The following is a 121,021-nucleotide window of genomic DNA, read 5'->3' as shown; positions in this document are numbered from 1 at the left end:
TCAGCTTGTTACCCTGCTAGTAGCAAAATAATCAAATGTAGCAGGCTGCGACTTTAGCTCACTTTGATGTAGCCAGGAGACATCATTCAAATATATATATATATTTTTTTTTTTAGGTGCTAGATTACATGCTAGATTGCAAGCAAATCTGCAGTTTCTTTTTTGGGGTAAGTTATACACATCATTGCACTCTGTTGTTGTTCATTATCTTACTTGTCTGTACGTAGCCAGTAGACGACATGGAAATACAGCAGTTTCTGGTTCCAAACCACCTATATGAGTACTGTATATGCGTGAATTTCAGCATTGTGTTCACTCTGGTGACATCCCCTTGGTGAATAAATGTTCACGACATCCATGGATCATCTCTCCTTGGAATTAATGCCAGTTTAATTTTTTGCCCCCGAAGACAGAAGCCAGATGTTAGTGGGCCACGTTTTATTCTTTTATTTTTTTGTATGTCCGATTTGGAGCACAGACCTCATGAAAATCCCCCTGACTCCTGAGGGCTTGGTTTCTGGCAAGCTGTCTGGTTGGGCTCATCAGGGAGTTCCTCCAAACCTCATTGTTACATTTCCTTATCACGCCAGATGACACCTTGTTGATTCTCTCCCTACATTATTCTCTCAGAGAACTGATTGTTTCTCGCTTCCTGCATGATGGCTTGTCCAAACAGTGAAGGTCCGGCCAGGGAAGGTCTGCATGAAACGTCGGTGGCGCAACGGCGCTATCTGTATAGCAGGTTTATTTTCTCACCCTCGTGCTTTGGGTGGTTCACGATTGTATGTTTGGTTTACTTCCAGATGGTGTTCTTTGGACGAAGGCGGCAACTGGTCGGTCAGTGGAAAGGGCAGTGAAGTACATACTTTAATACTGTGTATAGAAGAGATGGAGTGGTACACAAAAAAATTTGGTTTGGTACTTACCTTGGTTTTAAAGGTTGGTTTTAAATCACATCCACGAACTGTAGTTTTCATAGCAGTCGGTTCAATTCAGTGTACAATTTTTCACCATTTCAATCCTAAAGCCTCCAACAATATCCAAACCATACTGTATATTGTGCTTTTGCAGTATGGTACTTAATATACTTTACACAAGACTGACCTAGAATTACTGAATCATCCGAATTGCGCCTGTGGCGACGCAAACTGAAGCAGGCCTACGCGACTTCATTATTATGGTGGGCATCATCATAGTCATGGTTGCCCTCAGAGGACCGATTATAGTCATTTTCTTTTACCAAACACATTGTTGGATGTCTAGTTTTCATATCAGAAGTCAAAGAAAACTACTGGGTGACATTATTTCCAGGACACGTTAAACATAACGAGTTGGACAACTGTGCTTTAGCTGATGTCCCACATTTTATTTCAAACAAAACTTTTACTTTAAGCTGATGATCCAACCTTCCTTGACCTTTTCTCGCCAATCCCCCTTCTGTCTTGCCACCCTTTTTTTGCACCTCCCCCTAATTACAACCTACCATTCAAACGAACCAGCTCAGGTTCACTCCCTGTTGTGCTCTTCATCTAAGCATCTTAGAACCTACAGAAGGACTTTTCCAGTCGGTCGTTATTTTGAATGACATTCTCTTGCATTCGCTGCGCTGATGGCGGTCTTTGCAGATGTGCTGCGGTCTTCCTTTGCTGCGGACATCTGAATCATGTTATTTCCACTCCAAGCAATGTATGGAATAAGGCTTAACATTACTAAGGCACTTACACATTTTCAGATACTATAATCGGAGAAGCTTAACCACAATTGGAGATTTTTAACACAGCAAGCCTTGGATGGTATTTTGAAAAACAAGCATACTTATTGCTAATTCCATGACCCTTATTATTACTACGTGGGTAAAGCACTTTGAGATGCATGTTCGCATTAGCTTCAGCTTTATGTTTGCTGTGTTAGCAGTACTTGAACCGTGTTTGTTATTTGTTGTTGCATGACGCTTTGGGGCTATTTATGGTTATGCAAAGGTCTTACACCACCAATTAGATTATAGTATTGCTATAGTGACCATATATAACTAATGACCTCAGTAAGCAAAGACCTCTGCCAAGGCCAAACTGTTAGTTAGTTAGTTAGTTAGTTTGATAGTTATTTACGTAGTTAGTTATCAGGCTCAAGGAAGCTGGTACTGTTATCATTCTGTGAGTTTGGACCTTTAAATTGACGTCATAGTGATGCAAATGGTAAAATTAAATTCCCGTATTCACACTTTTATCCCAATGCTTATCTTCAACTACTGAGAAGAACTTCAATTGCCTTTAACTGAATTTTTGTAGATTACTGTGACCAAGATCTGACCTGATGTTCACAGATTCTCAAAGAAGCCTATGATTGGCTCGGCAGACAAGTTAGGTCAAGAGTTCAAAGCTGCACTATACATATTTAAAAGTCTAGGAATACACCGCTTAGTCAAGAATCTAATCAATCAGGTGTTGGGCAAGGCCCCTTCGTTCACTATCAATCTTAATCCTTCATTTATTCAAGGCATTTTGGACAATTGTCTGCCTCCAATATGGTGGGATCATGGTTGGGAAAATGCAAACCTGACCTTGTCTCAGTGACCTTAAAAATATTCTGGATGTAAAATCCCACAGACACTTCCAAAATATTCTTCTCTTTGCAAGTAAGAAAAATACTTGCGCGTGTGGGTCAATAAGGTAAAAGGCAAAAGGTTGTGACTCTAGCTTGGTGCTCCAGCGGTTCATGGTGGGACTACTGAGAGGCTACGTCTTGTTTCATTACTCTCTCATCTTGAAGGTCAACAACCAGAGCAACTAAACCTTAAGAACGGGACAGAGAGGAGAGTGCGATCAAGGTAAAGGAATGATGAAATTAACGTGATTTTTTTTAAGGAGCAACGTTACAACTGCAAAGGTTAGGGTTCAGTCTGCGCAGTGTGCACCTGCGCTAGTCTTGTATCTGGTTGCTGATAATATACCAAACATACAGAAGTCCTTCAGAAAAACAACAACAACAGTAATATAATCTTTTCTTGTTACCTGTTCCCTTCACTGCAGTTAATCAATCTCCACACAACACAACAACCGAGCCTATTAGGCTTTTATAAAACAAACCCTTGAAGAGCAAAGAGGACAGTCATTGACTTTAATAGGATGAACTGATCAACCATATCTAATAGAAATCATTCCCCCTGGCAAAAGCTGATGTGCAATTGAATTACGTGTGGAACACAATGCTTTTACTGCTTCTTAGAAAAACCCTAATTTGATCACTTTAGTGCAGAGAAGAAACAGATTGTCTGTAATGTAAACATTATTTTTGCAAGTTTAGTGGCATGCAAAATTCTAGTGTTTTTTGTATAATGCTAAATGAATATTCAAAAGTCTATTGCGAAGGCTGTATATTTGTGTTTTTATCCCGAAGTATTTTACATAATGTACTTTAGGCGTTGGGTAACCAAACTGCGGGTCAGGACTCAGGTCAATTTTTATTGGGTTACCAGTTTCTAGAGTAGACTGCTAGAATAATGTATTTTATTGAAGGCAGACAACTTAATGTCAATGTTTGTTCTGATAAATTCATATCTGTGGAAATTGTACTTCTTCACGAGTAAACTCATCCAGAAGTGGTATCGACTGTTGAAGGGGGTGCGTGACATAAAAAGTTTTGGAAAGACTGCAGGTTAGATAAGCATTTAGGTCTTTAGAAACAAAACTTTCTTACTTACTGACAAGTAAACATGTCCATGAGGTCAAAGATCAGGGATTCCCAAACAGTGGAACACACAACCCATCCATCCATTTTCTGAGCCGCTTCTCCTCACTAGGGTCGCGGGCGTGCTGGAGCCTATCCCAGCTGTCATCGGGCAGGAGGCGGGGTACACCCTGAACTGGTTGGCAGCCAATCGCAGGGCACATACAAACAAACAACCATTCGCACTCACATTCACACCTACGGGCAATTTAGAGTCTCCAATTAATGCATGTTTTTGGGATGTGGGAGGAAACCGGAGTCTCCGGAGAAAACCCACACAGGCACGGGGAGAACATGCAAACTCCACACAGGCGGGACCGGGGATTGAACCCGGGTCCTCAGAACTGTGAGGCTGACGCTCTAACCAGTCGTCCACCGTGCCGCTGGAACGCACAACCTACCCTCCAAAACAGAAAATAAAATGGTTAAATATACAAGTAAATATTTATCTATAAAATGTATTTAACTCCACTTCAAAATACGCTTCCTTGGCTGTAAACTTTGTTTTGACTCCTTTGAACGTGTGTGCGAGGGAAAGGGGGTGCGCCAATATGTTAAAGGGAATGCGGGACTTGAAAAGTTTCGAAAAGACGGGATGAGAATTTAGCAAAAATTTGATTTTTACTAAGATTAGTTAGATCAGTGATTCACAAACAGTGGTTTGTGCACCGCACTCGCCAAAATACTAAATATGAATATTCCTTCAATACAATGTATCCTTAACTTTATTAAGTTTGCATGATTAAACTGAATGGCCTATAAACAGACTTTGTTTGGACTTCTATTAAGTGGTTTGCAGGGCTCGGGGTGGGAGGGTGGGCGGCTGGCTTGAAAAGTTAGTTGTCAGATGTCATAAGAGAGATTTCCAAACAGTTGGCGTGTGCACCTCTGGGAGTGCTTGAGTTTAAAAAAGTAATTGTCGTCTTCAATAATAAAAACACTGTCTGAATATTTGAAATATAAATAATGTTTACATGATTTCAATTTGTTTTATGAGCTTTGTTTTGACTTTTTTCCAGGTTTTATGCCGGTGACGGAGGTGCACCAACTGTGTGATGCTGAAGGGGGTGCGTGACTTTGCGTTTGGGAAAGACTGAGTTAGCCTTTTGTTTTCCTGAATAAATGCAGACAGTTGACATAACGTACATCATTTATAAGAACCTGAGCTCCTCATGCACAACAACGAAATAAATAAACACAAGCAAAACACATCTAGTTGAAAGTGGAGACAAAGTGGCCAATTACGGTACATCACGTGGATGGGAAACCCGGTTAAAAAAAACAAAAACTTTTTTTTTTTTTTTTTGGGGGGGGGTGGGTTATTAGCGTCTCTGGTTGGATGGAGGCGAGTCTTAAAAGTTTCTTCAGGATGGGCCAGCTCCCTTCAGACGCATCTGGAGCAGAGTGGCACCGGGTCACGGAGACGTGTACTTGAACGTCACCAGGTACGTTGTTTTCCGCCAACCTTAACTTTTAATTAGTTTACCAACAAAGCTGTAAAGTTCTTTTAATAGCTTTACGAGACATTTTCTGGATGATTATCTGAATTGAATAGCTTGTTTGGTGCGCTTGTGGACTTCTTTCTGGAGTATTGGTTCGTTTGTGTGTTGTAAAACTATCCATTTATTAGTAGGACATGCAAAAAAAATAAAAATAATATTTCTTCTCTCAAAGGGTATTTCTCGTCGTGCGTAATGGCGCAACTTTTACGCACGGCCACCTTACCCTCTCTCCACATCCTTTCCCCTCCTCAGCCCATGTAGGCGAAGGTGTCACCGGCTCTTTTTCTGGTGGAGAGCACCCGCCCGCTCGCGTGGACCGTGAGAGCGCACCCCTCCAAAAATGAACATCCAAGTCGTGCCCGAGCACAAGCTCTCGTCGGTTGCCCCGCTCAAACAATGCAACGTGGAGAAAAAGGAGGTCGAGCTCTTGTTGGTTAAGGACCAGAACGGGGTGCAGTACACCAGCTCGTCCATCGCCCCCACGCCCAGCCGATACGCGGGGCCGCACGGGTCCAACTCCGAGGAGGAGCGGGAGTTGTGGGGCAAGAAAATTGACTTTCTGCTCTCGGTCATCGGCTTCGCGGTTGACTTAGCCAATGTTTGGAGATTCCCTTACCTGTGCTACAAAAATGGAGGGGGTGAGTATAAAACACACACTCGTGCAATTTACAAACATACCGTGATGATGGTGTGGAGTGTAGAAATTCATCTCAGAATGATGAGTTCGCAGTCACAGTGTATTTAAAAAAATGATTATAAACCACCCGTCATAGATTAGACCATCCGTCTTTAATGCGCCCTCTTTCAATTTCACTGAGCTAAAACTAATGTTTCTGTTCAGGAATGAAAGTCAAAGCCCATAATCTGACATTTTAATTAAGAAGTAATAATGTGCTTATGCCAGATGTACTTTAATCTTTAAATTTCAACGAGCTAAAACTAATGTTTTTATTCCAGGATGTATGTGCATAAATATATTTTGGCGTCTCAATCAATACACAATAATGCACAAGACAAAAATTATTTTAGCATTAAAAATAGAAATAAAGAACGTACTACATACAGGTGTATTGATCATTACAACATAAATGATGACGTTGGCAATCACCAATGCTGTTCGTTTAAGGGCAACTGTGGCATAAACGCAACCCGTGCTTATACAGTGTCTCGCAACCTTTATTGAGCCAAGGCACCATTTTACATTAGAAAACTGTCACGCCACACCAACAACAAAAATGGCTCAAAAAGTATGAATATTGAAATAATGATTATCCCGTCTCAGCTTAACCACAAATTCACAAAAGTGCGAAATCTGGACCTGTTTAACTGAAGGCAAAGCTGATATACTCACAGGAAGCCATAACTTTTTCTCTTGTATGAATGGCAACAGGTGGATGTTCTGCCATCTAACGGAAGAGCTTTGTTGTTCTGCCTGTCCCTGTGCGTCACTGGCATAGATCGATGAATGAAGATATATTAATAATTAATAATGAATAGTTTTCGAAAAAGAATTACATGAAATTGGATCGTTTCCTGCAGTGCAGCTGATGATCTCCGGGGGCACAATAGGATGCCACTGCACCCTGATTGGGAATCACTGGTCAAATAAACTTTACTGTCCCTGTGGGGCAGTTGGGTTTGCGGTACAATTATAAGGCATTTCATGACCTGACAGACATAAGGAACAGTCCATACATCAGACATTGACAGACAACACGGAGAACATACCTCACACAATTACTGCAAATACACTATGGACCCTTGGGAATGACTAAATCAGCTGGACATCTAGTTTATTTCAACAGATTTAATGTTTTTATGGCTTGTGGTAGAAGAGAATTTGGATCTCTTCTTGGTCAGAGGGTGGGCAGGAGCAACGCCGAGATGGCAGTATTTTAAAATAAGATTCCAGAGGGTATATATAAACACATACAATGCTATTTGCCTTTCTCCTCTGTCTGTTTTTGTAAAAGGCTATCATGCTTAATAGTCTTATTCCAAGTAACTTGCTGGCAGTTGTAACTCTTTTTCGGATTGTCTTTTTCTAAGACTGTATGACATTTCCAAACCAGCGGCTAGTACAGTAAGTACAATAAAAAATAAAATTGATTTTTTTTTATTGACATTTAAAACTAAACTAGCAGTTTGTTTAAAAAGTACATTCTTGCTTGTGTCTTTGTGTCCAAAAGATCAGCCCATGAGTCGCATTTAAGCTTGTTGTTTAGTGCAATGCCAAGGTGTTCGTACTTTGTAACAACCTGAATAGTCTCCCCATTGATAACAGTGTCATTGGATTGTTGTGACTTTCTTAAATCTATGAACATTTCTTTGGTCTTATTGGTATTTGATAGTGTGACATATTGCACCATTTTAAAGAGAAATCTAAAACTGGCCCGTGATCTACCTCCCCATCCTATAGCAGGCTCATTAGAGCTCTGTAATCTGCATATTTAATAACACACCTGTTTTGTGAAGTGCAAGTGTGTGAATTTGTGTATAAAATAAATCTCTGTGGAGAGCCTGTGAATGTTGTCGTCATATCAGACAGAGATGAGACCACTCTGACCCATGTGCCCATCCAATAAATAATACCTGTCTCTTTAAGTGGTAATACTGGAATACATTGTAAATCTTTACCAGATGCTCCAGGCACTACATGACCAGTGATGTCACCGCTATTGGTCGGAAGTCATTGGACTCGGTGGTTCTTGGCAGTCTTGGAAATGGTACAATTGTGGATGATTTACACAGGATATGGACTTTCCAGAGGTTTTAAGGTAGGAACTTAAAATGTCAGTGAACACAGTGGCTTACTGTTCGACACAGTGCTTAAGTTTCTTACCACATACATTTTGCCAGGGACAGGGCTTTTCCGTGGATTACAGCAATTAAAAAGGTTAAAAGACTCCGTTTGTCTGATGTTTAGGACAGATGCAGGAGACGGAAGGGGCAGAACGATGCCTGCTCCAATAGCACTGCTGCTCTCAAAGCAACAAAAGAAAAAAATGTTGTTGGAAATCCAGACCTCTCACATGGAAATAATGGTGCTTTCTATGGGTATGACGTTTACGTTCAAGTTTTGTGCAATTAAAACAACACTGCAGGGCTATAGTGCTGTCATTATTCCATGCTTTAACTGAGCATTCTTGGGGATTTTCCTTTTGCAAGAGCCTCTGATATGTAGGCTGGAGGTAAACCACATTGTGGTCAGATGGCCCTAGTGGTGGGAGATCATGACTAAGAGAAGGCGTCTGACAGTTCCGTAGCAGAGGTCGAAAAATTTATTATTCCTGTAAGGGATAAGTATGTCGGCTGCTTATATGTGAAAAATAACTTTTCCACAGGACAGTTATTAAAGCCTCCTAAAATAAATGTGAGGGCATCAGGATACATTGAATTGAGCTTGTGGGAAGATATTAAAAATAATATTCAGACAGTGCCCTGTCAAAATTTGCCTTTGGCTGTATGCATATGAAAGATATCAGAGCCAACTCTCTGGGCAGATACCGTAGAAAGGCAGAAGGGAGATGAGCGCCATTTCACTGTCAGGGGTAAAAAAACTCTCTCCGCTCCTGTCCGACACCACTTGTCACAGATGATCAGACAGACCACAGAGAAATTGAGGGGTCCCAGCTCACTGGACATGATGCTGTTGTCCAACCATGTCTTTGTGATAGCCACTAGACAGGTGCTTAGGTATTCATGCACGTGGCAGATATTCACACTCAGTTCATCCGTTTTCGCTTTTAGAGACAGGGTGTTGATGAGTAGTGTGACGGGCAGAGGAAGTTTGCTTTTCAGTCTCCTTAGTCTTCCCCGAATACCCTGTTTAGATCCTCGTTTGCACTATGTCTGGGTAGTCCCATTCTTTGGGTTGGTCCTTAGATGGTTCGGAACAGAGCTTACTATAGCTGCATGATCAGCAGACGAACGTCTCACGTGTTAGTAGGAGGAATTATCAATTGGATTTCACCCACCATGCCAGTGACATGGTCATGGTTGTTTCCATGGTCGAGACATGTTTAAAATCGGCATAAGCAGTCTGATCATACACCAATAAGACAAGCCCATGGTTGCCTTTAGTGCAGTGTGGGATTAGACACATCCACACAAACAATATAATCGTCAAAATGCATCCAAATAAAGAAACAAGTACTAGATGCGAGAAGCATACAGACAGGTTTATGCTTGCCTTGCAAGTCTATGTCTAGTAGTTTTCTACAGCAGTGTCATTTGAATAGGATTATACCTCATATGATAAAAAATAAATAAACATTTCATAAACAACCTCATTGTTTATTAACCGAGAAGTCCTGAAAGCATCTTTCCAAGCACATGGAAAATAAAGGATGAGACGTAAAACATTAACATTAACAGGACAGTCTGGTGGTTCATGGAAATTTTGGGATTGATTTTATGGGTTTGTATGTTTTGAATGTCCCATAAAGCTGGCGGTTCACTCAGCAGGTTATAGCTCCCAAACGGTGGAAGGAGACAACCACATGAAGGTCTGACCAGCTGCTTTTATTCAGGCCCTAATGTCTTAAAACTTACGTAAGCAGTGACATGTGCCCCCTGTTAAACACCAGGCTTTGTTTTTGTTGGCTTCAAATGCTAAGGAGGATTTGTTACTCCCTCCTCCATTAGAGAGTGATGTCTTTACAGCTTGGCTGTTTTCTTATAAGAACATCCCCCTCTAGTAAAAGCAAAAACTTTCTCTATAAAATTTAAGTTGAAATGGATGTTCCATACATGGTGGTTTGAGAGACATAGATGGTGGGTTTTTATTTTCTGGCAGAGACGAAGAAAAGCAACTTAGCCGATTTGTTTTACTTTTGATTCTTTTAAAACTATTCGGATGGATGGATGGACAAATAGACATATACATAGATGGATGGATACACAGAAATAGATGGACAGACAGACAAGGACTGATAGGAAAACAGGAAGACACAAATTGATGGATGCACAAATGTCCAATTTGACGGACCGATGTACGGACGGACAGACAGATCGATAGGACGGATGTATGGACCGATCAAACTAGATGGATAAATTGACGTTGATTAGGCACCCCAGGACCACATGAGTTGGTTGATCATTGTAAAATGTAAGCACTTTCAGAGATCTTTAGAAATTCTTTGAAGTATTGCCTATTGATATTTGTTACCTACCTTGTTAACTTATTGTGGATCATAATTAAGAAATCATTAACACGAACAGTCTCTTTACAGAGATAAATATAATTATTTAATAACATACATTTTAAGGCAAAATGAGCAAATATATTATTTCAGAAGAATGGGTCAAAGTGGTGGGCAATTGCAATAATCAGTAACGAAGCAGTAGCTCTCATGTTTAAAAAAAAAGTTGATCACTGTTGAAATACATAGGTAGATGCATGATACACTCAATGGACAGACAGACAGACAGATGGATGGTTGGACAGACAGATTGATGGATGTCTCAATAGTTAGATGGACATCGGGAGAGACATAGATGGATGATTGGACGACTGACAGATAGAGAGACAGAATACAGACAGATGGACAGTTAGAGAGAAATATTGTTCAAAGACTGCAGGAGAAAGATCACGAGAAGAATGTAGAGATAGACAGATGGATGGACGTTAGGAGTTAAATGGCTTCAGAGGAACCAGACAAGGATGTCCGCTCTCACCAATGATATTTGCAATATTCATCGAACCTCTTGCTGCCGCTATACATCAGAATGCTAATATTAAAGGTATCTGCTCACTAGTGACAGAACACAAAATCAATCTGTATGCTGATGATATTCTTCTTTATTTACTGGAACCCAAGTATTCTCTTCAGGCAGTCTTCAATCTCATTAAAACATTTTCAGAAATATCAGATTACTCTATCAACTGGACAAAATCAACAATACTCCCAATAACAGCAAACTCATGGTCTCCTGCAGATCAAATCCCAGATTACCCTATTCCTATAGGAAACATTAAGTATTTAGGTATTAATATTTCACCAAAACTCACACAGCTAACCAATCTAAATTACACACCACTTCTGGAAAAAATCTCATGTGATTTAAGACGCTGGAATAACTTCCCTATATCACTACTGGGAAGAATAGCCACAATAAAAATTAAAACCTTACCTCAAATAAATTATTTATTTTCAATGATTCAATTTAAGACAACATTTAAATGGTTTCAAACCTTAGATTCTGCTGTAATACATTTTTATAAAAAAAATAAGAAAAATAGAATCAGTCTATCCACTCTTCAGAAAAGTAAACAGGAGGGAGGCCAAAATGCTCACAACTTTAAACACTATTATTTAGCTAACAATTACAATTACAATACCTCATCAAAAGGTTGCACCACAATGAGGAATGTGATTCTTGGCGAGAATTGGAACAACTAGATTGCAACCACATCAAACCAAAACTCCAATTTATTTCTAAAAGTCTTAAACACCATAAATGCTTCAAGAACCCAATAATCGCATCCACCTTAACGGTTTGGTGACAAAGTTTAGAATCTACAGGATCATCAATTAGTTGTATGAGTGAGTTGGGCGGGTCCCAGTGAACGGAGGAAGCACGGCGGCGAAGTTTGACGTGTGAGAGAAACATTACGCTTTTCGTATGTTTTCTTTGGAAAGATGAATTGTTCATTTTTAAAATAAAGAGGTTGTGAATTGACCTTTGCTCATCCTCTTTTCATCATTTAGGCAGACACCACAAATATTGTCTGTCTTTTCACTGTTGCAGGAGGAGGTTTGATGAATTTGCTGATGTGAGGATTTAAGCCGCTCGTCAGTTAGATTTAGAGGGTACATTTTCAGAAGGGTGTACATAGCACTTGTGCGTTTGTTATATTTGTGGATAGACTTGCAAGTGCTATCGGTATAATTTTCAGTAAAATACCACCACAACCCTTGAGGCACCGCTGGTTGTTTGCTGCATGAACCCACCGCCTGTTGATTTCAGCAAGAGGTCCGTGTTGTTCTCAAAACATGTAATTGACTATTAATCGACGACAAGCTATTACCATTATTGCAGAGTGGTAAAGCCGACACGTCGACTAGTCAGATAGATGGACAGACTGCAGTATATAGACAATTGGAAATGTGGACGTAGAAAGCAGAATGGATGAACAGACATGAACGGACAGACAGAGAAAGATGGATTGAAATTTGGACAAACAGCTGGACGTAAATACATGGATAGATGAATGGACATACAGTAGCTAGGTAGATGGCTGGACGGACAGACAGCTCGGCCTGTCGCGATAATTCCTACAGTATGTCAACTTAGCGTTCGATAAGTAAAATGGATACGATAGTTTTTCTGGACTTGATAAATTATCATTGTTGTGGTGACCTGGCGCACGGCTCAAGCTGTAAGCCGACAACAAATTGGACGGCTCCACTGTGAAATTGCCTGCTACTAGCGGGTGGGCTAGTATGTATTAGCCGCTAGTGGGCTCATGGACTTGCGGCGGCCCAGCGTTGGCTCCGTCCAATACTCCACAGCCTTGCTCCATGCGCCGTGCGTAGATCCACACAACAGAGACACTTAAGGGTAAGTTAACTGTTTATTACCTTCACTAGTCCGTCAGCTAACGAGCTAGCAAGCTAAGGAGCTAAACAGTTTGTTTGATCACGGCAACGTCACTTAAAACGTCAGCGCCTCACTCAGAGTTGTGTGAGTTGTGAGGTGAAGGGCTCATCTCCAGTGCCTTTAGGTGACATGCCTATACAATCCTGCAGCTCGAGGGCGGGCCTTATTTTTCAATGATTTAAGAGCCTTATTTTAGATACATGATGTTTTTTTTCTTTTAATTAATTGAAATTTGGCAGGCTTTTTAAAAACACTCTTCTCTGCGGTGTGTCAAATTTACAAGACGTTTTATGGCCTCTTTAGTGGGTTAATGACTCTCTACCTCTGTGCCAAATGTTTCATGTTTGTTTAAGTGCAATTTTTGTGAACAGAACCTGAGTCGGTTTTATTTAAATTTCATAATTTTTATTTTTGTATTTACTGTTGTTTATCGTGATAGTTTTGGGGAAAACATTTGCGATCATGACAGGCCTACAGACAGCTAGTGATTTAATTACAGGTTGTCAGTGCGGTGTTATATAGTGACCCATAAAGCTGTCGGTTGAGCCATTAAAAGTTCATCATTGTTACTGTATGTCCTGTTGTGATTCTGTTTTCACCATGACTCAATACTGATTGCTTTGAATTGAGGGTGGCATTGACACGGTGTGTGTGTGTTTGTGTGTGTGTGCGAGTGTATGTGCGTGCATGCATGCGTGTGTGCTCATGTGCCTGTGTGTGGCCTTCCAAGACGTCTTAGCTCCGCCACCGGTCTCTCAATCATATTAGCCCAGGGCAAAAAGCTATTTATTACTGTACATAATGTGTCGTTTGCAACATGAGGGAAAATCCAATTACTTGAGATAATTTCCTTGTTGTGCCGCGTGAACATACCTGCTAGCCTTCCCTGCCTGCACACGTGCACGTGTTGGTGTTCTTAGAATCTCAAGATGGCCACCTCGTCAACATACAAGCCCTGAGCCTAATTCTATCATCAACCTGTCACCTCTAATTATCATGAATGGTCTTGTTCCGTTAGTTCTTTAATTCTATTGTGCACTGAATCAATGTGACATTTCCGCATGGTTATGTCACACATCCACACCACAGGGTGCTATGCTCACTTGATTGTCTTTTTTCCCCCAAACGCAATTATTTCTGTTTTTTTTCCAGGAGCCTTTTTGATTCCCTACATTCTTTTCTTGGTCATCGCGGGGATGCCATTGTTCTACATGGAACTGGCCCTGGGCCAGTACACCAGGGAGGGGGCAGCCACTGTGTGGAAGATCTGCCCCATCTTTAAAGGTGAACTTGAATTTGCACCACACATTTTGTACACAAGATAATTCTCATCATCATGCTTTCCTTTGACTTCTGCACTCAATAGCGATACAATACAAAATTCTGCCTTCACAAAGAAAATTAGGGTAAACTAAATTTTCACTCACTAGAACAAGGATCTTCACCAAGGTGGAACCGTGATGATCACTGGACTCTGCCATTTTTTTCACTTTGAGAAGGGCAAAGTTCCATCATGACGCAAAAGCCCAAAAGTGAACAATTAACTAAAGTGACACATTTGCAGAGCACCTTATTCGTTTTCTCAACCATCAGGTTACTTCCTGGTTCATGGAGGATGACGATTTATAGGATACTATTTTTGATTCTCAGGAAGATTAAAATGTTCTATCGTGCCTCAGATGGTAAAAAGAAGATGCATGTCTTTACACTGTAATCTGTGTTTGTCTGTCAGTTTGTTAGTTAGTAGGTTACTTCCTTGATGACTGAGATTGACCTAATAGTGCTTTGCCAGTCTCAGAAAAGGTGAGCTATTTGAATCAGAATCAGAATCATCTTTATTTGTCAAGTATGTCCAAAAAACACACAAGGAATTTGTCTCCCGTAATTGGAGCCGCCCTAGTACGACAACAGGCAGTCAATTGACAGAGAACACTTTTGGGACATAAAGACATAAAGACTGATTGTGACTCAGATGTCAAAAAGTAAATGCATTTCACCAACTAGGTTGAAATGAAATAATAATAATAATAAGACCATACCATTTTTATTTTGAGACTTGGTTAAGCGGCACGGTGGGCGACTGGTTAGCACATCAGCTTCACAGTTCACAGAGGACTTGGGTTCAAATCCCGGCCTCGCCTGTGTGGAGTTTGCATGTTCTCCCCGTGCCTTCGTGGGTTTTCTCCGGGCACTCCGGTTTCCTCCCACATCGCAAAAACATGCATGGTAGGTTAATCGAAGACTCTAAATTGCCCATAAGTGTGAATGTGAGTGCGAATGATTGTTTGTTTATATGTGCCCTGGGATTGGCTTGCGACTAGTTCAGGGCGTACCCTGCCTCCCGCTTGAAGATAGCTGGGATAGGCTCCAGCACGCCCGCGACCCTTCTGAGGATAAGCGGTACAGAAAATGGATGGATGGATGGACTTGGTTAAGAGGTCATAGTGACTCAAACAACTACTATCTACCGTGGCGATGTCGTTGAAAAAGTCAGCGCTTCACTCCGAGTTGTTTTGTGTGTTAGTCCCCAATTAACACACACGCACGGGAAAGTTAACTCTTTATTATGTTCGCTAGCCCACAAGCTAATGAGGTAGCGAGCTAAGGAGTTAAACAGCTCGCTCCACTGCGACAAAGTTGCTTTAAACGTCAGCGCCTTTCTCCGAGTTGTTGTGTGTGTTAGTCCCAGAGGTGGGTAGTAACGCGCTACATTTACTCCGTTACATTTACTCAAGTAACATTTTCGATAAACTGTACTTTTAAAGTACTTTCATAGTACTTTAAATGGACTGTACTTTTTACTTTTACTTGAGTTTTTATGTGAAAAAGGATCGATACTTTTACTCCGTTACAATGATCGACATGCCATCCATTCATGCTTATGCGCGGCAATTTTTAGACTCCATCTTCGACTTCCGCATAGGGCGGCCCTTGCGTCAATCAAACGGGGTCACTAGTGTCATTTGACTCCAATTCACCAATCAGACGATACAAGGCAGTCGCATGACCGCACACGTAGCCTTCGCGACCCAATCAAAATGACTCATTTTGGGGGGTAAAACCATCCCCATGAGTGTGTTTACAGACCAAAAAACATCAGCTTTGTCATGCAGTTCTTCAATTGTGACTGCCCAAACTTGGATATTTCAGCCCACTTCTAACTTGAGAAAACACATTGCAGTAAATTGCAGATGTCTCTACTGCTGTTTTGGCAGTGGATATGGGAAAATTAGTACTATCCCTATGGTGTCGCACACACAATCACGAAGTTTAGTCAGCAAACAGCTTCTTCATGAAGTCATTTAAGTGAATAAAGCAATTGATGTTTCTGTAGGGCCCAATCCATGTGTTGTTGTTTTTTGGCCACTTAAAATGTAAAATGGTGGCAGGTGTGTGTGTGTGTCGACTCCCATATATTATTATTTTTATTTGATGTTTATGCTCTGATTTAAATTTATTTTTTTTAAATCAGAAGTTACTCACAAATTACTCTTTACTTGAGTAGTTTTTTCATTTAGTACTTTCTTATTCTTACTCAAGTAAATATTTGGATGACTACTTTTTATTTTTACTTGAGTCATATTGTTCTAAAGTAACAGTACTTTTACTTGAGTACAATATTTGGCTACTCTAGCCACCTCTGGTTAGTTCCCAATTAACACAAACACAGGAAAGTTAACTGTTTTTATTTATTATTATTATTTTTTTTTTTTTAAGGATAACCTCAGTGGCACACATTATTCAGCTAGTAGTTGACTACAGCGAACGTCAACATATATTTGACTGACAAGTGAAGGGTTCATCTTCAGCGGACCAACCACACAGTCTTGCAGGTCTTTATTATTTCAGACCAATCCATATCAAAGTGTAAAGAAAAACAATTTAATTGAAAACCAAGAAAGGACATTCATAGATCATTTTACACTGGAGACTATGTGAGTCCCAGCATTCACATGACTGGAAACAAGAAAGGACATTCATACATAATTTTACACTTGAGACTATGTGAGTCCCAGGATTCACATGACAGGAAACCCTGAGTCCCAGCCCTGGAACAATGACAGAACTTATCATCACACAATAAAGATATATTAACCCTTCTCTATTTGAAAGTTATTGCTTTGCGGTCCCGCTATATTGCAGATTTTTATTAGTAAAATTTGTACAGTATTTTTGTGTTATCCATTGCTCTTGCTCAATATATTACGTTTCAGCCTGACATGATAGCAAATCTTTTAGGACTATATATTTGTTTTATTCCACTGATATAATGATATAGAGCATAATAATTCAAGTACATAATTTTTAAGAACAGTTACCTTTCAATTATAAAGAACAATGAACATTGGCATTGTAAAGTAGAACAATAAATAAAATATCTTAGATAATTAAAAAATATAATAAAATCCCAGAAATATTAAACATTTGGCACATTGTTATGGAGTCATTTATCCAACGAAAGAGGCTCAAAAGATCTCTTCAAGGCTGCCAGATTTGAATGAAAAAAACAACATGTACTCTAAAGCATCTTGGCTTTGTCACTGTTTTTAAATCAGATGCCATAAATTTTAATATCACTGTTATTTTTGTTATTCTTTATTTTTATTTGTTTGAATGTTGTCACGTTATGTAGTGTATAATTTCTGCTGCCTCTTGGCTTTTGAAAAAAAGTTTTTTTCTCAATAACCTTTTACCTGGTTAAATAAAGGATAAATAAAATGTAGAATAAGGCCCGCCGTTGAGCTGCTGGACTGTGACGTGAGACCTTTACCTTTCAATCAAATGACAAATGAGTTCGCTGAAGTCATCTACTGCCTGAATATTGATAACGTGTGCCGCTGTGGTTAAGGTTTATAAACAGTTAACTTACATGAATGTGTGTGTGTGTGTGTGTTATGTGGCGAACACACACAACTCAAGAGTGCTGACGTTTTAACGATGTCACCGTGGTCCATTGAGCTTTTTAACTCTAGCCCTTAGCTCGCTAGCTTGTTAGCTCGCAGGCTAGCGAATGTAATAAACAGTTAACGTTCACTTAAGTGTCTCAGTTGTGCATCTACGGAAAAAACGCCGTTCTGCCAGCGGCTTGCTGCATCGTAAGCGAGTGTTACCACAACAATGAAAATTCATCGAGTCCAAAAAAACCTCCCGTTTCCATTGTATGGAATGATAACCTGCCTTCCTCTGCCTCTGATTGTCTTGCACCAAGACAGGATTCATACTTTTGATTAACTTTATTTATTACTTTATTTTGACTACTTTATTCTTATTAAATTATTCGATGTTATTCAAGTACTATTTTGTTTTCTTTTCAATGTGACCCTCACACTGTACTCTGTAGTATCAAAACTAGGCAACTAATATTTTGGTTTTTAGCTAAGAACATGTGAGGGGAAAAATATTAAAAAACACTCTTAACCACTTAAAAAACAAATGAATGCTGAGAGTCAGTTGAGAAGTACTCTGTAACACTAATATTATATCACATCAGAGCAATTTGACTGGAATAAGTGAGGTACGATCGGGTCATGACAAGGAATAATTTTTGCGTCATTACATTTCTTGGTAGAAAAATTAATAGCTCAGCTGGGTTGATTCTGTGGGTTTGCAACATATACAACCCTTTGGATAAGTTATTGCAAATGCTGACACAGCCTTGCTCCACAGGCGTGGGCTACACAGTGATCGTCATCGCCCTTTACGTGGGATTCTACTACAACGTCATCATTGCTTGGTCACTCTACTACCTGTTCTCCTCAATGACCCGCAAGCTGCCATGGCTCGAATGTGACAACCCCTGGAACAGCCCCAACTGCACTGACCCCAAGGCAATCAATGGCTCCGTCCTGGGAAATGGTACCTCTTACGCCAAGTACAAGATCACCCCAGCGGCAGAGTACTACGAGTAAGTGACTTTTTAATTTTGTAACATTATTCACATTATTCACTCTTTGGAACGTCCTCGTTCCTCGACCAGTGTTTGCCGTAATTCAATGTCCTTACATTGATGTTACCATTTCATGGCGATGTCAGTTAAATATGTATCGTCTCTGCAGTTGTTTTTGCAAATGCTTATGAAACTTAAAATCTGACTTATAAAACACCTTTACTCTACATCACTATGTAAGCTACTAGATAGAGCAGAGCATAAAATATACTCAAACAGAACTGATATCTTGATGTACGGTACGCGATGGTGAACAATATTTTTATTACAACTAACTAACTTTCTCTTTAGATAGGGTATTTTTATAAGAGGGTAACCAAAATGTTATGTAATTACACAGTGTTTTGAAGAACAAATTCTGGGAGAAATGTTGTTATGTAACAACAATGAAGTAGTAATGTAAGGAGAACAACATTGCAATGTCTGAGACAAAAGTCTTAATATAACACAGTATTAACTGAATGAGAATGAAGCCATAATGTAACAAAGTCATAATGTAACAAGAATAAAGCTAAAGTGTAACATTAACAATGTTCGAATGTAACGATAATAAGGTCGGAATTTAACAAAGTTGTAATCAATGTACAGTTGCAGGAGCAAGTATGTAAACCCTTTGGATTTACCTTGATCTCTGCATAAATTGGTATTAAAATGTGATTGATCTTCAGCTAAGTCACAACAATAGACAAACAGTTTGCTTAAACTACACAGAAACAGTTATGTTTTCATGTTTTTGTTGTATATACCATGTAAACAGAAATTACAAAGTATATGCCCTAGGGATTTACATACTTAAGTTTTACCTTAAGGACTTCTCCGAGAGCTAATCAGAGTCAGGAGTCAGCCAACATTCCAATCCATGTGAGGAGATGTTGTGTTGGTTAAAGCTGCCCTGAGCTTGAGTTTCTACTCGCAAAAAACATTGCCCGATGTGAGCCATGCCTTGCACAAAAGAGCTCTCAGAATACATAAAATTAAGAATTGCAAACTTGCATGTAGGTGGAAAGGATCACAAAGCTATTGCTTAAAGGCTTGATGGTCATCACTCCACGGTAAAACGGCGTAAGGTTCTGCACTGTTGTTACTCGGCCTATGAATGGCCGTCCTGTAAAGAGTACAAGAGCACAGTGCAGATTGCTCAATGAGGTGAAGACCTACAGTGTCGGCTAAAGACTTAGATAAATCTCTGTCATAACCTAATATCTCTGTTGACAAATCTACAATAACATTAAAAAAGAATGGATGTCATTAGAGGACGCCACGGAGGAAGCCACTGCTGTTTGAAGTTTGCAAAAGTGCCAGGGTGTTCCACATTACGACTGAGAAACCATTCTGTGGACGGATGAAACCAAAGATATGTTGTTTGGAAGAAACACCCAAAGCATTGTGTGGGGGAAAAAAAGCAACAGTTCTGATAATTTTGTGAACCGGCGTACCCCCAGCACATTTAAAAGTGGGACAGCTAGGCTGGTGTGGGCGTCGTCAGAGCCGATTTCTTCCTGTCCAATCGAAGCCATCTTTTTCATTTCCTTTAAAAGCGGCACACTAGTTTCGCATGGAGACGTCTCAATATACGGAAGAGGACGCAGCAATCTGTGCGTGACTGGAGCATTGAACGTTAGCTGGTGAGATGGTGAAAACCGATGACGACTTAAATATGTCCGCAGACCTTACCTACAAGCGTCCACTCCAACGATCGTTCGTTCCCATCCCCTGCCCTCCACTACCCCATAGCTGCGCACTGGCCAGTACGTATAATAATAATAACAATGTGTTGAATTATTTACTTTATTCAATGATTCAGAGGGTTCGATATAATGAAATACGTCTGATCAACCACTCATGTCCATGGAGCATCCGTATCAGTCTACCTGCACCTCAATCAAATTCACCAAAATCAGGTTAGACTAGCTGCACCAAAAGTTAGAATGAATCCAGCCATGTATGAATACATAAAAGTTCATGTAATCTTTGAAGTGTACTAAAAAGTTCCATATTTTTGGACTGTACTTCAACGTGTGCTGGTCTTGTGCTGAAGGGAGCTCAGGGGAACTTCAACTGCTTATACAATACAGTCCATGGCGTTCACTGCTGACTCTCCAAGCCAATAGTTATATTAGCTCTAACCCTCCATTAAGTCCTCCTAGGGTCATACTAAATTTATGACAAAATACGATTGAAAGAGCGATCATATGTTTATTATTATTTAATTAGCATTTCTGGGTTGCATGTTTTTGTGGGTTTTCTATCAAAGTTCTTCTGGGGTTTCATTATGTCTATTCATCATGACAATGTTCATTTTTGTGGTTGTCGTTAGCAGTGGCATATAACTTCCCGGTATCATACTGAGAGCTGTTTGTAATACTGTGAACTGTGTCTCTGTGAAAAATTCCAAGTGAAAGACGAGAATCTGATACTCAAATGAAAATGTGTTCAATCACATATTCTCTTTCATTTACTGCTCGCTCAGCTGAAATAAGTATTTAACATGTCACCATTTTTCTCACTAAATATACTGTACTTCCAAAGGTGCAATTGACCTGAAGATTTCACCAGATGTTGGGAACAACCCAAGTAATCCATACACACAAAGAAAGTCGAACAAATAAGATCAGAAATTAAGTTGTGTAAAAATGTGAAATGACACAGGGAAAAAGTATTGAACACATAAAGGGAGATGCAAAAAGGCATGGAAAGTTAAGACAACACCTAAAATCTATCAATAATCAAATAGCAATCCAGCCCCTTGTCAGTGCAAATGAAAATCACCTGGTTCAGTCCTAATTGATGGCCACTAAAAAGGTCTCATTGCCAAGGTGTGAGTCAAGACACATCTCATGATGGGTAAGAGCTGTGCACTGTCTCAAGACCATCGCAAACTAATTGTTCCAAAACATAAAGATGGCATTGGTTACAGGCGCATATCTAAGCTTCTGAACGGTCCAGTGAGCACGGTTGGGGCCATAATACGTAAGTGGAAAGCCAATCATACCACCATAAATTTGCTTCGATCAGGTGGTCCTCGCAAGAATTCTGACAGAGGAGTGCAAAGAATAATCAGAAGAGTTGTCCAAGAGCCAAGGACCACATGTGGAGAGCTTCAAAAAGACCTGGAATTAGCAGGTACTGTTGTCACAAGGAAAACAGTGAGTAATGTAGTCCACCGCCATGGCCTGTATGCACGCTCACCACAGAAGACGCCATTGCTTGAAAAAAAAGTATGTCAAAGCTCATTTAAAGTTTGCTGAACAACATTTAGACAAGCCAGTTAAATACAGGGATAATATAGTATGGTCGGATGAGAGCAAAATTGAACTGTTTGGATGCCATAATGCACACCACGCTTGGAGGAGAAATGGCATTGCACATCACCCTAAAAACACCATACCAACGGTGAAGTTTAGAGGTGGGAACATGATGGTGTGGGGCTGCTTTTCATTAAATGGTACAGATAAACTTCACATTATTGAAGGAAGGATGAATGGGCAAATGCACCGAGACATTCTTGACAAAATCTGTTGCCATCTACGAGGATGATGAAAATGAAACGAGGGTAGACATTTCAGCAGGATAATGATCCAAAACATACTGCCAAGGAAACTCTCAATTGGTTTCAAAGAAAGAAAACAAAGCTGCTCGAATTGCCCAGCCAATCACCTGACTTGAATCCAATCAAAAATATATGGAAAGAACTGAAACTCAAGGAAGCCCACGGAACCTTGAAGATTTCAAGACTGCTCGTGTGGAGGAATGGGCCAAAATCACACCAGAGCAATGCATGCGACTAGTTTCTCCATACAGAAGGCGTCTTGAAGCTTTCATTGCAAACAAAAGCTGTTGTTTGTTCTACTTTATTTCTATGTATGGATTACTTGGGTTGTTCCCAACATCTGGTGAAATTTTCATGTCAATAACACCTTTGTAAATATATTTAATGAGCTAGATGGTGATGTGTTAAATACTTATTTCAGCCGCTGTATCTTTGGGCAAGAGGTGGGATACACCCTGAACTGGTCGCCAGCCAATCGCAGGGCACATATAAACAAACAACCATTCACACTCATATTCACACCTGCGGGCAATTTAGAATCTTCAATTAACCTAGCATGCATATTTTTGGGATGTGGGAGGAAATCAGCGTACCCAGAGAAAACCAACGCAGGCAAGTGGAGAACATGCAAACTCCACACAGCCGAAGCCGGATTTTAATCCGGGTCCCCAGAACTGTGAAGCAGAAGTGCTAACCAGTCAACCACCATGCCACCAAATAGGCCGATTCAACAAAATTCCAATTGACTGTTAGTGAGTGTAAAGTGGATAAGGTAGATGTTGGTGCAGTGAAACAAAGGCTCAAATTACTCCAAAACCTTTTTGACAAGCAAGCCATAAATGAAAGAGAAAATGTGATTGTTCATCTGCACAAACTCCACTTCTTGCTCCTTTTTGACATTTTCACTCATTCCCCTTTCATAAGCAAACAAAAGGGAACTTTATGAGAAACAGAGACAAACGGACTTTGTGTTAGCGCTATTTTAACTTTGGGACCCAGTTGTTGACCACCAACTGACCAATCTTCAAAACTGTTGCAAATGGTAAAACATTAGCAAACCCATTAGCGTCCTTTAGGGGAATTCATGCATCGGTTAAGGATGTGATATCTAATAAACAATGGCTGGCTTCCAAACATATAAGCGTGAATGTTATCATGGCAACAGTTTTCATCAGAACAACTGGTCCCTGCTTTTTCCAAACAGTCAGCTCTTTTAGAACTATATTTTGAGTGGACCACAGCATTGTTTGAGGAAGCACCTCAAGGTGTGAGCGCTTTAAATAATAGCAGTACCAAACATTTCATGGAAGTCAAGGGGGTATTCCTGCAGCAAGTATTGAGGGAAACTTGGAGGAAGTTCCCCCTGAGGTGAGGTGAGGGAAAGTCTAGTCTACTTACCCATTGAAGAGAGCCGGTACAAGAAATTCAGAATCAGTCACTACTGTACTAGACTCTGTGAACCTAACCTGCTTGCTATCAACTTTTCTATGCTCAACTCTGACTTTCTACCAGTCTCATCTCATCTGAAGCGACATGGCTTGTCCTTTTCGCCATGGTCCCATCCATATTGAGGCCCAACCAAATTTAAAATGATATCAGAATCAGAATCATCTTTATTTGCCAAGTATGTCCAAAAAACACACAGGGAATTTGTCTCTGGTAGTTGGAGCCGCTCGAGTACGACAACAGAAAGTCAATTGACAGAGAATACTTTTGAGACATAAAGACATTGACAAAAAACAGTCACTGAGCAATAAAGGGTTGCTAGTTATCTGGTAATGCCGGTACATTTATTATTATTTTTTTGACAATTGTGCAAAAAGATGCAGAGTCCTCTAACACTTAGAGCAGTTCGAAAGACTAATATTGCAATAGTCCGATGCAATGACCATTGTGCAAAGGGCGCCGAGACTTCAAGAAGTGTATGCTTGTGTATTTAAAGTGTGTTTAGTGTATTTAAGTGTATTTAAAGTGACGAGTGGTACAAATAATCTGGGACAATGTTGATTGTGCAAATGTTGCAGATACTCCTCAGTCAGTGTGCAAATGGATCAGATGGAGCAGATGCTACTCTGGCATGAGTGGCCAGAATTGGTCAACAACAGATATGCAAATAGTGCAGCGTGGCGAGAGTACTACAGTGAGTGCACGAGTAATATATAATTGGCCCCACAGAAATGTGACAACAAACTCAAGACAAAAAATTGCAAGCATGTTGTAATGGAATTGTAGGTTAGGTGTTTAAGAAGTTGATTGCAAAAGGGAAGAAGCTGATGGAATGTCTGCTAGTTCTAGTTTGCATTGATCGGTACCTGAGGGATGGAGCTGGAAGAGCCGGTGACCGGGATGTGGAGGGTCCGAGAGGATTTTGCACGCTCTTGTCTTAGTTCTGGCAGCGTGCAAGTCCTCAAGGGTGGGTAGGGGGGTACCGACAATCCTTTCAGCAGTTTTGATTGTCCGTTGCAGTCAGAGTTCGTCCTTTTTGTAGCAGCACCAAACCAGACTGTAATGGAAGAACACAGGACTGATTCGATGACCGCCGTGTAGCATTGCCTCAGCAGCTCCTGCGGCAGGCCGTGTTTTCTCAGAAGCCGCAGGAAGTACATCCTCTGCTGGGCCTTTTTGAGGACGGAGTTGATGATGGTCGCCCACTTCAGGTCCTTAGAGACTGTAATTGCCAGGAACTTGAAGGTCTCGACAGTTGACACAAGGCAGCTGGACAGTGTGAGGGGCAGCTGTGGCGAAGGATGCCTCCTAAAGTCCACGATCATCTCTACAGTCTTGAGCGTGTTCAGCTCCAGGTTGTGTCGGCCGCACCACAGCTCCAGCCGCTCCACTTCCTGTCGATATGCAGACTCGTCACCGTCCTCGATGAGGCCGATGACAGTGGTGTCATCTGCAAACTTCAGGAGTTTGACAGCCAGGCGCGCTGAGGTGCAGTCGTTCGTGTAGAGAGAGAAGAGCAGCGGAGCGGTCACAACCTTGGGGTGCCCCAGTGCTGATGCTGGGTGTGGATGAGGTGGCCTCCCCCAGCCTCACCTGCTGGGTCCTGTCCGTCAGGAAGCTGTAAATCCACTGGCAGATGGAAGGTGAGACGCTGAGCTGGAGAAGCTTGGAGGAAAGGAGTTCAGGGATGATGGTGTTGAATGCTGAGCTGAAGTCCACGAACAGGATCCTCGCGTAGCTCCCTGCACTGTCGAGGTGTTCTAGGATGAAGTGCAGTCCAAAGTTGACTGCATCATCCGCAGACCTGTTCGCTCGGTAGGCAAACTGCAGGGAGTCCAGCAGGGGACCTCTGACGCTCTTGAGGTAGTCCAGCATGAGACGTTCAAAGGACTTCATAACCACAGATGTCAAGGCGACAGGCCTATAATCATTTAGACCCGAGATTGTAAGTTTCTTGGGGACTGGAATGATGGTGGAGCGTTTGAAACAGGATGGTACTTCGCACAGTTCCAGAGATCTATTGAAAATCTGTATGAAGACTGGAGCGACTTTGACGCAGGATGGGGGCACATGGTCTGGGGCTGCCGCTTTGTTAATCTTTTGTTGTTTGAAGATCCGTCTCACATCCTGTTCGCGGATGGTTAACGCAGAAGTCGGTGGAGTGATAGTGGTCGGTGGTGCGGCTGGGTGGGTGTGGGGTGTGAAAGTGTCCTTTTCAAATCTGCAGTAGAAGGTATTCAAGTCGTTGGCTAGTTTGCTATTGTTCTCAGCTTGGGGGGGATCGTCGCTTGTAATTTGTCAGCGATTGGAATGCATGCCAGACTGATTTAGAGTCGTTAGAGCTAAACTGTTTTTCCAACTTTGCTGCATAGTTCTTCTTTGCAATGTTAATTTCTTTAGTCAGCTGGTTTCTAGCTCGATTATACAGGACCCTGTCCCCGCTTTGATATGCGTCCTCCTTGGCTTGGCGAAGCTGCTTAAGTTTGGCAGTGAATCAAGGCTTGTTGTTATTGAATGTGCGAAATGACTTTGTTGCCGGCATTCCCAGATTAATTTCTGATTGAACGGTATCACTTTTCATCAGACTCAGTCATGTACCGTAATAATTCTATCTGGCCATTTTCCGACGATTTTCAAAAATGGACAACGATCTTTATAGATGCACCATTGCAGCAGGCAACCAGTGCCTGCTTTTTTTCCAAACTGTTGCTGTTTGCTCGTTTTCAACTTCCTTGTGAGTCAACCAATTTGCATTCTTTAAAGGTAATAGCAGCAGAAACTCAAAGGGCTCTATTTTCCTGACAAACGCAAATCTGTTGTATTTTTGCAGACGCGCCCAGCGGTGTATTTAACCAAAGGGGCTGTCTGCGCCAGTGAGCGTGCTTTGTAATATTCATGGATTTAAAGTATTTGAGCGTTTCAGTGTAAATAACAAGACACGTGTAGATATAAAAAAAAAAAGGCAAGAAAATATGATTATTCAAGAAAGAGAATGATCATAAGAATCTATTATGTAGAAATACTGAACACTAACAATGCGGCATCGTTGAAGAAAAGCATTGTTGTATATGCTTCTATTATATAAACGTAGTGAGGTAGTTACAGTATGTTTCCATAGGATGAAGCTCATTGTTGAGGTCAAGAAACAGGAGCCAATTGGTGCTATGCAGAGTGTCAACAGATTCAAGTAAGCTAATCGCCAGTAAATACTGCTCTGGTGGATGAGTACAATGTATGAACTGGTGAATGACTCCAGAATCCAATTCAGACTACTCTCCTCCCACTTTTTATTTTATTTTTTTTTGCCAGTAAGTTACTCTAAACTGGAATTACATTCACTTATTGGCAACATTGCTGCCAGTAAGTTACTGTAAAAACTTTATGATTATCGCACTACTCATCACTTTAAACCGCATACGCTCCTTGAAGTCTCGGCGCCCTTTGCACAATGGTCATTGCACCGGACTATTGCAATATTAGTCATTCGAACTGCTCTAAGTGCTTGAGGACTGCATCTTTTTGCACAATTGTCAAAAAATAAAAATAAAAAATGTACCGGCTTTACCAAAGAACTAGCAACCCTTTACTGCTCAGTGACTGTTTTTTTTTTTTGTCAGTGTCTTTATGTCTCCAAAGTGTTCTCTGCCAATTGACTGTCTGTTGTCGTACTAGAGCGGCACCAACTACCGGAGACAAATTCCTTGTGTGTTTTTTGGACATACTTGGCAAATAAAGATGATTCTGATTCTGAAATGTCAAATTGTGTGTTATGCTTTGTTTACTTCCACCATCACTTCGACTTACAGTTGTAGCCAGAGTTGTACCCAATCACATGGATCATGGAGCCGTGGTCTCCACCGAGACGATCATCTCCTCGGAAAAAGGCATCTGGTCTAATGGCCATGAGGAGCTGCATGGATGTTTATGGTAGATTGCGAGGGCGGCAGATGAATTGGATAAGTTATGCAAGATTCATTCAACACATCGTGGCAGATGATTGACAACCGCTAGCCAGCTACCGCTATCTAGTAGCTAAGCTAACTAGGTGGGTTAGCAGAAGCAGATGTTGCCAGCCAGCGTGGATTTACGCATTTTACGGCACTGAGACCGGCATATAACAGACCACGGCCACAATGCGGCGAGGGATCCTGGTTAAAGTAAGACATTTTAAACAAAAAATAAGCGTTTTTGCTACCACTTTTTTCTGGAGGGAAAAGCGGTTGCTGAAACGCGCCAGCCAAAATGCATCAGCTGTCTTCTCTGGTGTTGTGACAAAATCTGCTCCCAGAAGAGACCCCGAAAAAACCTTTGAATGTATTATCAGCTCAGATAAGGCCACATCAAAGTGGACTTTCACAGATCCCTTTGGCTTGTCCGCCTGGATGTCGTTCTGCTTTGCGTGTCTTGTTTGTGCTTGGATGTTGTGTTTCGTCGTTTATCAGCACTGCATCACATGCCGACTCAATTAAATCTAGACAACAGTAAATGAACATAAGTAGTGTATTGAAGTCAAACAGTCAGTCCTTGGTGCTTTACTTCAATGGGCCACAGTAAAGTATGTTTGTTGCAGAGCTACTGTTATCAGTAGTGCGTACAAATACTTCCTTAGTGTGCTTAAGTCCATTTGTCAGGTATCTGTACTTTTCTTGAGTATGTATTCTTCAGACGACTTTTTAACTTTCTACTCACTGCTTTGTGAAAATAGGCACATTACATAACCGCTACAGACGACATTACATAAAGAAGACGTAACTAGAGAGAGGTAACATCAACACCGGTTTAAAGTCTTGATTAATCGATTGAATGATTATTAGGGATTTAGAAGGGACAGCAGCATCACGTAAGAACATGAACCAGGAAGCATTAGAGACCCTGTGAAGTAGTGATGGACCAAAATTCCGGCCCCCGAAATGTTTCCGCCGATTGTAGCCTAAAAGTAGTGATGTTAAGAGATGTGGAGAGTAATGCAGGGGACGTTTCCGCAAAGCACGTATCGAGGCTTGCTTCATTTAGGGGCGGACCCGGAAGTGATGACGTCAGAAGCCTCCCTGCCCGGCTGTACCACGTGACCAATTCGGGAAGCGTTTCAGGGTTTGCCGCGAAGTTTGACAACAATCTAAACCCCTCATGCAGTGTGTGTGTGCGTTTTTTTTTTTTATGTAGAGTTGTGGTCAGTGCCCGATGATAGCTGGGATAGGCTCCAGCACTCCTGCGACACTTGTGAGGATAAGCGGCTCAGAAAATGGAGTTGCGGTCAGCTCAGTTTGGATAGAGACTGTGTAGTTTGTATAGGCTAAGAGTTTGGAGAGTGTTGACAGCTGTTTGAACAGCTTGGACAGTAGATAGCGATTTTACGTCACTCCTCGGAATCCTTCGAAAGAGGCTGCTGCCCGCTAACCCCGCACCCTGGTCTAATAGCCCACCAGTTGGTGGACTCGACTCTCAACCTGTGGTACGGTGGTCCCTTGAGTTTGAACCCCAAGCAAGACCCCACCACATAAGGAAATATCATTGAGGCTTATCAATTACCTTTGTTTATCAAAAACTGCATTTTCCACCATTTCTTATTTTATTCATGGGGAAAGTATTTATTGTGTTCACAGAAAGCAAGGAAAAATAAAACCTCACTGGGAGAGGAGAAATTACTGTACCCCATTTAAAAACATTGCTCTTGAATGAATCACTTAAAACAAAAATAATGATAAACTGTTATTTCTAAATAAACACTTTCAAAATCCTCTGCCCTCTTAAGCCCATGCCATTTTCAGTGACAGAAAAACATTATACAACCTGCCATACCAGTGATGATGAACATTTTAAGCACACAGAATATGTTAAAAAATAATATATTTTACACTTTATGTTGGGAAATTACTTGGTCAAACATTGTTTTGTAATACATAGTGATTCACAAGACCCAAAAAGACGCAAAAATGCAACGCAGCACATACTGTATGTGGTAAAGATACAGCTGCCTGCGATTATGCACATGGCCAGCAGGTTGTTTCGTGTGCAATGAAGCGTCAAGAAATGAACCATGACTAGAACGAATGGCTGAAGTGTTACGATGCTTCATGAAGCTTCACCTCGCCATCACTACCTAAAAGAACATTTTCAGTTTCGGACTGAAAGACATCACCGAAATAAAACTACCGAACTAACATGTCACATGTTGAACGTCGACGGGCGTCGCTCGTGAGTGTGTATACCTCAGAGTAAAGAATCATTTTCTAACAAGCAGTGCCCTATAGAGCTTTGCTAAATATCCAGTTGAAATGACTGGGAGGTCGCGATATTATACACAATCTACAGCCATGGTTTAATAATGACAGTGCCATAAATCAACCATAAATGTGAAATAAGTATAGCTGTTAAATAACACATACATTTACCAAACTACTGGTATTATAAACACACATTAATAACAAATATGAACATCTTTTTTACTGTAATAATTCAAATGTGCATGTCGCAATGAATTATGGGAACCACGTGGCTTTTCCATCATCTTTCTAGCAGCCCAAACTGGAGCGTCCCTATTGTCGCCCAACCTCGCTGTTTTCCGCTGCTATTTTGCGCTGGCCCAGCTACCTATGAGGCTACAGCTAACAGCTGCTAATAAGATGTCGAGTCGCGGAGGCGAATGTGCGCCTCGTGTCCGTTGTCAGCACTGCATATGTCACGAATCATCGCCTCCATGACAGCGAATAGGCTACACTTTTAGACAAGTTTTGTTATCATGAAGGGCGGGCGGAGGATAAGACGGGGACAAACGGGGATGAGAGTATTTCCTAGGCTATCACATGAAGTCACAAAATACCAAAATAAGTGATTGGGTGGTAATCCATGTTATAGCAGAGATAAGACAACTTTGAAGAGCAAAATAGCAGGCAAAGTAATATGTTTCTATCAAGGAAAATACTGAAATACACTACAATAGACAGCCACACAGGGACCGGAACCCGGAAATTAATTAGTACGTTACCGCTGCTATGTCACTTGAGAAAATGAACCAATAATTTAAAAGTACATTAATATAATAAATCTTTACAGTGTAAGATAACCTTTATTAGTCCCACAATGGGGAAATTTACATTATTTCAGCAACAATACCTAAAAGATACCATTGAATACGGAAAATACAAAAATAGCATGCAAGAGAAAACATTTGACTGCAAATGCTTCCGCCATTAGAAGGATGATGCCATAAATACAATGAAAATAACAAATATTGAAGCCATGATTTATTAACCAGTACAGAGTAATGATTATGTTGTGAAATTGAACAATACGCAGAATTTATTTTGAATCCTATTACATAATATACTGCTATAACTGTCCTGCTGTAATATTTTTACATAATTTTAAACATGGAAATTCAGACAAATTGTTCTGGGAGTGAATTTCTATCGGTTACCAGCTCTGCAGTCATAGCCATAATGGCAATTTTACTAATAATTGGCATAGTTTTCGAATTAATAATTGGCGGATTTGATTATTTTTATATTTTAAATAATGTGAAAAGCTTTGTGTTGCTTCCTTTTGTATGAAAAGCGCTTAGAAATAAAGTTTGATTGATTGATACAGTAATTAGCAGCCTGATGAATAGAGCGTCAGCCTCACAGTTCTAAGGACCCGGGTTCAATCCCCTGTGTGGAGTTTGCATGTTCTCCCCGTGCCTGCATGGGTTTTCTCTGGGCTCTCCGCCTCCCACATCCCAAAAACATGCATTAATTGGGGACTCTAAATTGCCTGTAGGTGTGAATGTGAGTGCAAATGGTTGTTTGGTTGTATGTGCCCTGCGATTGGCTGGCAACCAGTTCAGGGTGTACCCTGCCTCCTGCCCGATGATAGCAGGGATAGGCTCCAGCACGCCCGCGACCCTAGTGAGGAGAAGCGGCTCAGAAAATGGATGGATGAATAAAACTGTCTTTGAGTCAGCTAGTCCTGGCCCGCAGACTCCGCAGTCTCCTCCCTGATGGCACCAGACTGAAGAGGCTGTGTGATGGATGGGTGGCATCCCCCGCTCTGCGGAGGGCTTTGCGGGTGAGGCAGGGGCTGTAAATGTCCTGCAGGGAGGGAAGAGAGGTTCTAATGATCTTCTCAGCTGCCCCCACTATGCGGTGGAGAGTCTTGCGGCAGGATGCGGTGCAGGCTCCGTACCACACAGTGATGCAGTTGGTCAGGATGCTCTCTATGGTCCCTCTGTAGAACGAGCACATGATGGGGGTCGGGGCTCAGGCTCTTCTCAGCTTGCGCAGGAAGTAGAGACACTGGATGCCTCCCCACTCAGCGCTGCGTGGCTTGGGCTATCCAATCTAGTGCCACCTGCTGCCGTCACGAAACCCCGGTCACTCACAGGGGACCGAGAAACAATCGAACCGTGAGAACATTGATCTTGAAAGTACTATATGCTTGTTGTTATTATTTTGTTACGGTATTGGTTGTGTTTTAAGTTTTCATCACCACTATTTCGTTGTATCTGCACATAAAATGAAAATAAAGGCTTTCTATTCTATTTATGTTCAATTTTTATGTACAACACTTTGTTTTTCCAAGTGGTCTATAAACAAAATTGAATGAGTGTCTTAAAGCTGTGCAAGTCTTAATTACACACACGTACGTATGTATGTTGCTTGGAAATACTGTGATACTGCGAATGCCTCATGAAATCAGATAAGGACCCTTTGATTACTTTAATGATACTTGGATAACTAGCAATTATAATGGTATTATACGGTATAATGGCATTCATGTTAACTTTACGTAATTCCATTAGCCAACGACTCTACTTTGAAGAGTTTCATGCTGTCATTGCTATCGCTATGCATTTGCCAGGCAACCGGAGGTTAATGTGCTACCTCCACCCAAACGTGGAAGTGGTGCGTGCATAGGTTCTGTTGCTGAAAACGTGCAAAGACTGAGAACAATATAGTAGCTACTGAATCGTTGAGAAAAAGCATTAAACTCTTTTTCACTCTTTCAGTTGTCCAGATTTTTGGGGCATGGCTAAAACAAAGCGCAGGTACGCACTTGGACTTTATGACATGAGTCAGCCCACCCCCACTATATACTGTATACTATGGACCTTCATTCTATCCGTGGCTATCTCAGAATCAGAATCAGAATCATCTTTATTTGCCAAGTATGTCCAAAAAACACACAAGGAATTTGTCTCCGGTAATTGGAGCCGCTCTGGTACGACAACAGACAGTCAATTAACAGAGAACACTTTTGAGACATAAAGACATTGAGAAAAACAATCACTGAGCAATAAAGGGTTGCTAGTTATCTGGTAATGCCGGTACATTTTTTTTTTTTTTTTTTTTGGGACAATTGTGCAAAAAGATGCAGAGTCATCTAGCACTCAGAGCAGTTCGAATGACTAATATTGCAATAGTCCGGTGCAATGACCATTGTGTAAAGGGCTCCGAGACTTCAAGCGAGTAGTACGATAATCTGGGACAATGTTGATTGTGCAAATGTTGCAGATACTCCTCAGTCAGTGTGCAAATGGAGCAGATGCTGCTCTGGCATGAGTGGCCAGTATTGGTCAACAACAGATGTGCAAATAGTGCAGCGTGGTGACACTGGCACAACTAGGAGTTACTTAGTTTTTATTAGCCCTTTGATTGGCTGGCAACCGGTTCAGGGTGTACGCCGCCTCCCGCCCGAAGATAGCTGGGATAGGCTCCAGCAGCCCGCGACCCTGGTGAGGATAAGCGGTAAAGAAAATCGATGGATGGATGGATGGATGGATAGTTTTTATTACAAGCCCTATTTGTACCACTACAGCGTGCAGTTACCAACCAATCTTTGCCTACATAACTTTAAAAATGCATCCTCCCTGGATGGCACAATTTACAGAACAGCTCGATGTTGTGTTTTAAATTCCCAAGTGTTGAATGTTTTGCGTTATTCCAGCCACCGTAATCGAAACATTTAGCATTGTGGGTTTATAACTAGCAGGATGTATGTGCTCAAATATCTGTCAGTGTGTGCCACTGGCTGAAGAACGTGTTGCTGTAAGTGAGGCGGTGACGGCAGGACGGCACAGTCGCTGGTCTGGAAGCCTGTTCGCCCGCGAGTTATAGCGGCTCGCACTGAGACGTAGCGGCCTGTAAAAGTCCCATGACGACTCGGTGGGATACATTCCAGGCACTGGAGGCTTGAAGCAAATATAATGTATTTTCAGGCCTCAAACATGTAAGGATGTGTAGACATATACTAAACCTTTTTAAACATATTTGAGTGACTGGTGAGAGTCGAGCGGGGTGTGTTATATACACTAGTTGCCTTTCAGCTGGAGAGATTGTGACTTGAGTGAACGGACTGGTCCGCACTCAATTGTAGGAAGATTGTGAATAGGGGGAATGGACTAGTTTACAATCAGTTTTAGAGAGGTTGTGAATAGCGCAAAATTGACCAGTTGCTTGTCAGCTATGCATTCATTTCCAGTATCGCAACACCACGTTGAGTATCTAAAGAAGTCATGTAGACAGGATGCTTATGCTGTATTTAGTATATTGGTTACAGCAGACACTCCACTACAAAACGGAATGAGGTCAAAGCAATTTAGCCTGTTTGTATATATAATACATTTGATAAAGGCTTCTTGTCAGTGCTACAATGCTAGTAGTCTTTTTCAGATTGTTTATTTTGAATAAGATCAGACAAGACGTCTAAGTTGATAGACATCAAAGGTGGACTTGGTCCATGCTCCTGATGACCGTTTGCTGCCTCAGCCAATCTTCTCAAACTTTTTTTAGATTAGATTTTTTTGTCCATTTCAGTAAAACCCAACCCAATAATCCTATTGAGTTTTTCCTATTGATTCCAATTATTTTTTAAATATCTGACAAAAGACAACTGAGGTGGCTCCGATTTAAGATAATAACTTTCTTTATCATCTTTTGCTGATCGTCAGAGAACTTTCATTAATTGTTTGTATGTTATTGGAAGAAAATTCTGCCACTTGGCCCAGCTCTCTGGTGGGTAAGTAAAGATCCTGAGGCTTTCCAGGTCAGCTTGGAGACATAGTCTCTCCAGCGTGTCCGGGGTCCTCCCCTGGGCTTCCACCTGGTAGGACGTACCCAGAACACCTCACCAGGGAGGCATCCAGGAGGCATCCTAATCAGATGCTTGAGCCACCTCATCCTCTTGGATGACTGTGCTTCTCACCCTATCTCTAAGGGAGATCCCAGACACCTTCCAGAGGAAACTAATTTCGGCCGCTTGTATCCACGATCTTGTTCTTTCGATCAAGACCCATAGATGAGGGTAGGAACTTGGATTGACTGAGAGAGCTTCGCCTTATGGCACAGATCCTGACAGACAGACACAGAGTCCGCATTACTGCAGATGCTGCCTCACTCGTGAACAAGGGTGGGTACTCTGAGCTGCTGTTTGGTGCATAGGCAAAAACAATAGTCAGGACCTGTTCCCTCACTAAAGGCCCACCCCAACATACAGGCACTGAGCCGGGGCAATTAGTACCTACTCGGTGCCTCTCAACTCCAGAGTGGAAGCGAGTCCAACCCCTCTCAGGAGGACTGGTACCAGAGTCCTCGCTGTGTGTAAAGGTGAGCCCGACGATATCCAGTTGGAATTTCTCAACCTCACACACCAGCTCAGGCTCCTTCCCTGCCAGAGCGGTGGCATTCCACATTCCAAGAGCCAGCTATTGTAGCCGGGGATAGGACCGCCAAGGCCTTTGGCCACCACCCAGCTCTCTGCGCACCCGACCCCCTTGGCCCCTCCCACAGGTGATGAGCCCATGGGAAGGGTGACCCACGTTGCCTCTTCGGGCTGTGCCCGGCTGGGCCCCATGACATGGGTGCAGGCCCGGTCACCAGGCGCTCGCCATCGAGCCCCACCTCTGGGCCTGGCTCCAGAGGGGAGCTGTGGTGGCCTGCGTCCGGGCAAATGAAGACATCGTCCATATTTGTTTGCCGTCAGAAGGGGTCTTTGAGCTGTGCTTTGTCTGGTCCCTCAACTAGGACGTGTTTGGCATTGGTGACCCTACCAGGTGCATGACGCCCCAGACAACTTAGTTCCTAGGGTCATTGGGACACACAAACCCCTCCAACACAATGACAGCCCAAGCAGGGGTGCAGTCAAGCCAATCTTTTCAAAATAATCCAAATATTTTTTTCCCTGAGACAATGCCACTTTTTAATTTTTTTGTTATATTCCAAAGCAAGAACCATATTGATTTTGATTGACTGATCTTGTGTCTTTGTATTGATTTTGCTCGATGGTCTGAATTGATGTTTACACCTTCAGGGACTTTATTTTTCTGTCAGACTACGAACAATATTTGTTTTAAAGGCTTATCAGTCCAAAATGGATGACTTTGCAAAGATCATTTTCTCAACGTATCTTTGAAATTTCCAGTAGTACAAGAAAACTATTGATTTTTTGCCAACTAATGGTCCTCAAGTTAAGTGGGATTAACAGTCACAGTGGCGTTATTCGGAATCCAATGCGTGTTCCTGACAAGACTGTCATATAATATATATATATATATATATATATATATATTTTTTTTTTTTTTTTTTTTCAGATCAGCTGAGGATAGCAAAGGTGACAAGAATCTACTAACTTTGTATTTGACATCAGCCACCTTAGTCGGCTTGTACCAGATCTCAGTCAAAATCAATAGGATTCTTGCTTTGACATGGCCAAATTACCACTGAAAGTTTGAAAATCATCAGTTAAAATTTGGAAATGGTGACGAGGAACATGCACTGATTTGGTATTTAGCCTCAGCCATCTTAGTCATCTTGTGCCAGATCTCATTCAAAATCAATAGAATTCCTGCTCTGATGCCGAAATAGTGCTCACAAGTTTGAAGATCAGCATAAATTTGCAAAGCGGACAAGGAAAATGTAACTATTATGAATTTGAAGTCAGCAACCTCGGACGTAGAGCGACATATCATTCAAAAGCAATAGGATTCTTGCACCTATGTGGCCAAATAATGTCTGAAAATGTAATTAGCGGATGCAAATTACAACAAAAAGTGACAAGCAATACTGATTTTATAGCTTTCATCAGCCACCTTAGTCATTTTGTGCCAGATGATGTTCAAAATCAACAGGATTCTTGCTTTTCCATGGCCCAATAATCCGGAGATGTTTAAAAAAAGATTGTCAGGAAATTGAGAACAGTGACGAGGAATATGCACTGATTTGATATTTGATGTCAGTCATTCTGTGCCAGGACTCATTCAAAATCAATAGGATTCGTGCTTTGACAAAAGTTCAAACAGGATTGTAAATGGTGAAGAGTAAGTGTACTGATTGGCCCACTGACATCAGACACCTTTGTCATCTTGTTCTGGATCACATTCTAAATCAATAGGATTCTTGCTTTAACATGGCCAAATAATCCCTGGACGTTTAAAGATGAGTGTCAGAAAATTGCAGAAAGTAACTCGGAACGTACACTGGTTGGACTTCTGACAACAGTAATTTTGTGCTATATTTTATTCAAAATCATTAAGATTCTTGCTTTCACATAGAAAATATTCCTCCAGGATTGGAGGCCATGGTCTACTGCTTCATCACTGTTATTTCATGTGTGTATGTGTTTCTGTGCAGACGCGGTGTGCTCCACCTCCACAAGAGCAGAGGCATTGAGGACCTGGGCCTCCCCCGCTGGGAGCTGTCATTGTGCCTTGTTGTGGTGGTCTTCATCCTCTACTTCAGCCTGTGGAAGGGTGTCAAATCCTCAGGGAAGGTACGAGCCCACCACACCTTAGTCTCCCAGTACTATACGCCGGTTCCATTTAATATCTGTTTGTTTTCCGCTTAGGTGGTGTACATCACAGCCACCATGCCCTACGTGGTCCTGTTTGTGCTGCTCATTCGAGGAATCACCCTGCCAGGGTCCATGGATGGCATCCGGGCCTACCTGCACATCGACTTTAAGAGGCTCAACAATCTGGAGGTCAGCAAAAAGGCATACCATCTAAATGCAGCTATTGAATTATAATATCTTTTCCGACTGAGATCAGTTATATTTGGAATACAACAGTCATTGTTGCGAATTGAGGCTTGTCCCATCGTGGGTTGCCACAGGAAGTCACTCACATGATTTGTTTGGCACAGTTTTTACACTTCCTGATGCAACCCTCCCATTTTTTATGCGGGCTTGGCACTGGTAGTGGTTGGGTATTTGGGCATTGGTCGTTTGTCATCGTCATAAACCCTTTTATTTGTTGTAGGGGCAAACATTTGCTTAAAAGTCGTACAAGTATAAGCACAAGTTAAGAATTGTACTATTGTATATTAAAAAACAACATTTTAAACCAGGGGTAGACAAACTAGTGCTCAAGGGGCACATTTGATTTTTTGTGGATAGATGGGCCAGGATCTGATTTCAATTTAAAAATACTTTTTGATGATTAATACAATTATAATTAATTAAACTATTATTTAAAAAATACATATATTTTTGATGTGCAGTATGTTACAAAATCATTATGTTATTTCGAATAAATCAATTAAACAATTATTCAATTGAATAAATAAAAAAATAATGGAAAATGTAAAAAATAAATGTTATTTAACAAAATTTCAGGAAAAAAAACACCTAAATTCATTCAATAAATATGACAGCACTATTGAAAATGTAAATGCTTGGTGGGCTGTATTAAATAACAGAGGCGGGCCATACTTAGCTTAACCCTGATTTGCACATGATCAAAAGTGAGAAGCGTATGGCATCTAGCGAGCCGGTGGCTTGGGTGTGAAGCTAACATAGCAGTCTACATCTTTATTATATATCTTTTTAAAGAACATGGTTGGACTCAAATGCACCACAGAAACTGAAAATCAAAGTGGGAATGAAAAGAAGAAGTAGAAATCCATCAAAAGAACCCCTGCAACAGAATAAAATTTTAAAAGACACACAGGAGAAGAATTTCATCACACTTAATATCCACTAAGTTGGCTCAAACATGCCCTTTTGCGGTGCGGTCATGCAAATGCCGAGCATATTACCACGATGACCGAGGCACAGCTAGGACCCGCAACAAAATGAGACACAGTACACAGTGTTGCCAAGTTCGCAACTTTGTGGCTATATTTAGTGGCTTTGCCAAACAAAGTAATGAGCAACAAATCTAGCAACATTTTGGGGCATTATTAGTGTTACAAAGGAGTGGAAAATTTCAGGTAAGTCTCCAGAATGTTTCTGGTAAATTTCCATATGAAGATAAAATAGGGGATTTTGGAAATATTCCACATTTTTAACATTTTATCGGAATTTAGGGAATTTATGGAGATTAACTGGAAATTTGTATGGTAATTTAATGGGAAAGTATCATATTCAAGGATAAATACAAACAGACATAATTCCCATGGAACATTTCCAACTTTGAAAATTCCTAGAATTTTTCAACCCTAGGAGAACCCTTGAGAGAATTCTGAAGACTCTGAGACTCTTTCCAGAGCAGGATATTTTATATTTTTATATTTTTTTTTTCTGATGGATATTTATTGAGAATAACAGTCGTTCAGTCGAACAGAGCAAAGTTTTTAAAGGGGAGTGACAAACAACAAAAAGGAGAGAGAGTGAAAAGGTAACAAAATAATATAGAAGTAGAAGACAACAAAAGACAAGAAACTAGCTGTAAACAAAATGAGGAAAATAAATCATTATATGCCTAGTACAATGACACATTTGAATCGAGTGTTGTACTGTATGGGCAGTCGTGCTAAACCCTGTGAGGGAAGGACAAGACAAGATAGTACAGGACTGGACACGACAAGGAAATTCGCATAGTTATAAATTATTTGTTGCAATAAGTGAGTGGCCCCACACCCAGCGAATAAGTCCCAGGGGTGAGTGTCTGCGGACACATGCAAGTGAATTGACACCGTTTCGCATGCACAATAACCGTCAGAAGTGTCCTGTAATTGCTGTGCCTGCACCGACCCCGGGAATCCCCCCCCATTCCAGCCAGGACCCACTACCCGCCGTCAAGTTTGGGAGGTGGACCCACCCCCAGAACAGGCAGGGACAAAACCCCGCAGCAGGCCCCACAGTCCGCAGGGGACCCCTGCAAGAAGAGGAGGAGGCGACCGCAGCCGGACGCAAGGATCGGAAAGAAGAGGAGGAAGGAGGCCCGAGGAGCGATAGGGAGGCCCCACCGCCCCCACCAGCAGCCGGAACATGGGTGAATCCACCACCTGTGCAACATGGCTGAATTCGCTACTAATGCACGCCGGGAGGCCCGCCCGGTAATCCGCCCCCCCCCCCCAAAAGGTCGGGAAGGAGTGAAGAAAGTCCCGCCCTCAGAGACGCTGGTACCGCAAGCACAGGGTCAAGAAGAGAAGTTCCCCACTCCATGCATGTGTCCTTGCATCGTGCAAATCAGTCTAAAGTGTGAGAAAGAGAAAAAGTAAATAACAAAACAACGACAACAACCTCAACAACAAAGCCTATAGAAGGCAAAATTTTACTTTTAAATTTACTATATAGTACTGTTATTGTCAGATGGCACTCTTAACAGGCAGACGAATCAAAGATCTAGATTCAGCATGTTGAAGAAGGTTGACCAGCTATCTGTGCATCTATGTAATTTATTTTTGTGTTCCGCAGATATTTTTCTAATGCAATATACTCTATGATGAGATTTAACCAGTGATTAATAGTGATACTGTAGATAGTTTATTTTTCCAGTTTAATAAAATGATTTTCTTAGTGGTAGCTAACACAATTTATTTGGGTCGATTAAGTCACCAAGTATGCACAATCTTGGGGAAGGTGGAATCCTTCAGTTCAAAATATTCAACAGTTTCTGCGTAACTGAAGTCCAAAAGCATTGAATTGTTGTGCATTCCTTTATAGCATGAAAATAGGTGTCTGGGGTATTTTAGTGCATTGCGCCCAAATATTAGATGAGGAGAAACCATCAACCACCACCAATTTTATGCATAGTGTATTGAGTGAAGTGTGTTCAATGCAGCACTTTATATTGTATAAGATACATTTAAGATATATAAGCGTATAAACTACAACTGAATTGTGCCAGATTGGGGAGAGCACACTGGGAGCGAGATCCTGTAGCTTCTAGACTTTTCCACCGAGCTGTTAAGGTGGATGCAATTATTACGTTGTTGAAAAAGTTATGGCGTTTAAGAGTTGTAGAAATAAATGGGAGTTTTGAGAGTTTGATGTTGTTGCAGTCTATCTGTTCCAATTCTAGCCAAAAATGATGCTCCACATTGTGGTGCATCCATTTGAGGAGGTATTGTAATTGGTTAGCTAAATGAAGTCTTGAAAGTTGGGACCATTTAGCCCTCCCTCCTGTTTACTTCTCTGAAGAGTGGATAAACTAATTATATTTTTCTTATTCTTTCAATTAAAAATTATTATGGCAGAATCTAACGTTTGGAACCATTTTAATGTGGTCTTAAATGGAATAATTGAGAATAAATAATTTATTTGAGGTAAGGTCTTCATTTTTATTGTGGCCATTCTTCGCAGTAGTGTAGGCAAGTTATTCCAGCGTATTAAATCATCTGAAATTTTTTCCAGAAGTGGTGTGTAATTTATATTGGTTAGCTCTGTGAGTTTTGGCAAAATATTAATACCTAAATACTTAATATTTCCTAAAGGAATAGGGTAATCTGGGATTTGATATACATGATTCCACGAGTTTGCTGTTATTGGAAGTGTTGTTGATTTTGTCTAGTTGATAGAGTAATCTGATAATTGTGAAAATGTTTTAATGAGATTGAAGATTGCTTGAAGAGATGAATTGTGTTTATGTAAATAAAGAAGAATATCATCCGCAGACAAATTGATTTTGTGTTCTGTCACTGGCGAGCAGATACCTTTAACACTAGCACTCTGATGTATAGCGGAAGCATGTGGTTAGATGAATATTACAAATAGCATTAGTGAAAGTGGACACCCTTGTCTGGTTCCGCTTTGTAGAGTCAACCTTTGTGATTCGATTCCATTCATGGTGACTGTCGCTTTTGGTGAGTTGTACAATTATGCTGTCCTTGGTGTACTGATAGATGCCGACCTGACTTGCAACAGTCATATCAAATCAGTTACTAATACTGCCTTCTACCATCTGAAGAACATACACAGAGTGAAGGCTTGCATGTGCCAAGCAGACCAGGAGAAGCTTGTCCATGCTTTTATCTCAATTAGACTTAACTATTGTAATGTTCTTCTGACTGGACTCCCCAGAAAGAGTATTAAACAGCTGCAGCTCATTCAAAATGCTGCAGCTCGGGTTCTGACCAGAACAAAGAGGTCAGAGCATATTACTCCAATTCTAAAGTCTTTACACTGGCTTCCAGTCATGTTTAGAATAGACCTTAAAGTTATGCTACTGGTCTATAAATCACTAAATGGTTTAGGTCCTGCGGCACGGTGGCCGAATGGTTAGCGCGTCAGCCTCACAGTTCTGAGGACCCGGGTTCAATCCCCGGCCCCGCCTGTGTGGAGTTTGCATGTTCTCCCCGTGCCTGCGTGGGTTTTCTCCGGGCACTCCGGTTTCCTCCCACATCCCAAAAACATGCATTCATTGGAGACTCTAAATTCCCCGTAGGCATGACTGTGAGTGCGAATGGTTGTTTGCTTGTATGTGCCCTGCGATTGGCTGGCAACCAGTTCAGGGTGTACCCCGCCTCCTGCCCGATGACAGCTGGGATAGGCTCCAGCACACCCGCAACCCTATTGAGGAAAAGCGGCTCAGAAAATGGATGGATTGGTTGGATGGGTTTAGGTCCTGAATAAATGAAAGAAATGCAAATGGAATATAAACCCAGTAGGGCTCTGAGATCTACAGACTCAGTTAAAATAGTGGAGCACAGAGTCCAAAGCAAACATGGTGAAACAGCATTAGCTATTATGATGCACACAAATGGAATAAGTTGCCAAAAGAAGTGACGTTAGCACCAACTGTGAATGTTTTTAAGTCCAGATTAAAAACTCTTCTCATGCTTTTTAGGGCATTTCCACTTTTAAATGATATTTCTTACACTGTATGCAGTTTTAATTGTACTTTTTTCCCTCTTTGTTTTAAATGTTTATCAAATGTTTTTTTTCTTTAGTTTTAAATGTGTTTAATCATGTAAAGCACATTGAGTTACCTTGTGTATGAAATGCGCTGTATAAATAAAATTTGCTATCCAATGTATAAATGAGTCTCCAAAGCCAAATTTTTGATGTACTGCAAATAGGAAGGACAGTTAACTTTATCGAAAGCTTTCTCTGCGTCAAGTGACATGATGATTGCTTTTAGGTTTTTACGCTGTCACATCCATCCATCCATTTTCTTTACCGCTTATCCTCACTAGGGTTGCATGCTTATTAAATTTAATCGACGTCTGACATTATTTGTGGAATTTCTACCTTTAACAAAAACTGTCTGGTCATAGTGGATTATCGACGGGAGTAACTTTTCAAGTTTCACTGCAAGGTCTTTCAAGATAATCTTCATATCGCCATTAATCAGTGATAAGGGCCAATAATTCGGCGGGAGAGTGGGGTCTGCCTGATTTTGGTAGTAATTTGATTGCAGCTGTGTTCACATGACTACTAATTTGACCTTTATCTTTTATCTCCTTGACTCTTCTGAAAAATAGAGGCACTCGTATTGACCAGAAGTGTTGAATGAATTTGACCGAAATTCCGTCCGGGCCAGGCGCTGTTCCTGATTGCATATTTTTTAATGCATTATGTAATTGTTTGATGTTAAAAGAGGTCAGGACATTCTCTAGTTTCTGTGTTTAATGGAGGAATGCTTAGATCATTAATTAAAAAAAAGTTATTTATTTTTGGTCTGGGTTACTCGAAGATGCATAACACCGGCATAAATATTTAATTTATTTCTAGCAGTGACTGTGTACAGCTGCCGTTTGAATCTTGAATGGCTGTAATTAATGATTTTTCTTTTTTGCATTGAAGTTGGTTTGCGATAAATTTGCCTGATTAATTATCGTACGGCGGCACGGTGGCCGACTGGTTAGAGCGTCATCCTCACAGTTCTGTGGACCCGGGTTCAATCCCCGGCCCCAACTGTGTGGAGTTTGCATGTTCTCCCCGTGCCTGCGTGGGTTTTCTCCGGGCACTCCGGTTTCCTCCCACATCCCAAAAAAACATGCATTAATTGGAGACTCTAAATTGCCCGTAGGCATGACTGTGAGTGCGAATGGTTGTTTGTTTCTATGTGCCCTGCGATTGGCTGGCAACCAGTTCAGGGTGTACCCCGCCTCCTGCCCGATGACAGCTGGGATAGGCTCCAGCACGCCCGCGACCCTAGTGAGGAGAAGCGGCTCAGAAAATAGATGGATGGATGGATAATTATCGTACTGAAAGTTGGTGTATCTTAACTGTTGTAGAAATTCAGTTGTTTTTGATATGATGATGTCTAATTGATGTTGTCCTTTTTGAAGTTGGTTTCTAAGCGTATATGTCGGGTTAATTGCCTATTCTTTTGTGAGATGTTTAATTTTTTCCTCAATTTCGTTTTCTAATTTTAGTTCTTGTTTTTTCTTCTACGAAGAATATGATATGATTCAACCTCTCATTACAGATTTAACTTAGCCATATCGTATTAAGCAGCCAGCATATAGACGGCGGAAGCACTTCCGTTGCTACGTTACTGCTATGTTCGCAATAAGTTCCATTTTCAGTTCTTAAGTTGCCTTTGGGCCGGCACAGTGGCCCTGCCTGGGTGGGTTTTCTCCGAGCACTCCGGTTTCCTCCCACATCCCTAAAACATGTATGGTAGGTTGATTGAAGACTCTAAATTGCCCATAGGTGTGAATGTGAGTGCGACTGGTTGTTTGTTTCTATGTGCCCTGCGAATGGCTGGCGACCTGTTCAGGGTGTACCCCGCCTCCCGCCCGAATATAGCTGGGATAGGCTCCAGCAGCCCGCGAACCAAGTGAGGATAAGCGGTGAAAAACATGGATGGATGGATGGAAGATGCCTTTGTCTTTTGCCTTCACTTTGGTCATATTGTACTGAGCAACCATGATCGAGTTGCCTCTCACGTTTTCGTCCCTGCACTCGTGCTACAATGTAATAAGTTTACTTCTGGTTTCATAGTTGTAATTTTTCCTCTTTTCCATCACTGGTACCGCTTTGTGGGAAATCACCAAAGAAAAGAAGAACCAAAGGTTAAGGTGAAACAGACTTGTGGAGTTCATCCTAGGTTAGAAGATCACTAAGATGAACTCTCTGAAATGTACTTTTGGGTGACCTTTTTGGGGCGGATGTTTCTTTGTTGGTTTGTTTTTTGTAGAATGTACATTATTTACTTTAGTGGGCTAGCCATTTAAAGCTGTCCCATCTCGTTTTTACCAATAGGTGTGGATCGATGCAGCCACCCAGATATTTTACTCCCTTGGAGCAGGATTTGGGGTGCTCATTGCCTTTGCTAGCTATAACAAATTTGACAACAACTGCTACAGGTAAGCGCCTTGCACAGGAACACACTTCTAAAAGGTCTGTCATAAATTTACAAATATGAACGCAAAAGGGTGTGCACAGTAGATTAATGGCTACTTCACATTCGGAGGTTCGAAATTTGAATCTGGGCTCAGGTCGTCCCTTGTGGATTTTGTATGCTCTCCCTGTGTTTGCGTGAGTTTTCGGCAGGTACTCTGGCTTCCTCCCACATGCCAAAAACAACATCTGAAGACACGAAATTGCCCAAAGGTGTGAATATGAGTGGGAATAGTTGTTTGCAAATGTGTGCCCTGCGACTAACTGGTGACTGGTCTCTCACTCTCCATCAGCTGGGATAGTCTCAACAATGACGGTAGCCGAACAATTAAGAACACCTCCACTTCTGCTCCCTTTGCTGCTGAAGATATATCTCAAACGGCTTTCGTTATCGTAACAACTAGGATAAGCTAGAGGGTGGCTACTTGTTGAGCACCAATTGTAAAAACGTATATGCAAACTGCACCAAGCCACCGAATTGAACTTGTCATTTAGTATAAGAGATCCACACATGTGGCGCATGCAGCAGGCACACTGCCAAAACCAAATTCTCCCCATGTTGATAACTTTGGCAAACATTTGAGTTATGCCAACATTGATAACACAGTTAACAAATGCTAATCTGTGCATCCAGCAAACTCAATGCAGCTCTTCTTAACCTTTGGCTTTGACATTGTGTTGGAGACACAATGGCTGGGTGCACTTTTTGTGGGGTTGCTATAGTTGTTGTTGGTATTATATACAATGCCGTGAAAAAAGTATTTGCCCCCTTCTAAAATTCTTTTTTTTTTTTTTACAGTGTCCCTACTTTGTTTAAGATCAAATATAAATATCAGACAAAGATAACCCAAATAAACATAAAATGTATTTTTTAAATGGGGATTTTATTTATTAAATAAAGAAAAACTATTCAGAGGTACCTGGCCCTGTGTGAAAAAGTAATTGCCCCCTAAACCTAATAACTGGTGTGGCTACCCTCTGCAGCAACAACTGAAATCAAGCGTTTTCTTGCAATGAGTCTTTCACATCGCTGTGGAGATATGTTGACCCACTCTTCCTTGCAAAAAATTTTCATTTCGCAACAGTGGAGGGTTTTCGAGCATGAACAGCCTTTTTAAGGTCATTCCACAGCATTTCAATTGGATTCAAGTTCTGACTTTGAGTAGGCCACTCCAGAACCATTTTTTCTTAAGTCATTCAGAATCGGACTTTTGGATCATTATCCTGCTGCAGGACCCAAGCGCGCTTCAGCTTGATGTCACAAACTGATGGCTGAATATTCTCCTTCAGGATTTTCTGTTAAAGAGCAGAATTCATGGTTCCATCAATCACAACAAGTTGTCCAGGTCTTAAAGGCGAGAAGAGGCCCCAGACCATCACACTACCACCACCATGTTTGGCTGTTGGTATGATTTATTTTCTGAAATGCCGTGTTTCATTTACGCCACATGTAACAAGACACACACCTTCCTAAATGTTCAGCTTTCGTCTCGTCATCATAGGTGGGAAGTTACTGTATCTGTAAGTTTCTGTACTTGAGTATTTATTTATTTTTCTGGCAACTTTATACTTTTACTCTTTACTTTTTAAACACGTATCTGTATTTTGCTTGTTACTTTGAAAACCTAAAGTCAGCAACAACATGACATAAAAACCAGAACGCTGAAAAAGCGAAGTAAGCTAGTCAAGCGTCTTGATCATAGACACTCCCCTTTGAGCCGCATATCTACGGCGACGCTAAGCTAGTGGGGCACATTCCATGTACCTAAACTAGTGTGGGCAAAGTGTCAGTGCATTCCGGGTTTGTGGATGGCACGGTCCAAACCAAAACAACGACGCCTGCACAATGTGCTCTGTGCGGTTGCACACCCGTTGTACAATTACAACAAGGAAACTACGAACTGATCACAACCTTTCATAGGTAACAATTAGGGCTGCACGATTATGGCCAAAATAATAATTGCAATTATTTTGATCAATGCGGCAAGGTGGTCGACTGGTTAGAGCGTCTGCCCCACAGTTCTGAGGACCGGGGTTCAATCCCCGGCCCCTGCCTGTGTGGAGTTTGCATGTTCTCCCCGTGCCTGCGTGGGTTTTCTCCGGGCACTCCGGTTTCCTCCGACAAAAACATGCATGGAAGGTTAATTCACGACTCTAAATTGCCCCGTAGGTGTGAATGTGAGTGCGAATGGTTGTTTGTTTGTATGTGCCCTGCGATTGGCTGGCAACCAGTTCAGGGTGTACCCCACCTGCCTGATAATAGCTGGGATAGGCTCCAGCACTCCCGCAACCCTTGTGGGGATAAGCGGCTCAGAAAATGGATGGATGGATGGATTTTTATGAATATCGGAATCACGATTACTATTCACAATTATTTTTCATGCTGTAGAAAAGAAAAGAAAAACTACTTTTCAACAAACAATATGTAACAGTTTTCAGTGCAAAATGAATCTTTCAATAAGAATAAATGGTAGATAATAATAAAAAAATAAATGTACTCCCAAAAATTCTACTTTACAAAGGGCTGAATAAATATGCTATTACAAAGTGCAATCACAAATTGCAACTTAATGTAAGCAAATACAGTTAATGCATAAAACGCAGTAAGAGTAGGCTGTAAGCACCGACTTTTCATTTGAAAATCCCCGTCAATATAGTGAATTGTCAAGGAAGGTAACATTTCTGTTGTTCTGCTTGATTGGACAGTCGTGCACGGTCACAAACTGCAAAGAACTCGACAGTTATGATTTCCCTGTCTATTTACTTATGCCGTTTTTTACTGTGGTCAGGCCACCCGGAATAGTCATATGCAGCAGTGCCCACATTTTAAATGTAAAAAATCGCCAATGATCAAGCTCATTTAACCGTGGCAGCCAAAATCGCGATCACGATTAAAATTCGAATAATTGTGCAGCCCTAGTAAGACTATTTTTTTCGCTCTTTTTTCAAAAGTGCCAGCAATGAATGAACCATGTTAGTTTTTAGAACGCTAGGTTGTTGAAGTCTTCCTCACTGGCAGGAAATTATGTCACGTTTGAGCATTATTATTTGCCCACTGCCAAAACAAAATCGTAAAAAAAACAAAAACTGAGAATTGCCATAATTTGCTAATTTTTGATTAGTTTCAGTCGGACCATTTTGCCCAGTCTCTTACTTATTGTTGCTTCATGAACACTGACCTTAACTGAGGCAAGGGAGGCCTGCAGTTCTTCAAATATTGTCCTGGGTTCCTTTGTGATCTCCTGGATGAGTTGTCACTGTGGTCCGGGGTCATTTCTGTCGGCCGGCCACTCCTGGGAAGGTTCACCACTGTTACATGTTTTTTCCATTTGTGGATAATGGCTCTCACCGTGGTTCTCTGGAGTCCTAAAGCTTTAGAAATGGCTGTTCAACCCTTTCCAGTCAATTTCTTTATTTCTCACCTGCATGGATTTCTTTGCATGGTGGCATTTTGTTGCATCTTTTTAAAATCTTTTGGCCGACTTCTTTTTGTCAGACAGATTCTATTGAAGTGATTTCTTCATTGAACAGGTATGGAGGTTGTCAAGCTTGGGTGTGGTCAGTGAAAATGAACTCACCTTCATCAAAATGTGATTAGCCAGACTTAATTAATGATTTAACAAAAGGGACAATTACCAGTACTTTTTCACATATGGCCATTTTCACAACACTGTCAATTACTGTATTATGATGATGATCCATCCATCCATCCATTTTCTGAGCTGCTTCTCCTCAGTAGGGTCGCGGGCGTGCTGGAGCCTATCCCAGCTGTCATCGGGCAGGAGGCGGGGTACACCCTGAACTGGTTGCCAGCCAATCGCAGTGATGATTATTATTATTATATACTATGTCTCCTTAAAACCATCAACAAATCTCAAACTAAATGTATCACTTATGAAGCCCATGCCTGGTTGAAGGCATTGTAACCTATTTTCTTTCATGTCCCATTTTGAGACTTGCACATGGTGTACAGTAGAATTTCATTCTTGAGTGACCTATTTTGGATGAAGTGGGATCGACATTCTTTAAATTTTTAGACTGTGTCTGATGGGTGTGTAAGAAAATTTCAGCCAACTTTGTTACTGGACCCCCAATCTCTGCTCATGGCTGGGGGTCAAAACTGTTTATGAAGATAGACAAATTCATATGACACTGCACAAATTGAATGAGAGCCAATACAAGAGAATACATTGACATTATGTGTAAGGATACGGAGGCTCTCTGGCCAAATTTCAAGGGTTGTTATGAAATAAGCAACCACTAGTCACACCAATATATGCAACAGATGTGAGGTGATGTCAGGTGAACAGGACTGTACCAATTTGGCATCAGAGGTGACTAACTAACTAACTAACTGACTAACTCACTGACTGACTGATTGTCTAACTAACTAACTCAGTGTTTCCAAACCCTTTTTGAGCCAAATTTGAAAAATCTGATGACACACCTCTAAACAAAACTGTCACAAAAAGCATATACAGGAAGTCCTCGATTTACGAACGAGTTTAGTTCCTACGCTGGCGACGTAAGACGAATTTCCGCGTAGGTAGGATTTCACCGTTAAAGTCGAAATTTACGGCGAAATACTTCTGTTACGGGTATTGACCCATGTGATTGCGACAGCAAGCTCAGTGTGTGTGGGCGTGTGCGTCGATGTGTGAGTGAGACGGGACTGCGCAGACGTCGTCCGGCGGGACTGTGAAGGATGAAGGAGTGCGCGCCAGTGCGAGTGTTTACAGTAGCAAGTGTAGTGACGGCGACCGGGGAAGAGTAGCGATTAGCGGAGGACCCGTTGACGTTGAATGTGCAGAGGAGTTAATAAAGCTATTAAAGCAGCAAATCGGTGCTTCGTGCCTTTATTGTTGCCGCCACCCAGCTCAGCTGTGCAACGAGAGAAGGAAGTTAACCCCTGTGTCTCCCGACCACAGTCAGGTGATCGTAGAAGGAAAGGTTAACACTTCGTATAAAGAAACTAAAATACATTAAAATAAAAAAATAAGATGCTGTACTTACCATTACAGCTGAGAGTGTGAAAAAAGGAGGGCGAAAAAGGCAAAGATACTCCCGGCGCACAAACACAGACAAGCACTATGCACTAGCTAAGCAAAAACACTATGATGCTGGGGACAAAATGGCGGACGAGGCACAGGCGTCGTAAAGTCGAAACGTTGTAGGTCGAGTGCGTCGTAACTCGAGGACTTCCTGTAGAATGACGATACACCGTAATGATGATCTTATTTCAGTTCATTGTCAAATTTGCTTCGTGTGAAATCTGGGCCTCTTAAGTTGTCTGTTTTATGAATGGCATGAATAATGGCAGGTGGATACACAAATTAATTGTACATTCTGCGATCGTGTGGAAGAGCATTTCATTATTTTGTCTGTCACTATATGTCACTGGCATACTGTAAATAGCTGAACAAAGACATTATTTGTAGTAAATCATGAACTAACTACTTACTATAAGTTATATTTTTATCTCTCCAGGGATGCTCTGTTGACCAGCACTGTGAACTGCGTCACTAGTTTCTTCTCAGGGTTTGCCATCTTCTCTGTGCTGGGCTACATGGCGTACAAACATGGGGTGAAAATCGAAGACGTCGCGACGGAGGGTGAGTCAATGCATCATTTCCTCACAATTGCATTTTTCACCAAACTGCAACATCAGAGGGTCACTCATTAGTTTGTGTATTAACTATGAACTTCTTGGAGCAGAAATTGTCTAAACGTTGATTGTTGGTCATAGAATTTTCCATCCATCCATCCATTTTCTACCGCTTATCCGAGGGCAGTAGCTTTAGCAGGGACGCCCAGACTTCCCGCTCCCTAGCCACTTCATCCAGCTCTTCCAGTGGGGATCCCGAGGCGTTCCCAGGCCAGCCGAAGGACGTAGTCTCTCCAGCGTGTCCTGGGTCGTCCCTGGGGTCTGCTCCCGGTGGGACGTGCCCGGAACACCTCACCAGGGAGGCGTCCGGGAGGCATCCGAATCAGATGCCACAGCCACCTCATCTGGCTCCTCACGATATGGAGGAGCAGCGGCTCTACTCTGAGATCTTCCTGGATGACCGAGCTTCTCACCCTATCTCTAAGGGAGAGCCCGGACACCCTGCGGAGGAAACTCATTTTGGGCGCTTGTATCCGGGATCTTGTTCTTTCTGTCACGACCCACAGCTTGTGTCCATAGGTGAGGGTAGGAACGTAGATCGATCGGTAAATCGAGAGCTTCGCCTTTCAGCTTAGCTCCTTCTTTACCATAACGGAGCGATAAAAAATCTGCATCACTGCAGACGCTGCACCGATCTGCCTGTTGATCTCCCGTTCCATTCTTCCCTCACTCGTCAACAAGACCCCATGATACTTAAACTCCTCCACTTGGGGCAGGATCTCTTCCCCGACCTGGAGAGGTCACGCCACCCTTTTCCGACTGAGGACCATGGTTTCAGATTTGGAGGTGCTGATTCTCATCCCAGCCGCTTCACACTCGGCTGCGAACTGCTTCAGTGAGAGTTGGGGATCACGGCTTGATGAAGCCAATAGAACCACATCATCTGCAAAAAGCAGAGATGCAATACTGAGGCCACCAAACCGGACCCCCTCTACGCCTCGGCTGCGCCTTGAAATTCTTTCCATAAAAGTTATGAACAGAATCGGTGACAAAGGGAAGCACATGGACTGAACAGCCCGTATCAGGGGTTTCGGTACCCCATGCTCCCGAAGCACCCCCCACAGGACCCCCCGAGGGACACTGTCAAACGCCTTCTCCAAGTCCACAAAACACATGTAGACTGGTTGGGCGAACTCCCATGCACCCTCGAGGACCCTGCCGAGGTTGAAGAGCTGGTCCACTGTTCCACGACCAGGATGAAAACCACACTGCTTCTCCTGAATCTGAAATTCAACTTCCCGACGGACCCTCCTCTCCACCACCCCTGAATAGACCTTACCAGGGAGGCTGAGGAGTGTGATCCCCCCGTAGTTGGAACACACCCTCCGGTCCCCCTTCTTACAAAGGGGGACCACCACCCCAGTCTGCCAATCTATTGGCACTGTCCCCGATGTCCATGCGATGTTGCAGAGGCGTGTCAACCCGGACAGCCCCACAACATCCAGAGCCTTTAGGAACTCTGGGCGAATCTCATCCACCCCCGGGGCCTTGCCACCAAGGAGCTTTTTAACCACTTCGGTGTCCTCAACCCTAGAGATTGGAGAGCCCGCCTCAGAGAACCCAGACTATACTTCCTCATGGGAAGGCGTCTCCGTGGAATTGAGGAGGTCTTCGAAGTATTCTCCCCACCGGCTCACAACGTCCCGAGTCGAGTTCAGCAGCCCCCCTTCCCCACTATACACAGTGTTGATGGTGCACTGCTTCCCCCTCCTGAGACGCCGGATGGTGGACCAGAATTTCCTCAAAGCCATCCGTAAGTCTTTCTCCATGGCCTCACCGAACTCCTCCCATACCCGTGTTTTTGCTTCAGCGACCACCAAAGCTGCATTCCGCTTGGCCAGCCGGTACCCATCAGCTGCCTCAGGAGTCCCACATGCCAAAAAGGCCAGATAGGACTCCTTCTTCAGCTTGACGGCATCCCTCACCTTTGGTGTCCACCAACGGGTTCGGGGATTGCCGCCACGACAGGCACCGACCACCTTACGGCCACAGCTCCGGTCGGCCGCCTCAGCAATGGAGGCGCAGAACATGGTCCACTCGGACTGTCACCCCCCTTCTCTGCCCTGCCGGTCCTCCAGTTTTTAAATGCATCATACACCCGACAGTGAGGGGAGGGCAATGTCGAGCTGGGGAGGGCACTCGGCTAGGTGTTCCGGCCCCCCAGCCCGCTCTCTAGCCCACCTAAAATACACGCTTCCTAGCCTAAAACATTAAAACTGCAACAACAAGAAAAAATCAGTCTAACGTGTTCCATAATTTCTCGTACATGTGCATTTCCACCCCACCCCCCCCAAAAATAGTCAAATACCCTCGCGGGGCCATATTGATATAAAATCCAAAATATTGGGGATTTTGTTCTTATATTTTCAGATGGGGAAGGAAGCATAATTAAATATGTCCATATAAATTTTGGTGATGATTGGTGGCAGTTTTGTATCATTAAGCGACATCAAGCTTTTTCTGTATCGTGAGTGGCCTATGGGGAGGAAATGCTTGATGTCCATAAAATCAAAAAATATTAGGGACTGGATTCTGATATATTCAGAGGTTGAAGTGGGCATAGGTATAGATGTCCACATAAATTTTGGTGACAATTTGTCGCAGTTTTAAACGTGACATTAAGCGACGTTAAGCTTTATCTGTATGGTGAGTGCATATGGAGAGGAAAACGTTTCACGTCATTAGAATCCAAAATATTAGGGATTTCTTTCTGATATTTTCAGATGGGGAAGAGGACATAATAAGAGCTCTCCATATAGATTTTGGTGACGATTGGTCGCAGTTTTTTGACATTAAGCAACGTTAAGATTTTTTAAGCATGGACTGTCTCAACACGAGATTTAAAAAAATAAAAAACAGCATTACATCAGCGCATGCATGCTACTTGGTGGAGTTGACCTATTGCGGGGGTGGTCTGGAACCTAACCTCCGCAAAAAATGAGGCATTACTGTATATGTCGTCAAATGATGCACGCTTGCAGGGATATCATAAATATGTGACACCTTACAATCCTTTCAAAGTTTTTAAATCGCCCAAAGTTAAAGTAGGGAGGAGTAATTGTTTTCATATGTTAGTTTTATTGGCGTGCCAGGCCCCATATATAGGTCAATTATTTTTAAAGATTATACGACAAACTGTGCGGCACGGTGAACGACTGGTTAGAGCGTCTGCCTCACAGTTCTGAGGACCGGGGTTCAATCAATCAATCCCCGTCTGTGTGGAGTTTGCATGTTCTCTGCGTGGGTTTTCTCCGGGCACTCTGGTTTCCTCCCACGTCCCAAAAACATGCGTGGTAGGTTGATTGTAGACTCTAAATTGCCTGTAGGTGTGAATGTGAGTGTGAATGGTTGTTTGTGTATGTGTGCCCTGCGATTGGCTGGCAACCAGTTCAGGGTGTACCCCGCCTCCTGCCCGAAGATAGCTGGGATAGGCTCCAGCACTCCCGCGACCCTAGTGAGGATAAGCGGCTCAGAAAATGGATGGATGGATGGACGACAAGTTTAAGTTATGATTTGCAGACCTCAAACCTCAGTTTGAGAAAGAAAATAGGCGTATTTTGACGAATGATTGGGGTTGGAGTCAGTCTCCATGTGCCCAATTCACGGCGCAGATCTGTGATCTCCTCCTAAGCCGACTTCACAGCATCCGCCCGTGGCGGTTTGCTTGCAGTTCCGGGTGAACGAACTGTACTTTACGCGCTTCGACCTCCCGGACTCGAGCAAATCAGTTTCTTCTTCTGCCATGTCAAAGTCTGTCAGTGTGCTCATCGTGCGCCACATTTAAAGGCAATGAGAAGAGCAGCTTTGATTGGACAGGTTTGAAGTCAGCTGTGATTACGCCGAAAGCAGCGCAGATGTCCCTCTTTTAAATATGGCGGGGGTGCACTGGTCCACGAAACCAAACAACACCGGGTCTAACCCGCCTCCGCACAGAGTTATGCCATGCGCCATGCCGGATTCACGCCAGTCATGAAAATAGAGTCCCATGTCTTGACATGTTTGTTTTTGGACACACAGGGGCAGGATTGGTGTTCATCATCTACCCAGAGGCCATTTCTACCCTTCCGGGCTCAACGTTTTGGGCTATTGTGTTCTTCATCATGCTGCTGACTCTCGGCATCGACAGTTCGGTCAGTCTAAACTGATTACTCAAACATCAAGGATTCAGAAGTAAACTATGGATGCAAATGTGAACGGGTGTCCTCAGTTTACGACAGAGTTCCGTTCCTATGGCAGCAATGTACTGCAAATTTGTGTGCAAATCACTGCAGTCCAATCACCAACCTATGCGAACAAAGTTACTCATAATTACATTTAATATTTGTTTTAAACGCCAGCACGGTGGGCGACTGGTTAGCACATCTACGTCACAGTTCTGGGGACCTGGGTCCAAATCCCTGCCCCGCCTGTGTGGAGTTTGCATGTTCTACCCATGCCTGGGTGAGTTTTCTCCGGCCACTCCGGTTTCCTCCCACATCCCAAAAACATGCGTGGTAGGTTGACTGAAGACTCTAAATTGCCCGTAGGAGTGTATGTGAGAAGGAATGGTTGTTTGTTTCTATGTGCCCTGCGATTGGCTGGCGACCGGTTCAGGGTGTACCCCGCCCGAAGATAGCTCCAGCAGCCCGCGACCCTAGTGAGGATAAGTGGTAAAGAAAATGGACGGATGGATGGATTTGTTTTAAACACTATTCTAGGCCAACAATCAAATGAAAAACAGTATGTTTGTTGATAACTGAGCATGGACTAACAATTGGGATGGGCATAACAATTGATTAGTTGAGTAAATGATCTTTAATACGTTAAACAGTTGTGTGGAATTGGTTGTCAATGTCTGGACCCACCCATCCATCCATTTCCGTACCGCTTTAGCCTCACAAGGGTTGTGGGCGTGCTGGAGCCTATCCCAGCTAATCAAGAAAAACACATTAGTACACTCTTGATATCTGTTGATACACTGTTGATCGTGTCATGATCACTTGCCTTAATGACATTCAGCAAATCTCCATTTGTTACAATTAAAAAAAAGAATACCCCCCACTCCCCAAAAAACAAGAACATGCGTGTTTGCTAGATCATTAGTAAAATAGCTTCCAGCATTTAAAAAACAAACAAACAAACTGTTATTAAAAAAAGAAAACTAGCCGGCTGAAATGAAAATAAAAAAAACCTTAAATAAGACGGCACGGTGGACGACTGGTTAGAGCGTCAGCCTCACAGTTCTGAGGAACCGGGTTCAATCCCCAGCCCCGCCTGTGTGGAGTTTGCATGTTCTCCCCGTGCCTGCGTGGGTTTTCTCCGGGCACTCCGGTTTCCTCCCACATCCCAAAAACATGCATTGATTGGAGACTCTAAATTGCCGGTAGGCATGACTGTGAGTGCGAATGGTTGTTAGTTTTTTTTTTTTTTTTTTTTAGCCCTGCGATTGGCTGGCAACCAGTTCAGGGTGTACCCGCCTCCTGCCCGATGATAGCTGGGATAGGCTCCAGCACGCCCGCGACCCTAGTGTGGAGAAGTGGCTCAGAAAATGGATGGATGGAAAACCTTAAATATTTTTATATACTGTATTTAAAAAAGAATTAAGAAATAACTTTTATTTGTATTTATTAGTTTTACGAGAAAAAAATAGCACTTTATCCATTAGTTTTATTTCAAGTTCAAAAAACACCTTACATCATTCCATACATTATTTGTATTTAAATATTTATGTCATTATTTTAAAAAATAATGAACGAAAAATAATGTATACAATACTATATGGTATTTTTTATCTTTTTAAAACTAAAACAATTAAAAAATACAAATGCTCTTAGCTATTGCTTTAAGATTTTTTTATATAAAAACAAACAAATAAAAATAAACGGTATCACTTTTTAAATAAAATTGCTTATAGCATTTTCTTTTCTATTTTTACCCAATAAAAACTGACCCAGGATCTGTTTTGTGTCACTACCTTTAGCCTGGGAAAACCACAATAAGTGGATTATGTTTGTGTAAAAGCAGTGAAGCAATAAATCTCTTGTCTGTTTTGTCCGTCAGATGGGCGGCATGGAGGCTGTCCTCACAGGCCTGACGGATGACTTCAAGATCCTCAAGAGAAACAGGAAGCTGTTCACCTTCGCCACAGCCTTTGGCACCTTCCTGTTTGCACTGCTCTGTGTTACTAATGTGAGTATCACAATGTTCACCCATTCTCTGCCCTTCAATACCTAAATGAACAAGTGCTTGTCCTGCTTTTATAACAAGCTTTATCCTTGCTGTTATGTCACCTTACAGTGGAACCTCAAGTCAAACTCTCCTGAGGTTTCAATTCAGAATCCTAATTTGAAACCTTGACCCTGTCTTGACAACCTGATTAAAATTCCCTGACCAGAAACCCTAATCCCATCTAGAAACCCTTATTTGACATCCTCACCTTGGCTTTAATTGTAATTTGAAACACTCACAATGACTTCAAACCCCAAATGAGGTTTAAAATCCTAACCGAGGCCTAACCTGAAACTCTAACCCTGTCTTGTAACCCTAGTTTGAAACCCTAACCCTGTCTTGAAACCCTAATATGCAACCCTAATCCTGTTTTGAAACCCTACTTCAAAACCATAATGGTGTGTTGAAACCTTGGAAATCCTAATCCTGGTTTAAAATTCTAAGTGTCGAAACCGTACCTTGAAATTCTAACCCTGGCTTGAAACCCAAACACAGGTTGGAAAGCCAAATATGAAACCTTATACCTGGCTTGAAACCCTAACCGAGTTTGAAACCCTAATTTGAAACCCGAACTGTAGTTTGAAACCTCAAGCCTGTCTTCAAACACTAAATTGTAACACCCTGTCTTGAAACATGAGCGCAAGCTGGATATCCTAAATTGAAACCCTACTTTAAAACCCTAACCTTGACTTTAAACCCCCATATTTTACCCCTATTTGGATATCCAGTAATGATGCCTGTTTGTATTGTGCAAGCGGGCGAAATGAAATTATAATTTTTTTTGGGTCATCAGACCCTTAAATTAAGAATATCAACATTCACCCATCTGTCATCAATTAACCCATGTAGGTCTGCTGACATCATACACTTATCATTGTTAGAATACAAACAAACAGCGTGTCGTCGCTGCCTCAAAGGAACTAGTCATATCTCATGATGCCTTTAAACGTCAAAGGCGCTCGGAGCAATCAAAGGAGAACTCCGGTTAACCGATTAGAATTTAATGAAAAAGGCATCAGGACACAAGATCTATTTTTCCCCCACTTTTTCAAGCTTCCCAATTGTAGCAAAATTAATTGTTTGGACTCTGTTAAATAAATCAGTCTAATGATTAGAAAAGTGAACTAATGTCCTCCGCCTGCCTCTTCCGTCACATGAGGTTTGGAATCCAAGATATGAGTCAAAGAGCCCACTCACAAAAATGACCGCTGACATGCACCACTGAGGACTTGCGTTTCCACTGGTGAATAATTAGATCTTTAAAGGGAGAAAATTGAATGCACCATTTTTTTTTTATTTATCTGCCAAAAAAAACCCAAAACACAAGAAATTCCCTTGCCTCTTTAGGGCGGAATCTACGTGCTGACTCTGTTGGACAAGTACGCTGCCGGGACATCCATTCTCTTTGCAGTGCTGATCGAGGCCATCGGCGTGTCGTGGTTTTACGGTATGGAATTCTATTATGCCATGTCTCTGCCTATAGGAACAACCTCACTGCGTCATCCGTCTTGTTAATTGAAACGGAACGACGGAAAACTCAACCGCCAGTGTCTGTGGAAACAACAAGCATTTTGTGCTTTTCAATCAATCAATCAGACTGTATTTCGAAAACACTTTACTTACATTAAAATGCAGCACAAAATACTTTACCCAATAAAAGCAAGGAAAGTAAGCAAACGCAATGCCACCGACACACAAAAACAGATGCACACAAAGACACAGAAATTCCCCTCACCCCCTCACCTTCTTTCACACATAGCACAGTATGTAAGAGCACTAAAAGAAGGCAACTGAAGCTATCTTGCTGTTAGCAATTTGCTTTGACGAAAAACTAGAGGTCAGATTAAATAAATAAATAATAATATAAAAATTAATTCATTCATCTTCCGTTCCACTTATCCTCGCAAAGGTCGCGGGCGTGCTGGAGCCTATCCCAGCTATCATCGGGCAGGAGGCGGGGTACACCCTGAACTGGTCGCCAGCCAATCGCAGGGCACATACAAACAAACAACCATTCGCACTCACATTCACACCTACGGGCAATTTAGAGTGTTCAATTAATGCATGTTTTTGGGATGTGGGAGGAAACCGGAATTCCCGGAGAAAACCCCCGCAGGCACGGGGAGAACATGCAAACTCCACACAGGTGGGGCCGGGGATTGAACCCCGGTCCTAAGAACTGTGAGGCGGACGTGTTAACTAGTCGTCCACTGTGCCGCCTAATATAAAAATTATACAATTTAAAATAATAATAGGCGGCACGGTGGCCGACTGGTTAGAGCGTCAGCCTCACAGTTCTGAGGACCTGGGTTCAATCCCCGGCCCCGCCTGTGTGGAGTTTGCATGTTCTCCCCATGCCTGCGTTGGTTTTCTCCGGGCACTCTGGTTTCCTCTCACATCCCAAAAACATGCATTGATTGGAGACTCTAAATTGCCTGTAGGCATGACTGTGAGTGCGAATGGTTGTTAGTTTCTATGTGCCCTGCGATTGGCTGGCAACCAGTTCAGGGTGTACCCCGCCTCCTGCCCGATGATAGCTGGGATAGGCTCCAGCACGCCCGCGACCCTAGTGAGGAGAAGCGGCTCAGAAAATGCACACAGTTGGAACCCGGGAATGCACACAGTTGGAACCCGGGTCCTCAGAACTGTGAGGCTGACGCTCTAACCAGTCGGCCACTGTGTCGCATATATATATATATATATTTTTATTTTTTATTTTTTTAATGGATGGATGAATGGATGAATGGATGAATATGATATAAATATTCAAACACGAATGAAGCCTATCCATCCAAATATCAAATATTTTAATTTTGGTTGCTCTGTGCTGACATCTTCTGGTGGAAGCCATTGTAATTTGTTATTAATCAAATATTTTGCAGGTAAAGTCCACAAGCTCGAGACGACAGCGATACTTGCCATCGCGTGATGACATCACTTAGGAAAAGTGGAGTCGAATTAGATAGATAGATAGATAGATAGATAGATAGATAGATAGATAGATAGATAGATAGAGAGAGATGGATGGATGGATGGATGGATGGATGGATGGATAGATAGATAGATAGATAGATAGATAGATAGATAGATAGATAGATAGATAGATAGATAGATAGATAGATAGATAGATAGATAGATAGATAGATAGATAGATAGATAGATAGATAGATAGATAGATAGATAGATAGATAGATAGATAGATAGATAGATAGATAGATAGATAGATAGATAGATAGATAGATAGATAGATAGATAGATAGATAGATAGATAGATAGATAGATAGATAGATAGATCGATCGATCGATAGATAGAGCTGTACAGTCCTTTCCTGTGTTCGAAAGGAAGCACCTTTATATGTCTCCTTGACCCCATGACGTATTCCAACGAAGGTTAAGGAAAGGTGGCATAAAGAATAGGAGATTGGACTTTCCAAAGAGGGCTATGGTATAAATGCCTGTTTGTATTGTCTTTAACACCAATTATTTTCAATGTGTCTTTATGATACAAAGCTATGAGGATTTATGAATAGAAAAGCATGCACGTCTCAATGCTATATGAGTTGTTGTTGTTGTTTTTTAAATCAGAAATGCTAAGAAAAATTATAGCGCTTGTTTTTTCGAGGAAACCTCACTAAGCTTGGAGCTGCTTGCTATTTGGTCGTCTTCAATTATATCTTGAATTTATTGGCAGGCAAGCCAAGTAAAATTAAAACAACATTTTTTCAGGACATGATAATTAGAAATTATGTGCAAAGCCATCACATCAGCTCATATCACATCATGGGGCTTTGAGGGTTGTCTTTTGGGAGCATATAGTTGGCTTTATAGTTGGCTCGCTCTTAGTAGAGCAGCTCCAACTACCGGAGACAAATATGTTTTTTGGACATACTTGGCAAAATAAAGATGATTCTGATTCTGATTCTGATGAACTTATCATCTTCTTTTAGGCGTGGATCGCTTCAGCGAAGATATTGAGCGGATGATGGGCTTCAAGCCAGGACTTTACTGGAGGCTGTGCTGGAAATTTGTCAGCCCTGCTTTTCTTTTGGTGAGGAAAATATATACACAGTATTCACACACACACACATACTGTACAGTATGTAGTGTACATGTAGATATACATTGTATATACAGTACTTTGCAAATTAATTTGACCACCACCCCCCATTAGTTTCAGAGACTATCCAGCATCATGAAGTGCTTTGATACCGACTCTTTCGGTTTCAGTGAGATCTTCTCGTTTTACCATTTTGAACAGGAATGACAAATTTCGAATTGGATTAACTATTGTATACCCAGATTTGAGCTTGGCTCACTGGGATTCTCTGTCAAAAATTTTGCTTTAAACCTTATTATTGTCGACTCAGCCATATGGTACTGAGCAGCCAGTACAGTAACCTGTGTACTGCTTTCCTGTATTGGTTGTTCTCACATTTTTCCAATTAATGGTGGCACCACAGCAAAAACAAATACACACATACACACACACACACACACACAAAAGCAAAACATACTCTTGAGGTTAATACTTTTCAGATGCTCAGAATCCAAAGAACTGTGCTTCTTGACTGGGATAGGCTTGTACAAAACCCTGACCCTGCTGAGGAAAAGTCCTGTAGAAAATGGATGGATGGAAAAATTCAAAAAACTATTAACCACCATTTCATTTGTTAGTGCTCGTTCCAGTCACTTGACTCATAGGAAGGCACTGTGTAAATATCACTAACGAGTTCACTTGTGGTCAAATAAAAAAGTTTGTGAAAGATAATGAAAGCACTGTAGCATATGTTAAAAGATCTCTAGCACATCCATCATCACGTTGCCTCTTTCAGTCAAACAACTCGTCCAGATATTAACGGTATGACAACTTGGCTTTAATGTTTGTTTTTTAAGTACCACCCATGATTTTTATATTTCTCAGAACTCTTAGGGCCTATTCCTGGAACCGAGTGGCCTCCAAAAGTCAGACCCCAAAACCCAAAAAATCTGGTGTTGAGTTTTTCCCTTTGTTGTTCATTTTATCGTTATTATGTTGGATGATATCTCCTCCATGTATTTCTTTCCACAGGGAAAGTTTTAGAAGAATCTCTTTTCTCTTTGCACAGGAGAAAGGTCCCTTAAGGCCAGCGATGAGCAAGTTACGTCCAAAATAGATAAGATATATTAAGAGCTATTAAGCGACCAGTAATTAAAAATATTTCCACACCGACATATACAAAGAAACCAAAATAGTCGATATAAAGAGGTATTTTCCAAAATGCTATAACTCCGTTTGGATTTTATTCTGAGAAAAATGACATGAATTTACCAAGGTTTTGGGCAAGGTCATCCGGGACCCTAAAATGCATATATTTTTGGCAAGATTCATGGGTTTGCAAAGCATCACGTTTTTGTACACACATTGAGTGACGGTACTAGTGACTGGATGTACCGTTAATGACATCCCTCTCTTCCACTGGCGAGTCACCCGTCACAGAAGTTCCATACATTACAGGTCAGACAGCAAGAAGGTGGGACTTAAAAACATGTTACTGAGATTGTAACAGGTAAACTGTTATCGTAATTAAAGAGTGTTGAATGGTGTTTGGTGTGGAATAACTTCACTGGCCAAGCACTTTTAGAATTGGCTTATAATGCAGATCACAAGCAAGGCCCTCTGATGCAAGTGTGATTTTTTTTTTACTGGGAAAACCAGAAAAAAAACGTATTCAGCATAGGAAAAAATCTATAACCACCACCTTAAGGGCCGCCACACAAGGTGCGACATGGACTAAACCGACTGAACTGTTAGACAGTGTGGAGGGTTCAGCAACTAGTTTTCATGAGTGGCTGACAATTGACCACTGGTTTTGCTGTGATTCAAAATTTGAATTGCAGGTGAATGGTGTCACAATGTCACCAATCAAAAATAAACATGAGCTTTCACAAAACAAAACAACAGTTTCCGTATGCATAAGCCAGACACAGCCGGCCAGTGGGCACAGTGGCGCCACCAGGCTGTACCAATACAGTATACACAGTATTTATGGATTGTGTTTAACACTAATACAATATTTATCCTTTTATATGTACCTATGGCTAGAAGGAAAAGTGCAGGGAGTCTGTTGCTGAAATGCATGTGTAGTCATTGAACGTGGCAATCAATCAATACCAGCAGCCTCTCAAAATATCCGGATTCCCTCCTGTATTATCACCAATTTCCCTTCTTTGTGGCAATCCGCTTCTTTTTTTGGCAATTGCACCATGTTTTTATGGTTCAATAAAATAATACAGTACATCCATCCATCCATTTTCTGTACCACTTATCGCGGGCGTGCTGAAGCCTATTCAAGCTATCTTCGGGCGTGAGGCGGGGTACACCCTGAACTGGTCGCCAGCCAATCACAGCTAATACAGTACAGTATATTGTATATATTATGTGGAGTGTCAAAACCCAATACAGGTTGTGGCGAAGAGTTGCCAACTTTAATTTCTTTTCGTAATGGGTCACTTCACTAAGTGTTGCTTTCTTGCATTCCTTCCCAGGAGTGACCAACCATTTCGGTTTCTAATGTATTGTCATTTAAAATTGGCTTTACCCACCACATCTGCTAAGGGGTAGGGAGGATATTTAAGAAACACAAAAGGTGGCATTAATAATATTGACAGGGACTCCCCTCGGGTAGTCTTGAATCAAAAGGGGTCCAGGGTGAGAAGTTGAAGCGTTTACAGGACCTTCAATTGCAACATGACTGAAAATCTCAGCAAACACCCCATATCCAAGCCTGTCTGCACCGCTCCAGGAAAACCTTTAAACCAGGGGTGTCAAACTCATTTTAGTTCTTGGGCCTCATCCAACCCAATTTGATCTCAAGTAGGCCGGACCAGTATATCCGTGGCCTGCGCCAGTGTGTTCCACTAACATGTGTATGTGTTCACTGTGATGGGTTAAATGCAGAGAACAAATTTCGTGTGCATGCATGCATGTTCATGACAATAAAAGATGATTCTTCTTCTTCTTATAAACTATTAGTAACGACAATTTCACTTTTTTTTTACCATCTTTTTGGGTGCACATAATTACAACTACATTTGGAAAAATATTCACATTTATTGATTATTATCTTGTTGCCAATCTTGTTTCAAATCATATGAACAATCTCGAATCTCATAACAAAAATAGTGCAATTTCAACAATATTATGAATATTATGTGTTTTCATCTACAGTTGCAACAAAGAAATCACAGTAGATCTACAAACTGCATGTACCTTTTATAAAACAACCTATTTAGAAATCTTTTTAAATTTACATAAATTTTCACAAATGAAACAATTTTCTATTTTGCTTGTCCTCATTGGGGTTACTGAGGCCTATCCCAGCTGACTTTGGGCGAGGCGCAGGATAAATCCTGGACTGGTCACCAGCCAATCTGGAAAAACAACAACAAAAAAAGTTTAAAAAGTTTAAATACTTGCTTTTCATACGACAGTGACTATTCTCTTTGTTTGTGAACAGATGCTCTGGTCGGTCTGTCAGTAGGTAGTTTGTGAGTTTGTTTGGTAGGCAGCTAGGTAGGTAGGTAGGTAGTTTCGTAGTAAGGATTATGCAAAAACTCTATAAATTAGTTTGATATGTTTGTAGGTAGGTAGTTTGTTGGATTATGCAAAAAAAAAAAAAATCTATATTATTTTGGTGTGTATTTCGGTAGTTTGTTAGCTAGATGGATGATGCACAGAATCAGAACTATTTTGCTGTGTAGGTAGGTAATTAGTTTACTTGTCAGATTATACCAAAAATCTATAGATAAGTGAGTTTGGTATGTCGGTCGGTAGTTTATTTGTTAGCTCGCTGTATTACGCAAATAATCTATACATCTGATGTCCATGAAGCTTGGTTGTGGAAGAGAAACAGCACAATTCACCAAAACGTTAGGGAAAAGCAATATTAAAAATGTGGGATAGTTATTTTCTTATTTGGCCATTGGAATTAAAGTAGAGTTGTGGTGAATGCTTCTTCTTCATGGGCAACATGGCCTGGGTTTAAATCATGCCCAAGGCTGTCCAGTGTGACTATTCCAAATGTTTTCTGCCAAGAGGTAACCTGCTAACATACAGACTGACAAACAAGCACTTATATAGTAGTATAAAAAAAAATTCTCTCGTTTTGCTTTTTGAGTAACAAGTGACCCCTTCTCCCAGTCTTGCTGGTCAGTTGGGCTAGTTCTACAGCACACCCATGACCCTTCTGAGGATAAGTGGTATAGAACAGATAGAAAAGAACTGCGCTTTACTGAGAAAAGCTATCCCTTTGAAGAAGTTGGAGCGATGATTTGGTCCATTCTCCAGTGGTTCATTGCTGCTCACACTAAACAGATATATTCCATGTGAGATTCACGCTCCTGTTGTATATGGAGCATGTCATCGGGACCAAACCATAGCAGACACTAATGTACACACCAGGAAGGCTCTAGCCAGGCATCTGTTTAATGCACTGAACACCTTGACAATGCCCAGGTCAACACACAACATTACAGCCCCTGTCACAAGGCCAGCTTGCCTCAGGCAGACACAGTTCAGCTCCAGTGCTTTCATAACTCATTTAGCCTCCTCGTCCTTCAAATGCTAAAACTACTGGGAAACAGTGGCAGAAGACAGAAACACTTAGCAGCAAGTGAATACAAGAACTGAGAAAAAGGATAACATTAACTTGATACCTGAAACATCTAAAGGCTTGAGCGATGCGGCTGATCACAACTTGCACAGTGTGCTGGGTTTGGCAATTATTTTCATGAGTAAGTGATCAGTTGGCCACTGGTTTTGAAAAATGTTATTTGCCAGTGCACAACGTCACAATATTGCAGATTACTGCCAATCAAAATGCATATAAGCTTTCACTCACACTAAAAATACATTTCTGTGTTTTAAGACCACGAGACACAGGACGTCCGTTGTGCCGCGTATTCATAATCTGTAATGCTCATGGGGATGAAATAGACAAGTTTGTGGCCAAAATGTGCGCGAGCCGTACGTAATGCACTCGGTACATTGAAGCGAATGCGAGCGAGCCTCTTTTAAAATATCCACAGTCTCGCTTATTCTCGCAAACATCCTCTCTCCTTAGCAGCCCGCGTCTTCCTTAACTATGCATCTATATTTTTATGATTTGATAAATGTGATTAATTACAAGCTCGCTGTACAGGGTGTCCGTATAGCCAGTCCCTTCGTGTGCGGGGGGGTGTAAGTCACCAACTGTCATTTTTTTGCGATGGTCCGGTCCAGTCGGGTTTGACTGCATTGTGCAGTGTGCAGCAGGCCATAGAGTGAATAGAATTCAAATGCATGTTGAAGTTTATGGTTAATAAACCGTTAACCTTCCCATGTGTGTGTGTGTTATGTGGGGACCCAGACACAACAACTCAAAGCAAGGTTCTGACGTTTTAAATGACATTGCCGCAGTTGAGCTAGCTCATTAGTTCGCGGGCTAGCAGCTAACAGTTAACTTTCCCATAAGTGTCTCTGTTATGCGGATCTACGTGTGACGTATGGAGCAAGGCTGTGGAGTATTGGAAGGAGCCAACGCCGGTCCGCCGGTCCTCGAGCTCACTAGCAGCTAATGCATACTAGCCTAGCCGCTCGTAGAGGGCCACTTCGCAGTGGAGCCGTCCAACTCACCATCGGCTCGCTACGGGAGCAAACACGCATGTATGGTGCAGTTGAGTAAGTTTTTAGCCAGGACTGTGTAGTCTATATTATACAGTATATATATATATATATATATATATATATATATACACATACTTGTTTTTATCCTTTCATTATTCTGGCGTTGAGCAAATAGAAAACATTTTTGTAGTCCTAACTGACCTAAAAACAGGTTGTTGGAAGGTGAACCTTTGGCCCAGTCTGAGGTCCTGAGCACTCTGGAGAAGGTTTGCGTCCAGGATATCCCTGTACTTGGCCGCATTTATCTTTCCTTCGATTGCAACCAGTCGTCCTGTCCCTGCAGCTGAAAAACACCCCCACAGCATGATGCTGCCACCACCATACTTCATTGTTGGGACTGTATTTGACAGGTGATGAGCAGTGCCTGGTTTTCTCCACACATACCGCTTAGAATTAAGCCCAAAAAGTTCTATCCTGGTCTCATCAGACCAGAGAATCTTATTTCTCACGATCTTCAGGTGTTTAGTTTTTTTTGAAAACTCCATGCAGGCTTTCATGTATCTTGCACTGAGGAGAGGCTTCCGTTGGGCCGCTCTGCCATAAAGCCCCGACTGGTGGAGTGCTGCAGTGATGGTTGACTTTCTAGAACTTTCACCCATCTCCCGACTGCATCTCTGGAGCTCACCCGCAGTGATCTTTGAGTTCTTCTTTACCTCTCTTACCAAGGCTCTTCTCTCCCGATTGCTCAGTTTGGCCGGACGGCCAGCTCTTGGAAGGATTGTGGTCGTCCCAAATGCGCTCCATTTCAGGATTATGGAGGCCACTGTGCTCTTAGGAACCTTAAGTGCAGCAGAATTTTTTTTGTAACCTTGGCCAGATCTTTGCCTTGCCACATTTCTGTCTCTGAGCTCTTCAGGCAGTTCCTTTGACCTCATGAGTCTCATTTGCTCTGACATGCACTGTGAGCTGTAAGGTCTTATATAGACAGGTATGTGGCTTTTCTAATCAAGTCCAAGGCGTATAATCAAACACAGCTGGACTCCAAGGAAGGTGTAGAACTGTCATGAACGGAACAGAGGATAGGACCCAAAAATGCACGACTCCAAAACAAAGGGACAGTTTCCAAAAAGAGAGGTTTAATAGACGGGCATAGGTCGGTACACACGCAGGCAATAGTATCCAAGAACATGAGGCAAAGAGGCAAGGTTGATAATCGGAACAGGGTCAAAGTCTTACTGTGAGTCTGTGACAAGGAATGCTGGAACGTGACGACAACGTACAACGAACTGGCAACGAGAGGGAATGAGACACGAGGTTAAATACAATAGGTAATAAGGGTGAACGAGGCACAGGTGGTGAAGATGCTCACAGGAGCAGGTGTGTGTGAAACAGGGAGCGGGGGGGGAGACAAAACCTGGAACACACACACACACACGACAGTATCCCCCCCCCCCTTAACGGCCGGCGCCAGACGGCCCTGGGGCCCCTGGATGCGCAACGTGGAAGTCCCGAATGAGCAAATCATCCATGATAAACGCAGACGGTACCCATGAACGTTCCTCAGACCCATAGCCCTCCCAGTCCACCAGATATTGAAACCCCCTCCCCCTCCGACGAGACGACAACAGCCGCTTCACAGCGAAGACAGGGCCCCCAGCCACAAACCGGGGGGGAGGAGGGGGCCTGGAAGGCGGGACCAGAGGGGACTCCCGGGCTGGTTTGAGTAGGCTGACATGAAAAGCAGGGTGGACCCGCATCGACTTTGGGAGCCTCAGCTTCACGGTGACAGGGTTGATGATCTTTGTGATGGGGAAGGGCCCAACTAACCTGGGAGCGAGCTTCTTGGACTCCACCCGGAGTGGAATATGTTTGGTCGAGAGCCAAACTCGCTGACCCACTTTGTAGTTCGGGGCCGGTGTCCTCCGACGGTCAGCAGCGGCTTTGTAGGACCGTCCCTGTCGGGCTCGCTCCCAGGTCCTCCTGCAGCGTCTCACCAAGGTTAATGCCGCTGGAACTGTGGACTCAGGGGCTATGGCAGGAAACAGAGATGGTTGGTAACCATGCACAACGTGAAAAGGTGATAGACCAGTGGATGCAGAAGGGAGGGAATTGTGGGAGAATTCGACCCAAACCAATTTCTGAGACCAGGATCGCGGATCCTGTGAAGCGAGACATCGGAGCCCAGTCTCCAGGTCCTGGTTCAGCCTCTCGGTTTGGCAGTTGGTTTCAGGATGAAACCCAGATGTCAGACTGACGGTAGCACCTATGAGATTGCAAAACTCCTTCCAAAATTGCGAAATAAATTGGGGACCCCTATCAGACACCACATTCTTGGGGAAACCATGGAACTTGAAAACCTGATTAATCATCATCTCGGCAGTGTCTGTAGCTGAGGGGAGTTTTGGAAGTGCAATGAATTGTGCCATCTTAGAGAACCTGTCAACAACTGTAAGAATGGTGGTATAGCCTTTAGAGGCCGGTAATCCTGTCACAAAGTCTACGGAAATGTCTGACCAAGGACGTTGTGGTATTGGCAGGGGTCGCAACTCCCCAGAAGGACGTTGATGAGAGGGCTTGTTGGCAGCACATACCTGGCAAGCATTGACATAAGCGATAACATCCCTCCTAACATTAGGCCACCAAAAGCACTGTTCGACCACTGATTGAGTCTTGGCAATGCCTGGGTGACATACAGTGCGGTTCGTGTGAGCCCAGTGGATGACTCTTCCCCTTAAGGTCGGAACCACATAAAGCCTGTTTTCAGGGCAATCGTCAGGGCTAGGAGTGTTTTTCAGAGCCCCTTTAACCGCCGTTTCAATGTCCCAAACAAAAGCGGAAATAAAACATGACTTGGGCAAAATAGTCTTTGGGTCGGACAAAGAATTCTCTTCGGAGAAAATGCGTGACAACGCATCTGGCTTACCATTTTTAGAACCGGGTCGGTAGGATAGCGTGAAATTAAATCTAGTAAAGAACAGAGCCAATCTAGCCTGCCTCGCATTTAATCTTTTAGCAGTCTTAATATACTCAAGGTTCTTGTGATCTGTCCATACTAAAAACGGAGTCTGTGCCCCCTCTAGCCAGTGCCTCCACTCCATCAAAGCCACCTTGACTGCCAGCAGTTCACGGTCACCAATGTCATAATTTTTCTCAGCTGGGGTCAGTTTTTTTGAGAGAAAAGCACAAGGATGTAATTTATCATCCTTGAGAGATTTCTGGGAGAGCACTGCTCCTATTCCGGCATCAGACGCATCGACTTCTACCACAAACTGCTGTTGGAGATCTGGCAAAGTAAGGATTGGAGCGGAGGTAAAGCTCGACTTAAGTTTTTGAAACGCTGCCTGACAAAGCGGGTTCCATGAAAAAGGTTTGTGTGGCGAGGTAAGATCATGCAAAGGAGAGGCTATAGAACTGAAATTCCTGATGAATTTTCTGTAGAAGTTTGCGAACCCTAAGAACCTTTGTACATCTTTGCGTGACGTGGGAGTAGGCCAATTAATTACTGCAACGACTTTGCAAGGGTCCATTTTGACTTCACCTTGAGCCAGGACAAAACCCAGAAAAGAAACTGACGCCTTGTGGAACTCACATTTCTCAGCCTTAACATATAGTTGATTCTGCAGTAACTGCTGCAAAACAGAGCGGACATGAATAATGTGAGTCTCCTCATCTGGGGAGAAAATCAAAATGTCATCCACATAAACAAAAACATAAACATTCAGCATGTCTCGCAGGACATCATTCACAAGGTTCTGGAAAACAGCTGGAGCGTTAGTAAGCCCAAAAGGCATTACCAAATATTCATAATGTCCTGTTGGTGTGTTGAATGCTGTTTTCCATTCATCCCCCTCCTTTATCCTGACTAGATGATATACATTTCTTAAGTCCAGTTTGGTGAAAACCTTTGCTCCCTCCAGGAACTCAAAGGCGGTGGAGATGAGAGGAAGAGGGTACCTGTTTTTTTACAGTGATCTCGTTGAGACCCCGGTAATCGATACAGGGTCGCAGGGTCTTGTCTTGTCCACAAAGAAAAATCCTGCTCCCGCAGGGGATGAAGATGGGCGAATGATCCCGACTGCCAGTGCTTCCTCCACGTACTCCTTCATGGCCTTGTCGTCCGGCCCTGAAAGAGAGAACAACCTCCCTCGTGGGGCTGTGGTTCCAGGCAGCAAGTCAATAGCACAGTCATAAGGTCTGTGGGGTGGAAGGGATTTGGCCTTGGACTTGGAAAAAACATCTTTAATATCCTGGTAACAGGTGGGCACTTGAGATAAATCAGGATCCCCAGATGGGGTCTGTGGATTGTCCTCAGAAACATGACCCTGAACATCACATGGCGGCTTGAAACAGTTCCGGGCGCAATTGCTGCCCCATGACATAACCTGCCCAGAGGACCAGTCAATGTGGGGGTTATGTAATTTCAACCATGGGTTCCCTAAGATAAGGTCATGATTCATGGAGTCAAAAACATGAAAACTAATGCGTTCCGAGTGAGAATCGGGAAATGTCAATGTGAGTGTTTGGGTGCGGTGAGTGATCTTGCCCATAAAACTGCCGTCTGCAGCATAGGTGTTGCGGTGGCGTTTTATTTCAAAGGTTCTAAGGTGCATACGTCTAACGAGGATGGAGTTGAGTAAGTTTGCGTCAGAACCAGAGTCAATTAATACAGAGCATAGTGTCACTTTAGGAAGAACCCGTGTAGGGTCTTCCTTCATCAAATTCAGACTCACCTCTCCCGTGCCCTTGCTACCGGCACCGGCAACTTTGACGTGACAGTTGCTCACGGAATGACCCAACTGACCGCAGTAGAAGCACCGCCCTTCCTCAGGGGAGAGACGGACCCTGCCCAGTTGCATGGGTTCCTCCGTGGGGACGTTAGCCAGTGGGTTCAGACCGGAACCAGGGGATCTGCCTTGGTTTGGCTGGTCACCGAGGCTCGTCCTCAAAGTCCGCGGTGACGCAGCCTTCCGCCGATCTCCATCCAGCTCGCGATCCAAAAGCCTCGTCGATTTTTACGGCGAGAGCGATGAGAGTGTCCAAGTCGGTCGGCAGGTCTAGCGGGACTAAATGATCCTTGACGGCGGGGGATAGTGCTTGAAAAAAGGCATCGAGTAGCGCCCGATTATTCCAATGACTCTCAGCTGCTAGAATGCGAAACTCAATCGCGTAATCTGACACCCTGTGCATGCCTTGTTGTAAGGTGACAAGGGAGCGAGCTGCCTCACGATCAGGAGTGGAAAATTGAAAAATTTGCTCCATAGTCTTTACGAAAAAAGCCCATGAATGACACGCGGCGGAATTGCGGCTCCATTCAGCAGTAGCCCACGCCTCCGCACGACCAGTCAGGTGGGAAATGACAAAAGCGATCTTTGCCCGCTCGGTGGGGAAGGCAGCTGCCTGGAGCTCAAAGTGGAGTTCGCACTGCATGATGAACGGCTTAATGTTCCCAGAATTTCCAGAGAACCTCTCCGGTTGAGAGAGCTGTGGGCAGACAGCAGCGGAGGTGGCAGGTGGCTGCATGTTGACTGTTTCACATGGAAATACCGTGGCGGTATTGGGTGTGGTGCCAACTGGTTCCTTCTCTTGAATAATTTTCATAAGAAGTTCAAACTGTGAGGCCACCTATCTCATCATATTGTCCTGATGCCTTGACAGTCCCTCTAAATGAAGGTGGAGGGCAGCAATCTGCTCATCCTGCTTCGAGAGGCGTTGACCCTGCGCTTGAAGGGCTTTGCGCACCGGATCTGAGTCTGCTGGGTCCATGTTATGGCCAGTTCGTTCTGTCATGAACGGAACAGAGGATAGGACCCAAAAATGCACGACTCCAAAACAAATGGACTGTTTCCAAAAAGAGAGGTTTAATAGACGGGCATAGGTCGGTACACAGGCAGGCAATTCAAGAAAGGCAACAGTATCCAAGAACATGAGGCAAGGTTGATAATCGGAACAGGGTCAAAGTCTTACTGTGAGTCTGTGACAAGGAATGCTGGAACGTGACGACAAGGTACAACGAACTGGCAACGAGAGGGAATGAGACACGAGGTTAAATACAATAGGTAATAAGGGTGAACGAGGCACAGGTGGTGAAGATGCTCACAGGAGCAGGTGTGTGTGAAACAGGGGGGGGGGGGAAGACAAAACCTGGAACACACACACACACACATGACAAGAACCATCTCAAGGATGATCAGAAGAAATGGACAGCACCCGAGTTAAATATATGAGTGTCACAGCAAAGGGGCTGAATACTTATGGCTGTGTGATATTTCAGTTTTTCTTTTTTAATAAATCTGCAAACATTTGAACAATTCCGTTTTTTCTGTCAATATGGGGTGCTGTGTGTACATTAATGAGAAAAAAAATGAACTTAAATGATTTTAGCAAATGGCTGCAATATAAAAAAGAGTGAACATTTTAAAGGTGTCTGAATACTTTACCCACTGTATATATGACAATTTATCGAGTCCGGGAAAAAAAACGATCATCTCCATCTTATTTATCGAACGCTAAGTTGATTGTAATAATTATCGTGACAGGCCTAAACACCATCCACACTTGCATTCACACCATCACTGAGTGGGAACTGAGCCCACTTAACCAGTCAGTTTATTTATTTTGTATACTCTATACTTTATGATGAGGCATCAACCCGGACTGCTCATAAAAAAATTGGTAATCCAATAATATTTTATTTTTCATTGTTGCAATTGGTTAAATATTTCACATTTGCATTTATACAAATTTGAAATTGAATACAATTTAAGATGTTATCAAATCTCATCATAGAAGGTTATCATTTCCTAGGATCTAGTCGGAATTCTGCATGTGGTTGGGACTTTTATCTTTAACACACTTTGAAACTAATCTGTGACCCTTTGTGCTACAAAGAGTGTGACAAAGGCAGCTGATTGGGGAAGAGATTTGAAGCATTTAGTCAATGATTCCACTGGTCACAACCCTTTCAGCCTTGGCGAAGGTCTCAAAGTAATTCTAAGGAACACCTGCATTTATTTGTTTCTTTTTCTCCTTGTCTTTCCCTTGGCAGTTTGTGGTCATCGCCAGCACCGTGACCTCGTCCGGCCTCAAGTATGATGAATATGTCTTTCCACATTGGTCCAACGTGTTGGGATGGGGCGTGGCCATGTCCTCCATGCTGTTTGTGCCCGTCTACGCTGTGTACAAGTTCTGCAGTGTGCCAGGAACTTTCAGAGAGGTCAGTGAAACCCATTTCATCAAGGTAAATAGTAATAAACACATGTGAGGGGAGCTAGTGTGATGTTTATAGATGCCAATTGTGATGGATCATGTTACAAAAGAAGTTACATAATGGAATCCAGCGAAATTGCTGTTATGGCTACGCTTTGAAGCTGGAGGGGATGTTCCCCTCTTAAACTACATCCAATATAATCATGCTTTTTGGAAAGAAGCCATCAAGAATTTATGATGGCAATCATCAAAGTGCCAGAGAGTTGTTTGCATCCCTTCCGTGTCAACGTCAAGCTGCTGTAACTGCGCCGCATCCCGGTATCTTCATTGGCATTTCCTGTTGCCACTCGGTGCTCAAAAGTTTCTTCTCCTGTTCCCAGAGGAGTCCTTTCCTCACGAGAGGTCTTGCCATCACCCCCTATCAGTTTTTAAACTCGTCCACTATTCGCAATAATGGATGTGTTTGAAGTTCCTAGCAAAAAGGTTGCACTTAACAATTAATGGCATTCCTCTCAGATCAGAAGAAAATCTTCAGACGTTTGTTTAGCCCTCAATTCCCTCATTTCCCCCCCAAAATATCCCCATAAGAAACAATCTACAGTATTAATGTGGTAATGATTTATGTCACAATTTAGCATAGTTACTATTACAGTACAACCTCTAAAGTCTAACACAATCTTTTGCAAGGTCTTAGATATCTTCTCCACACTCTTGGCATTATTCTTCCAAGTAAAACATCATAATTAAGCTATAATTTTTTCATGGTAAAAAGTCTTTTTTTTTTTCAAAATGAAAAAATATGAGAATAAATTATTTTTCAAAAATAAGTACAACTGTTCCCGTCCTTCCTTGTTGTACGAGGTGAGTCAAATAAGGGGCTATCCTGATATCGGCCATGAAAACATGTCCCCTTGATGATCACCTTAAGCTTGGGAAGAGGGAACAAAAAAAATCGCAGAGTCTGGTTGGATGAGTTGGGAGGTTGCTACCTCGCGGTGATGTTCTTCTTGGCCAGGAAGTGTTAGATGCTCAGGGCATTATGAGCAGGTGGGTTGTCATGGTGAAGCAGCCACAAGTTGTCCTGCCGCAACTCTCTTTGTTGACGAGTTGGTTGATTGTCTGGCCCACGTTGAAGGGGTAAAAGTTGTAGTTTGGGTTGGATATATATTTTTGTGACACCAGTCCTGGAACCTTTCAACACACCTTTTTTCCCCTCAAAAAGTAAGGCTTTTCTTTTGTCAAAGTTAACTTGATTTATATATTTATTCATTTTTAACAGGTGGCACGGTGGACGACTGGTTAGAGCATCTGCCCTACAGTTCTGAGGACTGGGGTTCAATCCCCGGCCCCGCCTGTGTGGATTTTGCATGTTCTCCCCGTGCCTGCGTGGGTTTTCTCCGGGCACTCCGGTTTCCTCCCACATCCCAAAAACATGCGGGTTAATTGACAACTCTAAATTGCCCGTAGGTGTGACTGTGAGTGCGAATGGTTGTTTGTTTGTATGTGCCCTGCGATTGGCTGGCAACCATTTCAGGGTGTGCCCTGCCTCCTGCCTGATGATAGCTGGGATAGGCTCCAGCACACCCGCGACCCTAGTGAGAAGAAGCGGCTCAGAAAATGGATGGATGGATGGATTCATTTTTAACAGTTAGGCTGGTAAACATCTTTTCACACTTACAATGTTTTATTTGTATAATTCAATAGTAATAGTGGTAAACATATTTTTCACTTGTACACTCGCCATCAAGAATGTTAACATTTTACATTATAGTAACAGTTTGATCCTGTGGTTTACCAGCCTCCTGAATTCCAAGAGGTTTCACTGTATATGCTCGATGAGTATTGACAACGATGTTATGTGATTGTTTTGCAGAAAATAGCCTATTGCATCACTCCCGAACATGAACATCACTTGGTGGCGGAGGGAAACATACGGCAGTTTAAAGTAAGTATCTTTCGCTACAAAATGGCTGCCATTCTTCTGAATATTCACGCAAACGTTCCTAACTTTTTTCATTTTCTTTTCTTTTTCGGTTTCTCAGCTCAGGCACTGGTTGGCCATTTGATGAATACCCCAAGAATCCTGTCATCCATCCTTGCCATCCCAAGACAAGAGGGGCCTTTTTTAAAGCAGCTGCATCACTCTTGTTACTTAGCAAGGCTTTTTTTTATTGTCAAGCACTTGATATCAAAATAGTCTACAAGTAGTTTCACGTCATTAGATACATGTACTTGTCAATGAAAATGTGTAGTATTGCATTCATTCGACTCAACTTCAACAATGTTGACTGTTATCTGCTGCAAGGCACTGTATCAAAACCAAAAGTTGACACACATGACACACTTTTTATTTTTTGTAGGTCTTATGAATGTTATTGTTGCTCTTATTTAAGTGACCATATTTCCTGTTTTGTTGGCTTATCGGTGCCTTAATCAAGTGAGACACTCTTTATTTTTTACAGCGCGTTTCAGAAGAGGTAAAAAAAAAAAAAAAGTAGTTAAAATGAACCGTATTGACTCAGGAAGCCGCGGCATATACAGTATAAATATATATAAAACCACAGTTTGTGGATAGCAATCTCTCTCTGTCATCGTTAATGATCCTATAGGGCCAAACAGGTCGCCTTTTTTTGTGTCATACTGAATTACAAACACAAGGGAAAACAAAATACTCATGCAGAACTCCAAAGAGACAAGAAAAAAATGCTTGAACGTGTGGTGAAATTTCAGCAGCAGTGGTGGTAACTGTTTCATGCTCTTTTGAACAAAGTGTTAGGGCCACAATGAAACTAAAAGACTATCTATTCTTCGGGATTAAGGTTGGTGTTTATGAGAAAATAGTTGTAAGGTTGCAAAATACAGTAGAAATGTTATGAGGAAAAAGGTCATAGTTTGTGAATTCTTACATCAAATATGACTTCTTTCCTTTGTGAATATTACTATTCTTGTAATATTATCAGTTGACTTCCTCAGGTTTTTTTCTTTTTCTCATATTGAAAATATTATATTAAAAATACAATTTTATTCCCCAGAAATATGACTTTATTCTCATATTCTTGTAAAATAAACACTTTCCTCCAAGAAAATATGACTTCATACAGGAAAAAATATGAATTTATTCTAAAAGAAATCTTGAAAAATACAACTATTCTCATAAATTTAATATTACAGCTATTTTTATCTAGAAGAATATGACTTTATTATCATATTACTAATTGCCTCGAACAAACATATTTTTATCAACAAAAACATTTGACTTTATTCTCAAAACACTAATTTTGTCAAGAAAAATCTGCCATTTTTCTCACAATTTCTGAAAAAAAAAATTATCCATGTAAAAGTAATTGGTTTTTTTCTTGAAAGAGTCCAATTTTATTCTCATAATATTGAGATTTTTTTTTATGTCGAAAAAAAAATCTATGTACGGTTTCTTTCCCCAAAAACCTTATTCCAATAAGATTACCACTTTCAGTCTTGCAAAAATACCACCTTTTTTTCTTAATATTAAATTCACTATTTTCTCAAAACATACAATTTAATTCTCATAAAATCTAAACCTTTTACCTCGAAAAAATAGGACTTTATTTTCAGGTGATTAGTTAAAACAAAAATGCATTTTTGCAATATTGTAACTTTATTCTTGTAGCATAATTGTTGTTTTTTTAGTGCAGCCCTTACCCTCCTTTGTACTTTTAGTAATGTTGCTGTGTGTGTTGTCCAATGCCTATGGGGCTTCAACAAGAGAGAGGCGATTGTGTGTTTGGCTTTTTTTCCGTCAAGCAGGGTTTTTCCCAAACTGACCCAATCTTACTTAAATGCATCATGTATTGCCCTAATATAAACATCCTGTATAGTGTACACAAAGTAAGGATGACAAACATTGCATTATTGTGACAAGATGAGTCATGAATCAAAATGAAACAAAAAATGTGTGATGATTAATTTATATGTATCTTTTTTTAAATTGTCGAACCCCCCACAAAAAATGCCCATTTTGGGCACCTGGTCCGCAGTCTGGAAACCCTCCTATAAAGTATGATGGCCATATAAGTGCCACGATGAAAATTAATCTGCCTTTTTTTTAATTTTAATTTATTTTTTTACATTGACTTGTAAACTTGACAGAAAGAAGTCACAGAGTTAAAAAAAAATCCAATTATATGTGGAATATATAAGATATAAAAGTATATATTCTTTTGTTATATCTAATCTTGTATTTATCAAATTGTTTATAACAAAATGTGAATGTAAAGTATTTCAAATGTCCTTAACGTCATATGTGTGTTTGATGTGTAGCTATGATTATAAAGCCAAACTATTTTTTAGCATAATCACGGGCGAATTTGTCATAATGCAACATGAAAAACTACACCCTGGCTTTCCTGGACTAACCAACCAACCATTTTCTGAGCCGCTTATCCTCACAATGCTCACAGGAGTGCTGGAGCCTATCCCAGCTATCGTCGGGCAGGAGGCGGGGTACACCCTGAACTGGGTGCCAGCCAATCGCAGGGCACATATAAACAAACAACCATTCGCACTCACATTCACACCTACGGGCAATTTAGAGTCTTCAATTAACCTGCCATGCATTTTTTGGGATGTGGGAGGAAACCGGAGTGCCTGGAGAAAACCCACGCAGGCACGGGGAGAACATGCAAACTCCACACAGGCGGGGCCAGGGATTGAACCCCGGTCCTTAGAACTGTGAGGCAGATGCTCTAACCAGTCGTCCACCGTGCCGCCGCTTTCCTGGACTATGTTTACAAAAATACTGTGTATTATAATAATAATAATATCCTATAATGTCCTGTTGAACGTGAGTGGAAAATATCTATGAAGATGTAATAAAGGTATATCTTCTACACTCACTTTGCTGCCATCTGGTATATTTGGTGTGCTTTTCTTTCTCCTAGTATATTATCCACTCTCTTGGTGTACTGGCTTGTCTTCTTGTATCTCCACAAAAATCGCACTCAGCTACAGTATATCTCCTCCACACACTACTGGTGTACTAGCCTGTTTCCTACTATCTTCTACACGTCTGTAAGTGAACTGGCCTGTCTCCTGCCATCTCTTGGAGTACCAGTCTCCTGCTTTCTTCTCTATACTCTTGTTGTACTGAGCTGAGCTTTTGGTGTACTTGGCTGTCTCCCAGTATCTCAGCCACACTCCTAACACTGACCTGGGAGACAGAGCAAGCACGAATGTATGTGTTGAGTCACACAAACATGTACTGGTTTTCTACTTTCCACACTTGAAATTCTTCTTCCAACAATTTGAATCTGAGCCAGTTTAGGTTGTTTTTATACTTTGTAAAACTCCAGTGCCCCTCATTCCCCGGCAACAGGAACCTGCCATAGTGTGTTTTGTTTTGTTGCTGACTGTGGACCTTTCATAACGGCTGACTGTGCTGTGCCTCCTTTTTTTTCAGCCTGCTGGACTGCTATGTGGGCTGTCATCAGCATGACCTTTGCCTACACTGATAAGGCTAACAATGTTCACTCCCTCATATGTGTTCCTTAATTGATCTGGCTCAGCCTTGTGTCCTCATATGAGGTGAGAACAAGACTACAAGTACTACAAGTGAGTGTTAGGTACACAGATTTTTTTTTTCTTCAAATGGTAAAAACTCATAATGCTAGCATATAAATTTTATGAGTGTAAGACTTTCACAATGTTATGAAAATGTACTCGTTTTTTTTTTTCAAAGAGTAAAATTGTAGTATTAAGAAAATTCATTAATTATTTTACAAGAATTGTTTTGTTTTTCAAAAAGGTTCCAGTTATTTTTTTCAAGAAAATAATTAGAATAAAGTCACAAAAAAATCATAATTTTACGAGAATTATTTTATACTGAGAAAATTAAGTATTTATTTCCAAAAAATGTTTTAATAGTACAAAATGCAGTATTTTTCTTGTTTATTATTAATCATTATTAATCAGTTTATTTGAAAGGGGACAATGCAATTTCATAAAACACATGAAATACACATGGTTAAAAAAGCCAGAATTAGCCAAAAGGCTAGTTTTCATCTGTAGTCCCCTGGCCATGATGTAAAAAAGCAGTAAAATACATCTACAAGACAATATAATATAAAACAGGATACATAAAAACTTACTATTAAGAGAGAATAAAACCACAAATCATTTGATCATAACAAAAAAAATAAATAAAATAAAATAAAAACATCATAACATACTTGTCTTTTAGTGTTGGCAGCTATAGATGTTAACTAACCACATTTTCAGTTTTTTTGTGAAGGCCTTGTATGTTGTAAGCAGTTTAACCTCCTCAGGTACTGAATTCCACTCACCAGCGCTCCTCACTGACCAGGCTGACTTACTGAAAGTGCTCCTGCGCAGAGGAATGAGACAGTCACCTCTGACAGAGCCTCGAGTGACACGCTCAGAGCTGTTTCTTTGGCTGATGAACTCAGCCAGAGGAGCTGGAGCCAAATCATGCAGTACTTTATAAATCAAATTTAAATCTGCAAATATGTGAAGACTGTCCCAGTTTAAAAGACTGTATTTTTTAAAAATTGCACAGTGATGATAGTGCCTTGGTTTTTTATCCATCACTTTAATTGCTTGTTTGTACAAAACTTCCAATGTTTTTTTTGCATTCTGACCAGCCTGGGACCAACTGGTTATGCAATAGTTAAAGTGACTAAGAATCATTGAATATAAGTAATTTTTTGCGGCTTCAGTTGACATTTCATTTCGAATTGCACGAACGTTGCGAGGTTTAATTTGATATTTTTACACAATTTGTCAATATGGGCTTTAAAGGAAAGCTGTGAATCTATTATTAACCCAAGATATTTGTATTGGCTGACAATTTGCATTTTTTCTCCATTAACTAGTATGTCGGGGTCAGGTGATACTCTATTTGTTTTAGTGAAATACATGCCTACAGTTTTAGAAACGTTTAGCTGTAGACAGCACTCCTGCAACCAAGTTGTGACACAGGACATTGTATGAGTGAGTTTAGCAGCAACAGTATCTTTGGAGCGACCATGAACAAAGAAAACCGTGTCGTCTGCATACATTACGCACTCTGCTTCAGAACAAACAGTGGGCAAATCGTTGATATAAAGACTAAATAAAAGGGGGCCTAATATTGATCCCTGAGGGACTCCAGAGGTTAGCCTAAGAGACTCTGATCTGTAGTTGTTAACTGATACAGATTGTGTTCGGTCATGCAGATATGATTCAATCCAGCTCACAGCTTTGTGAGAGAAGTTAAATTTTGAGAGCTTGGTAAGAAGAACAGAGTGATTTACTGTATCGAAAGCTTTCCTGAGGTCCAAGAACACCGCCCCTACAACTCCACCCTTGTCGAGAGAAGATTTTATTTTCTCAATGAAGAGGCATGTAGCCATTTCAGTGGAATGCTTGGATCTGAAACCAAACTGCATGGCGTGGAGAGAGGGGGAGCTGCTGTTTAAATAATGGACAATCTGCTCTGACACCCATTTTTCTGCAACTTTGGAAATGGCCGGAAGAATGCTTATAGGTCGGTAGTTATTCAGACAATTTGAGTCACCGGATTTAAAGACAGGGGTAACAATAGCAGATTTCCAGGCCTTTGGAAAGTGACCAGATGAAATTGAAAGATTAATGATTGAGGCAATAGGAGTAGCAAGAGTTGAACCTAGATCTTTGAGCATGTTCGTGTCCATTCCAAAAACATCCTTTGCCTTAGATGGTTTGAGTGAATGAATTAAATCGATAACTTTGGTCTCAGTAATATTTGTAATAGTAAAGAACTGCGTTGCAGACAATGCAGGGTATTCCTTCCTTTGTTTTACTGCAAACTTAGAAGAGATTTCTGACACAGATTCAATGAAGTGTTGTTAAAAGCATCAGCCATCACTTGAGGTTCCGTCAGGATGTTTCCATTTAATTTAATTTGCATTAGTTTTGTTTTGTTATTTTGTGTATTACCAAATAGTTTTTTAATATAATTCCAGGTTATTTTTGAATTTCCCTTCGCACTATTCAAAGCAGTAATGAAAAAGTCAGCTTTAGATTTTCTTATTTCTTTCACTACCCTATTTCTCAGTGAAATAAAGTGGTGTCTATTGTATCCTGATTTGACCGACAATTTCAAGGAATGATCGCGTTCTTTCATCAGTTTCAGAATAAATGTGTTTAACCAAGGAAGGCCATTCTTTCTAGCTTTTAGTTTAATTATCCGTGTAAATTGTATAATATTTTTTTGTATTTTGTTGGCAAATTTAGAACAATCCTCATCTAAATTTTTACCAGCAAGTAATACATCCCAGTTTACTTCTTGGATAGAATCTTGGAAATTTTGTTGTTCATGTTTTGGTATCCTATTGGATTCAGTGGTGGCCAACGGTTTGAAGCGCTTTTTATTTAATTTTCTTGTGACCATTATAAGATTGTGATCAGACAATCCTGTGAGCATATTGTATGGCTTCAAGATCCTTTCTGGCCTATTAGTAAAAGCTAGATCAATCTGAGTTCGGGTGGAGTTTGTAATTCTCCTAGGGCCATTAATTACCTGAGTCATATCCATATCATCCATGACCCTTTTCAATTGTTTCCTAACTTTGTTAACTTCCCAATTAACATTTAGGTCACCCATTATTATCACCTCTTTTGCAAGATTGAGTTGTTTCAGTAAAATTTCCAGCTTTTCATAAAAAGCGGCATTTGATGAGGGAGGCCTATAAATAACTACAAGAATAAAAGACATTTGCTGTGACAAAGAAACAGTTAGTCCAAGAAATTCTAATCCATTCTCATATGTAACATGTATTTCATTACAATTAAAAGTGTCCTTGGCATAAATCATAACACCTCCTCCCTTAGAACCCTGTCTGTCGTTTCTAAACATTTTATAACCAGGTACAGATAGTATTGCTGAGGGCGAAGATTCATGGAGCCATGTCTCAGATAGGCAGAGGAAGTCAATATTTGAGTCAGTGAGAAGGTGTTTGACCTGATCACTTTTTGTTAAAATGCTTCGTATATTTAAGTGTGCACAAATAATGCCTTTTGGTTTACGTGTTGAGTCCCATATTAATTTAGAGTTATTAACGGTTTGGAACACCCTGCATTTCCGGTGCTTTAGTATTGCGGGGTTTGGAAGCCCCCTGTTTCTTTTATTGGCAATGTTTGCATATAGCTTTACCCTGCCAGCTTCCGCATCAGCCGGCAGTGGTGGGGGCCCAGCCGGCAGTGGTGGAGGCCCAGCCGGCAGTGGTGGAGGCCCAGGCGGCAGTGGTGGAGGCCCAGCCGGCAGTGGTGGAGGCCCAGCCGGCAGTGGTGGAGGCCCAGCCGGCAGTGGTGGAGGCCCAGCCGGCAGAGGTGGAGGCCCAGCCGGCAGTGGTGGAGGCCCAGCCGGCAGAGGTGGAGGCCCAGCCGGCAGTGGTGGAGGCCCAGCCGGCAGTGGTGGAGGTACAGCTAGCAGTGGTGGAAGCCAAGCTAGCAGTGGTGGAGGCCCGGCCAGCAGTGGTGGAGGGCCGGCCAGCAGTGGTGGAGGCCCAGCTAGCAGTGATGGAGGCCCAACTAGCAGTGGTGTTGGCCCAGGTGGCAGTGGTAGAGGCCCAGCTAGCAGAGGCAGAGGCCCAACCAGCAGAGGCGGAAGCCCAGCTAGCAGTGGTGGAGGCCCAGCTAGCAGAGGTGGAGGCCTAGCTATCAGTGGTGGAGGCCCAGCTAGCAGTGGTGGAGGCCAAGCTAGCAGTGGTGGAGGCCCGGCCAGCAGTGGTGGAGGCCCAGCTAGCAGTGATGGAGGCCCAACTAGCAGTGGTGTTGGCCCAGGTGGCAGTGGTAGAGGCCCAGCTAGCAGTGGTGGAGGCCCACCTAGCAGTGGTGGAGGCCCAGCCGGCAATGGTGGAGGCCCAGCTCGCAGTGGTGGAGGCCCAACTAGCAGTGGTGTTGGCCCAACTAGCAGTGGTGTTGGCCCAGGTGGCAGTGGTAGAGGCCCAGCAAGCAGAGGTGGAGGCCCAGCCGGTAGAGGTGGAGGCCTAGCTAGCAATGATGTTAGCTGATCTAGCATTGGTGTTAGTCCGGCTGCTCGAGGTAAAGGCCCAGTTGGCAGTGATGTTGGCCCAGGTAGCAGAGGTGGAGGCCCAGCTAGCAGTGGCCCAGAGTTTAGTTCAACATCACCAGCCAAAAGAAGTATCAGCAAGAGATTAAAAACACCCAGGAGTGGTTTGCCTGTGACAGCCTGTTTCTGCTCACCTGGGGGTGGCCTAGCATGGTCATAGTCCAGTACCCTTGTGAATAGCATGTGCTGACTCCATCTGGCTGGATACAAGGTTAGAATGCCCCTTTTTCTTGGACATGTTGAACTTAGCAGAAGATAGAGCGTTATCCAAACAGCAAAGGAATACGTTGATAGCATAATCCATGGTCCTATTTGATCTTTGGATGACTTTTTAAGCAAACGCACAGGACCTGCCAAACTGTGTGGCTGCACCCCGGCAGCCATCGTGTTTTTCTTTTCAAAAAAGAGCCGTTTTGCTTTCAGTTGTTGCATTAAGTTAATTAAGTCACAATGTTACTAGTGTTCGTCAATTTTCTTTTTACACGGTGGACGACTGGTTAGAGCGTCTGCCTCACAGTTCTGAGGTCCGGGGTTCATTCCCCGACCCCGCCTGTGTGGAGTTTGCATGTTCTCCCCGTGCCTGCGTGGGTTTTCTCCGGGCACTCCGGTTTCCTCCCACATCCCAAAAACATGCATGCTTGGTTAATTGAAGACTCTAAATTGCCCGTAGCTGTGAATGTGAGTGCGAATGGTTGTTTGTTTATATGTGCCCTGCGATTGCCTGGCAACCAGTTCAGGGTGTACCCCGCCTCCTGCCCGATGATAGCTGGGATTGGCTACAGCACTCCTGCGACCCTTGTGAGGATAAGCGGCTCATTAAATGGATGGATGTCTGAATGTAACAATAAAGTTATATATTTTCAAGACAAAAACATAATATATGATGGGAAAAAAATCATCTTATAAGAATTAGATAGTATTTTTTCAAGATTACAAAATTTCCACTTGTACCATTGATTATTATAATTTACAAAAATAAAGTTGTATTGTTTTAAGAAAACAAGTCAAATTATGATTTGTAATCACATTAATTACGCTTTTAGACAAAAGATAAAATAAAATTGTACTTTAAAAACGTAATATTACAAGAACAAAGTCAAAGTTAAGTTATGAGTATAATTAATTTGTTCAAGAAAAAAGTAATGTTCAGAGAATAAAGTCTTAATATGAGATGAAATCAGATTTTGATAGCTGGGATAGGCTCCAGCATGCCCGCGACCCTAGTGATGAGAAGCGGCTCAGAAAATGGATGGATGGATGAGAAAAGTCGAGATTAGTGATTTCAAACATTCAGCCGTTGGGCCAGAATCGGCCGGTCAGGTGGTCCAATCCGGCCTGCGGAGACAGTTTTAGTTTATTTAGTCATCCAGGTTTGGTAGGACCGTTTTATGTTTTCATAGATTGCCACAAGTTGTATGTATTATTATGACTTGCAAAACAGAGGGTTATCTGTACCCTCATTCTGAAAAGTCCCAACTTTTGTATGTATGGTGTCATGAGTAAATTGAGGTTGACCAGATTTACAGATGGATGTGGAAATTTATGTAAATTAAAAAGTTGTTTCATATAAGGTACCTACAGGATATAGAAGCACTGTGATCTATAAAGTGCATCTGTAAATGAAAACTAAGATTCATAATAATGTTGAAATTGCACATTTTTGTCTCAAAATTTCGATTTTAAGCCAAATTTGTAAAAAGATATTTAATAAATGTGAATATTTTCCAAATGGTCACTGATGGTGTTGTGGTACACTCGCCTGACTTTGGTGTGGGCAACATGGATTCCGTTCCCACTCAGTGACCGTGTGAATGTGAGTTGGAATGGTTCTCCGTGTCTATATATGCCCTGCGACTGACTGGGGACCAGTGTAGTCCGCCTTTCACCAGAAGTCAGCTGGCATAAGCTCCAGCATGCCTGTGACCCTAACCAAGATAAGCAGTGTTGACAATGGATGGTTGGATTTTCCAAATGTGCAAGTAATTTGTCATTTTCAACCCAAGTATTGCATTGTCTGTCGCGATGAGATGGTGTTGATTTTAACTGGACCCAGAAGCAGGCGGAGGCTGAAGAAGTTTGTGATGAATGGTTTATTGTGAAGGGAGTTGGAGGTGGATCCTTGAGGCGTACTAGCGGGTCGTCGAGACAGGGAGAGTGCGGCAGTCGGTGGCGTGGTGGAAGAGGTCAGCAAGGCGGGGAACACGGAAGGAGCACTGAGGACAAGGAAGAACATGGAGGTCAGAAATATTGCGAGGACTGGCGTAGTTTACGTGTAAGTTCAGAGCGGTTGTACCACGGGTGAACGTTAATACTCTGGCAGTGGTCTTGGATCTGGCAGGCTTAAATGCAGGTGATGATGAAGGCAACAGGTATGTGGCTGAGGTAGTGCTGATTACTGGGAAGAGAGATAGTGAGAGAGAGAGAGAGAGAGAGAGAGAGAGAGAGAGAGAGAGAGAGAGAGAGAGAGAGAGAGAGCAAGAGAGAGAAAGAGAGAGAGGGGTCGAGAGGGGCGCAAAGGGCCATCCAAGCTCCAACATGGGAACTGCAGGGCACAGCTCATGACATTGTCATTATTTATAGCTTATTGGACGATGAATATTCTGATCCAACCCACTTGAGATCAAATTGGGGTGTATGTGGTCCGCAAACAAAAATGAGTTTGACACCTCTGCCCTAGATCCTATATAAATGAAACAAAAGCATTAAAAAAAATCAATAAATTAACGCCGATAAAACATGAACTCGGAGGCAGTAAAGATCACTGAAGACATACAAAGGAGTCAGTCGTGAGTGTACTTTTTTTTTTGTCCTGTTCGGCTGTTGTCAAGCAGAATGGAGGATCTGTATCCCTTTTATGCCAGAACAGTTTTACTGTGTCACAATGGAGTTTTTAAGCTTCCGCTGTGGTTTCTTAGTATTTATAATTGAAGTTCATTGACAATCAGAGTCGAACAGAAGTTTCTAGAGGTGAGAGAGAAACAAAGACAAAAGAGAAAGCACTAATTGTAAACAGGATGGGAAACGTAAGACATTACATTATCTACAACAATGAAACATTAAATATGAGTGTTGCATGGGGCTGTAGTGCTAGAGAGGGAAGGACAGGACAAGATAGAACAGGACAAGGACAGGAGAAGAAGCATGCAGGACAAGGGTCGTGGACCCGGCTGTACAACTGAAGTGTGGTGGGATTGACTATGTAAATTATAATAGTCTATAGGACGAGAGTGTGAGTGAGGGGATACACAAGCAATTTGCATATTCATGAGTTATTGGTCGCAATAAGTGAGTGGCCCCACACCCAATGAAAGAGTCCCAGGGGTATGTGCGCCTGCGGACACATGCAAGTGAATTGACACCGTTCTACATGCACAAAGACTGACAGAAGTGTCCTGAGTGTACAAAGGTAACAGCATTTTCATGCCTTTTTTCACGTCCTAAATAAAAACTACAGAATGCATATACCAGTGGATACCAGTTGAGTCTCCTGGTAGGTCCATCTTTTTTACTGATGTCACTGTTCTGCTTCTCAAAGGTCAAAACAGCTCCAACTACAGCCAAATGTGTTTAGCCGATCAACACTAATGTAATTGGCATTCTTTAACGTCCCTCTCGCATGTGACCACTTGTTCCATGCGCTTGATCTAATCCCTGTGATTGTGCAGTAAATGCCTTTTGGTGGTTTTTCTGCCTGCCAAACTTAAGTTCAGTGAGCATCTCAAGGATTTTACCAGTAATTACAAACTGTGATGATTGAACTGATTAATGTAGCGCCAAAAGCGATGCATGATACTTGTTATGTGAAAGAACAACAAAGGTAATCTACACGACAAAGTCAGTTATGTTGAGCTTTGATTTGAAGAGTCCCACATACCAGCCACATACGCACCCCAGATCAAAGAAAGGTGAGGAGTTTGATTCCATTTTAGTTCCGTAATTGTCTTAAAGCTGTTAACTTAATTTTGCATGTGTATATCAGTGAAGAATGTTAAAATGTAACTGAAACGAAGACTACGCAGTTGATAAAAAGTAAAATAAAAAATAAAGTACACAATAAATTCAGGCATACTAGACAATAATTTAGACAATTTAAATAAAGTAAGAGAAATCTATTGCAAGTAAATAAACAAATTTTAATAACATAGAAATGACTTCCATCAAGAGAAGCCCTCAATAATTTTCTGTTGTGCATTTCTGATAGTGATGCACCAGATTTTAGGCCAACCAAAGATTTTCGTCCGAAAATGGCCCAACAAAGCAGTTTCGGCAGCCAAAATACGTTTGTCACTGAAATAAAACACCAAGATAGGATGTTGTCATGACGGAGGCAAAACCCGTGGCCAGCATGTGATTGTGTACACTGTAGTATGAAAAAAAGACAAACAACAAAACATCGGGGAATGCTTGTCACACACTATTTTGTGCCTATAAATTTAAAAGTACATTAATACAATAAATAGTTATGATATGGGGATGATATCATTATGGAGAAATTTGCATTGTTTCAGCAGCAATAATTGACAAAAATATAATATATACATATATATATAGAAAAAGTGTCCTGAAAAAAGAAACTGTGTCCGCCAATACAAGGTTGATGTACTAAATACATTAAAATAATACATATTGAAGCCATAATTTATTAATGATTACAATTACAGAGTAATGATTATGTTGTGCCATTGAACAGTATGCAGAATTACTTTTATCCTATTTCATAATATACTGGAATAACTGTACGGCACATAATTTTAAAACTACGGAAATTTAGACACATTTTTCTGGAAATGAATTTCTACAGGTTGGCATCTCTGCAGTCACAGCCATAAATGCAATTGTACTAATAATTGGCATATTCATTTCTTTTCGTTTTCAGCCTTCATTTTCTCATTTTCTGATTTCATTTTTGGCCAAAAAGTTTCATTTCGATGCATCAACTAATATCCCATAAAACTGGTACTTTAAATATAGCAGTTAACTAGTTTTTGTACAGTTGTGTGACATTTACAATAAATGTAGTACATTTTAAAATTACATAACTTTAGGCACACCATAAAATAATCTGAATAAATGATCAAATAAAATAATATTTTCCAACAATAAAAAGCCATGTAGTACATGTTTGATATAAATGGTACAGTACTAAGTGGAAAATCCTTGCCATGTTTTACAATACAGCGCCTAATTAGTTTGACCCTTGTATAACAAAAATATAAAATGTTGAAAAAAATAATAACTGCATAATGACATGGAAAAGTCAGGCACATAATGAAATGATTCATGAAATACTAGTAATAAATCATTTCCATCTTTTTTTGCTCTTTTTGTATTTATTTATTTTATTTTTTAACTACCACTGAGTATCAAATCCATGCCATAGTTTACAAAATATCCCTCACTACTTGCTTTCACTAAACTTACTTTATGATAACATTGAGGTTCTAAAAACTTGGCTTAAGTGTATAACAGCACCTTTGGGGAACTTTATGAACTGTACGTACGGCCATTGGCCAAAGGCACCCACCGTCCATGATACACTTCCTGTTTATCCCCCGGCCCTCCCATCCCATGAGAATATACTGCTGTATGTAAACAATGTGTGTAACCCCTTCTACCACCTTCATTCCATCCCTTTTTATCCACAGAAGCAAAAAAGTACCGCCTGTTTCCTGTCTTGGAGACACGAATCTACTGTAATAGACGTCACATTTTGATGGCAACAAAAGATACGGCCATATATCACAAAGGTTTATCGCAGCTTCCGTCTGACCTCGGGTCAAGGAAATTAATGAGCAGAAAATAGGAAACGTGCGGCTAAACAATGGAACTGCTGGAGAAAAATTTCAAAATGTCACTCGAGTCCGATGCGTGCAAGGTTGAGGAAGAGCATGTGTCATACAGTATTTGGAGAACCAGTCGTGGCGAAATACGAATACTGTACTTCGTTAGTGTACGAAAGTATATTTTTAGGTATCTGTACTGGAGTTTATTTTTATGATGACTTTTTACTTTTAGTATCTACAGCACATTTGAAAGCAAATGTACTTCTACTCCTTGATTTGTAAAAAAAGGCCTTTTACTTTTTTCACTTACGACATAAAAAAAAGTGGTAAAAAGAGAGAGGAAAAGTTAATCGTGGCTGAGATTGTGATTGACTGAAATCTCGCTGGGAAATACTGGCACTACAGCAACATTAAGATTTAAATGACAAGCATTAAGATGACGGCAACAGATTCGGAGATTCGCACATTTTCAGAGTTCTTTCTGCGTGCTCTGTTTTTACTGTGTTTACAGACATACAGATTCTGAGTTCATGCGAATTACGATAGTTCCCTTAAAGAGAAAGCTCTTTTCACAATTGGACAAGCATTCCCCCAAACTGCTAGAGGTCATCAGGAGCAAGGGAGGACATCTGACACCAGATGAGCAGACGTTTTAGATGAGGCGTCTATGAGTTCGGTATCAGCGGGATCCATAGTTGAATAGTTGGTGTCTGTGCAGACTGAGGACATCACCATCAGAGGAGAATGAGTCTTCAAATCTCAGATCTACCCGAGTGAACCTGTTCAACACCTTCTTCTGACTGTATTACTTTCCAAACTGTATTTTACTTCAATAGCACCTACCTGAGGGAAAGAGTTGAAAAAGGTGATGACCAGGATGTGGAAGTTGGGAATTTTGCATGCTCTTGTCTTAGTTCTGGCAGCTAGCAAATCCTCAAGAGTGGGTAGAGGGGTGCCGATGATCGGCAGTCCCAACTGTCCGTTGCAGTCGGATTTTGTCCTTCTTTGGAGTAGCATCAAACCAGGCTGTGAAGGAAGAACACAGGACTGATTCAGTGACTGTTGTATAGAACTGCCTCAGCTGCTCCTGTGGCAGGCCCTGCTTCCTCAGTAGCCCCAGGAAGTAAGTACATCCTCTGCTGGGCCTTTTTGAGGATGTAATTGATGTTGGCCTCCTACTTCAGGTCCTGAGAGATTCCCAGGAACTTGAAGGTCTCGACGGTTTACACAGGGCAGTTGGACAGCGTGAAGGGCAGCTACAGTATGGCGAAGTCCACGAGCATCTTTACACTCTTGAGCGTCTTCAGCTCCAGGTTGTGTTGGCCACAGCAGAACTCCAGCTGCTTCACTTCCTGTCGATATGCAGACTTGTCACCATCTTTGATGAGGCCGATACGTGTGGTGTTATTTGCAAACTTCAGGAGTTTGACAGCTGGTTGCGTTGAGGTGCAGTCGTTTGTGTAGCAAGAGAAGAGCAGTGGAGAAAGGACACATCCTTAGGGGGTCCCACATGTTGTGGTGCATGTGGATGAGGTGGTTTCTCCCATCCCCACCTGCTGTGTCTTGCTTGTCAAGAAGCTGTAAATCCATTGGCAGATGTCCCATGTTGACTGTATCATCCACCAACCTATTTGATCGCAAGGCAAACTGCAGAGGGTGGAGCAAGGGGTCCCATGACGCTCTTTAGGAGGCTCAAAGGACCCCATTGACCAATTATGCTTTTTTTTAATTGTAGTTTGCAGTGGTGTTAAAATGAGCTGTATGATACTGCAGAAGCAGCCTGTGTGCATCCTATCAACATGTCCTGTAAGAATCTTGTTGGAAATTTTGATCCCATGCTTGTGGAATCGAATCGAAGTAGTCACTTTGAATCCACGCGAAAAGGATGGTTTTGATACCACTTCAGCTGTAGCAATCGAAAACGGGCCAATTCATTTGGATTTCTGAGTGATTCTCCCCTCAGAACAAGTGGAAATACAAATAATCAGTCGTACGGCTAAACTGACAAAATCTTCTTGAGGCTCATCCTTCTTTTGGAATAAGTCTTACAAAAAGCCAAAGAAAAGACGAAGTATGGACGCTCGCTGAACTGATGTCTCCAGAGGTATGCTGAGGTCTGTCGTTACATCATGCATGATAGCGGTTCTAACTCTGAAGTTTTGTACCACTTTATAGTTGTATTTTCCCAGGGGTATTCAACAACCCCAGTCTGTTCTGGGGTATTGCATAAAAGCCGTCACAAGTAGCCATTGTGTGACCATTGCAAAAAGTCCTGCGGGCGCCATGTCAAACTAATGATGGCAGCCAAAGTTAATTGGATTGACTTCAGCCCCCTTCAGGCTCAGTATTAGAAAATCCAAATCAATGTCACTGCCGGACGAAAGCAAGAGAAGCTTAACCTTCACTCCCAATTAGACTGAGCCATGAAGTAGCATTTATTTGTTCTTTATCTTATGATAGTTCGAAAAGCAGACAGGGGTGACTGTGGGAGAAGGGCGCATTGTCTGGGAAATGCCTGCAAACATTCATAATTTTGAATTACATTTCTGCACAATCAGCATTAAAGAGGTTAATAAGAGTGACAGTTTGACTGCTGGTGCATAATAGAGTAATTGCAGTACATAGAGATTTAATCTCACAAATATTCTCCAATAAAAGTAAGCATTTCTTTTACAAAAATAATAAATCCACAAATTGAACATTTAATTAGGTACACCTCTCATAGCTAATGAGGAAAGACAAATAATACTTTTGCAAAGATAATAATAGTCAATTTTGATTAAGCGTTATTTATATGTTAATTTTCGTGGTTTTAGATCTGCACGGTTTCACTTTGTACTCGGACTATGCTGTACAGCCCTACAACCTCAATATCAAATATGCCTGAATAAACTCATTAACACATAACACCTCTCTTACAGTGTCAGCACAAAATGTACATATTTAACCCTCACAAGTTAACTCTTGTATGGAATCTCATGAAATCGTGTAAGTGCACTTAATGTTGTGGCTGCATTTCTGCAATACAGTAGCGTATACTGCAATGTCTTTCATAGGTCTGCCATCTAGTGGTGATAATCAAACTGCAAAATTGACAGCAGGTTAGGATACGTGAGGCGAATCAATGTCGCCATCTAGTGGTTGAAAACATTAGTTACAAGTCAGAAATCTAATAAACGTCATTCCAAATATGGTAGATTAAGAAATTACAGACGGAGGCCTCTGGAGACCCTGCATGTTCTTCTGCATGACTGAGCCAGGTCTGTGGCAATGTATACCTATATTCAACAAGTGACATAGTTCAACCATTAGGAATGAAAACATATTTTTCTGCTGTTTTCCCAGATCACTGTTCTGTAAAAACAATGCAGAAATGCAATATTCCGGCTTCGGAGGTAGTAAATGGTGAATTTAAATGTGAGTGTCTAAATGGTGAATCCCGGAATGGAGGGACACGGGTGTGAAGTTTCACACTGGTGATGAAACTTCACTTGATGATGTCGCGTTTGTAATTATCTGATTGTGGGACGCCATGTGTAAAACACAAAGCGGCCTCAGATCTTCTGATTTGCCAGCTATGTGGGGTCTGTGTAAAAGAGGCACATAGTATAGCTAAGTGGCTAGTTAGCAACTCGGGCCTTCTGGTCTGGATTTACACCACATGGTCCAAGCGACACAATTCCGATTTTTATTTATTAAATTTTTTTTTTTTCAGGTGGCAGTGGCGCGATATGAATATGCGTCATAGCAGTCGAAATAGGTTTGAAATGGACATCTTCAGATCAGAATCAGGCCTCGTCCAAAAGGGGATAAAGGGGATAAAAAGCTGGTGCATATTGGGTACGTGCCAATGTGAGTACAGCGCAAATGCAGAGATCGTATTACCTGTCAGCTTCATGTCATTAAAATACACCGATCGGTTATGTATACACACCCCGTATCTGCTCGAGCGCAAATTAACACGTTAAATGCTGTTAAGCTAAGGTACTGTACTGTACAACGAAACCATTAAATACGATGTAAATATGATACAATAAAGTTGCGTTTTAATAAGCAAACTGAATACAGGTCACGGCCAAATGTACTGGCATTTACATCAGTGGCATTGTAATGTTTATGATTTGTATTATTTATGTGTGGTTTACTTCAGCGTTGTCACAGACACTTGTGGGGTTATTAATGTGCAATTTGGGTGTATGCATATGTTTTTTGTCTTTTGTCAGTGAAAACACAGCCACATTACATTACTGTCAATAGAATTGGCAATATAGTCGGTATTAAATCGGAAGTGTGCACTTGGACCTGCAGTGCGAATCCAGCCTGTGTGGACTGTGTTCCAAAGACCATTTCTCGAACAATCCCAGCAATAAAAGTAAGAGAGCTCATAAAGTGCCATCCGAAAAGAGCCGTTCGCGAGGTCCCCGAGAGCCTTCATAACAGAACGTTCTAGGCTTTGATCGGACATGTTTGTGGTTTTAGGACTGTTCTTGGAGCGCGGGGGCAGAGAGATAATGGTTGTGCAAACATCTGCAAACTCTTTTCAGTTTTTAGGTACAGCTCTCATTGATTCCTGTCTAGTGATCACTGGTTCTGGCTTATTTTCCAGACTGCCACGTAGCAGTCAAAGGGCCCACAGAGCAGGGCACTGTCTGGACCTTGAACACACAACATTGACTCTGTTGGTTGAAATCAGGATGCACGCCCAATCCAAGCGGGGGTCACCCTCAACTTAACTTTGCAAGGGGTGGATGACTTCACATAACCCAACCCCCTTAGGACCCTCCTTCTTGAAGGTAGGCTGTGTGTACGTGTGTGTTTGTGGGGGGGGGGGTTGCTTTTGTTAAGTGTTAAGACCTCCACATGGCCTCTCCCTCTTCTCACACACACACAAAACCAGTGTGCAGGAGGGGGGCCGGCCCATGGGCGGGGAGTGCAAGCATACCCTGTCCGGGGGAAGTGAGCGCAGGGTAGTGGAATGTAGTTGCCATTAGCGGGAAGAGGAGCTAACAGCTAGCCTGCTATGCCCAGCTGGAGTTGGCGGGGATGAAAAAATGCCTCACTTTACGGTGGTACCGGTGAGGGATCGAGCCCAGTCCGGCTATGACGGTCTGGAGGGGATCAACTCGGTGGACCACGGGGACGGTGGACCACCAGATCATCAAGACACTGTCAGCTCTGACGGTAAGTCGCACAACTTTCAAAGTTTGGAATTAGTGGTGATGCTTGAAGCGGAATTCGCTCAGCATGTCTCCCACTCTTATGAACAGCTGGTTGGGCGGTTACCATGGCAATTGTACAAGGCCAGAAACCAGTTTTTGCAAGCTCCCTTCTTTATACAAATATCTTTAGAGGTTTCAAAACTAGGCGCAGAGACAGTTGGGAAGGGGTGAGAGCTACACAAAGGGGGGTAAACTTGTATGGAGGTGGGAGGGCTGCGTTGATAGCACCCACCACCAAAAGGCCTCAAGAGGCGCCTGGTACAAAAGATGGTGCCAAAACCCTCCTTTTTTGCCTTTACCAAAATGGGCTGCAGCACATTTCTGCCTCAGCTTGTCGCTCGCGTGTTTCCACCCTGTTCACACAAGAAAGGGAGGGCGGAGGATCCAAAACAAAGAGAGAGAGAGAGAGCATGGCAAGAAGAGTATGATTATGTGGGATTTGTACATGGGCTCAAGGAAAGAAAACATTTTATGGAATAAAAGACACATTGGGTGTGGTCTTTGAAATGAATCAGACAGAACCAAAGGCCACACTTTGTACAAGCCCACACACTGACTGCCTGATTTTTTATTTAATAACTGAAACTCAAACTGAAGATGCAGCATAAAAGTTGTTGCGAGCTGTGTGGTAGGTTTGTTTAAAAAAAGATTGCTCCGTTCCCTCTACCACTTATCCTCACTTGGGTCACGGGTATGCTTGATCCTATCCCAGCTGCCTTTGGGCGAGAAGTGGAGTACACCCTGAACCGGTCGCTAACCAATTTACAGGGCACAGATAGACAAACAACAAGTAACACTCACCTGCACATCTATAGACAATTAGAGTCCTCAATTAGCCTACCATGCATGTTTTTGGGATGTGGGAAGAACCCGGAGAAAGTCCACAGAGGCACGGGGAGTACATGCAAACGCCACACAGGAAGGCTGGAGCCATGACCTCAGAACTGTGAGGAGGATGCGCTAACCAGTAAATCCACTGTGCCGCAGCCCAGTGTTTGAAAACATAGAGCCGACAAAATCAAATTCAAATCAGGTTGCTCACATGTACATTTCTATTATTATCATTTTAAATAGTCTTTAAACACATTATACATTGAACTGCATTAAGAAAGCACATCAGAGAGTAAGTATAAAGACATTTCAAGGCTATTACAACCCCAATTCCAATGAAGTTGGAACATGTTAAACATAAATAAAAACAGAATACAATGATTTGCAGATCATGTTCAACCTATATTTAATTGAATACACTACAAAGACAAGATATTTCATGTTCAAACTGATAAACTTTATTGTTTTTAGCAAATAATCATTAACTTACAATTGTATGGCTGCAAGATGTTCCAAAAAAGCTGGGACAGGGTCATGTTTATCACTGTGTAACATCACTTTTTCTTGTAACAACATTCAATAAACGTTTGGGAACTGAGGACACTAATTGTTGAAGCTTTGTAGGTGGAATTCTTTCCCATTCTTGCTTGATGTACAGCTTCAGCTGTTCAACAGTCCGGGGTCTCCGTTGTCATATTTTATGCTTCATAATGCGTCACACATTTTCAATGGGAGACAGGTCTGGACTGCAGGCAGGCCAGTCAAGTACCCGCACTCTTACTACGAAGCCACGCTGTTGTAACACGTGCAGAATGTTGTTTGGCATTGTCTTGCTGAAATAAGCAGGGGCGTCCATGAAAAAGACGTTGCTTGGATGGCAGCATATGTTTCTCCAAAACCTGTATGTCCCTCTCAGCATTAATGGTGCCGTCACAGATGTGTAAGTTACCCATGCCATTGGCACTAACACAGCCCCATACCATCACAGATGCTGGCTTTTGAACTTTGCGTCCAAAACAGTCCGGATGGTTCTTTTCCTCTTTGGGCCGGAGGACACGACTTCCACAATTTCCAAAAACAATTTGAAATGTGGACTCGTCAGACCACAGAACACTTTTCCACTTTGCATCAGTCCATCTTAGATGAGCTCGGGCCCAGAGAAGCTGGCGGCGTTTCTGGGTGTTGTTGATAAATGGGTTTTGCTTTGCATAGCAGAGTTTCAATTTGCACTTACGGATGCAGCGCCGAACTGTATTTACTGACACTGGTTTTACTGAGCCCATGTGGTGATATCCTTTACACATTGATGTCGGTTATTGAAGCACTTCCACCTGAGGGATCGAAGGTCACGGGCATTCATTGTTGGTTTTCAGACCTGCCACTTACATGCAGTGACTTCTACAGATTCTCTGAACCTTTTGATGATGATATGGACCGTAGATGATGAAATCCCTAAATTCCTTGCAATTGTACGTTAAGGAAGATTGTCCTTAAACTGTTCGACTATTTTCTCACGCACTTGTTCACAAAGAGGTGAACCTCGCTTCATCTTTGCTTGTGAAAGACTGAGCAATTCAGGGAAGCTCCTTTTATACCCAATCATGGCACCCACCTGGCACCCCAATTAGTTTACCTGTGGGATGTTCCAAACAGGTGTTTGATGAGCATTCCTTAACTTTCTCAGTCTTTTTTACCACCTTTCCCAGCTTTTTAGGAACATTTCGGCCATACAATTCTTGAACCTCGCCCCATCTTTGCTTGTGAATGACTGAGCAATTCAGGGAAGCTGGGATGTTCCAAACAGGTGTTTGATAAGCATTCCTCAACTTTCTCAGTCTTTTTTGCCACCTGTCCCAGCTTTTTTGGAAGGTGTTGCAGCCATAAAATTCTAAGTTAATTATTATTTGCTAAAAACAATAAAGTTTATCAGTTTGAACATTAAAAATCTTGTCTTTGTAGTGTATTCAATTAAATACAGGTTGAACATGATTTGCAAGTCATTGCATTCTGTTTTTATTTATGTTTCACACCATGTCCCAACTTCATTGGAATTGGGGTTGTAGATTTCACCTAAAATGTAACATTCAACTGCAGTTAAAATGTGACACAGCATTAGAGCTTCTATTCCAACTGTTCCCATGAAGGGCTTGATGGCAAATGGGAAACAGCCAAGTCCTGATTCTGGGAGTGTTTCACACTAAGAGCCCTCTTCACTTGTTGCTGAGCAATGAGCTTCCCGGAGCAATGACATCCCAGTTTGCGGGCAGCTGTCATGATGACTACATGCTGTCGAAAAAGGAAGTGAGACTGGTGGATAAGGAGAACAGGCGCATGCTATAATAAGGTCGTGTAAACAGTTTGGTCCATGGCCGTGGAGATGTAGTACAACAATGTCAACAATGCAAAAGATGTGGTAGAGGACCGCCTCGGTTCATGGCATAGTGATTGCAGTTATTTACATTTTTTGTGTGCCTGGCATTTGCTTTTGCTTGCAGACTTGCAGTTTTCTTTATCTTATGTAATGTAATTCATGGCAGAAAAATAGTTTTAACACGTCAATGTGTTCTCATGAGTGTTTAGTGGGAAAATTTACATAAAAGTGAAACAGATCAAGCATAATCCGTTGTGGAACACAGGATCCATCCACCCATCCATTTTCTGAGCCACTTCTCCTCACTAGGGTCGCGGGCGTGCTGGAGCCTATCCCAGCTGTCATCGGGCAGGAGGCGGGGTACACCCTGAACTGGTTGCCAGCCAATTGCAGGGCACTCACAGTCATACCTACGGGCAATTTATAGTCTCCAATTAATGCATGTTTTTGGGATGTGGGAGGAAACCGGAGTGCCCGGAGAAAACCCACGCAGTCACGGGGAGAACATGCAAACTCCACACAGGCGGGGCCGGGGATTGAACCCGGGTCCTCAGAACTGTGTGGCTGACGCTCTAACCAGTCGTCCACCGTGCCGCGGAACACAGGATGAATTTCATTATTTTTCGCATTGGAAATAATGGAAATATGCATCCATCCATTTTCATTTTCAATGCCGCTGGTGCTGGAGCCTAGTGCGGGCGAAATGCGGAACCTTAACTGGTCGCCGGTCAATCACAGGGGACATACAGAGAACGGACAGCCATTCACACCTCCATTCACAGAGGGAACAGAACCAACGCTGTCTTCATCCAAATCAGGCAAATGTACCACTGCACCATCAGTGGCTATAATGGAAGTAGAAATAATTAACTATTGTACGGGCAGTGTTTAAGTAACCTTTAACATTCTTGTCTTGCAGTATACTGTATCTTACCCAGTCAGTGCAGTATACTGTATCTTACCCAGTCAGCAAACACACGTCACACCGATGTCGGCCCGTCATCGGAAGCTCCATCGCCCAGATATTGCAGGGAGAGCGTTTTGTTGCCGTGATGTCAGCATTCAACCGAAAACCACCACACAACGTCTAAACGATTCAAGCTGGAGCGTCAGCCAGGGTAGCCTCTTCATGTGGCTTTAATGATGTCATTCAGCGTGCCGTTTAGCTTATATGCAGGTGGCAAGTCTCTCTGCCACTTTTTGTCCTCCATTCACTTGACTCCACCGGCTCAGTGCTGCATTCACTCGCCGTAGGTGCGTTGGAAGTCTTACTATGACCCCTAAGAACAACAACACAGATCGCTTCAGTACAATCAGTACATCTTTAAAATCAACCTAATTTCGTGTTTGTAATGAAGACACAGAATTCAGAATTCAATAAGAAACAGCAAAATTAGCGCCCGGGGGGGGGGGGGGGGGGTAGCTCACGTCATCTTGTAAGTTTCATCAATCAAAAGTGTCAAACGCATGGATGGTGCTATTGTTTGGTGTCGACACATTGATTTGTTTTGTGTGACATCAGCTGTAAGGTCAAGTTGAATGTACCGCACTTATTATTTGTCAATACTTGGTCGGGTGTGTGAAAAAAAAGTGTGTGAAAAAAAAAAAAGAACTGTGGAAATGAAAGGCAAACTGTTTACACAATTAAAGAATTATTACAAAACATTGCTGGCTGGTGAATTAGATACACATCGGTTTATCTTCTGTGGTACTCGTCTGTGAGAATCACAGCCAGCTGGTCGAGTTACCTTTAATATGTGTGTAACGCTGGCAGCAGTCGGGATATGAAGGTTCCTCCTGGCATACTCGGTTTGTTCCTACAGTAGCCCACAACTTCATTACCTGTGACAACATTGTGATTTTCTTCCAATTTAATGACAATAGCTTACCTGAAAACTGCCGCTGGCGAACGGCATGCTGGTGATGTAATGAATACAGCTTTGAACAATTTGTGCAGCCGCGGCGCTGAAACCGGTAAATTCCTGCCCACACATCTCGGGATTGGTGACCCCAATAAGGACAAATGCTATAGAATATGTATTTTATTTTAGGAGTGGTGTGCTTATACATGCAACAAGGGTGGAAATGACACACTTTAACGTCATCCTCAGCCTATAAACACAGCTCTGTCGGGCCCAGAAACAGGCCCCTGCTGTAACACTGCGGTCATTGTGGCAGAGCTAGAAAACCACTCCTATATATTCACCACAAAGGGCGGAACGTTTGCAGTTGCATGATGCGATTCTTGGCAACCTGTCTATGGTTTCCCACCCCTTTAGGTTTAACTCCACAAGTCCTTTTTTTATGTCAACAAAATGGCAAAGAGGCGGCACACTTGACAAATGGTTAGTAAATCTGCCTCACAGTTCTGAGGACCCGGGTTAAAATCTGGCCTCGCCTGTGTGGAGTTTGCATGTTCTATTTTCTCCAGGTATTCCGGTTTCCTCCCACATCCCAAAAACATGCATGCTAGGTTAATTGAAGACTCTAAATTGCCCGTAGGTGTAAATGTGAGTGCTAATGGTTGTTTGTTTATATATTTGTCCTGCGATTGGCTGGCGACCCTGTTCACGGTGTACTCCGCCTCTCGTTCAAAGTCAGCTGGAATAGGCTCCAGCTCGTCCGCGACCCTAGTGAGGATAGGTTAACCTAACCCTAACCCTAACCCGGAAAATGGAAGGATGGATGCAAAATGCCATAGAAGGAAAATGTGATAAAGACCATAAAACAGGAAATGGAACATAGGGGCAAACCGAATTGCTCAATAGGGTACGGCCATATCATTTGGGTGGTATCCTCAAAGGTTCTGCTTTTGTAATAGTAATGTTAGTAATAGTAGTAGTTCCTGAATGTAGTATCTTTTAAGGACAGCTTTGGACTTTTACTTTACCTCTAATATATTTGTAGCCTATTTATTTGTTAACTTGCACAATGATGGCATGTGATTAACTGCAAATTCTACAATTTAAACCTTCTCATCAGTTAACTTCTAAAAAAAACAAAACGTTAAATTAAATCTAAAATGTTGCCTTTCCCTGTTGACATTTTACCCTCCGAGTTCATTGGATCACGCTGTGGACCCCTTTGCTCATCATTAGTGCAGATCAGCGCTAATATGTTTTGCTGTGCATCTCAGCCTGTTAGCGCTGCATGGAAGACAGCCATTAAGGCTACATTAGGACATGGCTAAAGCTACAGTGTTTGTTACCCCAAGAAAGGGTAACAAATGAAGGCATGTGCCTAGTTTCTCCATCAATTTTGCATAATAGAAATCAAAATATAATCTTCTCCAACATTTATTAAGACCTGAAAACTGTCTCTGACGTGTATTAATGATATGGTGATTATTATGGGGAGGCCTTTATTTCTTCAAATGCATTTTTAGTAATGGTTGTAAATAATGTATTTCTAAAATATTTTCCCACATAATAGTTAATTTAAATACCGCCTATTACAATATCATCTGTATTATATCAAACATAATATATATTCAATTAAGGCCTTTGTCATTCATTTAACTGGCAGATCTGAGTTGATTTCTTATCATTTTTCTCCTCGGTTATGCATATCACTTCAAACTCCACTGTAATGTAAAAATCCAATCTTGGGCCAAAGTGGCTCTATCATAAAAAAAAAAAAAAAAATCTGTACAAGCAATATTTAAGTAACATTTTAATACTTTTGTCATACAAGTATAAAAATATGTCTACCACTTTATTATTCATTCATTAAAACAAACTCCAATAAACACTTTTATCATCCTCGTAACATTATTGACATACGAGGTTAGAATAAGAACAATTTAGCATTAACAATACATTTTATACATGTTAAGTGTCCCACAAAAAGGAGTTTAGCACTAATTTAAGTGAGCTAGAATCATAAACATCAGCTTAACAGATGCCACATCTATGTGTTGGACTGTATCGCGAGACATATGGACACATTGTAAATATAATCACAGCCATTTTTTCTGAGTGGGGGAAAATTAGGTCACTATTTGTGATGCACCTGACTATTATTTGGGACATGGCTTCTACCAGAGCAGAGATCACTATTTCAGCCACTATGGTATGTTCATATAAAAGCTCATTATTTAGTGTAGATAAATTTGGGAGTCTAGCTATAATTGGAAGGAATAGACCAGTATTTACGCAGCGGTGTAGAAACCATATTAAATAGGAAGTAGAGTGAGCTAATCTACCTTTCAGTGTTAAAAACCTTTAATTCAATCATTATAGGGGAAGTTTAGGAGATAAGAAGCTTTTCCAATAAGGAGCTGATGGAAACTCACACTGTTGAGAAAGTGCAGGCTGCAGTTGCAACACAAACAAAACATCTTGCTTTGTACCCAAAGCAAAACACAAATGTTCTCTTATAAGAAATGACATATTTTGTAGTCGCTGTGCACCTTTCACTTTGAAATCAATGTGACAAACTAATATCAGCTCTTCCAGCAATCTGATCTGTTTGTACGTTTGTAAAAGCACCCACTGAAAATGCGAGTGTGACTTTCCTGACATATTGGGGTAATCATCAACACTTTTTCTGACAGTCAATTGTACACCAGAGCTCCAATTATACCCATGACAGAAAAGTTTACTTTATTCGTGAGATGGTTTAAAATATAAGAGCCCCAGTGTTCACTCTGAAGCTGCCGCTTTCAGAGGTATCAGGGGTTGTAGTTTGTGACAGTGAACAAAAGTATTACATCATCCCTTCCAAGTGAGATTTTCTTTTGGTCTACTCTTAGTATTAGCCATGTTACTGAAAAAATATATACGTTATTTTCAAATTAATGATGTTAATTAACACATGACTCTCATGCTGTTTTAACTCACATTGTATAGCACAACACTGTGATAAAGGTTGCCTGGTCATACTGGAAGGGGGATTCCGCCATCTGTGGTCCCTTCTCAAGGGTTTCATCTCTTTTCGCCCCCCAAATGTATTTTTATTTTTATTTTTTATTTTTTATTTTAGGTTTTTTTTTGTGATTAAGGGCTATACAAATAAATTCGTCTTGACTTGCACTGAAAAATAATATTTATAAAATATATATATAAAATATATATATAAAAAAATATTAGATTAATTTTTGTTTTTGCTAAAACAGTCCAGGGACTAATTTCACAGGAGTCCAAGAAGGTGTAGTATTGCTATTATATTATAATCTGTGAAGATTTACTGTGTGATTTATTCCTCACCAGCACCTAAATGAACCAGATAATGACAAACATGTAAACATTAATCCAGATTTAACCCTCCTGTTTCATTTGTTTTTTTGGTACAGTAAAATTGGTCAAGGGTTCATGTGAACCATTTAGTAAAAAAAGATACATGTAAAAAATAATAATGATAAATAGATCAATACAAGAAGAGTCAGTAAGTTTCAAGTTTTCTTTTTTTTTTTACATTTATAAAATATATTTTTCTACGTTTTAAAATTTTAAACTCGGTCAATTTGACTCGCACCGTAACAGGAGTGTTAAAATTGAGCTCGGATTCAATGCATTGACTACAAATGGACACTAGATGACAGTGCTGTGTTCTTATTTTTAATTCACATTGCTGCAACTCATCTGTGTAGCATTTTGATGGTGATCCATCACATGTATGCTTTTACTAGTTCTGTCTTCTCGTGTGCACCTCACTGAGACACTGCTACATTCACGTAAGATGACAGGAGGCTCTGTGCTGCATCAATGAGCACTGCCTCATGGGCCACGTGTTGGATCAGGCCCCGCATTGGGTGTTGACCCAGGGTGAGCGGGGGTCCTGGATAGTAGTTGGTGATGTGAGTGCAGCATGCACAACACTGCTCATAACTATGCTGAGCCTCAGTGACACCAGTAGCAGCACCACTGCACCTCTGAGCACAGGTGAGTGAGAGGACCAGACATATTTATTATTAACCACTGGTGCTGCAGAAGATTATTTCCTTAAACAATTTGTTTTCCGAGGCTGATGCAAGGTTTGATGCAGATGTCATTTTGGGTTAATGCATTTGCATGCATACATTTCTAGGCAGGGTTGGGTTCGGTGCTATCCTGTGTGTTACTTCAATTACAGTAGACGTACTGTTGTGTTGCCCTATATGGCAGGAACCATATATGGTATGGCAGCTACACTCCTCACTGTAAGGCTGAATAGAGCATGTGATTTATCCCAGCCAAACAATTAAGAACTGTAATGATAAAAAAGTTAAATATAGAGATGTTAAATGTGTAATACATGCATATTAGAATTGTGTTTCATTATTATCAATAGTCAATTTCAAATATCAAGCCTGATGTGCTGCCAGAAAGTTTGTTCTCAGCAAAAAACAAAACTCACAGCTAAAGAATGTCTTGGAACAAAACAGCAGACTATGCTGTAGTGGCCTCCTGTGAACCCTGATCTAAATTTATTAAGGTACTTGAAGCATGCAGTATGGAGAGATTACCCTTCCAACCTGACAGATGGAGCAGTTTAGCCCCAAATAACAAAAAGAGTTTCAGGTTGCTTCAGTTGTCCTAATGGTTAGCATGTCTTCAAAAGAGTTGAGAGGTCTGGTTTTGAATCTTTGCTCAGGGCCTCCTGTCTGGAGTTAGGCTAATTGAAGGCTGTAGTCTATGTGTGAACCCAACCTGATCATGTACTTGGTGGTGGATTTTCCATAATGCCCACAGGTTGGCTGTACTATGTGCCGGTGCTGACAACCAACCGCTACACAAAACCCTTTCATCCCTTCTGCCGCAAGGTTGCTGAATGCACAAAATTGAAAAAAGAATGAGAAGTAATCATTCATTCTGCATGCTGTTTGCAATGCAGGGTCACTGTTTGTGAGTGTTGTTGTTGTTATGTCATGAGGTACTATTTACTCAGTTAAATTACCTTAACTGTATGTGTGATGGACACATCCACCCATCCATCCATTTTCTGAGCCGCTTCTCCTCACTAGGGTCGCGGGCGTGCTGGAGCCAATCCCAGCTGTCATCGGGCAGGAGGCGGGGTACACCCTGAACTGGTTGCCAGCCAATCGCAGGGCACACAGAAACAAACAACCATTTTCACTCACACCTACGGGCAATTTAGAGTCTCCAATTAATGCATGTTTTTGGGATGTGGGAGGAAACCGGAGTGCCCGGAGAAAACCCACGCAGGCACGGGGAGAACATGCAAACTCCACACAGGCGGGGCCGGGGGATTGAACCCGGGTCCTCAGAACTGTGAGGCTGACCCTCTTACCAGTCGGCCACCGTGCCGCCGTGATGGACACATACATATATAATTTTATATTATATATACATTCTGCCCTGTGATTGACTGGCGACCGGTTCAGGGTGTACCCCGCCTCCCGCCTGAACATAGCTGGGATAGGCTCCATCAGCCTGCGACCCGGGTGAGGATAAGCGGTAAAGAAAATGGATGGATATATATACATTCACTGTACACTAACAATATGTCTAAGATGAGTCTATGCTCCTCTGCGTCTTATGACTCAAATGTTTGCTTGTCTACATGTGTCTTGTGATTGACTGGTAACCAGTCCAGGGTGTGCCCCACCTCTTGCCCTAAGTCAGCTGCGATAGACTCCAGCTCACCTGCAACCCTATTAAGGACAAGTGCTACAGAAAATGGATAGATGAAGTTATTTCATGGGATGACTCAACTTTATTTCTCGAGCTCTTTAACAACAATTGCAGCTGGAACAAATTGTTGTACAAAAAACATAAATAACATCAATAAAATAAATGACAATGAATTAAAATAATAATAACAATCATAATAATAATAATAATGAATAATTATTATAAAAAAACTATATTCTTATGTATAAGAGCTCCCTGTACATTGACATTTAGCATACAGGAGATGCAGAGTTTTATTCCGTCTGGCTGCAAAGTCAACATGTTTTCTAAAGCTGTGAGTAGATGAGAGGAAGGCACAAGAATGAAGTCTCCAACGACCAGTATGTAAGGCGCTGGGATCATAAACGTCTATGGTCGGGATGCTATAATTGTAATCTCGCGATCACAGCGTGCATGCCAAGACGTCACTCGTGTTTGCTACAAGCTGAGTTTGAATGTAAACAAACAACTTCAGTTTTCCAATAAAGATATAATAAATGATAAATAAGAAATGACTGATGTGCAAAATGCTTGAAGTACATCCTTAAATTTACTGACTTTCTAACTTGTATTGTTTGTTTTCAATCATAGGACTTGGCAATCACAAAGAGAACAGCCCGTTCCTCAACAGTCCTGATGAGAAGAAGAAGAATGACTTCTATGACAGGAACCTGGCTTTGTTTGAGGTATCTTGTGGGTTTTCCATCAAATTCTAATAACAGGAATGATTTTATTTAACTGTTCCCCTCATCCAGGAAGAGCTGGACATTCGACCCAAGGTGTCTCTCTGCTCAGTCGCTTGGTCAGCTACACAAACATCACCCAGGGAGCAAAGGAGCATGAGGAGGAAGAGAGCGCTGAGGCCTCTCGGAGAAAAACTCCCAAGGTCAGTGCAATGGTCCAAAGACGCCTGGTAACATTATTAATCCACCTGTAGGGCTTTCCCGGCCAAGTTTTGTATGAACACTTGCTGACAGATTATCCAGCATGATTGGCTTTAATACAACGGAGCCTCTAAAGCCTGATATAATCCAATTCAGGACTGATTTGTTTGGATTTCTGAGCATTTTTACTGCATAAAAAATAATATAAATGGAATTATTTGTGTTCCAGGATCAGTCTGTCACCATCATTGCCCCTTTCCTAACTGGATCTATGTTTTGAGTACTGGTAACATTTTGAGTATCTTTTTACTTTTTTAAAACTTTTTAGCAACATTATAACATTCTTAATTGGCAAACAAGTGTTTTAAAACTCTAGGGCGAGCTCGAAGTTAGGGTAGCACGGTGAAAACAAACATAATTTCAATGACACGTGACAGACAAGGGCAGCGTTATCACACACACCACAGTTGGTATGATTGCTTGAGTCTCATTTACCGTAATTTTTCGTGCATAATGCGCATTTTTTACCCCCCAAAATGGTCAAAATTCAATAGTGCGCATTATGCATATGTATAGGAGTAAATGAAAAAGACTTTCACATTTTATCAATGTATGCCGCCATTGAGAGGTTATGAAAAAGCTGTACACTTTCATTCCAGTATGCCACCGCCCCCAAGAGGTTATGAAAAAGTTGTACACTTTCATTCTAGTATGCCCCCTAGAGGTTATGAAAAAGGTGTAGACTACACTTTCATTCCAATATGACAGGGGTACATATGACTGCATATATGTACAATTGTGCTCATAAGTTTACATACTTATTTTTATGTTTTTTTAATACGACTGATGACTGAACAACAACCATCATTAATTTCTTTATGGTTATGTTTTGTTTAATGATAATGCTTTTATGTAATGCCTGACAGTTTAATTTGAATCTCATCAAAATAAAATTAAATGTGTTTCGCCTGGTCCTTCATGTTTTCTTAAAATAATTGTACACATCTTACAATTCCTGCCGGGGTAATCAAACGAGCACAAATGTGTGTTTTCTCATTTACTAAATAAAAGTAGGGCTATGAATTTCAAAATAGGAGCAAGTCAATAAAAATAAAGTATTGTGTGTTCAAATAAGGTGTTTAACTTCAGAATAATTCTTTGAAAAAAACTAACAAAATACAGATAATACTTCATGTTTTGTTCATATGGGTAGAAGCAAAATCATGTATTGTAAAATTGCATTATACATATGGAGAAGGGTTTTCCAGAATTTTGAGGTCAACTTTGGGGGTGCGCATTATACATGGGTGCGCATTATACACGAGAAATTACGGTAGTTTCTTTCGCTTCCAATGCTAATTCCATCAACTACAAATGTCTCTTTGCTGTCCTATATTTATTCCTTACTATGTATTTTAATAATGTACGCAGTGTCAGTTCATTCTCGGCTCTTAATTTTTAATTTTTTACTTTATATGTAAGTTTTGTGTTTGATTCTCCATAGTTCTGAATATCCGTGTGAATGCTTGTTTGTCTGTACTGTATGTGCCTTACAGTTAGCTAGCAACCAGTTCTGGATGTACCCCACCTCTTGCCCAAAAGTCAGCTGGGATCGGCTCCAGTTCACCTGTGACCCTAATGTGGTCAAGCAGTTTAGAAAATGGATGGATGATGGATGAATAGGTTCCACTGCTCATGAAAGCTGTAACATGCTGTACTGACCTTTAAAGTGTACACCAATCAATACTGTTTCCTGAATTGCTCAATAATCCCCCCCCCCCCCATCACCCATCCTCACTCTCTCGCTCTCTGTCTCCCCAGTCGCCCAACATGGGCACTCTGATGGGCGTCTACTTGCCGTGTCTACAGAACATTTTCGGGGTCATCCTCTTCCTGCGGCTGACGTGGATTGTTGGGGTGGCCGGCATCATGCAGTCCTTGCTGATTGTCATCATGTGTTGCACATGTGTTAGTACACACGCATGCACGGACACACACAAACACACGAACTAGTCTAATATGCCGGGTGGGTATTACCTCCAATGTGGGTCATGAGCCTGTTCCTACTGTGTACAAGTCAATAGAACTTTCTCACCGAGCACAACATTAGGTACGCCTGGCCAATACAAGAGCTGTATTAAAAATTCCGCCTTTACAAAGATACTACAGACACCGCCAGTGAGGTACCGGTAATATTTAAATCATATGTTTTGTATTGACTGTGGTGTAATATTAAGAATGCCATTTTGACTTGTATTTCTGCAGAGCGTGCCTCCATTGCCGTCCACCGCCTTACACTATCAATGTTGTAGTTGTATGTATTTCCAGGACACACCATTAATATTGATTATTTCAAGCGGGATTATGCTCAGTCAATTGGAAAACCATGCGCCCGAGCGTCACTTTGATGGGTGGATGTTGGCGTGCCACACAGATGTTCCCTCACAACATCCGGGCCAAGCGTTTTTTTGAATGCAATGTCCCTTTCCTTTTTGCAGACCATGCTCACAGCCATATCGATGAGTGCCATTGCAACAAATGGTGTTGTTCCAGGTAATGTGTGAATCATTGTGGCCACAGATAGTTTAATAGTCTTGCATAAAAATGACATAAAACTGTATTCCGAATCATCTGGATTAGTGGATTGTAACAGTCTGTTTCCTCTTTTTAGCTGGTGGGGCCTATTTCATGATCTCACGCTCTCTGGGTCCAGAATTCGGAGGAGCTGTTGGCCTATGCTTCTACCTGGGCACCACCTTTGCCTCCGCCATGTACATCCTTGGAGCCATTGAAATATTTTTGGTTAGTTTTTAATAAAATAACCACATTTGGTTATGTCAGATGGTGTTGAAAATGCCAGCATGCCTCTCTGTGAAGAACCATTTGCTCAAATAGTGGCCTTAGCTGTGATAGACATCATGTCAGCTGGATAAATCAATGTCGCACCTCAACGTCACACCCTTTTTTTCCCCTCAGGGGAAAACAAAATACCCTGAAGTGACCGTAACCTTTACTATGAATGACACATAATGTGGGTAGTAATTGTCAGAGCAGAGCAGAGCTGGCATCGGTAAACCTGAATTTTGCAGTGAAGTTTAAAGAGAATGCTTTGCTGTATGGAGAACATGAAAACAATATTTTATGTTGATTATTTTTATAAAATATTCATGCAAAAGCTCCTGGCTATGTATGACAAAAAAAAAATTACTCAGGCAAATACATCCATCCATTTCAACACCGCTTATCCTGGTTAGGGTCGCGGGACGCTGGAGCCTATCCCAGCTGACTTCGGGCGAAAGGCGGACTACACCCTGAACTGGTCGCCAATCAGTCGCAGGGCACATATAGACACGGACAACCATTCGCACTCACATTCACACGTCACTGAGTGGGAACTGAACCCACACTGCCTGCACCAAAGTCAGGCGAGTGTACCACTACACCATCAGTGACTCCTCAGGCAAATAATAATAATAATATATCACAAACAAAAATTAAATGTTCTGCAATTTAATCCAAAATATCGTGAATTTTCTTTTAAAAGAATTTTTAAATATAATTGAAACACTCAATGTAATTAATTGAATGAGGTCTAATAATAATTTAATATATTGTCAATAATATTCATCCATCCATCCTTTTTCTTTACCGCTTATCCTCACTAGGGTCGTGGGCTGCTGGAGCCTATCCCAGCTATATTCAGGCGGAAGGTGGGGTACACCCTGAACCGGTCGCCAGCCAATCGCAGGACACACAGAAACAAACAACCATTCACACTCACATTCACACCTACGGGCAATTTAGAGTCTTGAATCAACCTACCATGCATGTTTTTGGGATGTGGGAGGAAACCGGAGTGCCCGGAGAAAACCCACCAAGGCACGAGGAGAACATGCAAACTCCACACAGGCGGGGCCGGGATTTGAACCCCAGTCCCCAGAACTGTGCTAACCAGTCCTTCACCGTGCCCGCGTCAATAATATTCTAATATTAAAATCATTTAAATTAATTTCCCAACATATTTTTATTTAAATATACTTTTAAATACTGCAATATAACTTTAATTAATAATTAATTAGGTTTCATGTATTTATAAATTATGTATATATAATATGTCATATATGTATATTTTAAATGTTGCAAAATATAATAATAGTTATTTTAACTATTACTCATTACTAACAATACATTTTGACAATGTTATTAATATGTATATTTAATGTAAATATTAATAAGTGGTCAAATATCATCAAAACTTTATTTGAATATTTGAATTTTATTGCAATATTTTATGACTGGAAAATAAATCACTTAATTTAATAGTAACGTATTCCAAAACCTGTCTAGCATTTTAATGAGTTACATGTAAATTGAAAACGCTAATATACATTATTTTTGTATTTTTTTTCCACCTTAGAAATATCTGGTCCCTCAGGCCGCCATCTTTCATGCCGTAGATCACCATGGCACTGACAGCGCGGTGCTGAACAACATGCGCGTCTACGGTACCATCTGCCTCAGTCTCATGGCTGTGGTGGTTTTTGTGGGTGTCAAATATGTCAACAAGCTGGCGTCGCTCTTCCTCGCCTGCGTCATTATCTCAATTGTCTCCATCTATGCTGGCGCAATCAAGTCTGTCTCTCATCCACCAGAGTTCCCGTGAGTCTCTGTAGAACAGTTGGTGTGGCTGTAATGCATCCACTGAGAGCTGTTTGAAATATTTTGGTTAATTTATGTCACTGATTTCTCGGATTGCATTAGGATCTGCATGCTTGGCAACAGGACCTTGGTTAGAGATCGGTTCGATGTGTGTGCAAAGACGATAACCACTGGCAACATCACAGCGCCCAGTCAGCTGTGGGACATGTTCTGCCTTCCGGGGAACATGAGCAGCGCACAGTGCGATGACTACTTCCTGCAGAATAATGTCACAGAGATCCAGGGCATCCCCGGGCTGGCGAGTGGAATATTGCGAGGTATACGCAAAGTTGTCGTACTGTAGTGTACAAGTGTTCAAACAAGTTAACCGCTGTTCATTGTAAAATGTATTAACAATGATTTGGAAAATGTATCTTTCATATATACGAAATGTTAGTTCTATTAGTTTTATATAACCTTCACATGTTTTACTGACAAACATTCTACCTTAAACCTGACAGTGCACCTGAAGCTGGAATCTCTTCAATTTTAGTCTCCCCAGCTCATGTAACCTGTTTACACGTATTGCAAAAAGCCAAAGACAATACAAAACATAATCACATATTTGATCTTTGGATGCTGAACTAAAGTCCTGCTTAGGTCTTCCATGACGGCAGTTCGAATTCTTGACTTTAGAGGCATATTTGTCCAGAAAATTTTGCTCAGATTCCCATTTTGTACAACCAACCCCAGGGTTGGTCAAAATGTGAGCTTTTGTGCTCCTTCATTGATACAAACAATCAATCATGAAAACAAAATCTGCTTGGGGGAGGTAATAAAAAAAGTTCTTCTGTTTCTGTTAGACAACATGTGGGGCAACTACCTGCAGAAAGGGGAGATCCTAGAGAAGGAGGGCCTAGAGTCGGTGGGCTCCCACAGCACCATGGAGAACTTTGGCATGTACGTGTCCGCAGACATCGCCACGTCCTTCACACTTCTAGTGGGCATCTTCTTCCCATCGGCCACAGGTAAGACAATGTCATGAACGGGGTACGATCTGATAAATTTCCACCTCTGCAAGTAGTATCAGTACGTTAAGAGACTGGATGATGTTTGTTTGTAATAGAATTTTCCAATAACTAGGGTAGGTTGGGTGTGAAGTTTAACATTCACCAGTCGCTCTCCCGTCCAGTTGTGTTGTAAGCTAATGTCCCTGTCCGACAAGTATTGTATACATTTAATTAGCTAATATCTAATAATCTGATTGTGGGATGCCAAGTCGCTGTGTTAAAGCACACACAGATGAAGCTAAATCCTACTTTACTGACTGTTTAAAAGGCAAATGCAAAGGCAAATGAATACCGGATTGAAAAAAAATCATGCTTGGTGGCGCTAATACACATTGCAAAGTGGGTGCTACCTATCACGCAAAGCAAGGCATTTTCACAACTCCTTCTGCTTGATCTGGTAGGTCAGTGCCCCGCTTGGTCCCAATGCAAGCAGACTGCAACAGTGAAAAGTCTGCCACCTTATCAGCATCTGCACCAAAATTTAATAGGCTACTTGTTGGGCTGTGCACCACCCCTTGCATTTGTTAAGTATCTGATGCCACATGGCTATTGTTAGCTATTAGCTATACTATTAGGATTTCTTGTGAATACCATTAAATTAAATTACATTTTACATTAAGAATAATCATTACATTGTCCTTGTGTTGTTTTGAAGGCATCATGGCAGGCTCCAACAGGTCTGGAGATCTCCGGGATGCTCAGAAGTCCATCCCCATTGGAACCATTTTAGCTATTACCACCACTACTCTTGTCTGTATCCTTATTTTGGTGACCATATCAAGTCAAACGTTTTGTTTGGAAATTTACCTGCTGTGATCTTAGTACCTTGACTTATTGTTTCAAGATCTAAGTTCTGTTATCCTATTTGGGGCCTGTGTCGAAGGGGTGGTCCTAAGAGACAAGTAAGTCCAGTTGCATGCTAATGGAAGCAGTCATTTATCATGTTCCATTTATTTATTTTTTATTATTGTTTAAACTTACCAAGTATGTACTTTCAGATTTGGTGATGCAGTTAGGAACAATTTGGTGGTGGGAACTCTGTCCTGGCCGTCCCCTTGGGTCATTGTCATCGGCTCATTCTTCTCTACGGTGGGAGCAGGTCTGCAGACGCTAACTGGAGCACCCAGACTTCTCCAGGCCATCGCCAAGGACAATATCATCCCTTTCCTCAGAGTGAGACATTTCACATTGTGGATTATAAATGTATTACTAGAAGTCGTAGATCTTGCCAGAGAAACCACGCAAGATGTTTGATTTGTTGATTATTTGTCTTGGTTTCAGGTGTTTGGACATGGGAAGACAAATGGTGAGCCAACATGGGCCCTATTGCTGACTGGCCTCATAGCTGAACTTGGTATCCTGATTGCCTCCTTGGATATGGTGGCTCCAATCCTTTCCATGTAAGATGACTTGCAGATGTATTCCTGTGTACTGTGGATCCAATCAATAACCACAATAAAATGAGATCAACACGAAAGCTGTTTAAAATATCCTTCCATAAAAACATACATACAATGGCAGACTTGCTGCGTGATACTGTTTCCTTTTTTTCCTGTTGGTGGCAGTCATGCACATTACAATGTGGGTGCCAACTGGCACGCAAAAAGCTTTTTTCACTTTCATGCCATTCACGGTGTCTCGGTCACTACCCCATTAAGCCCCAATAAAAGCACACTGTAACAGTGATAAGAGTAGTGTGAGACAACTGCAACCTATCTAGCCGTGTCAATTAAATCCAAGCATTTTTATTTTAGAAATGGTAGAATTTTTCATGTAGTTCTTATATTGGATCGTAATGCTTTGGCTTTATTTATGTATTTCATTTTTTTTTAGGTATTTGTGTTGTTTTTTCCCCCCAGGTTTTTCCTTATGTGCTATCTCTTTGTTAACCTGGCCTGTGCCGTGCAAACGCTGTTGCGCACCCCAAACTGGAGGCCAAGGTTCAGATATTACCACTGGTGAGAACATCTTAAAACTGTTTCATTTCACTTGAAAAGCTTGATTAGGATTTCGCTAAAGATGCAATGTGTTCTTGATCGTGTTCCCGAAAAGGACTCTCTCCTTCCTTGGAATGAGCATGTGCTTGGCCCTGATGTTCATCTCCTCCTGGTATTATGCTATTGTGGCCATGGGCATTGCTGGGATGATCTACAAATACATAGAGTACCAGGGGTATGTCCAAAGCTTGAGTGGATCTTATGTCCTCTATACCGCTACAATTGAAGTAAGCCTTCTCTTTTTCCACTCATACAAACAAAAACAGAGCAGAAAAGGAGTGGGGAGACGGCATCCGTGGACTATCCCTTAGTGCTGCACGCTATGCTCTGTTAAGGCTAGAAGTCGGACCCCCGCACACTAAGAATTGGAGGTACAGCTACGCTGAAGTCTTCCTTCAAAAATATTTTTTATACAAGACCCAATAATCTTGGTGAAACAGTAATTATGCCGCTCATGACTATGCCTAACAGACCTCAGTTGTTAGTTCTGTCAAAGCTGGATGAGGACCTCCATATCAAATATCCTCGGCTGCTGACCTTTGCCTCTCAGCTTAAGGCAGGGAAGGGCCTGACCATAGTAGGATCTGTCATCAAGGGAAATTTCTTGGAAAGTTACGGGGAACTGCAAGCAGCTGAACAGGTAAATGAAGACATTTCTAAAGTCTTGCATTGTGTATGATCAAAACTGTGTGCATGCTTATCAGTGGTGGTGATAAAAGGCACGTTAACTTATCAAGATTGATTGATTTATCCTACCAGACCGTCAAGAACATGATGGACATTGAGAGGGTCAAGGGTTTCTGCCAAGTTGTGGTGGCGACCAAGGTGCGGGAGGGCATCATCCACCTGATCCAGTCCTGCGGGCTCGGGGGCATGAAGCACAACACGGTGATGATGGGATGGCCGTACGGCTGGAGGCAAAGCGAGGACCCTCGAGCCTGGAAGACCTTTATCAGTAAGCCCCTGAAACACAGCTGCATTTTTGCACCGAGGAATCCAATTTATCCCTTTGGTTCCCCTGGTAACTAAGGTAACCTTAAAGTCAAATGTAGCATTCCTAGTTTGTTTCTTTTCAGCGCTCGAGCAGTCGCAATTCTAAGCCAATCGTCAAATATTTTTCCTTCAAACCTGGTCAATTATGATTATCTTCAAGGATTTCTTACTAACATCAGAACAACAAGCCTGTTGATTTTTAGACTGTATCTGACCTGTTAAACAAAGTCAAAAGTCATACTGTATTTCGAGCCTCAGGTCTGATAGTGACATACTGTATTTCATATTCAAACGTTTAGCTTTTCACCGGGCCATGTGCACACATAACCACTATGTGGTGCTCAAGCACCTCCCCTTTTGCTCTGAACCAAAAAAGTGCCCTTTTTGCTGCAGCCCATTTTGTCTTCATTCATCAATATTTAGTCCTTGGGAGAATTGTATATATGATCCCGCCTTTCCCCCAGCCCCCTTCCATCTGTCATTTGAACAGGGGTGTGTTGAATTTTTATATCCACTGTACCCTCCCTTCACCTCCTCTGTTAATGGTTGTATTATTGACTGCTGTGTTCACAGAAATAAATACATAAGTTAAATACATACTACTGTTTTTCTTAATTGTATAATTTTTGCGATAGGTGCCTTTTTTGGCTAGAGCACCTGCCTCCAAAAATGTATGTGCACGTTCCTGCTTTTCATTCTTGTCATACAGTGTGTACTGTGCCTGTCAAAGAAGGAAACCCTTTGTTTTATTTTCAAAGCATATCCAACACAATACGGCAAAGATATTGTATCTTTAATGTGCTTTTGGAAGATTATATGATCAAGATTGCTAAGGTGAAATGTGGGATTCCAGTTTCTTTTCTGCGCTTGGCCAGCCTGAATTCTCTGCTGATCTTGCCACACTCTTCCTTCCAACTTCCTTTTCAGAGCCCTGTTTGTTACCATTTCATTCATTTACTTTACACTTTGAAGGGTTATTGATTTGTGTAGTTCTGCTGGTTTTGCACAATATCTGATCCATGATGACCTTGTTAACCACTATCAAAGTTCAGTTTGCTAGTTGTACAGTATATTTACACTCTGCGCTCTGCTCGGCGTAACTTTCAAATGCCAAGCAAAAAAAAATTTAATAATAAGGTTGCTCGTGAATTATGAACTGTGAAGTAAATATCACGGTATCATTGCTGCCTGACATACTGTATATTGGAACATCATGACGCTATGCATCCTCATGTCCTGGGCCGCTATGATTCAATTAAGCCCTAAATAGCCTTCATGTTCTCATCGCCGCACAGACACAGTCCGGTGCACCACAGCAGCCCACCTGGCTCTAATGGTGCCCAAAAACGTGTCGTTCTACCCGAGCAACCACGAGCGCTTCACTGACGGCAACATTGACGTGTGGTGGATCGTCCACGACGGTGGGATGCTCATGCTGCTGCCTTTCCTGCTCAAGCAACATAAAGTACAAGAACACAAATCATATCAATGATGCTATTTGAAGTAGAGTTTCGTTAATAAGTTCTAGCTTTGTTTTTTGTAGGTGTGGAGAAGATGCAGAATGCGTATCTTCACGGTAGCCCAGATGGATGATAACAGCATTCAGATGAAGAAGGATTTAGCAACATTCCTCTACCAGCTGAGGATAGAGGCTGAAGTGGAAGTGGTGGAAATGGTAAGAGTTGCTCTCACGCAGAGAGACGTAAGATGTAAATTATTAATAAAATAATTTCACAGCTATTTATAATTGCCAGACTTTATTGACGCAGTTTTGGTTAATATGTGGTGTGCGAGTCGGTTTTATTTGGAACCTATTGTTATTTTGTGACTGTAATGCACATTATTACAAAGAGGCGGGCACCAAATGTTGTTCGTTGGTTGATTAGTTGGAGGAGGGAAGTGGTTGCTTAGTCAGTTAGGAAGGTAGATGGATGGTTGGTTGTTTGGTCGGTCGGTTAGTTGGATGGTTGGTCAGTAGGTTGGGTTGATCGGTGGCTGGTAAGGTAGTTAGGTAGGTGGTTGGTTGGTTGGTTGGTTTATGGGTCGGTCTGTTTTTTAGTTTGTGAGTAGCTTGGTAGTTTTTTTTAGGTGAGTTGATTGGGTGGGTGGGTCGGGACTTAAGTAGGTTGTTTGTTAGTTAGGTGGGTGGGTGGATGGTAGTTTTTTCGGTGGGTCCATTGGTCAATAGGTGAATGGGTAGGTGGGTGGTTGTGAAGATAGGTAAGGCTGTTTGTTGGCGTGGGTAGGTGGGTGGTAGAGTGGGTAGGGAGGTAGGTAGGTAGGTGGTTAGTAATTTAGGTGGGTAGGTGGATGGATGGTTGGTTGGTCAGCTGGTCAGTTGGTTGATCCGTTGGTTAGGTTGGTGGTTAGGCATAGGTAGGTGGTTGGTTGTTGGTAGGTCTGATCTGCATCACACAAACAATGGGATGATGTCCGGTGGGTAACGTTCTAGTGGTCATCTGCTACCAAAAATTTACATTTTTCAAGAGTTTTCAAAATACCAATAGAGGCACACATTATTTTTGTACAGTGGACACAACATCAGGCACACCTAAAAACTAATGAGATCCAATACAAGAGCCGTACCAAAAGGCCTGCATTTAGAGAGATGATCATTTTGACTTTTGATGGATACTATTGATTTTACGAATGCACTTTTGTATTTCAGCATGACAGTGACATCTCGGCATACACTTATGAGCGCACGCTGATGATGGAGCAGAGATCTCAGATGCTGAGACAAATGAGACTTTCCGGCGCAGAGAAGCAGAGAGAGGTAACGTACACACAAAAGTGTCATCAAGATGGGCATGTCTGGAATTCATACTTCCGTCCTTTCTCCTCACAGGCCCAACTTGTTAAGGACAGACACTTGCTGGTGCGAATGGGAAGTTTGTACTCAGATGAGGAGGAGGACACGTTGGAGAGTCCTCTGCCGGGGAATGTTCACATGACCTGGACGAAGAAAAAGTCTGAGGCTGAGAGAAGAAACACAAACAATGCACCCGAAAACTTCAGAGAACTCATGAGCCTCAAACCGTGAGTTACAATTTCTCAAAATTAAATTAATTGTGATGAACCGGAAATGTCCGTATGCAGAGTTCGCGCACCCCTATGCCCCCGGCACCAGTCCTGTCCAAAATACCTCAAAACGAGACCTGAATAAAAATAAAATTATTATTATTTTTTTTTTTTAACCCAGCAATAAATGTCATCTTTATTATAGATGCTATGTATTTGGGTGTTGCGGAAACCATCTAACGCAACACATAGTGGCATCAAGGCATAGTGAAGATAGCTACGTCCACCTAATGGTACAACCAGGTTTTTGTTCATGTCAAGTTTGTATTTGATGTGCAGCGTTTATTTGTTAGAGGTGGACAATGCACCCAGCGATTAATGGAGGCTATTTGTGGTAATAAATTCTATATATTTTTCAGAAAATGTACAAACTTAATGTATCTTATACATTTTGTACTCCAGGGACCAGTCCAACGTGCGGCGCATGCACACAGCCGTGAAGCTGAACGAGGTGATCGTCAACAGGTCTCACGATGCTCGGCTGGTGCTCCTCAACATGCCGGGACCACCTCGCGACACAGATGGAGACGAAAACTGTATCCTTTTGCTGCCGTGACAACAAACACACCATCTGAGCATTTTGTTGTTGTTGTTTCCTTCACTCCCACTCTCAGATATGGAGTTTCTGGAAGTGTTGACCGAAGGTTTGGAAAGAGTGCTGCTTGTGCGAGGCGGCGGGCGTGAGGTCATTACCATCTATTCTTGACCAAACAACAAACCATGGAGGTTCTTCCAAATTCCACCAAAAGGCTTTACCTGCTCTAAGATCACATTAGAATTCAGTGTCTTCATATACTGTAAGGTCATGATCAGACCATTTATTTAGAGCAAGAGTGAGAACCTTTTTCCCATCTAGGATCATTTCAGTCCTTTGAGGTCCACATGGTGGACCGGATCACATGGCCCATAGGATGTAGGTTACCTTCCCTGATGCAGTATACAGTATATAGAGCTGCAGTACTGCCTGTGTGTACACAAAGACAAAGAAGATTTTGATTTTGGGGGTGATGGGAGGTCACTTTATTTATTTATTTATTTGACACTTTACATGTTTCTCCTTTATAAGGGAAGATACTGTGTTCCCGGCAATAAAGCAATGGAAGACTTTAGTATTCAGCTTTGCATGCAAAAGATGATTGGTTTGTCTGTTATTTTAAACTGATATTTCTATTGTTTGTATATTTCTTTTTCTGTAAAGTTTTTTTTTCTAAGATGATGTGCAAAACTAGTGTAGGGAACCACTGGGTCTTTCTCTTACTGAAAGAACAGTGTGTTTTAAAGTGATTATGGTCGACAAGTTGTGCAATTACAGAACAATGCTAAGATTCCTGAATTAGATTTTGTTTCAAGTCAGTTAAATTTAGAAAATTACTTCAAGCTAATAGATTTTAATCAGTTTAGTTTAGTAATTATATTTTTATTGTAGTTTTAATTTTTACTTGATGTTTTTTTTCCCCAAAGCAGAATTGGTCGGTGTTAAGGTTGAACAATGTAGTAGTAGCTACTTTTATATTCTAAATTAATGGTGGCAATACTAATTTTGGTGAGATTTTTTTTCACAAAACTTCCCACATATAAAAAAGTGAATTTCTATGACTAGATGTCCTTCAATAAATATATTTATTGCAAAAGTCATACTCTTGTCCACTGATGCTTTGTGCTTCTTCTATTTTACATATTTTATTTTGGCACAAAAAAAAAAACAATATAAAGAAACTATTACAATATAGCTATTAGTAGTGGTTATATTTTTTGTGTACTTCTGACCTGCTGCTGGTGATGGATGTTGCACAAAGTTGTTTGGTTCAGTCTTTCAAGTGTGAATATTTTAAATTCTGGTTAAAAACGTTTTTTCTCATGCTTTTTAGAGCATTTCCACTCTTAAATGATCTTTTTTGCACTGTACATTGTTTTTATTTTTGCCTTTGTTTTTAAGCTTTTTTTCTCTCTTTATTTTTATTTTTTAAATACTTTTAATCATGTAAAGCACATTGAGTTACCTTGTGGATGAAATGCGCTACATGAATAAATCTTTGCTTTGCTTTTACAGTTGCATTACTGACTGATGTTTGTTTCCAACCCATTTTATTGGTATGTGTAAAATAGATTGTACAAATGTGCAAGTTGAAAACTAAGGTCTGCTGCACAGAAAGTGAGCATGTGCCTGTGGCGAAAAAGCGAAGCGTGGCGAGTCTGTTGCCAAAATGTACTGATTGCCGTCAATGAGTAGACTCAAACGCCTCTCGCCAATTTCCTCTCTTTGTATTATAATGCAGCAACAGCAGCCACGACAATCTGCTTTTTCCTTGACAATCGAGTCATGCTGTTTATTGTTCAATAAAAAAAATAATACAACACAGTACTGTTCATGTAGCGCCTCAAAACGGCGAATCCAAGTTTTTCTTTTGCAGCGAGTTGGTGTATGTGTGAGGGTCAATCGCCTAATGTACGAGTGTGTGTGTCACAGACTGCAG

General features: G+C 41.7%; 2 protein-coding genes across 2 annotated transcripts; both read left to right on the top strand.

The window, feature by feature from the left end:
- Positions 1-5,099: 5,099 nt before the first annotated feature.
- slc6a2 (solute carrier family 6 member 2) lies at positions 5,100-78,841 on the top strand. The gene is made up of 15 exons (XM_061668877.1): positions 5,100-5,171; positions 5,481-5,866; positions 13,986-14,117; positions 18,501-18,738; positions 37,381-37,519; positions 37,595-37,729; positions 45,125-45,228; positions 50,750-50,874; positions 54,945-55,057; positions 56,967-57,095; positions 58,482-58,581; positions 61,082-61,182; positions 73,823-73,990; positions 75,857-75,928; positions 76,026-78,841. The coding sequence occupies exons 2-15, from the start codon at positions 5,569-5,571 to the stop codon at positions 76,047-76,049; spliced, it is 1,878 nt and encodes a 625-aa protein (XP_061524861.1). The 5' UTR covers positions 5,100-5,171; positions 5,481-5,568; the 3' UTR covers positions 76,050-78,841.
- A 15,965-nt stretch (positions 78,842-94,806) lies between these two features.
- slc12a4 (solute carrier family 12 member 4) lies at positions 94,807-120,600 on the top strand. The gene is given in 25 exon segments (XM_061668862.1): positions 94,807-95,031; positions 106,476-106,570; positions 106,640-106,664; positions 106,667-106,770; positions 108,590-108,736; positions 109,267-109,321; positions 109,440-109,570; positions 111,186-111,427; positions 111,530-111,744; positions 112,270-112,434; positions 113,132-113,230; positions 113,321-113,378; positions 113,475-113,649; positions 113,758-113,876; positions 114,336-114,434; positions 114,529-114,648; positions 114,740-114,844; positions 114,945-115,113; positions 115,233-115,428; positions 116,762-116,931; positions 117,010-117,141; positions 118,135-118,242; positions 118,315-118,505; positions 118,950-119,083; positions 119,162-120,600. Coding segments are annotated over 25 exon segments (3,276 nt in total). The 5' UTR covers positions 94,807-94,901; the 3' UTR covers positions 119,254-120,600.
- The last annotated feature ends 421 nt before the right edge of the window (positions 120,601-121,021 follow it).

This window comes from Phycodurus eques, chromosome 2 (assembly GCF_024500275.1).
Source record: "Phycodurus eques isolate BA_2022a chromosome 2, UOR_Pequ_1.1, whole genome shotgun sequence".
Taxonomy (NCBI): Eukaryota; Metazoa; Chordata; class Actinopteri; order Syngnathiformes; family Syngnathidae; genus Phycodurus; species Phycodurus eques.
Note: the sequence above shows the minus strand (reverse complement) of the source record. Positions and strands in the feature narration are given on the sequence as shown.

Coding starts and splice junctions, on each gene's coding strand:
- slc6a2 (XM_061668877.1), top strand. CDS start 5,569: ATGAACATCCAAGTCGTGCCCGAGCACAAGCTCTCGTCGGTTGCCCCG. Junction 14,118..18,500: donor GATCTGCCCCATCTTTAAAG/GTGAACTTGAAT, acceptor CTTGCTCCACAG/GCGTGGGCTACACAGTGATC. Junction 50,875..54,944: donor CGAAGACGTCGCGACGGAGG/GTGAGTCAATGC, acceptor TTGGACACACAG/GGGCAGGATTGGTGTTCATC.